Below are 144,179 nucleotides of genomic sequence, written 5' to 3' on the forward strand. Positions count from 1 at the left end.
ACATAGGGAGGATTTCCTGCTGGTTCTAAGAATGAAAGGAGACAGTCTGTACTGGGCACACTGAAGACAGCAACAGGAAAGGAAGGACGGCATTGATTAGTGAGCTGGAGATGAGTTTATAAATGAAGGGAGCATAGTGACTATTTTTGTGCGTGCACATTTTGAGTTTTATACTTCACGTTCTGAATGTTTTAGGAAGTAGGCTATGACATCAGAGAATCTCCAGTAGGTGTTAGAACTAGAGGAAGACTATTAATAGTTTCAGAAGTGAGAGGAAAACAGCACTCGTACCAGATTAGTTTGTGAGGTGTGATGGAAGAAAGGGAAAATAAGATAGTCATTGTCATCTGATGCATTGGGATTTGCTGGGGAGGAAACTTTTGTAAAGCGGATGAATTCAGGAAGAAGGAGTTTGTAATATACTATGTTATATTTTTCATGTTTTCATTTACTGTGACTAAGTTTGGTAACTTGGTTCACTTATTTATTTATTTTTTTAAAGTTTTTTTTTTTCATTTTACATACCGATGCCAGTTCCCCCTCCCTCCCCTTCTCCTGCTCCCTCCCCCCCAACCTCACCCAATCCCACTCCTCATCTAGTCCTCAGAGAGTATAAGTCCTCCCTTGGGCATTTATTTATGTTTTAATAAGAAAATGGAGAGCCAGTGTGAGGGCTCAGCAAGTAAAGGCGCCTGTCCCTGAGCTGAAAGACTTGAGTCCCGGGGACCTACATGGTAGAGGGAGAGAAACATCTCCCGTAAATTACCATCTGACCTCTACACATACACCCTGGCACACTTGCACACACACACACACACACACACACACACACACACACATGCTTGCATGCATGCACACACCCACACACGTACCCACCCACCCACACATAGATGAACAAACAAAAGGAAATGTACAGTTGAAAAATCTGTGGACAAAAAAGCACACAGGTGAGAAAATGAGTTTGAGGAAGACAGCGACTAACCAGCAGGGGGAGTGTTTTTACTGGCGGAACATGCCTCACAACTATAAGCAACTGAACCATGAAATCCTTACTACACAGAATGGGAAAAAAAAAATCAAAGTTACAAGATTGTTGTCGCCTTGGCAACTAGAATCAATTACATCATTTCAGGAGACTCTGACTTTTCCTTTCATGAAATTAAACAAGAGGCTGAAATTGGTGAACTGAAGAAAGTGTGATAATAAATATTGTTTTATTCATATTTACCACTGGGAAGCACAGATATTTTCTTGTTCTCTGCCAGGTTGCTGGAAGGGATGTTTGATTTTCAAGAACTGAAGTGTGTGTGGTAGAGCAGATGTTCAATGTTATTGACAAAAATAATATTCTTGTAGTTTTTTTCCCTAATGGGATGAATTTAAGTTTTGTGTAACTCTCTCTCTCTCTCTCTCTCTCTCTCTCTCTCTCTATATATATATATATATATATATATATATATATATATATATATATATATATATAATTTTACTGGCCCCAGAGATATGCAAGGGGACCTCAGGTAACTGACAGAAGCTCCTGTAATCTCTTAGTGGCTTCAAGACCTGGTGTGTTCGATAATCTCATGGCTACTCTGTTTCTAGCTTAAAGATCTCTATGAGATAATATAGTTTTGACAAAAATTTTTATAAATTTTAGCGACAAAGGGAAGAAAACATTACCTTAGGAGTAAATAAAATTGAGATTTCAAATAGGTGAAACTCAGTAAATCTTATTTTAATATACAATTATTACTTTTGCCTTATTTTAGAAAGAAAACTTCAAACTTGGTTTATAACATTACTACAAGATTTGTTTGCCTCAAATTGAGTGGTCAAAAGAACAAAGTATAACTAAACTAATAGCAATAATATCATAAATTATAATATAATAATAACAATTTAGTTAATAATTTTTGAGATATTATCTTGTCATTCTCTAGCTGGATTTAGACTCATCATATAACTGAGGATGACTTTGAACTTCTGACCCATCTGGCCCAATTTTCTGAGTGCTGTAATTATAGATGTGTAACATCAACCAGGTTTTTGGGGTGCTGGGGACTGAACTAAGGGCTTCATGAAATGTGATAAATCCACAGGAGTCTGGTTAAGGAGTATTAGGGAAATTTATTAGGGTAGATTGAGGAAATACACTCACGAATACAGAACGGAGTAGACAGCTGAAGTCGTCCTCTGATCTGACCAGGAGTGAATCCATTTAGCAGTTCAATCACACCAGGAAGCAGGCAGCAGGGAGAAGGGGCTGGAAACTCTGGCAAGAAGCATCACCTCCTTCAGGCCCTGTAGCTCAAGGTCATGGGTGGAGCAAATACCACTATATTCATTTATGCTAGGCAAATATTCTATTCAGAGCATACATCACTCAAAAGAGAAAATAAGACAGTATAAACGTTTTCTAGGGTATAAATAGGTGCTGTGTTTCTCAAATCTTTGTTACTATAACAAATAACAGATGATCTATTTATAATGAAGAAAAGTTTAGTGTAGTTCACAGTGTCGGTGGTGATTTTAACCCATGATCCATTGTTTCTGTTACTTTGGGCCTGTAGTAGTACATCATTGTAGGACCACTTGGCAGATCAAAGCGTACCTTATGCGGGGGGGGGGGGGGGAGGGGGGAGTGAGGAAGAGGGAGGAAGGGAGGGAGAGAGGGAGAGAGAAAGGGAGGAGACTATGCTGTCCTATTGTGTCTTTTAAGGGAATATTCCCAGTAACCTAAAAACCTTCCACCATGCCCTACTTCCTAATCATTTCACCACTTTCCATTAGCACCTCCCTGGGAATGGAACTTTTACAATATGCATCTTTGGGGAACACTCAAAGACCCAGTGTATGCAGATGCAAGACAAATACATGAAAGCATTAATGGGCAGGAGGTAGAGAGGGGTATGAGGGGTAAACACAAAGAAAGCAAAGGAAGACAGGGCTGGAATGAAAGGAGAGTGTGACAGCAATGTATAAAATCGTATTGGATTTGTGCAGAATGTTAACTCTCATTGATGCAATGAGAAAGAAAACAGGTTATGTGATTTTGTTTTGTTGAGTAATTAAAAATTTTACTGGCAATCTATGTACCACATAGTCAGATATGCCACATGGTGAGATAGTCATATATTTAAAATGTTAATGGTTTTGGTTAATCATGATTCTATGCAGCCAGCACCATGATCAAGCTTAGATCATTCCATCATTTCAGAAGAGCCTGAGATTTTATACGAATGATGTCATTTGGTAGCTGGCTTTCTTCACTGAACATATTTCCAAAGTCTGTATATTGTAGCATTTTATCTTTTCTTTATTCTGTGTGTGTGTGTGTGTGTGTGTGTGTGTGTGTGTGTGTTGTAGTATGTGTGTATAGCGTATGCACAAGTATAGGTGAACTGCTTGAGGAGGCCTAAGGTTACAGTACATGTCTTTCTTTGATTGCTCTCCCTTTACTTTTTTTCTCTTTATTTATTCTTCTTTCATACAATACATCCTGAGCACAGCCTCCCTTCCCTCCTCTCCTCCCAGGTCCCTTTACCCTCTCCCCTGGATCCACAGCTCCTCTGTTTCCCTTTGGAAAAGGGCAGGCCTCCCAGTTGTATCACCTGAACACAGCTTAACAAGATGCAATAAGATTAGGCATAAATCCTCATACCAAGGCTGGATGAGGCAATCCAGTAGGAGAAAATGGGTCCCATGAGCGGGCAAAAGAGTCAGAGACACCCCACTCCCACTGTTAGGAGACCCACAAAACCTCCATTCTAAACACTCACAACATATATGTAGAGGACCTAATGCAGGCTCTGTGATTGCCACTTGAGTCTCTGTGAGCCCCTATGAGCCCTGCTTAGTTGATTCTGTGGAGACAGGATCCCTCTGTGACACTGAAGCTCCTGAGTTGGGCTAGTGTAGCTGGCCAGAGAGCTCCAGGAATCTATCTGCCTGTCTCTCCGTTCCCAGTGCTTGGTTCACAGGAACATGGCATCACTCTAGCTTTCTCATAGGTTGTGGGGATCTTCAAACTCAGATCCTCCTGCTGTGCATCAGGAGCTTTATTGAAGGAGCTGTCTCTCGAGTTCTTTCATCTCTTCATTACATCTGAATAATATTTTGTGACATGGATATACCATGTTTTATTTATCTATTTATCCATTGATAGACATTTGAGTTGTTTCCAGGTTTTGGTGATTGCATGCAAATGTTTAAGGCAATGTTTTTCATATAAGTTTCTGTGCAGCATGTATTTTAATTTCTCTTGGCCATGTACCTAAGAGTGGATTTGAAGGTTATAACATAATCGTAAAACTACCAAACTACTTTGTCACACTCAAAATGAGCAAACCATAACAGAATCATTCTAATTTCTCCACATACTCCTCCACACTGCTCTGACTTTTTTGTTTTCACCACGAGTAGTGCCTCACTGTGATTATGGTTTGCATTTTTCTGGTGGCTAGTGGTATCATTAGCCACCTTGTGACCTTAGTGATCATGAAAGAAAAAGCGTTTAGTGTAATGCATGCATAGTTTTGCAATGTACATGGACCTAAGAGATCTTTATCTTAAGAGTCTTAATGAAGAGGTTCGTAACATTCCCTGCAGCCAATGTGATAATGTAACCTACAGGGTATAGAACAATTAATAAATGGTTCCATATCAGAGTCTGGAGATAAGAATCTGCAGAGAGATTAGCCTTTAGAGATGCATGTTGTGATCAGCAGTACCTCACATTTCCTTCAATGATGCTGACAGAGGAGGTACAGCTGTTCAACAACTGAATCTACTCTGAAGCACATTCTCTGGGCACCCGAGGTTCATCTTAATCAGTCCTTATAGTCTTATCAAGTAAATCAATTCTATGTACTCTCTGTGTTCTGCTCTGAAGTCAAAGGAAATCAGGATGCTCCAAGGAGCTCATTCTAAATAACAGAATGCCGTTTTTTTTCTCTCCAAGAATTGTGTGCTGTCAGACATCCATCACTGCAAAGACCAGGGATGCCACCTCCTGCTGGATCTCCTTCCCCTAAGAAGCTCTGACTCAATATGCTTTTATGTTCTTTGGACTCTTGATCGTCCTAGATCTCTGCAGTTGTGTTAGAAATAATAATAGACAAGAGCCATGGGAAACATTCCTCCCCTTCACTGCTGGGACACAAACAGCGAAGCAGCAGTGTAGGCTGAAGTGATGATATTATGAAGAAAAAAAGAGGACTCTCTTCTTCCCTCAAATTAAACCCCGTGGTTCTGAATTAGCCCCTGGAGGTGTTTGAATAGGGGTAGTACATCTGCTCACAAATTAGATGCTTTATAGCTAATAAGACAGTGTTTGGTGCTGCATTATTCCCTTGTCAGAACTTTATAAATCACTTCATAATTTTGAAAGTGCTGTGGGAAGTTATAATAGAACTTTGCCATTCTCGTTAGCAGCCTTTTGTTACCTGCAGTCTCCTCTAGCTTTGGGGACTTAATCTTTTTGATGACTTATTTAATGTGCTCTAGACTCTCTGAGCTTGGCAATGGAAACTTGCATTAAAATAAAAAAAACTACTAACTGCCCTATTTCTGAAATTTATGTGTCTCAAACGTTGCATGGCAAATTTTCGCCAGCAGACACAAAAGTTAAGCAAGTATAGAAATATTTTAGAAGATAGAGAGAAGTAGACAGAAATCTTCTTCAATTTGTTTTTTCAGGGACTTAAAGTTCTTATCATACAGGTCCTTCACTTGCTTGGTTAGAGTTACCCCAAGGTATTTTATATCATTTGTGGCTATTGTGAAGGGTGATGTATCTCTGATTTCCTTCTCAGCCTGTTTGTCAATTGTATATAGGAGGGCTACTGATTTTTTTGAGTTGATCTTGTATCCTGCTATGTTGCTGAAGGTGTTTGTAAGCCGTATCCAGGTGGAGCTCCAGGAATCCAATCGGCAAGAAAGAGGAGGGATTGTATGAGCGAGAATTGTTGAGACCAAAATTGGAAAAAGGACAGGGACAAATAGCCAAACTAGTGGAAACACATGAACTATGAACCAATAGCTGAGGAGCCCCCAACTGGATCAGGCCCTCTGGATAAGTGAGACAGTTGATTAGCTTGAACTGTTTTGGAGGCCTCCAGGCAGTGGGACCAGGACCTGTCCTCAGTGCATGAGCTGGCTGTTTGGAACCTGGGGCCTATGCAGGGACACTTTGCTCAGCCTGGGAGGAGGGGACTGGACCTGCCTGGACTGAATCTATCAGGTTGAGCTGAATCCCCAAGGGAGTCCTTGCCCTGGAGGAGATGGGAATGGGGGAGTGGGCTGGAGGGAGGGCGGGAGGAGGGAGGACAGGGGAATCCATGGTTGATAAGTAAAATTAAATCAAATTATAAAATTAAAAAAAATAAAGGTGACACTAATAATGAGGGAGAAGGAACCAACTCAAAACCTCCTAGAAAGTTCCCAGTGCCCCTGATTATTGTTCAGTCTTATTGGTTTCATTCTGGGCAGCAGAACAAGACAAAATATGGAAAGAGAGGTTCTGAAGTGCCAACATGGCCATCTGCACTGGCTCTGCCAGGTCACACTGTTATCATTTATGCCTTTGGCTGGGACCATCCTCTGATAGCAGGACATTTTACATGGTGTGATGCTATTGTGATTGCAGAACACTTGTGTTTAATGCTCTGCAGTTGCCATGTTGCTGTTCTTAATGCCTTTCTTCCCTTGGATCTGGCTTTATAAGTGAAGTCTGATGGGGCAATGAGGTATGTTCTGTGCGCTCAGGGATTTGGCTCATGTGAGGTCCACTTTATGTGACCTATGTGATGCCTGAGGACGGATTCACAGACATCTGTTTCCCTGCCCCTCTTAGCCACTGCTTGTTACCTTCACCCTCCAGCAAGGGTCTGGGCAAGAGAGCAGGTAGGGCTAGGGTTGGATTAGTGCAGCAAAGGATACCAAGTTAAAAACAAAAGAAAGAAAAACCACCACAGCCTACCAAGAGACAAGGCTGGGAAAGAAAGGAGAAAGCCATTTGTCAATGTTGTGAAAAGGGGCCCTGTATTTTTGTTTGGCATTGGACCTTACAAATTATTTAGCTGGCCCTGTCTGATACACACTGATTCCTCCTGTCTCACTCTTGTGACTAAATGTTTTTCTTTGGATACATGTGAATAGAAGAAAAACAACACCATATTTTTCTTGTCCACCTCTGCCTTGTGTGTCTGAGTGCTTCTACTAAGATTTCTAAGGCAAAAGAGCCCAATGGCACTTTCTTACAAAGCCCACTGTCCTAAGTACCCTAGGATGAATTGTCTCTAAAAAACCCCATTATACATTTTTTTCACTTCAAGTAGTCCAGGAGACCATTATATAAAAGATTTTTGAAATGATTGTAATTTCCCTGTAATTATTCTTTCTATTGACTGTATTGATTAGCAGCAGCATCTTAAAATCAAAAGCTGTAGAGGCAGAGCAGACAGGCTAGCCATCATGTTTTTTGTAGTTTTATTGATTGACGTCTTTTGAAGTGGATTCACCTAGCTCTACAATACCATAGAAAACTTTTCTCCTGTTTTGTCACATAAATACTTTCACTCTCTGAATACTTTTAGGGGAATTACATAGCCCTATATGTTGGTAGTCTATAGAGTATTTTTTTTAATGTAACCAATAGAACTGGCCCATTCTTATAATTTATAGAGAGATAATACTTCACATGTGCAATGACAGTAAGTGATGGCTTAAACATCTCTGGATGACTGCAATGAGCACCATTCTTAAGTAGATAGAGAGCTTAATCCAGAGCTTTTTCAATTATTTCCTGGACCAGGAAATTTTCCTCCTCTTCAGCTTCTAGGAGAATATGCTGATAATTCTCTAGTATCCTGTATATTTTTTTTTTGTAATTGCAATCATCTTGTCCTTATTTTTATTACATTTTTAGGGTCTAGATAAAAGAATTTCACATACTATTTTCTACATATTTTTGTTGTCCCATGAAGTGACACCTTCAGGAATGGTTTCCATGGCCTGCGGGGCATACATGAGCTATAAATATGGTGCTGAGAGGAAGTTAGCCCAAATTGTTTACGCTGAGATTAGATACAAAAATCAGGAGATGATGCCAGTGCATAAACAGCTTGTAAACAAAGAAATGAGTATAGGGTGACCTTTAAAATGATTGGTTGGTTCCTTCCATCCCCTGCTAGGGTTCTGAGATTTTCTGTTATAAAAGAGGCTTACTGCCTAATAATAAATGAGTTCTTGCTTGACTTGACTCCCTGCTGCGTCTGATTGTCTCCGGGTAAGAGGAAGGCTGGGAAACGGGCAAGCAGCACACTTACCTTTCCTTGGTTCCTGGCCACCTCTTCAGAGGTGACCTAAGTTCCCAATGGGGCAAGACCCCACAATGGCCTTCTCCACTAACAGAGTTCTGGCAGTGATCAGCCCACTGAAAGCTTCAGCAGAACTGGAGCAGGCTGAGTGTTCAGTGTGGTTTAGCACTGAGTTTTCCAGTCTTGATAATCTTTTGCTTGTTAATATTTGAGACTACTTTACATCAGAGCAATTCATGGAGAACCCTTTGGTAACTGCTTGTCTAGCTAGTTGGAACTAACTGGTTTAGAGAAGGGAGATGGATCTCTGTCTCAAACTGTTTGATCTGGAGGATTGTGAAGATGAATAGAGATCCACTGATGTTAGAAGTTGTCAGAGAAGCCTGCAATCTGACTTGTCTCTTTCAGAATGAGGTGGCTGTAGTTGGGTATTGGGGAGAAAGCCATTAATACGATCGAGTGTTACAATTTGAATCTGAAGTGTCCCCCACAGACTCACATTTTGAGCAGTTAGCCCCAGATCCGGGTACTTATATGAAGGTTGGGAAGTCTTTAGAAGGTGGGGCCTAGCTGGCAGAAGTAGTTCACCAGGGTCAGGCCTTAGAAGGTTAGCCAGCCTCTGGTTGTGGGCTATTGTCTTTATTCTCTGGGTAGCCACTGCATGAACAGCTGCCACCTCATATTCCCAATGCACGGGACAGGCATTTTGCCAGCCTCCCCCAGTATGATGGTCTACCAGCCTCTGGCACTGTGAGCCATGATGAGCCTTTACTCCTTAAATTGTGTCATTAGCTATTTCTGTGCCAGTGATGCAAAAGTAGCCCATATGATGAGATCATTCAGAGGGATCCTGTAAGGGTGTAAATCTTTGAATGGGGTGGGGGGAGCAGAAACTATTTGTCATGTTTTGCTACAATGCCACCACCTCTTAGTATGGAATGTGGGCGCCTGTGGCAGTTGGAGAGGTTGAATTGAAGAGAATTTTGAATGAATGTATAACATGAATCTAATAAGCTTGTGGTCCCTAATCATATGGAGTTCAAATCCCTGAAGCCTGAAATGGTATATTATGTGTAGGAGAGTGCTACTGTGGATCTGATTACATTAAGTATCTTGATGTGGAGAGATTACCCTGGTCTATTTGGGTGAAACTAATTCTGTGTCCTTAGAAGGCAGAGGGAACTTACAGAGAAGAAGCCAAGGTAAAGTGGCCAAGATTAGAGAACATGATGTAGCAACAAGCTGAGGAATACTGAAGTCAACATAGCTGGAAGAGGCAAGGAAGAGATTCTTTCCTAGAGCCTTTAGAAGAAGTGTGAACCTACTGATGCCTTGAGTTTGAAACATTAGTGCTGATTTTGGGCTTCTGGCCTGTGAACCAGGACAATAAATTCCCATTAAGTTACCAAATGTATTTGCTATAGAAAGCTGAAACAGCAAATAAAGAAAATAATGGTTATACATTTCAAATTTTGCTTCATTCATCTGAGCTTGGGTTCACTTCTTGTATCTGTGAACCTGAAAGGCACAGAGATCTTCAGCAGGCCTTCAGATTCATTGAGAGCATTCATATCTATTTTTTGCCATAATAGCTGAAGTTTTTCCCAGGGGAGCTACAGTCATAGGAAGAAGCATATGTGAGAAAGTGGACCTGGGAACTCATAAGATGGACAAGTGGAATGGTGTTCCAGGTGGAAAGAAGAGAGCACAGTGATTATGAAGTTGACATAATAGCCTGATGGCCAAATATCTCAGTAATTTTTTTCAGATTTGAGGCGATTATGAGCACATAGAGTACAAACTGAGGTGGAAGGTACTTGTTAAGGTGATATACATATTTTGTGCTTTGTGGTATTGGTTTGAACACAAGCAGAGTCAACTGGGATCAGGTAGACATAGAGTACACATACGTACATCTCCATAGCTTTGTATGACCATCTGTTTACCTACCGTCATTGTCATCTATTGTTTATAGCTACCAAGGTTTTGTTTCAGTGTGTGTGTGTGTGTGTGTGTGTGTGTGTGTGTGTGTGTGTGTATCAAACTCAAAACCCCACACAATTAAGCATGCACTCCACAACTAAGCTATACCCTTGGCCTTATTAATGTGTTTTTTCACATACTTTTTGTTAGACTAAACCTTGAACAAACTGCCAAATCCTGACAAAGGCCCTATGTTGAAACTCCAGCCCCTTCTCTCTCACTAGTTGTCAAACTCAGTCACCCACTATCATGCACATCCTGATAGCCAGGACAAGGATATCTAAAGATAAATGGCCTTGTCTGGACGAACAATACCCAGAAGGAGAAACTGCAGGCTTTCATGTAGCTCCAGAAGTCGCATTTAACTTCCCATTCTACAAACCTCCTATACAAACCCAAGTGTCCCCTTCTCTTGGCAGACACACCTTTCCCACTGGGTCTTCCCCTAGCTCTTTGCAATAAACACTCCCATCTGTTGAGGTCACATCCTGGTCTCCTTCTGCCTTCTGTCTCATTAAGCTGTCTCAGGAACCCAGCATTAGTTGTTATGATACTATCATTATGAACTTTTATATTACTTAGGGAGAAATAATCAGAAGTCCAGGGGTTGTGGAGATTACAGTTGGTAAAGTGCCCACTATGCAAGCATAAGGTCCTGAGTTCAGATAGCAGCCAAGCTGGATTTGGTAGCCTGTCTACAACCATAGCTCCCTTGAGCTTGTTAGCCATCCCGTCTATGCCACCTTGGGGAACTCCAGGTTAAGCAAGAGATTTTGAAGAAGACGCTCAAAGTTAACCTTTGGGCTTCACACACATGTACACTCCCCAGTGTGCATAGGTATACACACATAAATCCACAAACACATGCATATCATACTCAAGTACACACACACACACACACACACACACACACACACACACACATACACACACCACTCCAATAAGGGCCTTCACTGTGACAGAATAACAAGAATAACATTCTGCTATCGTTTGGTAGGATTTTCAAATTATGCAACCAAATATACATATATTCAAATTTATGATGATCAAATATGAAAACACTGAAATGCTATTTGGTTTAGGGGAAATGTTCCTACAATCATAGCCATATAATGATGTTTAAATTCTATTTATTTCTAAGTTCCACTCACACCACAAAGCTGCTGTCTTGGATGTTACAACCTTTAATAAGAGCAAATCCTTCGTTTTGAAAGTGGAGCGCTTTCGTGATGTTCAGTGGAGGGGACTCATGTATGGAACCTACTCATTATGGGAGATGAATATTTGCTGATATGAAAGACTGCCCTGGCTGAAGTAGCAAACCAAGCAACCAGTCCAGGAACAATGACAACAAGGACGGTCTGATCTCCACCTGCCCAGGACAACCCTCATGAGCTAGCCAAGACAATTTTTCTGCATCACGAGTCTAGCAGCTGGGCAGACATCCTGGATTGTGCTGCATAGACAAAGCTGGGACCCATGGCCAGTGTCAGTTTAATGGGAAAAAGAACCTTCTATTGCATTGGCTCCCTGGGCAGTGTGGTAGCTCCTGTTGTTACCTCATCCCTTATCATCCTGTCTTACCTTAGTCTTGTCTTTTAGGCTGTGATGGAGACATTCTGCATATTTGGGTTTCAGCCCACCTGTATTCTCTAAACCAATTCTTTGCTGACCTTAGCTTGTGTTAATCTCATTCCCTTTGCATTGCTATTTTGATGAAACTTGCCACTGTTATGATTTTTTTCTTTTTATTGTGGCATTGAGCTCCAAATTCTGCTAATTGGCAACTCAGCACAGAGAAGACAAAAAGGATCGTAATTTTTCTGTCTTTCTCATCAAATATTAAGTTCAATTATCTTTCCTCCATCACGAGCAATTACATAGGTTTGCATAAACTCCCACTGCCCGCAGCATTCCTGCTGCCTAAGTGCCTTTCTGGCAAGTATGAATGTCACTGTCAGAGACAACTTACAGTGCAATCACAAAAGACGGTGCTCCTCAACGTGATCTCTTTTGGAACCTAAGATCTCTCAAAGGAAGACTGAGAGGAACATGGAAAGCTGCATGAAGGAGAAAACATAATAAGAAGAGCCAGGAAGCAAAGTGATTGTTGCCATTTTCTGTTCTGCAGAGTAGAGTGAGGTGGTGGTGGTAGTGATGGTAGTGATGATGATGGTGGTGATGGTGGTGGTAGTAGTGGTGGTGATGATGATGATGATGGTGGTGGTGATGGTTCTGGTGGCGATGGTGGTAGTGATGGTGGTGGTGGGATATGTGTCTTTGTGTTTGAGTCTGCGGTGAAAGAGATAGGAAATAAGGAAGGGATGGAGGTCCCCGTTTTCAAAAAAGATTTGGGTCAGCTCAGTTAAAATATTCTTTCAACAAAGGAGGATGTCATATTGATTAATGATGCAACTTGATTTCGTGCAAGACAATGTTTATCCACCAAAAAAGAAGACACATTCTTTCCTGGATGAAACCAGCACTGTGATCTTTCCTTAGTGCTATTTTGGTGAATTCTCTGCCTTGTAGTTCATGAGACAGGCAACAGTTTCATTAATAAGTTAGGTCAAGAGCACTCTGTCACTTAGAAAACGATTCTGTAATCCTAACAAATTAAAGAAAATCTGTCCTAATGAGTTTTGTTTTCACTTTTAGCAAAAAGTAAACAGTGATTGCCCCTCAAGATTTTGCATATTTAACTTTGAGAGATCACATGTTTATATACACAGCCATTTTTCTCATGGCGGTGACTGGTTGACTGATAGGAGCAACGTGAGGGGGGTCTGGTGTATTTTGGCTCACATGTCTAGTCCATCATGGGAGGGAAGGAGTAACAGAGTTCATGAAAGTAGCTTCTCTCATTGTGGAGGCAGGCAGGCAGTAGAGATCTTGGGTTGGAAACACATATGGCCTACAAGTCTACCTCCCAGGGATACCCTTCCTTCAGCCAGGCTCCACCTTCTACAACTTTCCAAAATAGCTTCACTGTGTGGTGACTGTCTTGGTTACTTTTCTATTGTTCTGAGGAACAACCTGACTAAGGCAACTTATAAAAGAAAGCATTTGATTGGGGGCTGGCTTACAGTTTCAGAGGGTGAGTCCATCATTGTTACCACAGGGAGCATGGCGGCAGGCATGGTGCTGGAGCAATAGCTGAGAGCTTACATCTAATCTGCAAGTTGGAGGCAGAGAGACAAGAGAGACTGGGCCTGGCGTGGGCTTTTGAATCTTCAAAACACATCCCCAGGGACACACCTCCTTCAACAAAGTGACACCTTCTAACCCCGTAGTTCTCAACCTTCCCAATGCTGCGACCCTTTAATTAATACAGTTCCTTATGTTGTGATGACCACCAACCATAAAATTACTTTTGTTTCTACTTCATAACTGTAATTTTGCTACTGTTGTGAGTCTTTTTGGGGTTACGACTCACAGGTTGAGAACTACTGTCCTAATCTTTCCCCAAACAGTTTTACCAGCTGAGAATCATTCAAATATATGAACCTAGGGTGGCCATTCTTACTCAAACCACCGCAGTGACCAACAGTTCAGATACACGAGCCTGCTGGGGCTATTTCACATCCAAATGTAGGACATAGAGTATGCTTGCCGTGTGTAGGGAGACAATGAAGAGATGCCTTTTAGCTGTACTGAACTTTCAAAAGCTTATTCCTCAGTAGAGTTAGTGCTTGTTTACCGAAAATGCTCCTGAAAGCTTCCATTTCTAACAGGTTTAGTAGGGTGAGTAGAATAATAGGCAAGGCAGAAACAATAGCCTTCCCTGCTCCACACCTTCCCTAGCGTTCTTCTGGGAACAATCAGAAATTGTGTTTAAAAGCAGAGTTTTCTTCCTTTGAAAAAAGATTGGGTTTGAAATCCATAAGAGTGAAAATGCATTTCTTCTTTTTTTTTGCAAGGCAAATGACTTACTGTTTCCTGTTCTAATGTTGCCCGAAAAACACAGCTACAGTTCAAAGCAAATAACAGCTGCACACTTTCAAATGGCTCTCGTGGGCAGGTGGCATTTACTCTCTAAGCTGAATTCAAATACAGTTTCACTTTTAGATCTATAGTTTTATAATGTCTCTGAACTCATATTTTTGTGGATATTATGCAGAGAAGAAAAATGTCAACATAGCTAATTAAATCCATTTTGAGGGAAAATATTAAGTGTTTCACTCAAGAGAGATTTTATTTGAATTAAATTGACTTGACAGGAAGACAAATCAATCATTTGTCTTCCTGTGCATTAAGAATAGAGTGTGCTTTCTATTTTAAAATGATTCCTTTTATTTTTGAGATTATAATATAATTGCATCACATCCCCCTTCCTTTTTCCTCCTTCTAGACCTTCCCATAACCTCTCCTTGCTCTCTTTTGAAACTCCTGGCCTCTTTTTTCATTAATGTTGTTGCTTGCACACACACACACACACACACACACACACACACACACACACACTTTTTCTTAAATATAAGCTGCTGAGTCTGTGTAATGTTACTTGTATGCATGTCTTCAGGGCTGACCATTTGGTATTCAGTAAACAATTGGTGTGCTCTTACCCAGAAAAAGCTGTTTCTCCTGCTCTCAGCATTCCTTAGTTGCCTGTAGTTCTCTGTACAGGGTTGAGGCCTCCTGGTCTTTCCCCTGTCCACTTTAGCATGTTTACTGTTATCCTTGTGCAGCTCATGTTTAGGTAGTCACATTGGTGTGACTTCATGTGTATAGCTTCTGACATTCTTAGGAAACACGGTTCCATAGCAGACTCCCTGATCTGAGGCTGTTACCATGGGGCCCACTCCCAACGAATACATCTGCAAAACAACCGCCACACCTAAGGCTCAGGGCATATTAAAGATTGTAAAAGTGTGCGTCCACTCTAGAAACCACCTTAATACAGGCTCATCACAAGTCAAAGAATTTTACATGTTATAAGGTATATGAACTATGCTTAAAACACTAGTGTGGCTCTTTAATGTATGTTTGCATGTGTGTATGAATGTATGTATGTTATGTATGTATGTGTGCATATTATACGTATTTAACTTTTCAGGTATTTTTTTTTTCTACAGAGCACAAACTGGCATTGAACAAATGATCCTCCTGCCTCAGCCATCTAAGTGCTGAGATTGCTGGTGTGAACCACCACACCTAGCTTTGTATTTTTATTCTGTTTAACCACATAGAATTGTTTGGTTGTTTTAGTTTTTATCGTACTTTCAAGGAAAATTTTGAGTTTCATTAAGAAGTGAGCTATGTCTGGGTGTGGTGGTATAGTACACACCTTTAATCCTAGCAGATGAAGGCAGAGGCAGATGGAGTTCTATGAGTTTGAAGTCAGCCTGCTCTATACAATGAGTTCCAGGTTGGCCAAGGCTACATAGTGAGACCCTGTCTCAAAAAAAAAAAAAAAAAAAAAAGAAAAAAAAAGGAAAAGAAAAGAAAGAAGTGAGCATTGGGAATTAAACAAAAAAAATTGTAGATATTAGCTAGAGATGTCGGCTGGAAAAAGAGACTGAAACTTCCTATTGCCATTGTGAAGGAAAATCACATTAGTAAGCTAAGACTGACATACAAAAATCTGTACGCTTTTCTGTATATTATAGATTTAGAGATACATTTACTCCGATGAATCCATCACCACACTCAATGAACTTATCTATTGAAAGGACCAAGCAGATGCCATAACAGGCTGCTCAGGCTTCTCTCAGAGATCAGGCCTTAATTTCAGTTTCCTGAGACTTAAGCAAGCAGTTTCTGGGAGGGCCATGAACAAAAGACATAGTCCTTGCAGTAGCTCGCTTTCTGCATGTACTCTGACTGTTCAAAGTTCAGCCAGTTTTTTACTGTCTGGGACCCCACACCAACTTGGAGCTACATGCATGGGTCAATGTGAATGTGCGAGGCCAGTCAGCCTTCATGGCGACTCAAGGACAGAGCCAGGGCCACCGAGTCAGCCCCCACAGTCAGTATGTGCTAGGCCAGCCAGCCCCCATGGCAGCTCAAGGATAGAGCCTGGGACTTGTCTAGGCCTGTCCCAAAATGGTAACTGTAACCCCCAACCAGTAAATTCAAAGGTTACACACCCTCACCCAATCATATGACGCCAAGGCTTGTACCACCCTGCTTGTGGTTTTCCTCTTTAAAAAACCCTCACCCTGAGAGCTCAGGGCCATCATCCTCTACCTGCTGTGTCAAGTGTTGGACATGGGCCAAGCCTGGGCTTGCTTGTTATCATTAAACCCCTGTGTGTTTTGCATCAGATAGCAGCTCTGTGGTGGTCTTGCTTGGTGGTCTCGAGACACGGCCACAACACTATCACCTTCAAGTTTCCTTCCATCTTTCTCTATCTCTCTCCCTCTTCCCTCCCCTCCAGTCTGCTCCCCCTCCCCTTCCCTCCTCTTTTCCTCTCTCCTTTCCCCTCCTTTCCCCTCCTTTCTCTTGCCTCCCCTCTCCTCACTCCCTCTTTCTTCTGGAATACTTATGATCAACATTTTTGAGCAAAATTGTAAGAATAAGCTGCATTTTTGTTAACTTTAGACATGGTGTTGGAGGCTCGTAGGAGTTGCACAATGAGACTTATAACTCTTGTTATAGAAAAAAATAAAATAAAAATACAAATAAATGGAATCTGCCTCTAGATAGAGATTCTTTAAGAGTGACTCCAGGGACAGACCAGGGATTTGCCTAAGGAAGTACTCCTAGGAAGATGACGTATTTCCCTTCCTTGAATTTTTGCCCCTCGTGCAGTTTCTATAAGCTACCATGAAAGGTATGAGGATTCCTTCCTCCTCTCTCTGCCTTTTTGTCTTTGAGAGTTTGCTTTTCAAATCCCTAATTAAGGGTTTGGAATTCCTTAGTCTTTTTCTAAAGTTCCCTTCCCTGCCACGTGGATCCCTACCATGTGGTCAACTTCATGTTGATCTTCTAAATGCTCCCACCAGCCTCTGGGACACCACAGCTTGCCTGCCCTTTATCTCCATCAACACTGGTTTTTTACTTTTATCTCTTTTTGCTAATAGCCACCATAACAGTGTGAGGTGCCACCTCACTGTAGATTTGATTGGAATTCCTATTTGTTTGTTGTTGACTTCGTGGACCTGCTGGACATTTGCATATCTACAGTTTCGAAACGTCTGCTCGAATCCCTTGCCCATTTTAAAATATAGATTACTCGTTTCTTGCTGTTGGTTTGCCTGTCCATTCTGAGTGGTAACCCCTTTGCAGATGTACAGTTGGCAAGTATGTCTTTCTTTCTTTCTTTCTTTCTTTCTTTCTTTCTTTCTTTCTTTCTTTCTTTCTTTCTTTCTTTCTTTCTTTCTTTCTTTCTTTTTTTTCCTGACTGCTCTTCGCACTCTGTTGCCTGCTTTCTTTGTGGCACATCCCTTCTCAGTTTGGTGTGTTTGAGCTTGCTTTTTAGCTGGTGGTGGGTGTGCTTTTGATATAGCATTGACGAAATCACAGTCAAGTTCAATGTCAAGATGTTTCGTCTCTGTTTTCTTCTAGTAGTTTCGTAGTTGCTGGCTTTACGTTTTAATTTTTCATTCTCTCTTGAGTGGATTCTGTGTTTGGGGTAGAGAAAGCACCATTTCTCCCCCCCTACCCCCACTTATGTTTTACACGTGGACATCCTATTTCCTCAGGGCCACCCAATCAAGAGACTGGCTCTCCCACTCTTGTCGTGATAGTTTGGTTTTCAAAATTCATGGTGCATTCTAAATACACAAGCATGCTATCTGCGAACAGAAGCAATTTTGCGTCTCCCTTTCTGGTTTAGATTTCACTTGTCTCTTGTTTAATTTCTTTCTATAGCTCTGACTAGACCTTGTAGGACTGTATTGAATAGAAGCTGTAAAGGTCCTTGTCTCATTACAGGCCTGTCATTCACAAGGGCCAGGTTTGATCCCTAGCACCGGAAAAAAAAAGTTAAAAAAAGAGGATGACATTGCTGAAGAGATTAAGGCCGATGCTTATCAAGGCCTAGATATTTAACATCTTTCTGGGTTCTCTGTGATGTGTTTCTTTCTCTCGCTAATAGGGCCGGGTCTTTTCTAGAATGTGGATCTTACAATGCCCCCATAAAACAAGTTTGGGCATTTATGGCCAACTCTTACATAGAAAATTGGAGTGATCCTTTTAGATTTGGAGTGGACAAGTGTTGGCTTTGGGGGAAAAGAATTATTTCTTTAAGGTGAGCTGGGTGGACACTGGAGAAAACTCCAACTCTGAAGGCACCCTGTGTAAAGGGAATTCTTGGTTTGGCTTTGCCTCAGAGAACAATAAACTGCAAGAAACAAGCTACAAGGAAAGATCACAGAGGAATCTCCATTCCAAGTCTTTTTAAAGTTTTAGTCAGTATACAGAGAAATAGATTTCCTTTTTTACACTAATTAATTTAGTGTGTTTGTGTGTGTGAAGACACACACACACACATTGTGTGTGTTTGGTAGGGGGCAGCTTTCAGGAGTTGTCTTTCATCTACCATGTGGGTCTAAAAGATAAAACCTTTTCCAACTGAACCATTTTTTTTTGAGACAGGGTTCTCTGTGTAGCCATGGCTGTCCTGGAACTCACCCTGTAGATCAGGCTAGCTTCGAACTCACAGAGATCTACCTGCCTTTCTCTCCTGTGCTGAGATTAAGGGTGTGTGCCACTATCGTCTTGCACAGCTGAGCCATCTTGCTGGGCACTAGAAATAGATTTCATTGTGATTTTCTTTTTCTTTTTTTTGGTTTTTCGAGACAGGGTTTCTCTGTGTAGCTTTGTGCCTTTCCTGGAACTCGCTTTGTAGACCAGGCTGGCCTTGAACTCATAGAAGAACCTTTGGGAAACTGCTGAAAGAATGAGGTAAGAAGAAGTTCTGATTACTTCTTCCTTAACAACCCTGATTCTACATAACCCAAAAAAGAGAAGACATTCAATACTTGCTGATTTGCATATCAAGTCTATTTCCATAGTTGTGTATTAGCTATTTTTCTGTTGCTGTGATAAATACCATGACCAAACCAGAAGGAAGGTTTTATTTTAGCTCTAGGTTATAGAGAGATAGTGTCCTTATCACAGAGAAACACGGCATGGTGGGAGGCACGGCTGTAGGAACAGGAAGTTGGCTGGTTATATTTCACCCACACACGGGAAGGAGAGAGAGAGAGAGAGAAAGAGAGAGGGAGGGAGGGAGAGAGAGAGAGAGAGAGAGAGAGAGAGAGAGAGAGAGAGAGAGAGAGCGAGCGCATAAAATGGGGGCATAAAGTGGGGGCATGCATATCAGCCTTCAAAACCTGCCCCCATGATGTGCTTCCTCCAGCAAGGCCGCACCTCCTAAAGGTTTCATGATCTCCCCAAACAGTGCCACCAGCTGCAGGCCAAGTCCTCAAATATGTGAGCCTATGGGGTACACTGCTCATTCAAACCACCTTATTCTGCCTGTGTCCCTGTAACTACAGTCCCCTCATCTGAATATTGCTGAAATAGGCTTACAAATATTACTGGAAGCATATAGTTTAAAATTATTAATAGTTTAAAATTATTGGACATAATCAGTGTATGTTCCTTTTAAAAATGTTTTTTAATCTTTGTGTGTGTTGTTGTTGTTGTGAGCATATCACTGCCCACGTGTGGAGGTCAGAAGACAACTTCACAAGTTGGTTCTTGCCTTCTACCTTACTTACAACAGGGTTTATTGTTCTCCAGTGAGTATTCCAGGCTCATTTGCCCACACAATTCTAGGGAATTCTTTTGTCTCCGTGTCCTATCTCACCCTAGGAGTGCCAGGAGTAAGGAGATCACAGACCCACGTCTATCTTGTCTGGCTTTACATGGTTCCAAACGCAAGTTCTCACACTTGTGTAGCCAGCACTTAACTGTTTGGGCCATCTCCCCAGTCCAGATATGTCCCTCTAACTACAGCTCTCATGATCTGTCATTTCTAAGATGTGGCTTTTAAGATTTCCCACGCATCAGCATCACCTGGAGACGTTGCTTACTTGAGGAGATCACTGTGCCTGCACTGCTGTTCCTAGTGTCTAACCAAGTAATGGCCCCACTGCTGGGCTCGAACTCTTGAAGAAGCACTGTGCTAAGCAGTGAGAGCCTTTCCTTCTCATGCTTATGAGTGTCCCCTGCTTTTCATTTCTCACCTCACATGGATCACATGATAGGCAAGGACACCATTTTGTTGCTAGAAACTAACTTTGAATGTGCAGATGAACTCATACCAACCACAGAAGGCCTTTCTCCCATGATGGGGAACTTCTCCTTTGGTTTCAAATTCCTATCAGTTTTGTCTATATGTTTCTCAGTTGCCATCAATGATCTACAGCAACATCCGTACAACTATGGATGCCATAATCATTTATCATTTTGAAGAAAAAACCAAATAATGGTTTTCATCTTTAATTGCATGCTCTTGAGAAAATATTTAAGGAAATTCTACTTTTAATTTCCTTTTTTTATGAATTACTTTTGACAGGGTCTCAGTATGTAGCCCACCCTGGCATTGAACTCACAATTTCACTGTTAGGTGATGGAATTATTGGTGTACACTACATTTGGCTTAGTGGGATGTGTAGTGTCAGTGTGCCTCTTTATTTTCTTAGGCCATGGCCTAAGATGATATTTTTATGAAAGAAAAAGAAAAGAAAAAAGAAAAATATCGAGTAAGACCTCAGTTAATTTATTCAGTGGTTGCTGCTTCTGTCATTGTGGGTGTCTACTGCCTAGAGGCCAGATATCAAAATGGAGTGAAAATGATGGAGAGAAGGGTGTGTGTTTAGTGTCAGATGATAAATGTACTCTTTGCCCACAGCTATAGGCTACAGAAATCTCTTTTTCATGTAAATGTGAGCAACAGATCCAACTTTAAATATTGCATTAATCTACTCCTTACTTGTGTAATCTCCACAAACCTTATAAATTGTGGTTTGTATGGTCATCAGAAGTCTAGAATTTCTCATATAATAATATTTCTGTGTGCAAAGTCTTTGAATAGTCACAGCATTAAATTTATTTTAGGAGAAACAAAAGTATTATGAAGAAACATAAGTATTATGTCATTTCAAAACTTTAGTTATCTAGAAGATTTGGGTGTGATAACTCTTTATGTTTAGGATTTCCTGCAGGCATATTGTTTGTACAAGGTTGCCTATGGGGTATCCCAAACATGTTTACGAGTTTACCCCATCTCTGTTCTGACCCTTAGACTGTGACTTTTTGCGTTCATTATTTTTATTTTAAATTATATGTGTATGTGTCTGTTTGTGGGTTTGTGCACATGAGGACAATGCCTAAAGAGATCAGAAAAGGCCTCATATCCCCTGGAACTGAAATTATAGGGAGTTGTGAGCTGTATGCATGAGTGCTGGGAACCAAACTCAGGTCCTTGGAAGAACAGTAGTCCTCCTCTCTGATAAGCCACCTCACCAGCCCTCAATAAATTATTCTATCAGTTGTATAAATGCATTAAGTGGCTTGATTTTTTTTTTAAAAACCATTTTAATAATCTTAGTTTGGCCTATATGGGATGTACTATAATGGAAATTGCCATCTCTACTTCAGCACTCATGGGGTGGACAGTTCCCTGCACAGCCTGGGCTTGTGTTTTTAGGTATCTGCTTTCTCAAGACTTGGAAAAGCGATTCAGCAAGGTTGCAAGAAGATGCAACCTTGAAGTTCAAAGGTATGTTAGAGGATGTGGAGAAGCCTCAGCTAACATGGAGTGGGACTTGGGCAGGTGGTTTACAATCACTTTCTGAGGATAATCCAGGGCTTTTCCTCCCAGGCTCCTTAGAGGGTTCTTAATAGGACTCTTATGACCCACAGCTCCTGAAAGGACATTTAGGGAGCTTAGCCACCCCACCTGCTTTATGCATTTTGTACAATTTCATAGTATCATCTTTACAATAAGCCACAGTTCCCGTGATCTTGCCTCAGGCTTTATTTCTAAGAGTAACTGAAACCAACACAGCCAGTGTGGTTAGGGTTCCTCAGGAAAAGGCATGCTTAGAGACAAGTACATAATGCCAGAAGATTTAAGGGTCCAGACCATCTCACAGAAGAGGATCAGTGGAATTTACAATGCTATTAATCACTTCTCCAATCAGAAAATAATCTTCAAGGATTCACATTATCCTTTTAGCTGGACATTCGAATTATAACAAGTACTTTATTTCAGTATTAAAATTTTTCTCTTTTGGATCCACAAATGCCTTAGAAGTGTATGACAGCTCCCCAATTAGTGCGTTTCTTAAGTGCAGCACGATTTTGACTAAACCTTTCTAAAATAATTATCCTGTCACCACACATGCTAATATATTATTGCACAAACTCTTTTATCCACAATTACCAAGCTCAAGAATGTCAAGGGCTGATTAAAGGCAGATGTAATGAAGGTGTGAACAATGATACATTTGTGAAGCTTCTTTAAATATTAACAGGCACCTGATGATGATAACTTAATTTATCAAGGCACATGTGATGTTGTGTAATTAATCCCAAGACTTTGATTTCATACATTAACAAGAAATAAATGTAAGCCACGCTGAGACCCTTATGAGGCATAACATATGGTAAGCTGGCTCCACATTATTCTGTTTGAATAGCAGCATTTTAATGTCAACCAACACAAATCATAGTGTAGTTTTACTGTGGTATGATTCATGTGTGATTTATTCAGGCATAAATTTTAAGTAGCACAAAAATTGCATAAGATAAAGTCAATTGTAAAAGTCAGAGGACATACAGACATTGCCCATGGAAATAATTACAGATGGGGGCTAATTATTTGTTTTTTAGAGGGTTCAGCTAGTTACCTCAAGAAACTTTAAGGTAAGGGATATTTGATGGAATAATCACCTTTAATTACACTAAAATATTATGGATTTCAGCACTTTGAATTGGTTAAGATGCTTCATAAATACAGATGACCTGAGTGTATAGTGCATGCCTGTAATCCCAGCACTTGGGAATAGAGGCAGGAGGATCAGGAACTCAAAGTCATTCTAAGCTACAAGTGAGTTCCTGGCTAGTCTAGGTTACATGGTGGCAGATGGGGGGGCGGTTTACAGATAATAGAAAAATCACTTAAGTTTTCTCAAATGATAAAAAGTGTCTATTGGCTAATATACTAAGATATTCCAGAGAATGTTCAGTTTCAGGAATTCTGTGAGGAGTGAAACCTTTATACATATTTATCTTCTCAGTTGTTATTCTGGGGCATACCCTTATGTTCTACTTGGTTTACTTTGTGGCTGAAAGAGAGAGAGAGAGAGAGAGAGAGAGAGAGAGAGAGAGAGAGAGAGAGAGAGAGAGAGGAGAGAGAGAGAGAGAGAGAGAGGGAGAGAGAGAGAGCTTTCAGCAACATCTGCATGTTCTTCCTGCGCTTCCCAGGGAAACATATGGATGCTTTTCACACACAACCTTCTGAACGTGGTAGTTGCATTACCCTTTCCTGGGGTGCTAGGAACAAATGTCCCTTCACTCCAGATGGACCGCCAAGGAAAGACTAAGGATTCCACCAAAGCCCAGCCTGGTGAACCGATGAGTTTAGGCTTACTTTCAGATTATAGGTGAGGGGAATAGGATCATGGGTGGCCCCTAAATAGCTGTATCAACTCAAAAATCCAACCCCATCATTGATGACAACCTCATAGAATCTTGCTTTCAATTAATGTTCAACCTCCTGCACACTCTATCATCTCCATAGATTACTTGCAGGCTGGGGTGTGAGAGACATGAGTAGTAATACCTGGAGGGAAAAAGTCATACTGCAACAACAGCTGAGGTAGAACATCTCACTAGTATCTGATCCTTTGATTTGTGTGGACTAGTTAAACCTTCCACCACTCATTTTTCATCTTCATTTATATTTATGCATGATATTTTTTTATGTTCTTAAAAAGGTTTAAACATTTTTTGCTATATAGGTTAATGGTTTTAGATTTATTCTCTCTGGTGTGAAAAGTATCTATCCTGTTTATAATGAAACTAGTGTTGTAATTTAGATTTTGACTGATTCCAGAGGTCCACATGTCTTTTAGATATGGTTCTAAGAGTTACTCTGATCCTGCTGAGAGGCGGTGACTACTCTAAGAGGTTTAGTGTGTGTAGGGTTATATCATTAGGAACATGCCTCAAAAGGGAATGTCAGATCTCAGCCTCTTCCTCTTTGTTTTGCATCCTATGCTCTGAGGTGGATGGGTTTTCTCCACCAATACTCCTGCTGCTTCACCACAGGCCCAAACCATGAACCAGAACTGGTAAAACTATGAGTGAAAGTGAAAGGTTTCTTTACGTAGTGAACTTAGGTTAACTGATTTGTTTAAGTGATAGGAAGCTAGTACACAATAGTGTTTATTACTGAAAAGTGAATAAATATGAATCTATATTTCAATATAAAGTATACTTGTCAATTTATCAACTGTGTTGGATGTCTTCCTTAGTTGCTTGCCACCTTATGTTTGGCAGCAAGGTCTCTCACAGAACATAGAGCTCATTGATTTTGTTAGGCTAGCTAGCCAATCAGCTCCGGGGATCCACCTGTCTCGGACTCCTAGTGCTGATGTTACAAATGAGTGTAAATGTACCTGTCATTTTACACATCTGCTAGAGATCCAAACTCAAGTCACTCATCCCTGTGTTGCAGGCACTTCCCCGGCCCTTGACTGTTTTCTGACTAAGATGAGCTGATAAGATGTTTTTCTTTTCTTTTGTCAACTGTATCAATCACTTTTCTGTTGCTGTGATAAAACAGCAAGATTAAGGCAGCTTACAGAAGGAGGGATATATTTGGGCTCATGGTTCCTGAAGGACAAGAGTCAATTATGGCAGATTGGAGTTCTTGTGGCTGGAGCAGGAAACTGACAACTCACATTTTGAACTGTAAGCACTAGGCAGACTATGTGACCTTGAAATAGCCCAAGTGTCTAAACTTTTAAAACCTACAGCCTGTGAGAGTTCCTCGAACAACCTCATAACTCCTAAACCTCCCAAAACTGTGCCATCAACTGGGTACCAAATATTTAATGCTGGGGACTTTGGAGAACATTTATTATTCAAACCAAAACATCAACTCACTCGTTTCTGCTATTAACAAGTTGGCAATTTCTATTACAAAAGGCACAAAATCATGTGTTTATTGACTTCAAACACCAGGAAGGAACTGGCCTCATTACCTGGTCCCCTTTGCATTCCTGTTATTACCACTCTCTTGTCCAAGCCCCTTGAAGCAGATTGCCCCACTCCAAAGTCAGTCAATGGAGACTGTTACATTTTTCCTTTGGTCAATTTACTATGTTCTTTGCCCATTTCTCTTATCAGAGTATTTGTCTCTTTCATGTGGTTTCATAAGTAATTAGGGTCTTTAAAACTATTATAGTTGCTTATGGTGTGGGTATAACTCTGTTTAATCTTTTGGTTGATTTCAACAGTTGTTTATGATGTTGAAATAAATATTAAATTCCAATGACCTTGATTCTTTTTGGTTTCTGTCTTGCAAGGTTTCCCACTCAACATTAGCTAAAATTGGTGCTGTCTACTTTTGAATACTTTTTCTTAAACCCGCTACTTAAGGACTTTTGTTTAGTTTTAAGCAATTTCAACCTAATTTCTTTCAAATAGGTAACAGTTTCATAACATTTTAAAATTGTCCTTCCTTTTTCTTTGGATAAGAACCTATACATCAAATTCTCAGTGAGCATGGCATTAAAAGCACAGACTCTCCCTTTTCTAATACTAAAATAACATAGCTATATATTTTCGATTAACACCAAACTTAATAACTAAAGCTTTTTTTGTTATAAGTTTTGAAATTTCTTTTTTTATACTTGAAAATGTATAGGCTATCCTTGGATAGAAAATTTCTTATATGAAGTTTATACTCAACATGATATTCTTCTATCACAAAATAAATTTGTGTGAGCTAAAATGTAGAGGCCTTTAAACAACAACAACACACATAAATAAATATACGTGGGAAACTAGATTAAGGCTGGAGTACTATAATGATTTGAAGGATCACCCAGGTTCAGACTGATATAATTTTAAATAATAGTTAAAACAAATATATATAAAACTATGGTTTTATTATTCAAGGAAATCTTATGAATATATGTTACTATAAAAGTAAAATAACCATCCTTAATATAAATACAGGGAGACTGTTATTTTCCTACAAAATTAATTTTGATCCTGAATATTATGTACATGAGAAACAAGAAGATGATGATTTTAAACTTGGTTTTCTTTTGAATCTATTTAAAATTGTATTTTTACTTTTTATTTCTGTTAACACGTGTGGTATGTGCATGTGAGTGCCGTGCCCATCAGAGGAGAACACTTGGTTCCCCTGGAGCTGGAGTTACAGTTACAGCTGAGTTGCCTGCTCTGCATGCTGGGAATGGAACTCAGCTTCTTTGCAAGAGATGCAAATACTCTTAACTGATGAGTTATCCCTCCAATCCTTCATCTTCAATGGTAGTTTATTCAAATGTCAATGTTTGTTTTTATGAGACTGGTAATTTGAACAAAAGCTCAAAATCAATTGTATCATTGGTTATATTTTTGTATATACACAATGATATTGCTTTCATCTGTGTTAATAAAAGTGAAAGGCACAAGTTACTTCTATTATAACTCAAATGCTAATTTTATTGACTATGTCACATGCTATATATTACATATATTCTAAAGTAGATTAGCCATGGCTTTCCCCTTTTAGCCAATGATAGTTTAAAGTAACTTGTAACCATTTATCATTCTCTAAGATTATCTTCTGAAGATATTTGATCTCATAATTGCAGGTAGATTTTCATTAACTTGCATATGTATGCCAGTTTCAGAATAAATTTTAATATCAAGTGGCTTCTTAAAAACTTTTAAAAATCAAGTCTAATATTTTACTTTCCTGCCATCAAACCTCCTGTCTAATAACGCTCTACTCAACACTTTCAACGCATGCAATTGCCACTTCCTTTTTATAGTGTCTTCATGTCTTGTCTGTTGTTGGGCACATTTTTTTTTTAATGCGATGGGTCCCCCTTTTATTCTTTGGGAAAGAGAAATTCATCACGTGAAGTCCAATGAAATCATTGTTTATAGGAGCAGTTTACTTCTTGGAATGATTTATTTATTTATTTATTTATTTATTTATTTATTATTTATAACTACAGAATGAGAATTATAAAGAGCTATGACTCAATCAATCACAGTTCTTCTAACTTTCTGGGTGTTTCTTCTCCGATGTGTCACTGTTAATGTAGTGCTTGTAGTAGAATAGATGCCCACAGTTGTTTCTTTCATGAAAAAGAAGTAATCTCATTTTTTGTTCATTGTATATTTCGCCAATAAACTTTATTGACTATGGTATCTCTATAATATTTATTTTCTTTTAAATAAAGTTGCACAGTTATTCAGAGTAGATTTCTGACATTTCAGGTGTATCACAAATCACATTGAAAACCTTGTTTCTAGCACACACTAACAAATAAAAAGCCCAGGGCCAGGAATGTGTTTCCTCTTGGGAGTTGTTGGCTAGTGGAGTTCCATAGACCCACAAACATTACAGGCAGTGTTCTTGGTTACCCTCTGGAATGGGACAGTATGATCCAGTTGCTAAAGACACCACATGCTTGAGTCACAGAACAGGGAGAATTTGAGGCAATTCTGGTTTGGAAGCTTCATTCCTTTTGGCTAGCTTTTATAGTGCTGCAAGGTGCCACACAAACCACCTTAGGAGAAAAATAATTATCATTTTTACACAGCTGTGAATTTTGTGAGCTACAATACTGATAATCCTGGGAAGACATGTCCACTGGTATAGTAGAGGCATGAATGCTATGGGAGTAACCAATGGCTTTCTAGTTAGATTTAAGGCCATAATATAGAACCAATAGGCACCGTTATTGGCACCAAAAATCTGGCTACATGTGTAATAGGTCCTAGAACAGAACCTACTACTATTATCATGCCAAATGGACAAAATATTAATCTGGATCCTAATGAATTATCATTATCTTGATAAATTAGTTTCTTTTTACAGCAGAAGGTGATCTACACAGAAACCCACAACTGGTCAAGGTGCAGATAAGAAGAGAATGTGGGATGCTTATCTGTTGTTGGGCACTAAATGGGACATCTGTATCACATCCCCCATCTCAAGGCTCAGGGATCATTATGGAAGAGGGAGCAGAAAGATAATAAGGGCCAGAGGCAACAGCTGACTACAAGGAAACACTGTTTTTCAGAAACAACATGGCAGTTAGACAAATGAACTCACACTAGTTGTGACAGCATGACCTGTGCAACTTCAAGTCAGACCAAATCTGAGCATGGAGCAGGAAGGTAGGCAGAAAGTCTCACCCCTGGATGAGGAGCTGTTGGCAATTGATAACCACTGTAAGACGCAAGAGTCAGTTTTTCTCAAAGGGTATGACCCCTGGTAGATGATCAAGCTCCCATGGATGGCTACATATCCAGGACTATGAGTAGCACAAATTGGACTTGATGGGTTGGGGGAAAAAGGACACAAAGTTGGACAAGTAAGGAAGTGGGGTAGATCTGGTAGGAGTTGGGGGAGTAAGGGTGAATATGATCAAAATAGTATGCAGTGCTCCAAGAATTAATTAAAAATTTAGAAACCCCGTGACTAAGTAGCATAAGTAAAATTCCTTACTGTATTAGCTTTTACTCTTTCCAAATTACATGGCTGTTATTGGTACCTATGTTCCCTGTGCCTCATCTTCTTTGCTAGTGGTTTGTATTTAAAAATAGAGTAATAGGGAAAATTATTTCTAAAACACTTGATAAATTTGAAGTGCATTTAGTTCCTACTCCCAGCACTGTATCCTGAAGCTCTACGAGCAAAAAACAGAGACTTTGAAAGCACAGATAGTGCGTTTTTCCTTTTCAGTCGTTAAGGAACACCCATAGAGAAAGGATAGTTATTTTTTCTGATGATGAAACTTCAGGGTGTGATGCTACTATATACAGAAATTTTGTTTAATTATAAACAGAACAAACTGTAATTTGACATAGTGAGGTTGGCTAGAAAGGAAGGTTTAAGTACTTCTCAAGCTGTGCCCATTTGGCTAATGAGGAGCTGCTGTCTTTGCTGGCTTTTTGGTTTCTTGCCTAGGAAATGACAAAGAAAAAGTGTCTGTGCCTAAATTCTAATCCTGGTGATAGTGTAATTGTAGTCTGATCTTCCATAGCAGAAAAGTTAAGCTGTCACCTCCCCAGTTTCTCTTGTAGGTGGAAGACTATTAGGAATTATTTTGAAAATTATATACTGCCTAAATATTTTTTTTCATCAATCACTATTGGATTTCTCTCGTGTTGGCCAAATAATGTATAGACAAAGGAGGAATCTGTGACTCTCAAAACTACAGTGCAGGGTAGCATGGTTACTCCCTCTCTCGGGAGATGGCTACCCTCCTAGCTGTTCTGTGTGAATATGCTACGGTTGCTTGAGATGCTACATTATTACACAGAGAATTCACTTTTGCCTCCGGTGTGCAAGCAGCATAGGGGAAGAATGTTGCCACATCCCAGCTGAGATTGATTTACAGCTCTTGTTTTAGTTCTTGTCCTTATTCTTACATTTATTTGTTCTCTCTCTCTCTCTCTCTCTCTCTCTCTCTCTCTCTCTCTCTCTCTCTCTCCCTCCCTCCCTCCCTCCCTCTCCCTCTCTCTCTTTCTCTCCTCTTTGTGTGTGTGTGCATGAATGCATGCGCTGTGAAACAAGAGGACAGTTAGGATAACTTGCAGGAGTCAGTTCGCCATGTGGATTCTGAGGATAGAACTCAGGTTTTTAGGTTTGGGAGCAAGCATCTTTACCCACTGAACCATTTCACCGGCCCTTCTGCCCATACTCATGAACAAACTGATGGCTCCAGGGAAAATACAATGGAAGCTTTGGGCCGTACCTCTTGGTTCTTTCCCTTCCTCAGAGATATTTGCTCCTAAAGTCCTTGCTGCTTTGGCAGCCCCCGGCCTTCAGGTCCCTGCATTTGTTAATTTACATTTTTCTTCCTGGGCTTTCTACTTGTCTTCAGCATTAGGACAGTTAAAGACAACAGTCCTCTGTGGCTATATGTAGAATTTTCATGTGAAGGTTTTGTTCTGGAGACAAATTCCAGCATTACGTTGTAATTACATAGATTTGATTGCTGCCTATTTGATAATAACAGTTCAAATCTCATGAAAGTGGAAAGAATATGGTGCTTTCGAAATATTGGTCTTAAGATGAAAACTGTCCACATGACAGCTGATTGGCATTTCCACACCCTGAGATTGCTATGGTTGCTAGAAGGGACATATTAAGATTTGGTGATAATATTTTGCATTTCCTTTGGCCCATATTATCTTTATAGCTTAGCATATATTAAACAATTTATCTGATGAAGCAAAATACAGTAATTACAGCCCATTGTGTATAATGTGAAGGCCACTTGGAAACTTTGAGAATTTTCTCATGTCACAGAATTTCATGTTGTCAATTTCATGACTTTTTTAAATTTTTCCCTAGTAAGGCAGCCACAGGGCATTAGAAATTGAAGTGGTCATCAACCCTGGCTCCATATCAGAATCATGTGGGGGTGTTTAGCTATATATATATCACGTTGCAGGTCTTGTCCATGGAGACTGTGACTATGTTAATGAGGGTAGGACACAGCTGTCTTCCCACTTCAGTATCTGACCACCTGAGACCACTTATGCAATTGTCTTCTTTGGAGTATTTTCTCCTACATCTTTGGACTCATTTTTCTCTTTTTTGAAATATGTAAATTGATCACACCCCAGAGCACTTACATACACTCAAATTCCTTATCAAATCATTGTAATTCAGCCCAGACAGTGGTGGCACACGCCTTTAATCCCAGCACTCGGGAGACAGAGGCAGGCGGATCTCTGTGAGTTCAAGGCCAGCCTGGGCCACAGAGTGAGTTCCAGGAAAGGCTCCAAAGCTACACAGAGAAACTGTCTCAAAAAATAAAAAAAATTGTAATTCTTTATCAAGTCATGTGCTTTGCCTCATGATCTTAACTGTCAGCCCTTTTATTGGGGACCTAGCTCATACTAATTTTATATAACCATGGACACATCCTAGTTCCTGGTAAAGAGAAACATATTCAGTGAAAGTCATAATATGGAGTCAGAATTCTATCATTGTCAGAGTGTTGACATCCTGACAAGTCATAAAAATTAATACAGTGGATATTCAAGCCTAATTCATTTAGATTTTAAGCTATTTAAACATTATTTTTAAGCATTTCGATTTTAAGAATTGAAATTTAAGGTACTGCACAGGCTATAGAAATTGTTTTGTTGTTGTTGTGTGGCACAAGGGAGGGATGGAGGGAGGGAGGGAGGGAGAGAGAGAGATAGAAGAGAGAGAGAGAGAGAGAGAGAGAGAGAGAGAGAGAGAGAGAGAGAGAGAGAGAGAGAGAACTGGAATTGTCTGGGCTTAGGCTTAAACCCTGCCTCCATCATACATTTCTGATGTGACTTATGACTTTGAGAAAAATCACTCAACCCGTTTTACATGTTTCTTAATTTAAAAATGGTGAAATAATAGTGTCAACAATACAACCTTGGATGGAGATAAAATAACTTGTTGCATGCCCATCCTTCAGTTAAATAGCTGGTCCAGAGCAAGCAGGCAAAACAGGTTATCCATCATGGCTTTTACTGCAGTGGTACCTCTCCATCCTGCTTTGCATTAGAGTTGCCTGTGGAGAGTGAAAAAAATGGACATGTTCACATTCCACCCCCAGCCTATCAACAAAAATTTCTAGACTAGGAATCTGGGCATGTGTAGAAGAAAGCCACAGGGGGCCTGAGGTATTCTATGCTCTGAGAAGCAATTCTGTGTTATATTCTCAAATAAAAAAAAAAATCAAAGTAAGTGAGAATAGTGATCATTTTTGGAAATAATATGACTAGAGATGTCTGGCTCCAGCTACCAGGCCCTAAAATCATTAGTGCCAAAGTAAGTAATGTCCAAAATATCGTTGGCTTTTAAATGGAGATGTGTCAAGGCAGCTGCTGAACTCATTTCTGCCTCCAGCTGGGGTATGTCCTGGAGAGAATGTCTGCGTCTGTCTTTCCAGGTTGAGCTTATTGAAAGGCAATAGGAATTTTCAGTCTGATTTGTCTCAAGAGTGAATTCAAAGACCCAGAGTATGCAATTGCTGTCTGTGATTATGAACACTCACAATAAAAACTCCAAACTATTGTTTTCCTTATTGGAAATCCACCTGTTCCTGAATCAGGGGACTTTGCATTTTAGAAGTCTAGACAGATGATTATGTCCTGAACCTTGTGACAAGTGAATCTTCCCACCTGCCACTGACTGCTACACATTTACTAGTTTTTTTTCTATATCAGACTATTATTGGATCTCTGAACCAAAGGGCCTAGTCCTGAGTCCAAATTTTTACTTGCATTAAGAGAAAATATCACACATAAATATATATGAATATATGTACACACACACACATACACACACACACACACACACACACATATATATATATATATATATATATATATATATATATATATGAATTATTTACTATTTTGATATTACTACTGTTTGGAGTGAGAGAAATCTTGACTCTTCCTAGCTCATAGAAGTTTTAAAACTCATGGAAATGATGAAAAGAATCCAAGAATATACCTGTGCATATGGAGCTGAGGGCCCAGTCATTGAGATAGTCTTTTTTTTTTTTTTTTTTTTTTGAAGATCAATCTTTCTTCTGGTGTCAGGAGCTTGGGCTCATGTTCAAATTAAAAAAAAAAAATCTTTAGAACATTGTGTGTGTGTGTGTGTGTGTGTGTGTGTGTGTGTGTGTGTGTGTGCGTGCATGAATTCAGATGCCCACAGAAGGTAAATGCATTGAATCCTTCTGGAACTCTTGTTGCAGAGGATTGTGAACTGCCCAACATTGATTCTGGAAACTGAACTTGGATTCTCTGCAAAAGCAGCAAGTCCTCTAACCACTCAGCAGTCTCTCCAGCTGGAACACATTCCCTTCAAGCCTGGGGTTTCCTGCAGGGACTGTAATTATTAGGGCGCTACTGAAGGACTGACAGCTGACCATATACATATTCTCTGAGAGTCTTTGGTGGTTCTTCATTACTGTCATAGGATAATGGAGGTTATACTTCTCTAGCATTAGAGATTATGCAGTGCAATTCTCAATTATTTTACTCCTGATGTAGGCAGTTAGCCAGATGAGCATTTCCAGTATATGAGATTCTTCAATGATAAAAATAATACCTGATGTAGTTGTGACCCTTAACTCAGCCGAATCGGTTCCTCCCCCTACTAATTGACCAAGTTGACTGGATTTGGAATCAACTAAAATACTGAGCCACTGGGCACTTGGAGTCTCTTAATCAGATTATTTGAAACAGGAAGACTCACTCTAAACATGAGCAACCCTTTCTGGTAGCAGCCCAGAAAAAAGTTCATGAACGAAGGAAACCTCTGCCTTTTGCCTGTTTGCCTTCACTCTTGTTGGCAAGACCATCTGTCCCATTGCTACTGCATTCCTTTGTTGATATGGAAACTAGAATCTTCAGGCTTTCAACATAGCTGAAGACTGACAGTTCTCCAGGAGTCATGGAAGCCTTCCATAACAGATTGGGTCTGCTGAGACATCTAGCCTCATGGACTCTTTGATTCTCAGGTGTGAGACAGCCATTGTTTGATTACCAGGACTATATAGTATAAGCCAATCTGATACATCCTGTTTTAGTGTCCTGGAAACATGGTATCATAAAGAGAGCTCCAGTGAGCTTGCCCCACCCCCTACATCCTTTCTGTTTATAGCTCATGCTTCTTATTTCTTGGGCCAGCTTCACTTTTTCCTCAGGTTTGGCCTCTCTATGTATTCAAAGATCATTGCATCCATGGTCTGAGTGAGTAGGCTCAACACTGTGGGAGTTGACAGCAGACCTTATCGTTGGTCACATGGTGCTGATGTTTTAGGCATGCAGAATGAAGACATTATGAGGTGTGTAGGCTTTTGGAGAGAATTTCAGAGATTTTTCAGCAAAGCTTATGAGGCTATTCTCCATCAAAGCTTCATCAAGTAAAGAGTTGATGTGTTATGTAAAAAGTAGAAATGTCTCACAGATAAATACATTTTTGCTTGTATTGACTTTTGTATTTTGATGCCTTTACCTTATATTACTGTGGATTGAGTACAAGGTACAGGGTTATACAGAGTAAGAGAAATAGTGATAGCTGGCATAAATTTTCATTATGACTAGTAGAAAACTAAACACAAAATCATATTTATGATAAAACAATTAACTGTCAAATTTTATAAGGAATTTGGACTTAGAATGTCTTATTCTGGTAGTTGAATATTTTCATCATCATAAACCTTGGTTCATTTTATTCTTATGTATGTGTGTATGTATGTATGTATGTATGTATGTATTTGATACCTACACACAGAATCTCACTATGTAGCTCAGACTGCCCTAGATCTCACAATCCTGCCTCAGCTTCCTAGGTGCTCAGGTTAAAGAAATGAGGTTCCATACATGGCTTCCTTTTATTCTTATACTGTGTTTGCTATTCTTAAAGTTTCAATATGACTCTTATCCCTTTAATTTAGGTGGATTTTTCTGTCTCACCCGTCAGCTCCTAAATCACGACACGGACACGTAAGTAATTATGAAAGCTTGGCTGATAGCTTAAGCTTGTTCCTAACTAGTTCTTATAACTTAAACCAACCCATTTCTATTAATTTACTCTCTGCCTCATGGCTTTATTACCTTTACTCTCTACTGTCCATGCTGCTTTCCTGCTTCCTCCATCTCTGGCTGGCAGCTCTCCGCATCTCTAACCTTTCTCTTCCCAGCATCCTCTCTGTCCCCAAATTCCTGCCTAGCTATTGGCCATTCAGCTTTTTACTAAACCAATACACGTGACTGGCGCTCACGTGGGGCAAATTCCAAAGGCCTGGGTGGCTCCCACCCTCAGCCTCCTCCCTGGCTAGCGGGTACCTAAACCCGCCTGCAAAGTTCCATATAACCAGGGAATGCCTACACGGTTCCATTCCCGAAAAAGGGAGCAGCTAGTCTGGTCTCAGTTCCCTAGCTTAGCCCTGAGACCAGGAAAGAGGCACTCCCCAGCTTCCTGAGTGCTGGCACCAGCTCCCACCATCTTGACTCTAGCGAGCTGCAGTCAGCCAAGGTCACCAGCAGGCCCTGCTTTGGAGCTGTACCAACGCCACCTGCTGGCTGAAAAGTGCTACTACACCCCCCAAAACCACAAAAGGTAAGCATATTGTTTCAAGTAAAAGTACTTGATAATTTTACACCTTAAAATTGACTAATAAATTTTGAGTAATTCTTGTAATATGGCCGACAACATTACCTCACAAGAATTTGAAAACCTTTTTGCCTGTATGATGAATGACATCTTCCTGGAAATATACGACCTTCCTAAGGCATATCTGGCCTGTACCATTTTGGCATTCATCATAATAATTCACACAGTGTTCAAACACTGGTTTAATAACAAGAACAAAGATGAGTCATTATTGGGACTGATACAGGCTTTAAAAAATAGCAATGAAAGCTTACAGAAAAAGAGTCTCTCTCTGGAGCTCTGCTTGGCCTACCTCCACTGTCCAGGGTCCCGGAACAGAGAGAGAGCGCTGGCCCATCCAGATCTCGGGTCTCCAGGAGCCTCCCTTGGCCCCGCCTTGTAGGAGTGACAGTTGCCGAAGTCTCAATGGGGGTTGGGACTTCCAGATCAAAGCTGGAATGGCTACCCACTACAAGTGACCAATTTTCACAGTGAACAAAATGATTGTTCCACAACACTTTCATAACTGTTTCCATGTTCCTGTCAGAAGGGAAAAGGATAAACAGCCAAATCAAAATACACCCTAAACATATACCACTGACAATTTACAAAAGCCTCCCTAGAGACTTCTCCTGACATTTTCCTTGCAGCGAGTGAGTTGCATGGATAAACCTAGATTTGGGGGGCTCAAGGAGGGTCTTCCAATGCTCCATTATCTATTTTGGAAGAAGTGATGGCAAAAGAATACTGTTAATACTTTTTTTTTTCTTATTTGAGATAGGATCTCAATATGTAAACCAGGCTGGGCTTAAATTTAGAGAGATATACCTGCCAGGGATTAAAAAAAAATATACCATCACACACAATAGTGCTGTGAATAATTTTTTCTGTAACTGTTTCACAGCATCCTAATCTTTTCCTTTAAGCTTTCATATGGACCACAAACATTTATTTATGGCATCAGTTATATTTTTTGTAGTTTAAACTAAGATACCCGAAGCGGAAAAATACTGTGATGTTTTATCTTGATTGGATTTGATAAAACCAAATTTCATCCTGTCATGTTGTAAGTAGCATTTACTTAGGTGTTTTTAACACCAAGAAACAACAAGGATGAAGGAAACAAATAAGGGAAGATGCTGCAGACAGGTCTGGCAAAGAACCCTGACAATGGTGTCACCAGATCTTCTTCTTCTTCCCAGCCAGTTCAAGGTGGTTCCCAGACTTTGAGGATGGTGTCAAAGTCCAGTGCTCAGGCTGAGGAGACATGGGTCTCACACTTGTGGGAAGGTGTGTGTGCATAAGGACTACTTAGGGAGATGGAATATTTTCAATCCCACGTCAGGTCAGTTGTGTATAAAGAAACTCCACGTGATTCTCCTTAGCTAGTGCACTCACTTGTGTGTCACTGCAACATGTTCCTGATTTGATTAAAGAGGAGGGAGGATTCGCTTGGGCTCACGCTTTGAGATGTTTCAGTCCTGGGTTCTCAGGCCTCATCGCTGTGGGCCTGAGGCTTGGCTGAGCATCATAGTAGGAAGTATTTGGTGGAGCAAAGTGCCCTCCTCATGGAAGACAGGGTAATGAGAGAGGAAGAACGGTGAGGAAGTGACTTGTGACATACGGACACACTCTGGTGACTGCTTCTGCAGTCCGGCCCAACTTCCTACCATCTCTCCATAATACCAACAGTTTATGAATTTGTCAATGGATTAACTTACTGATGAAGTCAGAACCTTCATGGTTCAATTACCTCTTCCAAAGCCCCTCCATCAGTTGACAGCATTGCATTCAACACAGAAGTGTCTGGAAAACAGAAAAAAGTGTCAAAAAAGAAAATGATTGTTCTATTAGAGGAGATCTGAAGAAGTCACACAACTTGCATTAGACAGTATGATGGATGATGGAGCAGAGAGTTGTAGATAGGTCCAGCTCCACAGTAAATAACTTTCTACTGGTTGGGAGAAAAGACTAAGGGAAATCACATGGGCCAAAGCTCAACAAATGATCCCCACTATGTTCCTAAAATAACCACAGAGAGGATATTTCTTCAGAATTGGTCAGCATTAACCACTTGTGCTGATGCGCTAAGCATCCAGGCAATTGCTAGCAGTGGAAATAGACTTCGGTCTTGAAACTGTTTTGTTTTGTGGTAGGATGAGGCCCTTTTGACACATCTTTTCAGAATTAGTTTGAACCCATGAAATGAAAGGCTATGGAAAGCACACGGATTTATAAACAATGAAAGCCTTGGTGTCCTATAGTGTCCCATACCATTGTATAGAGTTTTGAGCATCTTTGGTAATGTTAATTAAAAAGTGACTCTTGGATGTTTTGCTTGAAATAGTCCAGCCTCACTTTATGCTGTGGAACTCTTTGATAAAACACAGGCTAATTGTTGGGAGGAAACACACCACACTGTTTGCATTCAGGCTCTTCATCTAAGTTCTTAGAATCAATAACCGCAATTTATGGTAGAAGATGAAAGTACATCCTAAACATTATATTAGATTTATTTGGTGTTGGATTTTAAAGTTTTTGCACTGGTATCTTTGGTGTAGGTGGCAAAGCATCATATTTTAGAGGATTAGTGCTTTGTTTTGTTTGTTTGTGGACATTTTTCTCTTGTCTAGTATTATAGTTGAATGACTTGCATTAGATAACTTGGTGTATTGTAATGGGACATGGGTCAGCAGACATGTGCAGTAATAAAGTGAGCTTCTTTCTACTGATGTGGGCTGGAACACGTATGGCGGTAACACTGATTTATCAGTAAACACCACAGGGAGAAGTGAAACTACTCAAGATTACTGTAGTGGTTTCCATTTTCTGTAAACTATGAGAAATTCTTTAAAAACAAAACATTAAAACAAATATTCACATATGTTACTTAGTGTTGGTGCATACATGCAGGTCTGTATGCAGGTACATGTGACCATGCATGCACAGGTAGAGACCAGAGGTTGATGGTTGTGTTTTTTCCTTTATTGGGCTCCATTTTATTTATTTATTTATTTGTTTATTTATTTATTTTGAAAAAGGATCTCTGAGAGTGACTTGACTGGCTGGCTAGCAGGCCCCAGGAATTCTCCTGTTTCTGTTTCCCAGGACTGGAGGCACATCTCCACACCTGACTTTTTACATGTGTGCGAGGGATCTGAATCCAGGTCTGTGTGCTTGTACAGCAAACACTTGGCTCATTCAGTCACCTCTCCAGCCCCTGTTAGTTGTATTTTAAACAAAAAGATTTATTCTATTAGTAAATTGTGTGTGTTTGTGCACTTGTGAGTACAGGTGTCCCTAGAGGGTAGGAGAGGTTGTTGGATTCCCTAGAGCTGGAGTATGGGTGGTTATGAGCCACACAACCTGAGTGCTAGGAAATGAATCCTCTGTAAGGGCAGTATGTACTCTTCACCACTGAGCCATCTTTCAGCCCCCGCTAGTATTTTTAATGGTGGTTGACATGATACAAATGCCAAAGAATTAGTAGCACTTTCAAGTAATTCATAGTTGTATTAGTAACACCGGTGACTTTTTACAATGAGAACCAGATACATTTATTAAATACACTAATTATTCCACTCATATTCAATGCTCTTACTATGTAGAGGAGCATACTTATTGTCCTTGAGTTTGGTGGAAATAGTCTGAAAGGTCCCCTTATGGAGAATTGTGTATGTGTTGGGGGGAAGCTACGCAAAGTAGCCAGGAGTAGCAGATGTCTCAGAGGACCTACTACCTGTCTATTGGCTTCCAGAAATCTACAAAATTCCATAAAGAGACTTCTAGCCTTATGTCCTATGATTTTCTTAAGACATGTTTAGAGGAGGCAGGGGAAATGGCAATGGTTAAAGTGCTTATTGTACAAGCTTGCAGAGTAGAGTTTGGACCCCTGATTTTGTGACTCCCAGGGCAAGATGGAAGTCAGATACAGGAGAATTCCCTGGAGTCTTTGTTGTGGCAATGAAACCATCACCCCAACAAGGTGGAAGAGTAGGGGCAACACTTGAGGTTGTTCTTTGGTCTTCCTGCCTTGACATGAATACACTCCTCCCCTGCTACATGCACACACACACAGATTGTTTTTTAATGTTCACATTGAGCTTGGGAACCTAAGTGAGGGATCACAGTAGATTCTAATTTCACTGAAGCTACACATGCCATTTGAATTTCTGAACTGAACAGCCATATTTCGAATGCTAGAAATCACAATGAGTTACCCTGAAGTGTGCAGCCTAGGGCTAATTCCAGAACAGAGTCACAGTTGGATTATTTCAACAGAAACCACTGAAACTCTAAAACCAAACTTAGCTTCTGAGAGACTGCTGTAGTGTGTGGCTTAGGGTTAGGCTTTCACCGTAAACTATGGAGGAAATTTGAACCGAGAGGCTCCTCAGCTTTGTGTCTCGGAGCATTTTATATGTCCCTCTTGCCAGCATCTTCATGTGTGAGGGACCAGACACTAGAAGGCTTTTTAGATAAATAGTGATCTAATGTACCTATCACAAGTTTGGCACATTTTTGTCACACAAATTGTTAAATGGTCTTTTAATAAAAAACATGGTACCAGATGTTGGGCTAAATGCTGAAAGATCAGAGAGACAAAGGACAAGCCACCTCTTACCTCTAGGATTCCTCAGCCTGAAAAGCCTCAGCTGATCGGCCTCTAGCCGAAAGGGGTTTCTCAGCTGAAAAGCTTTAGTTTCTGTCTCTTCACACCTTACATACCTTTCTCTGCCCACCATATTACTTACCTCCTACTGCTGGGATTGAGGTGTGTGACTTCCCACATACTGGGATTAAAGGTGTGTGCCATCACTGTCTAGTTCTGTTTTCTCTCCTAGACTGAGTCAATCTCATGTAGTTCAGGGTGGCCTTGAACTCACAGAGATCCAAACGGATCCTTGCCTCCTGAGTGCTAGCATTCAAGGTGTGTGCCACCACTGTTTGGCCTCTATGTTTAATCTAGTGGCTTGTTCTGTTCTCTGATCTTCATGCAAAGTTTATTAGGGTATACAATACATTACCACACATTTTGGTGATTATTAAATATTCTAGTATTAATCTGTTGTTTTTGTTATTGAAATTTCATCTTTTTGAGGTATATCAATAATTACTGAAATAGAAAATATGATTCCAGAGTTGGTTAGGTAAATCCTATTAGAGACAGAAAGGTTTATGTTTCTATTTATGGACATGTTTTGTTTATGTTTCTAATAGAACTTTTTGGGCACGTCTTTTTTGATACAAAGAAACAGAGTAGATTAGCTGTGCATTAAAAAAAATCAATTTAAAGGCAACAATCAGCACCAAAAGCCATTATGTGAGACGATGTAATATTTCCAAAGTGTTGAAGAGATGTGCTTCAGTACTGATTATTGATTGACAGATTGAAGTAGCAATCACAGATTAGCCTTAAACTTATAGCAGTCCTCCTGCTTCAGTCTCCTGAGACTACAAGTGTGAGCCACTGTATCCAGTATCTCTGTTATTTTATGAAATGATCTCTTTGTCACTGTCACATTCTGTTGTACAAAATTGTAAGAGGAAGCAGGCCAGGCTGGCCTCAAACTCATTATGTAGCTGAGGGTGCCCTTGACTTAATGATTCTCCAGCCTCCACAGCTCAGGTGTTGGGATTCCAGCTGTGTGTTATTATACCCAGTTTACAAGTACTGGGGATCAAACCTGGGTCTCTGTGCATGCTATCCAAAGCATTCTACCAACTGATCTACATCCTCAGTTTTTGTTTTGTTTCTGTTATTCTCAAACTGTTATCAGTAAAGGGCTAAGAAAAATAAAGCATATATAAAAGCTAGCTATCTTTATCCATTGATTTTTTAAAATAATGCATTTAGAAATAGGAAAAACCAATGGATCTGTGGTGCCTAACTAATGGTGCCTAAAATGAAAAATGTAAATATTTGCTTTACAGTGAGAAATCCAAAGAGAAATAACAGAAACTAAATCCATTGCTTAAATAAGTGGAATGGATGCAGACTAATGACATCCACTTTATCATTGTGAATTATTACGTACATTGTAAATTAATAAAAAATCTAATTGTCATGCATTGTATTATTTGGTCTTGAAATAAAAACAAATATTGGGAATCTAGTTATTAACTAAAGTAGTTATTAACTAAAAACCAGGTACTAACTATGTATTAACTAGAAACTAGCTGCTAACTAAACTGGAAACTAGCTCTACTTTTTTATTTTGGAGACACCACAGTGTGTGTGTGTGTGTGTGTGTGTGTGTGTGTGTGTGTGTGTATGTGCACCATAGTGGGTGTGTGGAGGTCAGAGGGCAGCTTGTGGCAGTTGGTTCTGGTTTTCCATTGAGGAATCAGGCCGTCAGGTTTAGTGGTAAGCATCTTTAGTAGAAGAGCTCTCCTGCTGACTCCCATCAGCGTTTAATTGTTCCTCCCGTGGATGGCGGCATACCCAAGAATGTATGGGCAGCACATATTGGACTTGCTGGGTTTTGAAAAAATATGGACACAGATTTTTATGGGTATGGAAGGAGGTAGACATGGAAGGAGTTCTAGAAGTGTGTGTGTGTGTGGGTGAATATGATCACATACAATGCATGAAATTTCCAAAGAACTAATAAAAATAATTTTTCCCTGAGAAGTAACATAAATAATTCAGGAAACAGATCACAACATTGTTAAAACCTGTTGCTGTGTAATAAATGCTACAGGAACAACTACCTAAGCCCCCTGAAAACCCATGCAGGTGTTTAATGTACATAATTATATTTAAGGACATCAGTGGCTAAGCCTGGAAGCTAAGTCTCTGCTGCTCTGTACCCCCGGGAGTCACCCAAATTTGTTAGAGTGAAATCTAGACTTGCTCCTTCTGACTCCTTAAGCCACTTGAGGAAGCTTTGGACAATTGTATTTCTGAAAATGAGCTTTGAGACTGACTCGAGGAAGGAATAGTTTAATTAAAATAAATATAAAGCTCATTTGTACTTATGGAGTTTGTAAGAACGGCTCTTTCCTAGTTACATTCATTTCCATCTGAATAGCTAGTTACTCATATGAATAAGAATACTGACAAACATTTTCCCACTGCACTTGTATGGGAGACATATGTGTTAACATCAAGGACTTACAACGTTTAAGGAAGTTCATGTATAGTCCCAGACTAACTTGGAAATGCTTCAAATATATTTTTCCGCATTTGAAGTTATGTCTAATTAAACTACCCAATGTATATTGAGAGTAATGAACAACATTTTGATATGGCTCTACCTGGTGAGATCAATTCTGAATTGAATGCCATTAAGCTATGCCCTGCTCTCGTGTAGCAATCTCCAAGTTTATTCCCTCCATTACAGAAGGTGGTGTTGGGCCCACAAGACTAAGGGAGGACACAGATGTCACATGTCAGGGAAAGATGACACAAGACTCACAAAGGCCCCTCCCCAAGGTTATAGAAGCAGTGAAAGACTGGCGACAGATGACATCTTGCTAAATCAGAATACCGCAAAGGAAAGTTTGTCAGCCTGGGAGGAGGGGACTGGACCTGCCTGGACTGAATCTACCAGGTTGAACTCAATCCTCAGGGGAGTCTTTGTCCTGGAGGAGATGGGAATGGGGGGTGGGCTGGGGGAAAAGTGGGGGAGGAGGTGCGGGAGGGGGGAGAACAAGGGAATCCATGGCTGATATGTAAAATTGAATTAAATTATAAAATAAAAGAAAAGATTAAAAAAGAATCCTGTATTGGAGGCACGGTGGGAGTTTCCACAACAGGTGGACTTGACATCAGAGATCTAACCCTGCCATTTGTATTACAGTGACTTTAAGGACTTCAACCATTATCATTTTATTATTTATTTATTTATTGAGGAAAGCAATGACATGTGCAAAAACATTATGGAGGACCACAAGGACAAGTTATTATCTCCACTATTGGAGAGAAAAGGCATTTGGCATTATCCACATAAATAAAGACATTGTCAAAAGCCTATGGTGAGAGAGTTCACTGATATGGATATTATGTTAAATGGGCATGTGATTAAATTTCTTTTTAAACAATTGTGTTTAAACCCAAAGACTTGAGAAGCTCTTAGAACTATTCAGAGAAGCATCTTCATCAGTGAGCCACAGTCAAAGCAGAGACTCATAAGTCATCAAAGTCTGAGAACAAAGATTGATGAGTACTCAGCCTAAGTGGGACATCTGTGCCACTCACTCTGAGTCTCAGGAGATGAGGGGGCAGGAAGAATGTATGTGTTGAGAGGAGAGAAATGCTAGAAACTACCGTCTTCTGCACATGACACAACAGTGCCAATCATGACACTCAGCAACTGTCACTGCACACACACACACACACACACACACACACACACACACACACTATACAAAAGGAGGATGAGGTCTATTTTTAGGAAGAGTGCCAGCAAGAGTTGTGGGGGGCAAGAGAAGGTAACAGGAATGAATATTATACAATATAGTGTTCTGTAAAAACAGAACATGAGGCACAATAAAGAAAGTAACTTTTGGATCAGCATAACTTATTGAATTGTTTCATTTCCACTATCATGTACTTCAAAGCTTCTGGCTTTGAATCTTAGATTGGGTGGAGCTTTTTGTTTAGATACAGATAGAAGTTACTCATCTGATGCGCAGGGTCTGAAACCTTTTTCTATAAAGAGTAATTAAAATAATCTGCTCACTTTTGAGGAATATGTAACCTCTGTTGTAGCTACTTGGCTCTGCTGCAGTGAGAGGAAAACTATTCCTGGCACCACGTAAATGAGTGTGACTGCATTATAATAAGTCTTTATTATAAGATGAAGATGTGTTGCTATGACTGGTGTAATAAAAAGTTGAACAACCAATAGCTAAGCCAGAGAGTATAGGTTAAACTTCTGGGCAGAGAGAGAACTCTGGCAAGAAGAAAGGTGGAGTTCCCAGCCAGACACAGAGGAAGCAGGATGGGCACATGGAGATGAGGTAACGAGCCGTGTTGAAGAATGTGGATGAAAAAATATGGGTTAATTTAAGTTATAAAAACTAGTTAGGAACAAGCCTAAGCTAAAGCTGAGGTTTCATAATTAAAAATATCTCTGTGTCATTATCTGTGAGCTGGCGGTCCCGATGAGAAAGTATTACTACAATTTGGCCCTTGGGTTATAGTTTTGAGACCTTTGTTCTGTTTTGATTTGCTCATAGAAATTATGAAGAGTTCTTGGTAAGGTTTAAGGTAAAATAAATAATAAATAAGTCCTATTACTTGCATTGTCCTATCATTTTAAAAGCTGTATAACAGCTCATCACAGTATGATGGAAACAAAACAACCCCATAGTTGTTGCTTTATTATACCAACTCTATCCTGTAAGCACTGAGACTTACTTAATTTCTCTATCCCTTAAGAAAAGCACAGAGTTCATCCCTAAATATATATGCAATAGGTATTTTATTTGAACCTAGGTGTTTAAACACTTTCAGGATACTTTAAGGACAACTCAAACTCTGGAAAACATCTTTTCATACAGTCGTCATTCTATCCACAAATGTTTTGCCTTCCTTTGGAACCGTTTTTATTGTTGCAACAGAAAGAAAATATCTCCCCTTGAAACCTTTTGTTCCGAGGTTTTGTGTAGTCAAAAGCACAGATCACAAAGGTTTATGTCAAAGGACGAGTGAAAGCAGTCTCGAGAGCTAAAATCCAATTTGGAAGTGTTGTAAAGATTCTGTGGTCTGTGGCCCTGCAGAAACAACCTGCAAGATGGAGCCAGATTGTGTCCTCAAAGCATTTTGTGAGAGCAGTAAATATGGCCAGGGTGTAGCAGGTCCCCTTAAGTTTCAATCACAGCTGATGGGCAGAGTGTTGACTGGAAAGCCTTTCAAAGAGCTAATGTCTCATTTCCTGGAAAATTTCCACAGCTATTGTCAGATAAAGAGGTCATGATTTTAGAGAGAACAGTCAAGTACAGCTAGTGAATTCCCTCCTTGAGACCTTCTAAGTCTTTATAGAACTTTAATTGCTGGGAGGATGAACAAGGATTACTTATGAAATGAACATCTATCTACTATCTATCTATCTATCTATCTATCTATCTATCTATCTATCTATCTATCTATCTATCATCTATCTATCTAACTTATATAGTGTATTATTATATTATGATATACTATTATTATATTATAATATACTATCATATATATTTATATATCTATATCTATATCTATATATCTACCACTTTCATTTGATGGGTCCTATTTGTCCTCTCTCCTAACTGAAGCCTCCACTCAGAAGCCTCCATCTAGTGTCGTAGCAAGCCACAAGTTCTATCATCACTTGTCCTGAACAAATGTTATTTTGGAAGTTAAACATAGCTTATAATTTCCTGAAGAAAAGTTGTGTAAACTATAAGAAGCCACAACTGTAGACATTAGACTTAGGCTGTGAAGAGCAGGGATGTGATGGTGTTGGAAAGCACATGAAATGAGGCCTGTGATTGTTATTGAGGACAAAGGAGAATTTCTAGGTTGCAGTGATTGGTGGGGCAGTTCAAGCAGAACCCAGTAGACACTTTGAGTTCAAGAAATGGAGGCAAGGTTAGCCATGGTCATGTACTCCTGTATTCCTAGCACTCAGGAGGCTGAGGCAGGATGGTTGCAAGTTGATGGTTTGCCTGGGTTTATAGCAAGATATTCTCTCAAAAGAAAGAAAGAAACAACAACAGAACAAGACAAACAAACATAAGGAGTCCAAATCATATCCAGTCCCTAGGTTAGAATTGTGGAACAAGATTGTTGCTCAAGAAAAGAGCCTTTGATATCTCCCCATCCCCACAAAGAGTTTGTAGAGTAGTGATTGTTGTGTGTATGTTGAGCTAATAGTGGATCTGGGGTCTAGGAAAGCAATATCAGAATTATTACTCATAGATTGTAATTAAGCAATGCCAGAAGAGGACTGTTCTCATTAGGCTGGGAAATTTCATACTCAATGGACACTGGGTCCTGTAGCTAGAGTTTTCCTGCCTGGCCCACAGTCAGGACAAATCTTTGTCCCCCGCCAGTCCCACAGCCGCTCAGACCCAACCAAGTAAACACAGAGACTTATATTGCTTACAAACTGTATGGCCATGGCAGGCTTCTTGCTAACTGTTCTTATATCTTAAATTAATCCATTTCTATAAATCTATACCTTGCCATGTGGCTCGTGGCTTACCGGCATCTTCACATGCTGCTTGTCATCATGGCGGCTGGCAGTGTCTCTGACTCAGCCTTCCACTTCCCAGCTTTATTCTCCTCCTTGTCCCACCTATACTTCCTCCTGCCTGACTACTGGCCAATCAGTGTTTTATTTACCAACCAATCAGAGCAACACATTTGCCATACAGAACATCCCACAGCATGGTCCCATCTCAGAAATGTGGACTATGAAACACTTTGGAGTATTCAAATATTCAAAAGCTTGAATAGAAATCTGAAGATATAATATTCCTAGATATCAAAATTGGAATATGTAAGATTAGAGAACTACACAGAATTGGATTTATGCCACACTAGTGTAACAGAAGAAAATGGAGTTGAAGGTGTAAGGCTAGACCACGTCAACTGAAACACAGAAAAGCAAAATAAAGTATAGCCACAAGACAATTTCAAGTGCCTAATATATGTGCAGTTTTAGTCCCCAAGACAAGTGGACAGAAAAATGCATGAAAAGATTATGGTTGAAGGTTTGCCAAATATGATGAAACTGTAGATCTATAAAGCTAAGAAATCAAGTAAATCACACATGACATTTATACTCCAACAAAACAAGATCAAATAGGATGGTAAATAGGAGACCCCATTTACATATTCCCTTCAAAAATCCACTTCCAAAATCCAATTTAAATACTAACTCACAAATAGAATAAAAATAAAGGACTCTATAAAGCTAATACTAGTCAAATTATTCTCTATTACTAGTAAATAAAATTCATAGAAAAATCATGGATGAATAAATAAGCATTTTATTAAAATGACATATAAACTAAATTTTGTTTACCAAATATGGTATATCAAAATCATGGAATAAAATCTGATAGAACTGAAGAAATAAATAAATTCATGAATGAAATTAGAGATTCTAATGCCTTTCTCTGAGGAACTCCGAGAATAATTATTGCAGACAGTCAGTGGGCTATGGAAGACTCCCTAAGCATTCTCAGCCAACTCTATGTAATTGACACTGTAGCTCACTCTAGACAAGAGCTGAGTACATACATGTTTTTAAGTCAAAGGGATGATTTGGCAGCACATGACATATTCTAGGTGATAATGGGAGCTTAAGTGATCTATAAGTCGTCAAGCTGTACGAAGCATAGTCATTAGCTGTATAGAATTTAACTGAAATCTAACAAATCTCTAGAAAATTTTCAAATATTTGAAAACAGCACAATTCTATACAAACCCTGAGTCAAAGAACCAGGTAAAAAGAAAATTAGAAAATATTGTGAAGTAAATAACTATGGAAGCAAAACATAATGTGACTTTACTAGAAGAAATTTCTAAAACCAATGAGGTCACTTTTCTTAAGAAACCAAAGAAAAAGAGCAAATGAATCTTCATGTAAGCAGCAGAAGAAATAAATTCAAAGCAGGTATCAGTGATTCTTTGAAAAAGCATATAAAATTGATAAAATTATGGCCAGACTCAACAGAAGAAGGAAAAAACAAAACAAAGAGACAAGAGAGAAATGAACAACACAGTGAATAAATGAAAAAGAATCATTATTTATTCCACTGATACTGCAAGGACAATGCCATTTCTAGGACAACGCCATTTCTACCGTCTTTAAGTTTTTCTCCTTTTCCTCTTTAGTCCTATTAAAACTTATGAAAATTATTATTTGCATTTTTATTTTTACACTTTATAGCTGAGTGAAGGCATCAAGATCACTTCCCTTTAAGATGGTAGTTTTGTTGCAGTTCCTGTAAGAAGCTGAGGCTTATACGGATTATAGTCTCTTTGGATTTATCTCCGTGTTACAATTGATATGCTGAGTTAAAGTGGGAAATTTTATGACAAGACTTCAGGTACTTGAGCAGAGCCTTTTTTATCATGTGGTCTCACAATCAGGATGGAGCACTCTGTGGGGTCTCACTGCTTGCTCTGTCATGTGGTCTCACCATCAGGACAGACCACTCTGTGGGGTCTCACTGCTTGCTCTGTCATGCGGTCTCACTATCAGGACGGAGCACTCTGTGGGGTCTCACTGCTTGCTCTGTGATTAGCCTTCAGCAGGAGCACTGAGGAGCCAGGTCATACATTTCCAGATCTGTTTCTATCCCTTCTCTGCCATAGTTATCTTCAAATAAAAAATTTAAGCATGCAAAGTCTGTATTTTGAAGGGTTTTATCCATACAGGGGAAACTCGCTAGGGCTTATTTTATCACCCAGGTCTGGCAATTTAGAAGGATGATTTTATTTACAAGGATATGCCTGTAGTGTAGAGTAACAGCAAAATGATTCTTCTTTAGAAGCATCTTTGCGAATGTTGAAAATGAGCTATCCTTCTGCTGGTCACACGCTTAAAGTCTTATAGTAACTTTAGGAAGAGTGTTTCTCTTTTGGCTGTTGCTTTAGGAATACACGCTATGCTGCATGGTTTAGATGACATGCTGACAGTACAGTCAACATGTCGACTCTAGAGTATGTGAAACGATGCACATAACTGAATGATCTAAGTGCAATCAAATGAGAGCTGGATGGACTCCAGAAGTTTTAAAAGAATGTTTTGAAGTGTTAATTTTCATTATATTTCTAGAATATTATTATTACATTTTTTTGTAGTGCTGGGAACTGAACACAATGCCTCATCTAAGCCTGCTGTGAACTTTTTCTGAGGAGATGGGGAGCAAATGCCTACTCACCCCCAAAATACACCAATGACAGACTAAAGGGCCAATTCCACAAAAACACAAATGGGTGAATCAAGTTTCCTGGATTTACTCACAGAACATAGGTGGGTGACCCCAAAGAATCTGCACCACTGAAAAATCTCACTCCACCATGTGATGACGACCTCCTGATAGCGGCACAGGCTAATTCTCTCACTTCAGTGAACCTTTCTCCCTCCTTATATATGCTCTCCTTCCTGAGACTATTAGACCATGTAAAACTTAGGGAGAATTATAGAAACTGGGAGGAGCTGTGGGCAGGCATGGCTGGAATCTCAGCTGAGGATCTACTGATCCTCCTCACTCACTGTTTCTGTGAGGGAAGGATCAATGGGATGAACCATGAAGGCGGGACCATTGCTGGGAAATGTGCATAACATCTTTAGATTTTAATACAAGTGTACTGTAAGTACTTTATCAGAAACAGTTCACTTAGGAGCTCTTAGCATGTTTTCACCAAGTCCCAAAGCATCTCCATCTATACTGCAAGAGCATTTCTGCTACATAATTTATTTGCCAGTATAATTGACCGAAACTAATCTTCATCCTTCTATGCCTAGAGACACATTTATTAGGCATGTATGTTCTTGTATTCTTACCTTTCTTTCACAATGCAGTATTGTTTATAGTGTTTTTGAAGAATGAAATACAATGAGATTTATGCTGGTCATGTGTATTTACTTTTAAAGGTATTTCTACTCAAATAGACTTACATTTACATTTTTTGCTATTGCTCCAAGACTTCTTGCATTTTCTTCAATTTAAATGTATAGCACATGTTTTCTCTCTAATGTTTGTGGTTATTGATTTATTTTCTATACAAAGCTTCAGTAAACATTGTTAATATTCTCAGTGAATATACTTGAGTATGTTTTGATTGTTGCTATAATTTCCCATTTTCTAGAAAAATAAACTGAGTTATAGGCAACTTAGGAATCAAATGCAAAATCATTGTTGTATTAAACCAGCACAGGTATCATTGGACATTTTTCATACATGATAACACAAACCAGTGCTGCAGTGGTAGAAATGAATGCATATAGTCGAGAGATACTTAGCTAGTCAAAGTGTTAGGATTTGGTGTGTCATTTTATCACTTTAAACGTAATTAATGACTTTTTAGTATATTTTTTTTCTTCCCTCAAAACTTGGTCCTCAGTCCCCATGTCCTGAAGAACATGATGCCAGTGATTCCATGTCTCTGCTGCCAAGTGTTATAACAAGTTGCCAGTTAGGTCAGAAGTGTAAACATGCGAGATACTGTTTGCCCAGCATTTACAGTGTGCTATGCCTGTAAACATGTTATGCCATATGTTTCTAACTGCTTTGCAAGAAGGCTGTTACTACTATTATTTTTATTTAAAGATTTTATTTTATGTGTACATGTGTGTAAGTATATGTTTGTGCATCTTGTGTGTGCAGGTGCCTATGGAAGTGAGAAAGGGGCATTGGATCTCCTAGAACTGGAGCTGTAGGTTGTTTGAGCCACCTGATGTGTGTGCTGGGGATGGAATCTGGGTCTTATTCAAGAGCAGCACATGCTCTTAGCTGATGAGCTATCTCTCCAGCCCTTTGCTTTATATCCCTTTATAAGTGGATAAAATAAATAAGATAATTCTATTTGTTTGGTTTGTATGGTGATATTTTATTTGTATTAAAATGTTATTTGTATGTTAATAAATAAAGTTGCCCGGGGGTCAGAGCTATTAGCAAGCCATAGGAAAGCAGGGCAGTGGTGGTGTACACTTGTAATCCCAGCACTTGGTAGGCAGAGCTGGGTAAGTCTCTGTGTGTTCAGGGATACAGCCATTATTGGATACACATGCCTTTAATCTCAATACCAAGCATGGAAAACCTGGAGGCCTATACAGACAGGCCGTGATGAGGCGGTCATGTGGTTGGGTTTACAACCAATGAGAAGGCAGAACAGGAACACTATATAAAGACTTTAACACAGGGGTGGTTCTGGTTCAGAGAGGTAGGACCACTGCAGGAGGAAGGGTAAGGTTTTAGCTCTTAGCTCTGACCTCTTGGCTTTCTTCTTTGCATTGGTTCTGTGTTTCTTATTTAATAAGAAGGTTGGTTACATCTACAGGTTTGTTTGTTTAAATTTTACTGTGGAAATATTCAATGATACAGAAAATAAAATGGAGAAAAGAAATAGTTTGGAATCAAACTAGAGAGTGACCCTTTGGCAGTCTTGTTCCATCCATGCTCCCCATCCCCTGTCCTGCTCTAACACACACTGTTATTTCTCATAGTCTTGAGGAATTTAAATGTCTTGTCCAAGACCACACAGCTAACAGGCTTTTAAACTGTCACCTGATAACATGTGGATATTGATAGCAGAAGTGTCAGAGGCCATGGGAGTATACAGCAGGTGACAATTAGTGTTCAGCAAGTTGACCTACCAGAAGAATGACTCCCCACTTGGCAAGGCCATGGGGTCACTGACTGTAAACGACTGGTTGCTTCTATCGGTAGTTTTTCTCATATGCCACTACATTTCTTCCCTAAAAACAGCTATGGGTATTCTTTCCTCTGCTTGTGTGTTTATCTCATGAATATATTCCATCTATTGGGCACCTGTGTAGCTGGGGACGGTCAGGAAGATGATTTCTACTTAAGCTGTATAATTTTGATGAATAGAATATATTAGGATATGCTTTGTAACTGGATCTATTGTTCTACGAAGACTGTAAGACACTTAGAAGCCCGCTTTGTTCCTTTAGCTCAGACTAACATAAGAAAACAACAATTTCCCCCCAGTCTAAGACAAACTACACACAATTGGCTCATTTTTACCTCAGAGCAAGTTCAAACTGGACTGAGTGTCTCTGTAATTGGATCGTAAGTTAAAACTTTACAGATATGCACAAGGACAGAGTTGCAGATGTCTAACCAAGGTTATTAGCACAAAGCAACCTAAGATACTATGCCAATTTGTTCCTTGCTAAAGTCTAGCTGATAAAGACCTGACTCTCTGTGTAGATCTCTGGGCAGCTTGTCTCATTGGGCACTGTGTCCCTGCCTCTGGTCGCAGTCTTACACCAGGAACCTTGAAACCTGGCGTTGCCATGGTAAATGGCTCTACCCCTTATCATTTACTCAAGGAATATGCTGTGACCTTCAGAGGTAGCTTTGCAACTCTTCTTATTATTGAAAAAAGCCTCCTGTAAAATACATATATAGCTGTGTAGAACAGAGAACTAGAAGAAATTAGAGATTAGAAGGAGTTAGAAACTAGTAGAAATTATAACTTAGGTAGAATTGAATCTGTAGAAGTAGAATCAGAGCTATAACAGAAGAATATAGCACAGAAGAATAAAAGTGCATGACCTGAACAGTTCGTGTGTGAATTTATTCTATTTCTAGAAATAACCCTCAGATGAGAAAGATCCTAAGTTTCACTATGCTGTGGCCCTTTTCTCTGAACCCTGTTTTGTAGCCTTTGGAGCTACATTAAGAAAGAACATCTGATCCATTTTAATACCAACACCAATATCAACAATGATTTGCTACCTTTTTTTTTTTGTGTGTGTTTTAAATAAGAAATGACTCAGTCATTACAAAAGTCCTGCATGATTAATAAGTTCAACCCCATTTTCCAGATGTGGAAACTGAGTCACAGAGAGGGTTGAAGAACTTGCCTGAGAGTGGTAAAGCTAGAATTCTGATCCAAATAGATGGGCCCCAGAAGCAGGGAGAACAACCTCAAAGTAATTTGCAGTGGCAAAACCAATATCTCCAAAGTAAAGCCTTTTGGTCTCATTGGTCAGCCAGCAGCCCTCTCTGCTGACATTTTTGCTGTCCTTTTCCAGTTTTAATACTTCTCAAGGAGAGTGAACATTTGAGTGACAGCACACTTATCAGCAGTGTGGCCCGACTGGGAGTCTTTATGATGCTTTGCATGATCAAGTTAAAAAGAGAATTCAGACGTTAATGGTTGCATTCAGCCTTCTTATGTTTAAGAGTCCGCTACCAGAATTATGTGTCTGATTGAACACATTCAGTATGAGTCCACAGGGTCAGCCTCTAAAAAGTCTACAGGGAACTAAGATTTGTTTTAAATGCCAGCTGGACTTTGTTTCAGCCACACTGAGTTAGTTTCAGCATGTTGGACTTTTATCTGGAGCATGTTCACCATGTCACCACGTTATTTTAAATGTTATCATACTCATTAATATACCACATTGTTCTTTTATCAGTAGCAGTGAAGAGGAGGCATTTGTATCAGGAAGGAGACCTTTTCTTTAGAGTCACCTTTTTTTTTTTTTTTTTTTTTTTTAACTCCCTAAGGATATTCAGGGAGCATGTGACATACACTCAGATTAACTGCTATGTGATTAGCAGAGATTTTCTTCCCTGCTTTTGGGCCTGAAATGGCATCTCTGTTACCTACAATTCAAGTGCATCAGAATGCAAATGTGTAGCCACAGTATTGGTAGAATACAGAAAGGAGAAAAATGACAGGAAATAGCATGAGTCAGGAAGCAAATACATTTTCCCTGTTTGTTAAGAGTCATGATACTGTGAGTTAAGACATTGAACATGCTTCAGTAAAAACCCAGAAAAGAATTTGTGGTGCATAATTTTGAAGTTGCTGCATTTTTATTTTGTCCTGAATATCTTTTCTTAGAAACCCAAGCAGGAACTTCTGTTCCTGCCTAAGAGCAGAGGTCCGTAGCTCTGGCTGGCATTCTGAGTGTATTAGGGGGTGCAGGTTGTTTGGACTGATGAAGTATGGTGGAGTGGTATAGTGTTCTCAATGGCTTCTGAGTTTATTTTGTAAACTGCTTTCGAAGGTTGTGTTTTCTGGATGCTTGGCAAGCTGTTGGATAGCTCCTGTTCAGTCGTGAACCTTTTACTTAGTCATCAAAATAATCTCCCACTCCCACTCACCTTGTAAACTCTCACTGAGCTTTTGATGGACAGAAACCATGACGCCCACTGAGCTCACTTTTCTTTTAAAAGAAGGAAGGAAAGAAGACTCTGTCACAATGATTCATTAGATACAACCACACGTATCTCAGTTTGTCTAAAGTTCATCAAGTCCCAGTTTCCCTCAAATGCCAACTTCTAACAACAGTGTAATCCAGGAGGCAAAGGAACAATTTATCCCATCAGTTTCCAAACATGTAAATGCCTTGCTAGATTTGTGATGTAGGACATTGTGTAGGGTTCATTAGTGTGCCTGACAAGTTTAAACGTTAACTTTTGACAAATGGAAATTTTTACATTATCATCAATTGATCATATAATGAATAGCCAGCTATTTGAATTTTACGTTGTTTTGCACAATTGAGAGGTTTGAAGTTATTTTTCAACGCCGCTCACAACACTTTTAGAAATATTCAGAGTCAATTTGAAGAGCTAAGTGCAACTTTTACCCCCCTGCTTTGCATGCTTCTTTAAAAAAGCACATTGAAGTGTGATTGACACATAGAAGCTGTACATGTTTAATATATACAACTTGATGAGTTTGAAGTGCATGGCTCTCAATTATTTTAAAGAGAAATTAGGCATCCTTATGTATCTAATGAAAATGAGAAGACAGCACAGTGAAGGATTCACATTTGTTTTTCTATATCATGGTTATTAAGGAGCACAGGAAAAGGTAAGTTGATCTTGAGAAAAATAAATTACATTATTGATGAGGTTTAATTTATATCCTAGGAAATTTAATAAATAAGTGCTATCAATTATGTAAAATGTTTTGTTTCTGTTGAGTACTTAGAGAGAAAACTACTCTCGAATTTGTATTTGTTTGAGATGTTGAAATTGTTTTTATTTTTCTGACATTAATATAGAGTCAGTTTTTGTAGAGGATTAACTTTTTCAAATTGGAACTCTGAGATTATAACTGAGCAGGTCGCTACAAATATTAGCTGTTTTCTGAGAGAGAAAAGAATTATATTACAGTATGGTAGAGTTCTTCAATAAAGCAGAAGTGTTCATAGATAGGCGGACAGAAATAAAATATGGAAGTTGATGTATGTAATTATAGGAGGAGAATTCTGGGAGGTGGAAGGCTGAGGCAGGAGATGCTGCCAACTGCCACGAGAAGAAGCATGATGTATGATACCGGTAAGCCACGAGCTACGTGGCAACTTATAGATTAATAAAAATGGGTTAATTTAAGATATAAGAACAGATAGCAAGAAGCCTGCCATGGCCATACAGTTTATAAGTAATGTAAGTCTCTGTGTGTTTACTTGGGGGACTCCTCGAGTGGGAGAGATTTGTCCTGACTGCCGGTAGGCCGGGACACAGGAAAACTTCAGCTACAAATGGTGCCCAACCACAAGCTGTTTGCAAGTTGATATGTGTGATTCACTCCAAGAATAAAGATCTGGAGATAGGAGATAGGAAGCCAGTACTCAAATCTCTAGTCTCAGGCTGGAGGTTTATATACAGTGATGGGCATGAGGTAGCCAGAGGGTTGAGAGAAGGTGGTCTAAGAACAAGAGCACAGATATTCATGAAGAGAAGCAAGAGGGACTCCTAGACACGATTCCTTCTCCTTCTAGGCTTAAGTCTTCCTTACATAGGAAGGACGGACCCTGCCTTGCAGGGCATGCATCCTGCCTTTCTAGGACATCAGATATCCCAGGTCCTGCCAGTCCTCCTGGCCCTTTCAGATGGGATGCTCTGTGAGTCTCAGTTTTGGTATCTTTGCTTCTTCCCTAACCTTACTTAGAGATCTCTCAAACAGGGCTGTTTGCAGCTGCAGGTGATTCAAACATTAGGTCTGGCATGGCTACTTGGGAAAGAGTTGTAGCCAGAGCTATGAATGCCCATGTAAAGAACACGTCAACTTCCCAAAAAATTAGGTAATTAAAATTAGATGTTTAAGCCACTCTGATGAGGGATCTCCTGACCAGAGTCCTGTAGAATATGAAGGAGCAATTTACAGAATACCTAAAAGAGTATGTTCTAGGCAGAGGAACAGACCTTGAGATGGAAGTGGGTTCAGCGTGCTTGAGGGCCATGAAGGCTGTTAATGCACTACAGAGGAACAGCAGTTGAAAGGGCAAGGGCCACAGAGGATCAGGAAGGCTTATTATACAGGATCATAGGGCTTTTGAAAGGCTTAGGTTTTTATGTGGGAAAAGATAAGAGGACATGAGATTTTTGTTCAGGCATGACATGTTTTATATTTAATAGGATTGTTTTTTATTGCACCATGGAAATAGGGTATAAGGTAAAATAAATCAAGACATATACCTGTTTAAAAAACAAACTACTGCAATAATGCACTTGACAGACATTGGTGGATATGGGGAAGGTGGCAAGGCGAGGAAAAGTACTCCTTCTTGATGCTACTAACTTTAATAATGGGTTAGATGTGGGCAGTGAGGAAAACACACTTCGGACCTATCACCTCTGCTCTACAGAAGAAGAGGAACACGTTTTGGTTAATCACTATTTGTGACACTAAGGTAGGATGGCGAGACAGGGACATGGCAGTTGGGTCCTCTGCAGAGTTCAGGCTTTCTGAAGCCTTTGTATGTTCTGTCCTCTGGACATATCCCTCAGGGTTCAGAGGCGTTGTTCACTGCTCGTCCTCAGTCCTTGCTATGGGACTCTGGGTAAGATGTTCCTTTCCTCTTCCTAGACTCTGATGGTGGCCAGCATCCTTGCTGTGTGTGTGGCTCTACACTTGTTTGTTTCACACAGTCATGTTCTCATGTGTCTCTATCCTTTCCTTTTCTAAAAGGGACATTGATCACTCACATTGGATTAGGGACTCACCCTAGTCCAGAACGACCTCATCTTAGCTGATGACATTTGAAGCCACTGTATTCCAAGTGTGGTCACAGTCTGAAGTGCTGGGACTTGTGTTTAAACTTATCATGTGATGGTGGTAGGACCTTTTTCCTCCCAGAAGTTTTTTGTTTTAGTTATTTTATTTTTGAAGTTTTATAAGTATCCATCTTTCTCCCCCAAAAGATTCTTTTCAGAATGAAAGTAATAATAAAAAAAGTAATACTATCTTAAAAATTATTTTTTTTTACTCTAATTGTGTATTGCAGTGTCAGTGAAGGCCAGAAGAGGGCATCAGATCCCCTGGAACTGGAGTTAGCAGGCTGTTGTGAGGTGTCTGACTTCAGTTCTAGAAACTGATCAAAGGTCCTCTGCAAGACCTGTACACAGAGTTAACAGGGGGTCATCTCCTTCTCCCTAGTCTCAATATTCACCCTCCCCCAAATCTCCAGAACATTTTCTTAGAGCTGTTTCAAACTTAATATGCAAGATCTTTGGAAGAAGTCCAGTCAGCGACTGTTCCTTAGAAACTGACAATGGTACAGTTGGTGTGAGCCTCAGAGAAACCACAGCAGAGAGCATCTCCAGGAAACAGATGTCTATCACTGTTTTTTTAGAAATTTGGTATGGAAAATAAATTGTCATCACTTCGTTCCTGGAAACTGTCTTATTAGCTGATGAAATTGTTGGGCTATAGCCATCAGTAAATGGGAACTCTAAATTTATATATTAACCTCATTCTCATCTGCCAGAACAGGACGCAAAAAAGGGACAGAGAGGGGCATTCTTTTTTGTTTTCCTAATCAGAAGGTAGGAAGCTCCTTAGTTCTTTGGCTTCATGTAGGGGTGAGTAAGGCTCAGGTGTTTTGGTTGAGTATATACATGAGATTTACAGACTGTATATATTTCTCCTTTGTGGCCTTGACTTTGTCAGGTTTTTCTAATTTTTTTCCATTGGGCATTTTCTCCTCCTCCTCCTCTCCTCCTCCTCCTCCTTTTCCTTCAGTTTATGTTGGGTATGGATGAAATATGAGCTTTGAAGAAAATGTACATTGCATAGGATTCCTCCCATGTCAGTTTTCTATAGAGATGGAAAAAAAATCAAATGGTCACTTCTAGGATGCCAAGTGGTTATTTCTTACTTGAATTGTAAAGGTGGCTCAGTATGTTCTCAGGTTTATATCCAGTCAGAGCCTGTTCATGTTGCTCAACTTTAAAACTTCAGTTTGGTTGGCTGTTGTTTTATGTGTTTATGGGAGTTTATGTTGCCCAGCTCTCCTTGCTTAATGGTATAATTGATGGTACTACCCAGATGTTGGATAGAGTGTGGTTGCCAGTAATTAATAAATACTGTTCCTTAAGGCTATGGAAGGAACTTTGATCATAAAATAAATATTTACACTGGGGACATGCATTTGCCTTCCACTGTGATGTGAGTTTCCTTTGCCTTGATTAACACTGGAATTACTGTTTGAAGAATGCCAATTAGGTACAGACCTTCTCAAGAAGACAAATGCCTTTCAAACACAGGCTGTGTATAGGGGGGCACAGGCCACTGGCAAACCATCCAAGTCAGCAGCTGGAGGACTGCATTTGAATCTTAATGCCACTCCTCATTAAAGCCCTTATTGTGGAAAAATCTTTTAACTTCCTGATGGCCATCTTATGCACAAGGATAACTCAGTAGCATCTCAAAATTGAGCTCTGCATATGATTACATCTGTTACTTATTACTATTATTTATGTTTAACACTTGTGTATGGTTTAAGTTTATGTTAAAGTATTTTACAAAATTCTGTGTTTGTGTTTCTGCTGGCGTAAACAAAACATATGCATACATATATCGGTATAAATTTGTTATGGACCTACAAACTGGATGGAACTTGACAGTACAGTGCTTACCTGTCCTCACAGCAGCTGGGACTGCTAAGGTGGCAACTAGTAGGTCAGTTTTCAAGATGCTCATTTGCAAGGGGGTGTCTGCCATGGTTGGAAACTCAGCTGTGGAGCTGGGATTTGGCTGCTCTTTCTTCCCTTGGACATCTTCATGTACTGCGCATAGTTGCTTGCAGCTTAGCATCATAGCTATAGACCAAGTGCCCAAGTGTCCTAAGAGAATGGCAGGAAAAGTTGACAGTTTCTTGAAGACTATGTTTAGAGACACTCAGAAAGAGTGCTATTTTGTTATAAGTTTTTAAGCACTTGCAGAGCCTAAATTTAAAGTAAGGAAACATAAACACCATCTTTCAGTGATAGATGTGTCAAAAGTTTAGGTGAAATTTAGAAACCATTAAATTCCATAGTTCATTCCCAAACAGCGGACAACATATCATGGATCATTTAAGCAGTATTTTCAATATTTGATTAAGTATTTTCCTTAAAGAAGTATTTCCTTAAATATGTATTTAAATTAAGTATTTCTCCCCTGATTGCCTATATCTTTCATCACCATTCTAGCCACTATTCATGTATTTATATCATAATTAGAGTAATTAGATTTATTAATTTGTGTATGTGTGTCAGGGGCCTACGTATGCCATGCTGGTTGGGTTCCAAGGGTCCAACTCTGGTCATTATGCTTGACAGCAAGCTCCTTTACCCTCTGAGCCACCTTGCCAGTTTTGCATAATATTGTTTTGTAAAACAGATGGACAAAGACCTAAACCACAGGAAAAAAATCCCATTTGCTGTCACTTGCCACTAAAAGTGCTGGTGAAAATATATGCCAAACAACTTGAATTAAGGAAAAAAACAAAACAAAACACCCCACATAACTGAGGAATTCTCAATGGGACACCAGCGTAGTATCAAAAAGAATGCCTAGCATACAGCTAGAGCTACGTGTCTGGTGATGTGTAAGCATAACTACATGATGCATGGGGACTCACCACTCTTTTCAGAGTCGCTTGTGGAGGAGTAGGGAGCAGGGTGGTGAAATCAGTGACAGAGAGGAGGGAGGCAGCACGATGTGTTAGCAGCATCAGTTAGAGGGTGAGAAGGAAGTCTCCTCCAGCAGCCCGCATAGCATCTTCTGCTACCATGAAAACTAGTCAACAAGGAAAAAGCTTTTCAGTCTCTTCCAACTTGCTTCCTCTTTGTCCTACCACCAGAGTGTGTGGTGTCTTCAGTGAAGAGTTCTTTCCATCAAGTTCTGGTGGGCAACAAAGAGTAATGAGGCCCATCAAAACACAAAGTCGGCCCCGGACTTCACTTCTGGAGCACAGGTGAGTCCCCTAGCTTGCCCCAGACCCCATCCCTGGGCACCAGCCACTCCGGGGAAGACCTGCCCAACTTGGCCCCAGGTTCTGGCCACCGGGCAGGTTCCCTTCTAGCCCCACCAGGAAGGGTCCCCTTCCCCAAGACTCCTGGCAGACCCTGCAGTCTCCACGCCCAGCCCCCACGCCCATCCGCCCAAGACCCAAGCCTCTTCCTGAGACTTAGAGGCTGGCCCCCAGCTCCCATCCTGCCCCGGACTTCCCTTCTGGAGCACACACACACACACACACAGAGAGAGAGAGAGAGAGAGAGAGAGAGAGAGAGAGAGAGAAGAGATCCCATCCTGCCCCGGACTTCCCTTCTGGACAAGAGCTCCCATCCTGCCCCGGACTTCCAATTTGGACAAGAGAGCTCCCATCTGGACAAGAGAGAGAGACTTCCTGAATCTGTCAGCTCTGTCTGAACCAAGTGTGCCGATAAGGCCAAGAACGAACCACAAGGAGATGGGCAGACGTCAAGGCAGAAACACACACAACAAAATGAATAGCAATACAGCATCACCAGGCCCTAGCCCTCCTCCAACACCTAGACCTGAACATCAGAAATTGGAAGAAGCAGAAGAAAATAGCCTTATGAATGACATCATGAAGAAGCTAGAGGCTTGTGTAGAGGAAAAGACAAAAAAATGTGAAGAACGCTGTGAACAACTAGAGGAAAGGGCAAACAAATTAGAAGAAATCAATAAAGTCCTGGAAGAAAACAATAAAGTACTGAAAGAAAATCAAGAAAAATCAATGAAACAAATGAAGGAAACAGTCCAAGACCTGAAAAGGGAAATAGAAAAAATGAAGAAGACACAAACAGAGAGAATGCTGGAAATAGAAAATCTGAGAAAACGATTGGGAACTTCAGATGCAAGTATAATCAACAGAATGCAAGAGATGGAAGAGAGGATCTCTAGCGTTGAAGATACAGTAGAAGAAATAGATTCATCAGTCAAAAAAAACACTAAAGCCAACAAAGTCATGAACCAAAATGTCCAAGAAATTTGGGACACCATGAAAAGACCAAACCTACGAATAATAGGGGTAGAAGAAGGAGAAGAATACCAACTCAAAGGCACAGAAAATATATTCAACAAGATCATAGAAGAAAACTTTCCCAACTTAAAGAAGGAAATGCCTATGAAGATACAAGAAGCCTATAGAACACCAAACAGACTAGACCCCCAAAAAAAGTCCCCTCGCCACATAATAATTAAACAACTAAATGCACAGAATAAAAAAGAATATTAAGAGCAGCAAAGGAAAAAGGCCAAGTGAAATATAAAGGCAAACCTATCAAAATAACACCTGATTTCTCAATGGAGACTTTGAAAGCCAGAAGGACCTGGACAGATGTAATGCAGACACTAAGAGACCATTGATGTCAGCCTAGACTAATATAACCAGCAAAACTTTCAATTATCATAGATGGAGTGAACAAGACATTCCATGACAAAGCCAGATTTAAACAATATTTATCCACAAACCAAGCCCTACAGAAAGCACTAGAAGGAAAATTCCAACCTAAGGAAGTCAGATACACCCTCGAAAACACAGGCAATAGATAAAGTCACAGCAGTAAACCCCAACGAAGAGAAGTACACACACATCACCACCAAAAAATAACAGGAATGAACAATCACTGGTCATTAATATCCCTCAATATCAATGGACTTAATTCACCTATAAAAAGACATAGGCTTACAGAATGGATACGAAAGCAGGACCCATCTTTCTGCTGCATACAAGAAACACATCTCAAATTCAAAGATAGACACTACCTAAAAATAAAAGGCTGGGAAAAGGCTTTCCAATCAAACGGTCTTAAGAAATGAGCGGGTGTAGCCATCCTGATATCCAGCAAAATAGACTTCAAACTAAAATCAATCAAAAGAGATCAAGAAGGGCATTACATACTCATCACAGGAAAGATCCACCAAGATGAAGTCTCAATTCTGAACATTTATGCCCCAAACACAAGGGCACCCACATATGTAAAAGAAACATTACTAAAGCTTAAATCACATATAAAACCCCACACATTAATAGTGGGAGACCTCAACACCCCACTTTCACCACTGGACAGATCTCCCAAATTGAAACTTAACAGAGAAATAAAGGACTTAATTGATGTCATGACTCAAATGGACTTAATCGATATCTACAGAACATTCCATCCTAACAAAAAAGAATATACCTTCTTCTCAGCACCCCATGGAACCTTCTCTAAAATCGACCACATACTTGGCCACAAAACAAATCTAAACAGATACAAAACAATTGGAATAACCTACTGTGTTCTATCAGACCACCATGGTCTAAAGTTGGATTTCAACAACAACAAAAACTACAGAAAACCTACAATCTCATGGAAACTGAATAATACCCACCTGAATCACCAATGCGTTAAGGAAGAAATAAAGAAAGAAATTAAAGACTTCCTAGAGATCAACGAAAATGAAGACACCACATATCCAAACCTATGGGACACTATGAAAGCAGTACTAAGAGGGAAATTCATAGCACTAAATGCCCACATAAATAAGTTGGAGAAATCTCACACTAGTGACTTAACAGCACACCTGAAAGCTCTAGAACAAGAAGAAGCAAAGTCTCCTAGGAAAAATAGATGCCAGGAAATTATCAAAGTGAGAGCTGAAATCAATAAAATAGAAACAAAGAGAACAATACAAAAAATTAATGAAACAAAGAGTTGGCTCTTTGAGAAAATCAAAAAGATAGACAAGCCCTTATTCAAACTAACCAAAAGACAGAGAGAGAGCATCCAAATCAACAAAATCAGAAATGAAAAGGGGGACATAACAACAGACATTGAGGAAATCCAGAGAATCATCAGGTCATACTTCAAAAACCTCTATTCCACAAAACTGGAAAACCTAAAAGAAATGGATAATTTTCTGGATAGGTACCACATACCTAAATTAAATCAAGACCAGATAAACTATTTAAATAGTCCAATAACCCCTAACGAAATAGAAACAGTCATTAAAAGTCTCCCAACCAAAAAAAAAAAAAAAAAAAAAAAACAACCCAGGACCAGATGGTTTCAGTGCAGAATTCTACCAGATCTTCAAAGAAGAGTTAATACCAATACTCTCTAAATTGTTCCACACAATAGAAACAGAAGGAACATTACCAAACTCCTTCTATGAGGCTACAATTACCCTGATTCCTAAACCAAACAAGGATACAACAAAGAAAGAGAACTACAGACCAATCTCCCTCATGAACATTGATGCAAAAATACTCAATAAAATACTGGCAAACAGACTCCAAGAACACATCAAAATAATTATCCACCATGATCAAGTAGGATTCATTCCAGGGATGCAAGGATGGTTCAACATACGAAAGTCTGTCAATGTAATACACCATATAAACATACTCAAAGAAAAAAACCACATGATCATCTCACTAGGTGCTGAAAAGGCATTTGACAAAATCCAACACCCCTTCATGATAAAGGTCTTGGAGTGATCAGGAATACAGGGAACATACCTAAATATAATAAAGGCAATTTACAGCAAGCCAACAGCCAACATCAAATTAAATGGAGAGAAACTCAAAGCAATTCCACTAAAATCAGGAACGAGGCAAGGCTGTCCGCTCTCCCCATACTTATTCAATATAGTACTTGAAGTTCTAGCCAGAGCAATAAGACAACATAAGGAGATTAAGGGGATACAAATTGGAAAGGAAGAAGTCAAGCTTTCCCTATTTGCAGATGACATGATAATATATTTGAGCAATCCCAAAGATTCCACCAAGGAACTAATACAGCTTATAAACATCTTCAGCAACATAGCAGGATACAAGATCAACTCAAAAAAATCAGTAGCCCTCCTATATACAATGGACAAAGAAGTGGAGAAAGAAATCAGAGATACATCACACTTTACTATAGCCACAAATGACATAAAATACCTTGGGGTAACACTAACCAAGCAAGTGAAGGACCTATATGACAAGAACTTTAAGTCCCTGAAAAAAGAAATTGAAGAAGATGTCAGAAAATGGAAAGATCTCCCATGCTCATGGATAGGCAGGACTAACATAGTAAAAATGGCAATCTTACCAAAAGCAATCTACAGATTCAAAGCAATCCCCATCAAAATACCAACACAATTCTTCACAGACCTGGAAAGAATAATACTCAACTTCATATGGAAAAACAAAAAACCCAGGATAGCCAAAAGAATCCTGTACAATAACACAACCTCTGGAGGCATCACGATCCCTGACTTCAAGCTGTACTATAGAGCTACAGTAATAAAAACAGCTTGGTACTGGCATGAAAACCGACATGTGGACCAATGGAATCGAATTTAAGACCCTGACATTAATCCGCACACCTATGAACATATAATTTTTGACAAAGAAGCCAAAAGTGCACAATGGAAAAAAGAAAGCATCTTCAACAAATGGTGCTGGCAAAACTGGATATCGACATGTAGAAGGCTGCAAATAGATCCATATCTATCACCGTGCACAAAACTTAAGTCCAAGTGGATCAAGGATCTCAACATAAATCCAGCTACTCTGAACCTGCTAGAAGAGAAAGTAGGAAGTAGACTTGAACGCATTGGCATAGGAGACCACTTCCTAAATAGAACACCAGTAGCTCAGACACTGAGAGAAACAATCAATCAATGGGACCTCTTGAAACTGAGAAGCTTTTGTAGAGCAAAGGATACGGTCAACAAGGCTAAGTGACAGCCTACAGAATGGGAAAAGATCTTCACCAACCCCACATCTGACAGAGGACTGATATCCAGAATATATAAGGAACTCAAGAAATTAGACAGCAAAATGCCCAACAGTCCAATTAAGAAATGGGCTATAGAACTAAACAGAGAATTCTCAACAGAGGAAACTCAAACGGCTGAAAGACATTTAAGGAATTGCTCAACATCCCTAATCATCAGGGAAATGCAAATCAAAACAACTCTGAGATACCACCTTACGCCTGTCAGAATGGCTAAGATAAAAAACACTAAAGACACCTTATGCTGGAGAGGATGTGGAGCTAGGGGAACTCTCCTCCACTGCTGGTGGGAATGCAAGCTTGTACAACCACTTTGGAAATCAATATGGCGCTTTCTTAGAAAATTGGGAATCCATCTCCCCCAAGATCCAGCTATACCACTCTTGGGCATATACCCAAGGAATGCTCAACCACACCACAAGAGCACTTGTTCAGCTATGTTTATATCAGCATTGTTTGTAATAGCCAGAACATGGAAACAACCTAGATGCCCTTCAACTGAAGAATGGATAAACAAAATGTGGTACATATACACAATGGAATACTACTCAGCAGAGAAAAACAATGACATCATGAGGTTTGCAGACAAATGGATGGATCTAGAAAAAAATCATCCTGAGTGAGGTAACCCAGACTCAGAAAGACAAACATGGTATGTACTCACTCATAGCAGGATACTAGATGTGGAACAAGGATGACTGGACTGCTACTCACATCACCAGGGAGGCTACCTGGAAAACAGGACCCCAAGAAAGACACGGGGATCGCCCAATGACAGAGAAATGGAATGAGATCTACATGAACAGCCTGGACATGAGTGGGGGTAGTGAAGGGCGAGGGTCGAGGGAAAGAGAGCTTGGGGGAGCAGGAGATCCCAGCTGGATCAACAACAGAGAGGGAGAACAAGGAATAGGAGACCATGGTAAATGAAGACCACATGAGAATAGGAAGAAGCAAAGTGCTAGAGAAGCCCACAGAAATCCACAAAGATACCCCCACAACAGACTGCTGGCAATGGTCGAGAGACAGCCCGAACTGACCTACTCTGGTGATGGGATGGCCAAACACCCTAATTGTCATGTTAGAAACCTCATCCAACTACTGAGGGATCTGGATGCAGAGATCCATGACTAGGCCCCGGGTGGATCTCTGAGAGTCCAATTAGCGAGAATGAGGAGGGTTTATATGAGCGAGAATTGTTGAGATCAAGGTTGGATAAAGCACAGGGACAAATAGCCAAACGAAAGGAAACACATGAAATATGAACCAATGGCTGAGGGGTCACCAACTGGATCAGGCCCTCTGAGTGGGTGAGACAGTTGATTGGCCTGATCGGTTTGGGAGGCACCCAGGCAGTGGGACCGGGTCCTGTGCTCATTGCATGAGTTGGCTGTTTGAAACCTGGGGCCTATGCAGGGTCGCTTGGCTTGGCCTGGGAGGAGGGGACTGGACCTACCTGGACTGAGTCTACCAGGTTGATGTCAGTCTGCGGGGAAGGCTTTGCCCTGGAGGAGATGGGAATGGGGGGCGGGCTGGGGGGGGGAAGGTGAGGGGAGTGGGAGGGGGGAGAACAAGGGAATCAGTGGCTGATATGTAGAACTGAATTGTATTGCAAAATAAAAATTAAAAAAACAAACAAACCCACAAAGTCCTGCAACAGGTCCACAGCAAGCTTCTCTGCTTCTTAGATCATGGGATTCAGCACGTCCAATGGGGCCTCGGATTGTTAGCGGAGATAGGGATTCTGCTTGTATCTTTAAGTGAATCATAAGACTTCTAATGTTTAGAAGGGGTGTCCTATTTTCCTCTGTGCATAACTCATCTTTTGTGAGGCAGTTCTCTATCTGCTATTGGACAGTAAGTGCTGAATTCTTAGCCACAGGCAAGCCAATTACAGTGTATCCTGAGATATTCATCATGAACTAGGCATTTTATCATCTACCATTGGATGTGTGTGGAGCACTCTGTCACAACAGAGAGTGGTTGTGTGTTTATGAAGTAGACCCTGAAGGCCGAAGCAAATTACACGAAAAAGGTACCCAAATGCCTTTGGTCTCCACTGCAGCTGGGCCCCCTTTTCTCTCTAAGGCTGCACCTGTGGCTGTGAGGCGCTTCCTCTGATCAGCTGACAGAGAGTTTACAGATGGCTGCGCTCGATATATAGGCACTAACCACAAGTACACAGCTGCAAGTGCTTCTTCCTGGAACTCACCTGAAGGACAACAGTGAAGGAAAATTCTTCCTGGGCAGAAAGTCAAGCCGCACATCTGGTTGTTGCATTTTCTTGGAAGGAGAAAGGACCAGACATGTAATTATATGCTGATTAATGGGCCATGGCCAATGGCTTAGCCAGATGGTCAGGGATTTAGGAGGAACGTAAATGAAATGATGACAGGCAAGAAGTAGGTAAGTTGGACTTCTCTAATTGGTAAATGAAGATTTTTGTGCTGCATATGAATACTCACTATAGACTAAATCTAATAGAAGGGGATTTTAATAATTAAATGAAGAGTATGGTTCATTCTGTGGTCACTAGTGATCCTTCTCTTTTAGGCTTTCTTGTTATTGCCCATTGGGCTTGTGAACAGAGTGGCCAGCACGGCAGGATAGAATTAGCTATGACTTCAGCAACACACCCATATTTACCTACCAAGACCAAACTGAGTTATAGCCACTATTAAGTGTCCAATATGCTGACAGCAAAGACCAATGCTCAGTTCCTGATAAGGCATCATCCCCTGAAATGATCAACCAGCTACCTGAAGACAGTTTATTACAATGGACTGCTTCTATCATTGGAACAGACCTTCTGTAAGGGGACTGGTCTCCCATGCATACAATTGTATTTGCCAAATCCAGTACCTGTGGATTTAAAAAATGCCTTCTTTAGTATCATGGCAGTCTACATAGCCCTGTTTCTGATCAAGAAGACCACATTCCTGACAATGAAATATGGTAATGGGTCTGTGATCATAGTCTTCACTGGTCCTGCCAGATTTTTTCCACCCTGAACCAGTTGTCTACGTAGAATTGTGAATAAGGCCTTTTGAAGACTCACTGTATCAATGAGGTGGCTATACCTTGCAGGGCTGAAGTTGTTCAGAAAGTCAGTTAGCATTTGATATATGGTGCTATTTTTCCCAGAGTCAAGATTGACAGGTTCAAGAAACCAGAAGTGGAAATGAGAGTCATATCATTAATGATCTCCTAATGACCAACTAACAGAAATTTTGCTTTATATTACCATGACTTTATTTTCTGTTGATCTTGGAGTCTTGGGTCCAGAGGGAAAAATGCTTTTACCAGGACATCAACCAATAAGATTTCATTGATTTAGGACTGCTACTATGACATTTTGGGTTCCTCACCCACCTGAGTCAATTGCCCAAGAAGGAACTTTTGGCTGGGGTTACTAATTCTAACTTCCCAAAGGAAATTGTATACTAGGAAGTAAGGAAGAATATGTCTGAAATATAAACAGATTATTTATGCATCTCTCAGTGTTACTCTATTATGCACATAGGACAAAGGAAATAGAATGGGTGACAGAAACCGTATCAGCTAGGATCATGTGGTATGCACAACCAAGAGAACTGCGATGTTTTTGGCAGTGCATAACTCAGGGCCTCAAGCATACTAGGTAAGTGATGTTATGCTGAATTGTATCTCAAGACCATGAAGACTGTGTGATTCTATTATTCTTGCTCATTTGTTGCCAATATATATGCATGTATGCAGTATCTGTTTTATTCTATTACCTCCCTATCATTAAGCCTGGGGTATATTGCCTTTATATCATAGCATTTAAGTACTCTTAAATCTACTACTTAATATTTAAGTTGTAATATATTAAAATATTGACACCACTCATGAACTTTGCATCTTTTTCAGAGAAGAGGGTGTCAGTGTGATTTTGGTTGTGTATAGGTTAATTGCATTGTATTAAGAGGAGATGTAGGCTTATTAAAATTTAGAGATTAATGTACTCAAGAAGGATGTACATTGGTATAAAATATGAAGGGGTATGTGTAGTGATTACTGTGACTTGAGTATGAAATGAGCCCCCATAAGCTCATTATTTGAGTTCTTGGCCCTTAGCTGTTAATGTTTTGGGAAGTTTGTGGAACCTTTCAGATGTAAGGCCTAGCTCATAAATGTAACACACAAGGAGAATCCTTGAGGGTTATAGCTGTTCTCAGCTGTGTTTCTGCTTGGCCTTGTGCTCTGCTTCCTGGTTGCACAAGATGTGAACAAGCCATGTTGCAAACTTGTCACCACAGACAGCCACTTTAGCCACCACACTGTTACACCACTGTTTCTGTTATCAGCTATTCTGCTGAGAGTTGATTGCATATGTCCAGTTGGCTGGGCCATAAGTTGCTTAGATGCATGCACAACCAATCTGGATCTTTAGAAGCTTTTGCCTGAGATTAACACTAACTTTAACATTAGACATGTGAATAAAGTTGAGTGTTCTCCATAAAGCAGATACACCCCATACAATCAACTGATGGGCTCAGTAGAGTAGAAGATCGACCTCCCTTAAGTAAGAGTGAATATTGCCAGCTGATGGTCTTAAAAGTGACTCTAGGGTGAGACAGTTGATTGGCTTGATCTGTTTGGGAGGCATCCAGGCAGTGGGACCGGGTCCTGTGCTCATTGCATGAATTGGCTGTTTGAAACCTGGGGCCTATGCAGGATCGCTTGGCTCGGCCTGGGAGGAGGGGACTGGACCTACCTGGACTGAGTCTACCAGGTTGATCTCAGTCCGTGGGGGAGGCTTTGCCCTGGAGGAGGTGGGAATGGGGGGTGGGCTGGGGGGAAAGTGAGGGGGGCGGGAGTGGGGAGAACAGGGGAATCCGTGGCTGATATGTAGAACTGAATTGTCTTGCAAAATAAAAATAAAAATAAAAATAAAAAGTGACTGTACATCAGCTTTCCCTGTGACTCTGGCCCTCAGTCTCCAGGAGTCCAGCCAGAAAGCTTTCAGACTTGAAGTAAAGCCTGGCTGTCCCCTTGTCTCCTGCATGATGGCTGCTGAGATGGACATGCCATACTCTATAATCATCTGAACCAATTCCTTCAGTCTCTATACAAACTTCAATTGGTTCTTTTCTTTTGAAAACTCTAGTATGCCTTCTAACCCCTCCTCTAAGGCAGCAGCAGTGGATGAGGAGGAAGAAGTGGGAGAGGAGGAGTTTACTATTGACTAATAGTTTGATGCATATCACAACAATTCTCTATACTGTAAAGACAAAATGAACCCCCTCTCTTTTTATAGCCTCACAAATGCAGCCATTACCTATATGTACTTAGGATGATAATTCTTTCATCATCATGTGACATATTCTTCCTATATTAAATTGATAATTGAAGCCATCTGCATTCATTGGTCAGCATTATGTAAAGGAGAAACAAACTTCTCATATCTTCGTGACAGGGGTAGTTATGAATTGAGGTGCACACCTAAGTTGACATCCCACCCTTCCTCTGAGACCAGAAACCAGGGTGTTGCCTTTTTCATATTTCCATTTCAGATAGATGGCTCTCAGCTCCCTAAGAAACTCATTAAGTTGCAGAGTTGACAGCAGTTTATTTAGGGTTTAAGAAGATTTACATACATTTCAGAGAGACATGGAAAGAATTTACAATAAGTTTATTAAATAAAATGATCTAAAACAAAAAGGCAGGTGTCTCCTTTGCTGTTGGAAGGCAGGAAAATAAACCTTTTCTCTTCTGACTTGAATTTACATTTAGAATACTCATCATTGTGTTTGTAGATTCATTTTTGATCGTAGGAAGAAGCAATTCCTTTGTTTTCACAACTCAGTTCATTCTGTAGCTAGCCCACTTTATATTATGTGTCTCTCCTCTTCTCTGGACATGGGGCTCACTTGCAAGTTTTTTTCATGTTTGGCTGTTGAAAGTATCCTTCTGCTATAAATATAAAAGGAGGAACTAGAAGTTATTCACACATAAGTGGAATAACATGATATAAGAGACATTTTATAACAATTATTTTTCTTACTTTTAATTCATTTCCCTTACTCTAAAATTTATTTTTGCTATATACTTTGCCAATACTTGCTAAAGTTTGAGTTTCAAATGACCATCAATCTGATGTACATAGAAAATCTTAAGTATTTTATGTTTCTGATTACAATTGAGAAAGAATATGCTTTCATTTATTTATTATACATTCATGTTTTTCTTTTTGCTCATTTAGTTATTTGCCTCTTTTTACTTATTTTTTTTAAAAGATTTATTTATTTATTATGTATACAGTGTTCTGTCTGCACGTATCCCTTCAGGCCAGAAGATGGCACCAGATCTCATCACAGATGGTTGTGAGCCACCATGTGGTTGCTGGGAATTGAACTCAGGACCTTTGGAAGAGCAAGCAGTGCTCTTAACCTCTGAGCCATCTCTCCAGCCCCTACTTATTTTTTTTTTTTGCATTGTAAGAATTGTTTATTTTTCTGTTTTATCTCAATTACAAAGTATGTTCTAGGTTTGGTATTTGGTTTTACATTTTCTTTAAATTAAAACTGTGATGTAACAATATCACATATCGCAATATGGTGTGTGTGTGTGTGTGTGTGTGTGTGTGTGTGTGTGTGTGTGTGCATGTGTGTATGCCTATGCTTGTGCCACAGCATGTTTGTGGTTGCCATAAGACATTTTGCAGGAGTTGACTCTCTCCTCCTCTCACATGGAGCCTGGGGATTGAATGAAGGACATCAGTCATGGGATCAAGCATCTTCACTGTTGAGCTATGTTGCTGTCCCATTTTTGCATTTTATTTTCTTTAAACATGCTTTGGATGAATAAACCTTAAATTTCAAGGAGTCAAGTTTATTTACATTTTTCTGTCATGATTCATGTTTGAGAAAGGCTTCTTAATAACAAGGTGTACGGCTGGTTTTGTGTGTCAACTTGACACAAGCCAGAGTCATCAGAGAGGAAGGAGCCTCCATGAGGAAATGCCTTCATGAGATCGATCTCATGATTGCTAATTATCTTAGTGATCAGTGCGGAGGACCCAGCCCATGGTGGGTGGTCCAATGTTTGGGCTGATGGTCCTGTGTTCTATAGCAAAGCAGATTGAGCAAGCCAGATGAAGCAAGCCAGTAAGCAGCACCCCTCCACGGCCTCTGCATCAGCTCCTGCCTCCAGAATCCTGCTCTGTTTGAGTTCTTGTCCTGACCTCCTTCAGTGATGAATAGAAATATGGAAGTGTAAGCCAAATAAACCTCTTTCTCCCCAACTTGAGTTTTGGTCACGTTTCGTCACAGCAATAGAAACCCTAACTAAGATTCAAGGTATTGAAGACAACATATACTATATATATATATATATATATATATATATATATATATATATATATATATACATATTTATATTTGTCTTTAATCTCATAGACATGATTGCCATGTGATGGCATTTTACTTGTTTTTTTAACATTATAAGTATTTATTTTTTATTTTCTTTTTTATTAATTAAATTTTTTCATTTATTTTACATCCCTCCTCTCCTTCCATTCCCTCCTCTTTGTTCCTACCCCCACTCCCATCCACTCCTTCTCTGTCTCCGTTTAGTAAGGGGCAGGCCTCCCATGGGCATAAACAAAGCATGGCACACCAAGTTGAGGCAGGACCAAGCTCCTCCCCCTGCATCAAGGCTGGGCAAGGCAACCCAGCATGGGGAACAGGTTCCCAAAAGCCAGTTCAAGCACCAGGGACAGACCCTGATTCCACTGCTGGGAGCCCCACAAACAGATCAAGCTACACAAACACACAGAAGCAGACGACCTAGATCAGTCCCTAGCTGTCAGTCCAGAGTCCCTGAGTTCCTAGGAGCCCAAGTCAGCTGTCCCTGCAGGTTCCTGTGTAATGACCTTGAACTGCTCCCCGCACCCCTAAAATCCCTCTTCCCTTTCTTCAACAGGACTCCTGGAGCTTGATCCAGTGCTTGGCTGTGGATATCTGCATCTGCTTCCTTTAGTTACTGGATAAAGGCTCTCTGACGACAATTAGGGTAGTCACCAATCTGATTACAGAAGATGGCCAGTTCCAGCACTGTCTCTGCTATTGCTAGGAGTCTTAGCTGGGGTCATCCTTATGGATTCCTGGGGGTTTACCTGGCACCAGGTTTTTCCCTAACCATGAAATGCCCTCCCCCCATCAAGACATCCTTTTCATTACACTTACCTTCTGTCCCACTCCAACCTGACTCCTGCACTCAGCCTGCCCAACCTGCTCCCTCAAGTTCTCTCCATCCCTGACCCCCAGTTTACCCAGGAGATCTCTTCTATTTCCCCTTCCCAGGGCATCCCTCTTTGGGGCCTCCTTGTTACCTAGCCTCACTGGGGCTGTGGGTTGTAGCCTGGTTATCCTTTATAGCTAATATCCACTTATGAGTGAGTAGACACCATGTTTGTCTTTCTGGGTCTGGTTTACCCCATGCAATGATTTTTTTTCTAGTTCCATCCATTTGTCTGCAAATTTTATGATGTTATTGTTTTTTTACACCTGAGTAATACTGCATTGTGTAAATGTACCACATTTTCTTTATGCAGAGGAACATGTAGTTTGTTTACAGATTCTGGCTATTATGAATAAAGGTGCCATGGACATAGTTGAGCAAGTGTCCTTCTGGTATGATTGAGCATCCTTTGGGTATATACTCAAGATGGCATGGCTGGGTCTTGAGGAAGATTAATTCCCAATTTTCTGAGAAACTGCCATATCAATTTCCAAAGTTACTGTACAAGTTTGTACTCCCATAAGCAGTGGAGGAGTGTTCCTCTTACTCCACATTCTCTCCAACATAAGCTGTCATCAGTATTTTTGATCTTAGCCATTCTGACAGGTGTAAGATGGTATTTCAGAGTCATTTTGATTTGCATTTTCCTGATGGCTAAAGATGTTGAACAATTCTTTAAGTGTATCTTGGCCATTTGAGATTCTTCTGTTGAGAATTCTCTGTTTAGATCAGTACCCCATTTTTTAAAATTGAATTAGTTGACATTTTGATGTCTAGTTTTTTTAGTTCCTTATGTATTTTGGAGATCAGCCCTCTGTCAGATTCACTTCTTTGTTTTTAAAGTATGCTTAAACAGTTAGTCTAAATAATTGTTTGGTTAATCCATTCTCTTACATTGCTAATGATTTTCATTGCCTTTCCCGTCCTGTGCCATGTTTACATTTGTGCAAGTCTATTTCAACCTCTTTATTCTAGAGTGTGGCTGTTATGAGTCACTGATGTGACAGTTGACACATCATATTTCTACTTTGATTCCACTGTTTAATCCTGCTCTTGATTCTCTCTGATCTTTCTCTTTGTTTTATTCTTTTGACCTTTCATGATTTCCTAAAGGATCTGACTTGTGTCTTTACTTTTCAAATATTTTACTGTTGTTTACAGAGTTTGCAGCTTTTCTGTTTTTTAAAAGCCTGCTTGAGTATTTCCATGTTTTATCATCTAAATGAAATTCTTAGATATTCTTTTGTATGATGTTTCAAACATTTATTCATCTATTTATTGTTTAGTGTGTGTGTGTGTGTGTGTGTGTGTGTGTGTGCATGAGCCATGGGTTGCATCTGGTGGTCAGAGGACAACTTGTATGAAGCAGTTCTCTCCTTCACTGTGGGTCCTGGGGATTGAACTTTGGCTGTTAGGTTTGGCAGCAGGTGCCTTCACTGGCTGAGCCATCTTTCCAGCATGAGGTAGTCTTTAGCTATTGTCCACGCCCTCATCTTTGGTATTTTCATCCGGAGCAATGGTTGGGCATGTAAATCTTCTCATTCTATTCTCTGGAGTTAAAAATTATCTCAATTATTCATTCTGTACTTGTCTAACTTCTCTGCATGCCTTTTATTCAGTTTCTCTCTGGTTTTGTTTCTTGTACTATTTATCTCATCCTCTGAGTTTTGAGCTTCAGTTTCTGCGCTTCTTTTCAAGACTTTTGGCTTTCTAGACATTGATTCTTTGTTAAGTCTTCTCAGTCATTTTCAATTTTCCCTTGATCCTTGCCTGCCTGTGACTTGATCTTTATTCTTTAAACATTGGATTCCTTGGCTAACTTATATACTATGCATTTTAGTGTTAGAATCCTTTGAGATCTAAATACATTGTTTATAATTCTCTACAGATTCCCATACAAGATGGCTTGTTTTCTCATGCATTTGATCATTATTTGGGCTGATATGTGACTGTGAGGAAATTATGTGCCAGCTTAAAGACATATTCTTCTCAAGAGGTTGTATTGTTATGGGAAGTCCACTGGTGTGGACTTCAGCCTCACATTATATATTATGTTATATTAGTATGATGGTCAGCCCCAGATGCATATGGCAATAGTACTATGCTAAGGCTTTCAAATAAGAGATTGTTTTCCTTTGCTGTATCTCTGCCATCCTGGAACAGAGGGCTGGCTCCGGCAGGTGTTTCATTAGCTTTCTCAGCTTCCTGTATACAGGACTGGGTTGCATGCTGTGCTCATACTCTAGGGGTCCTATATCCAGCAATTTCTCCTTTGGCAACCCCCACAGCCTTATCCTAAGTATCCAGTATCACAAGACTTTAGTCTCCAAAGGTTGCACTCCTGTGATCGGCATTTGCCCAGCATATATTGCCAACTTCATCTCTTTTCAGCCAAATTGTAGTTTTTTTTTTTTTTTAAATTATCTTTGTCATCATCATTAATTTTGCCTTTGGGGTTCTTCCCAGATATTTTTACATTACATTACATTACATATTTTGCATTACAAATATGGGGTTTGGGGAGATGTTTTAGTTAGTGTCTGCTTTTAAAAACACTATACATTGGTAGAGGAAGTTTGGAGTACTAAATCCCAAATGGCTAGATGCAAAAGTTTAAAATAATTTCAGAAAAACAAATGCCCAATATTTGAACTACTTTTCACTTCTAATGGAAAATGAAATACATGATGTGAGAAGTTCTGTTGAAACAATTCCAAGTTTGGATGGGCAGAGGTGTGGAATGTGATAAATATTACTAACAGGTTATAGTTTAATGACAACTTCTGCAGGATAGAGGAGACTGATTTATCAACTTGATTCTCTAAGTGTGAAGATTCTATTATGTTTTAAATTTTTATTTGTAAAAATTGTGTGTATGTGTATGTGTCTGTGTGTAGGTATGTGCATGTGAAACCAGAAGTAGGCAATTGATTCTATGGAGTTTGATTTCCAGGATGCTGTGAGTTCCTGGATGCTGGGACTGGGTGCAGGTCCTCAGCAAGAGCAACCCACACTCCTACTTCTGAAGCACTTTTCCAGCCACTCTATGTTTTAAAAGCTGTATATCATGGCCAATCTACATACAAGGGTTTCAGAGAAAAATATCTTCCATAGATTTCCTAGTCCAACTTTCTCATCAAAGTTTCTGTTCTAAGACTCTTCAATGCAACTGTATCTACAGTGAGATTCTTAGATATAACTTCAGTATTTGCTGATGAGTTCATAGTTATAATGTACTAATTTCATTTTAGTAATGAACCAAGTAAGCCCACTCTGGTAGTGGAAATGAAATATTTTCTATAAGTCTTATTAAGTATTTAATACTCAAGGGAAGTTGAAAAGATTTTTCTAGTGAAATTTCTTCATAACACTGGAAAATTTAGATGGTTTCCTATTCTTTTGTCCAATTTTTCCTACTGGAAACTGCTAGAATATTTTTTTGATGAAAATAAATGTCAGTATCTGGTCCTTTTTCTACTAAAGAAGCTTGAGTTAATTGCTGTTTTCACTATTTGGTAGACATTCTTTCCTGTCTGGATGTTCAGCTTGAGATCAATTGTTCCCAATCTGGATCTAGAGCTCTTTGCCATCATTAAGCCTGATTATGGAAACCTTCCTTTATCACTGTATTTTGTATATAGCAGGATGAAGATGAAGTAGCAATGGTTCTAACATTTCTAGTGCCATTCAGTCAGGTGGAATGAGGGAAATGGAAAGGAGGAAGCAAAATATGAAAAAAATCATATGATAATACAAGGACCATAACAGAAGCTTAGGCATATAATCAATTTTCTTTCTAATTTTCAAAAACACTTTATATATCTTATATGACATTATTATTGTATAACTCCAGTACACTTCTGGGATAGCAAAAATTTTGAAAGGCAAGCCATGAATATTGTGTTTGTAATGTCTCTTTCTGATCCTCTAGCTCATTTAGCAGAGTGCCATGCCTGGAAAATCCAGGAAGGCATGGGAAAGACAACATAAACAGTAACAAGAGATGGTATAATCCACTTAAATTTTATTAATCAGTTGCTTGTCTTTGGTCTGGAGTTCTGTATTTGACCTACAATGACCTGTGAGATCAGTGTGTATCATTTCTGATTTCCATGATACTCTCTCAGAGTAAATGGCTTAAGCAGGGAGAGCTTTTGGCTGAGGGTGTTGGGGATTTCAGTCCATTATGGTGAAGGTGCAGAGGAAAATGTGAGCCTTCCATTGTGGCGCTTTAAGAAGGCAGCTGCTGATGTGGGGCTGGAGAGATGGCTCAGAGGTTAAGAGCACCGACTGCTCTTCAAGAGGTCCTGAGTTCAATTCCCAGCACCCACATGGTGGCTTACAACCATCTGTAATGAGATCTGGCAACCTCTTCTGTGTACATAATAAATAAATAAATCTTTAAAAAAAAAAAAAAAAAAAGAAGGCAGCTGCTGCTTTACACAATGACAGGCAGAAACAAGCATAGAAGCCAGAACTAGAAGTGGGTTCAGCCTTCAAAGGCATGCTTCTAGTGGACCATATCTGCCAGCTAGACCCCTGAGCCCCATACTCCAAAAGTTCCTTAACTTCCCCAAACTCCATTACCAGATGGGAAGTGAGTGTCTAAACATGATCCCAGGGAGGACTGACCACAAAGATGTCCAGTCAGTCATTCAAGTTTACATAGGTAGTCACAGAACCCAGAGGTGGGTATAGGAGGAACCCAGGAAATATAGATTGAAGTCATAATGAACTAATTTCAGGTAGCTTTCCAAAGAAAGAACTTAAATACAATAGTCTTGGGAACTCTACTTCTAATACTAACACGCTTCTTTTTGTTTTTCAGACTGCATCACTGATGGTGACTACAAAATTCTGTCTGTGTTAGAAGACTTTCTTTATGTCTGGTAAGAAGCCCTTTAATGTCCTTACCTTAAGACATAAAAGATTGACATATTTTACCTCTAGCAATTTGTGGTTTTGTTGTCTTGTTTTTTTTTTCAAGCTAGGCAGTCCTCAAAGGACAGAAACTTCATTGGTATGCTAGCTATTTCTTATGTTTTACAGGGAAATTTCCCCAACGCTCAGAATATGAATACATTTTACCTGCAATGCATAACAACCACTTTATAGCTTGCATATTAATAGAATGCACTGACTGAAAGCCATTTGGAGACTTGGACTTCACTCTTCCCTTTATCTACACAGTCCCCTTTACCTTCGGGCCTTGAGATAATCTCCACTAGCCAGAGTTAGAAAGGACTTTAGTATAATCACACGGTCCAAGGAAACCTCAGTTTAGAGATGCTCTGACTCACTCTGTGCTACGGGAAAAAGTGAAGGAGATAGAAACGAGAACAGTTCTGCTCAGAGATGAAACTGTCAGACACCAAGTAATCAGACACATGATTAAAGGATGGCATCGATTACTGCAGTGGAAAGAAAGTCGCATAAACCGTTCCCTGCGTTCCAGTCAAATGCAGTCAGCAGAGAACAAAGGTTCACAAATAGCTCCTGCAGTGTTCTGGTGGGGCCTAAGCTGTGACACAGACTGGACGATGGGGGGCCGCAGAGGAGCAGAGGGCGGGCAGGAGCATGCTGACTGCTGTCTTCAGGAATGCCGCTTGTTTATTTATTCATGTGGTACCTCTCTGTCTGGTATGTCTTTCAGGATGATGGAGCAGAATTCAGATTTAGTAGAGACCCTGTGTTCTGGGGATAGGGTAAATCAACAATAGGGAAAATAATCTAGGGAAAATGGCAAAAATGTAGCTTTTTAACCTTTTTTAAAAATTGAAAATAGTTTTTTTCATACAATATATTCTGCTTATGGTTTCCCCTCCCTCATCTCCTCCCAGTTCTTCCCCACCTCCCCTCCCATTCAGATCCACACCCTTGCTGTCTCTCAGAAAATAAAGAGGCATCTAAGGAATAGCAATGAATAAAATAAAATGAAATGAAAATGTGGCTTTACTAATTAAGAAGTAGGCATCTGTCAGGAGAATAACTGAATTAAATGCTTGGTCTATTTCTTCATTGGTCCACAATGGGCAAGGGAGGTAGAATGTCTCAGCTAGTAACCACTGTGCTGAAGTACTTCCAAAGACATTGTCGGAATGGTGAAATGGAAGTCATTGGGTCGAAGCGGTGGCTTTTATTGTAGATCCAAGACTTCTGAGGCTGAAGAGATTATTTTAGCACAGGGAATAAATTCAAGTTCATACATTTTGGCATACTTTTATAGTAGCAAACAGCTTTGAGCACTAGCGGTTATAATAGGACCATGCATAGAAACCAACAATGAGCAATGAGATTCTGGACGATGAAGCAAGTCTTTTAGGAACATTCAGCTCAGTAGATTCTATGCCCCTGCCTCAAGCAAGGAAGATCTAAGATACTTTATGTGTCCTACAGGAGACACTGTATGGGAAGGCACAGGTCACTTTTCAAAGGACATTTTTACTTCTATCATATTCACCGTTCATTTTTAAACAATGAGGTTTGACTGTGGATTGAAATCGGAATCTTATTTTTTAGGAGACGTTAGGATTATGTTTGTGGCATAAAATCTCCCAGTAAGCATGTTTTAAAGTCATATTCATGTTTTTATATGTCACCTCTTTGCTAAAACTTCAAATTACTCCTTCAGGATATTCTAAGTATTTTTGTTCCTAACAGCTCACGAGTTACCTTTGAGAATGGAGGAAACCCTAGAGTTGGGGGGGGCATCTTTGGTATTTCTTTAGGGTGCAAATGTGAGAAGTTTATCATTCATGGACTATAGAAACACAGTCATGCCTGACAGACTGACTGACAGACTGGCATGACAGTTACCATTTGAGTGACTAATGGCTAATATTAGAGTTTTTATACCTTGTAAAGTGTAAGTTTTCAGGCAGTTGTGAAATACTTTGCCCTTTGCAAATGTGGAAACCGAGGCTGTGAACATTAGCCCACAGTCTTCCAACTCCCATGTTTGACTTCTTAGGATCTGTTTTTAATCTGTTGAGACAAATAAGTCAAAGCAATCAATAACTTGCCTGGATAGACCCACGGCTCTCCTGACTAAGGATTTCCTTCTGCTTGCAGAAGGAACTATTCCTTAACCTTAAAACACCCCTTGCAATTTTGCTTTCAGTTTTAACTATTCTACTCCAACTGTTTACCTCAGTTTCCTTGTCATTTTCTACCACTGTCTTCTACCTTCGAGGGCATTAACATCAAGAATACTAACAGTGTCCTTGGACTCTAGTGCAGTATATCTAAGATAGATTAACTCACCGTATACAATTATCCCTCAGAACCCACAGTGGATTGTTTTCAGAACCTCCTCCTCCTTCTGTAAAAACAAGAATCTGAACATGGTCAAGTAACTTATAAAAATGATGTAGCTTTCACACTGCCCAGGGAGGGGATCACACAACGTTGTTCTTGGTTCTCCTTGGGACTCAGCGTGAAAACTCACATGAAGTTCAGAGCTTTTGATGTCTTGCAAATGACAGGAGAGGATATCCCTATATTCCTTGCAGCACCAAGATGATACCAACCCTCGATTTCTAGATGACATGGAACACTGACAAAAGGAGAAGTGACATAAATCTGAAGACGATCTGGGAGAAGCAGCTGCTGACAGTGACAGTTGTCATCGCCATTAGAAGTCCCGCTGAGATCAGCATCTGGGACACCGGCCTGTGTGACTAGAGCCACTCCCCTTGCTGTCCACATGATTCTTGGGGTCTTAACTGACCAACATGCAGCCTTATGAGAACTCTATCTTCTGCTGGTGCCTGACTCTAGGGGTGACCACTAATGCCTCACTGAGGCATCTTATTTCATCCTGCCTACCATTGTTCTGAGTGACACAGATTCTCCTATGTACTATGTGAACATTGTCACCCCATGCAACAAGAAGAGAACTCACGCATTACGTCTGATGTGGTGAATGCTGGGCTGGAAGCCCTCTACACATGTGTGATACCATCTCCTTAAGCATCGATGCCTGATTTTTGCTTCTATAAACATCCTGAAACAACAGCGAAGGAAGAGAAAGCCACTGCTGTGAAGTCTGCAACCAAGGAGGATTTTGGAGCAAATAGACTGTGCCAGCTCCTGAGTTCACTGCTGCTCAATCTGGGGGACAGACTGATCCAAAGATCCCGCTCTGTGCCTATTCAGTAGTTCCTAACTGAAGAATGGAGTACCCTGTTTGCTCATTGAGGACTGCTCTGTAGCTCTTATTGTTCAGGCCAATGAATGGGCAAGAATAACACTCAGTTGTCACAGGCCATTGAACAGACACTGATGCAAAATGGAAAGAATGCTGATGAAACAGAGTTTAAAGGAAAAGCTGCAACATGGCATACATCCCACTCAGATTGTTATGTACTTGCAATGATCCTTAGATTCCTTAAAACCTCTAATAGTATGTCAATACTCTGGAAACAATTACACCATATTGTGAGAAAAGCCTGTGCACATTTAGTACAGATACATTTGCTTTTTCCTTTAAAGAGTTTCTTGATTCACTTGGTTGGATTCATAGCTGTCGAACCTATGGATAGTTTTGAAGAAATAATTTTGTTATCATCATAAAGCTACACATACAGAAGACCTTAGGGATCAAGCTTTCTCCTAATGATCTTGGCAAACTTTTTGTCTCTAGATATTTCTCCCCATCTCCCTCTTTCCACTTGGTACTCTCCACAGCTGTGGAACTGTGGATTCTAATCTGGAGGTCTGCCCCAAGGTTAGCACAACTTGTTTCTTAGAAGCTTCTGAGAAACTGAGCAACAAACAATTCCCAGAACAGAATTTAACGGGGCTTGCTTTTCTTCATAAAAGATTTTCTGAAGATATTGTAAGGACATACACAGCTTGGAGCTTAGTGTATCTGCTTGGCATTGAAGTGACTTGTGTTAGGGACACATTAGATAATTAGGGATTATGTGACTTTATCTCTCAATAGCCACATAAAATAATAGTGAAGTAGTTTTCTTTTCAAAAACTAGTTGTGAAATTTAACTATCTCGTGACAGTATTGTAAGATAAATCCTTGAAGAGATGATTAGAATGTGAAACTTTTGCCTTGATAATCAGATTAATCACAGGGGTGAGTTAGTTATAAAAGAGGGAGGTTGAGCTACTTTTCTTTCTCTCATCATGTCATTTGCCACATGATGTTTTTCATTGTATGATACTGTAGGCAGAGCATCTCTGTGTCTTGGCAGCCACTCCCAAACAACCACGAAGGGTCTTAATATTAATTATAAATACTCAGCCAGTAGCTTAGGCTTATTACTAGCTAACTCTTACATTTTAACTTAATTCATATTTCTTATCTATGCTCTGTCACGTGGCTTGATACTTTTTCTCAGTACAACAGGTTCATCTTCTCTCCATGTCTCCTCCAGATTCTGAGAGACTCCTTCTCTTCCTCGCACTTTCTTTTTTCTGCAAGTCCCATCTAACCTCTACCTGTTGAGCTATTGGCCAGTCAGCTTCTTTATTATCTTAGTCACAGTGACACCTATTCACACAGTGTAAAGGAATGTGCCATATGATACAGCAAGATAGCTTTCAACTGAAAGGTCACCAGATGTACCCCTTTATCCTTGGACTTCTCCAGCTTTAGAACTGAGGCACGTAAATATTGTTTATAATTTTTCTAATGTGTGCTGTTTTATTGTAGCAGCCAAACATAGACTAAGAAACTGATTAATATGGTGCTTTGAGCAGTGTGTATACACTAGGCCACCCATTTCTCAGAGGAAAAGCATGGAGTGTAGCTATAGTCCCATTTGAAAATTACTGAAACCACAGTTTAGTGTAGGTCACTTTTAAGGTGACAGACATTAAATGTTAGAGTTCAGTTTGGAATTCAAGTGTACTTACTTCTAAAGCTTGGTATTCTAACTTCTACAGAGCATATTCATACAATCCATTCCTTAAAAATACAACAACCACAACCACAATAAGCTGTTCACACCAAAGGCATAATCCAGTCACTAAATTGTTATGCAACCAAGTGTCATCATGTGTAGTAAAATTTCTTATTCGATCACAAATATAATTATGGTTCAAATAGTTTTCTTCATAAGTTCTCCTGAGTTTTACAAGTTTTTAAAAACAAGACAAATGTGAATATTGCTTATTTTTACAAATAACAGGGGCAAGGAACTCTGAACTGGACTTAAAATCCTATTAATTTATGCTTCTCTTTTGCTATCAGAGGCAAAAAAAAAAAATCAGGGTTCAAACATATCTCTTTTGTAGTCATGAAAGCATGAGATAATGTTGCTTATTTAAATTTAAAGAAAATATTCAAGATTGCTTGACAGTGAATTTGTCTAAATGACTCCCCTATTCTGGATAATTCTTACTGAAAGATCATTTTCTTGATACTCTCTATAAATGTCACCATTAAGCAGTTACTGGCTATTTGTTTCACTATTTATTTATAATGCTACCAAGACTGAGGGAAATATCAACAAAGGCTTCACTGGTAGAGAAGATGACACCTGTGCACGTCTGCTGCCTATCAAGTCTTCAGGATCTGAAGGGGCGCATTTAAGTACCCCTTTGTTGTCTGCTAAGGAGAAAGCTAATTACACATTAGAGCGTAAGTCTTTCAGCAAGTCTGTCCTAGTCACATCATTTGGTCCACTTTTCCTGCATGTTAGGTCACTGTTATTAAAGTTCACAAAATCACCACAATCCTAATAATTTGTGGCCGTCATTCCAGGGATGGGTTTGCATCAAAGACTTTTGAATACCAGTGAACATTTTAAACAGGAAAGGAGCAAAAATGCTGTCATGAGTTCAGAATGCAGAGAGTTTACCTAGCCTGGGAGTCCATTTCTTCAAAGCTCTTTTCATTATAGCTTTTTAAATTAATGGATGTACCCTTTTACTCATATTATAGATACTTCATAATACATCACACTGCTAATATTTCCAGACCTCTCAGATCCATGTATGGTGAAAACACATTTTTTACTGTGTTTACAGAGTCAGAAACAATGAAATACTTTAGTTTTCCGCAGAAAGCTCTAGTCTGAATATATGAGTGACATTTTTCAGTGAAGATATGTTCCACACTCTCTAGTTTACTTAATTCCAGTGAGGAGGAAGGGAAACATTTATGTTTATAGTTTTCACACCCCCCATTTATTAATGTACTACAGATAGGAAATGCTTTCTATAAACACAAAAGAAGCTAGAGATGAGGTCAGATTAGAAAGCTGGTGGTGTCTAGATCAGTGTAGCACTTGTCATATTGTGCTATACACAGTAATTGGCAGAAGAAAACTAATCTCTTCTAAGGCTTTTCCTAAGTCCATGAAATAAGTTTAATTAAATGGCTGGTTTAAAAATTTAAAAAATTATTTTTTTTGAGATTATAATACAATGACATCATTCTCCCCTCCCTTTCTTGCCTCCAAACCCTCCCATTTACTCCCCCCTTCACTCTCCTTCATATTCATGGCCTTGCTTGCTTACTGTTGTTTCGTATTTGTGTATGTGCATATACATACATATATTCGTAAATGCACAAGTGATACCTGCTCAGTCTGTACAATGTTGTAACTGTCATGTTTTCAGGGCTGACCGTTTGGTATTGGATAACCAATTGGTGTGCTCCGTCCTTTGTAGGGAAAACTATTTCTTCTGCTTTCAGCATCCTTCGTTGCCTAGGTAGTTTTTTTTTTTTTTTTTTTTTTTTTTTTTTTTTTTTGTGTGTGTGTGTGTGTGTGTGTGTGTGTGTGTGTGTGTGTGTGTGTGGAGGGTTGGGGTCTTGTGGGCATTCCTCTTCCCACTTTAATAAGGCAAAATTTCATGTCAGGGAAGAGGCTAAACATAGCCCACATCTCCAGGCTCACATTTTAGATGTCTTAGAAGTCTGATAAATTACTTCAAAGAGAACTTTTCCTTGTTCCCCCTGAGAGAAGCATTATCCTCCATGTAGTCATGTCAGGTAATTTCATTTACTCTCATTCATTTTTTCATGTATTTATGTATGAATGTATGTGTATCTCTCTGTGTATATGTATATATAAAAGTTTATAACATAGTAGGTTTCTGCACAGTTTTTACAAACATCCTTCATCTTAGCTCTCCTTCCCCCAGCCTCGCCTATTCCCCACTCTTCCACTTCCTCCCCTTCATGATTTCCTTTGTGGCTTTGTATCAACTGTGTTCTACTCTGCCTTCTCCCTTTCAGGAGCATCTTGAGCGTGTGCCTGAAGCAAGCTAATTTTTTTGCAGTATTGACAACCAAGTGCATTTTGTCTTGTAGACAACCACTCGACCTCCACCCCCTTGTCTGTGCCTAGCATCAGACTGCGGAGACACCTTGGGAGTACATCACTACTGCTCCAGTTCCCTCCAGCCACAAGTCTTCGCTTAGGAATACTGAAAGTTCTTCTGGTTTACATTCCTCACTTCCAAGAGTGTGCCACAGCAAGCCTGGACAAGCTTAGACAAACCAGATCTCGGCCTGCCACAGCAAGCCTGGACAAGCTTAGACAAACCAGATCTCGGCCTGCAGCTGAAATTAGCTCATGTCCTAGGGGGATGGCAGTGTGATGCAGATCTGGGTATTAGTAGCTTCCCTCAGGATGTCACCCCTTTTACATATGTCTCCTTAATTTTTTCTTAGTTTTTTGAATTTCATTTTGCTTATTTATTATTCACTGATTTCTAGTACCTAGACAACATGATTTAATTAATTAATTAATTAATTAATTTGTTGTAGTAACTGAGCATTATTTGTAGTGATCCTCTACAAATTAGTATCCCAGACCTAGATCTCAAGTTTGTGTGGGTTGGATATCTTTAGTGCTGTCCTGTCTTTTTTCCTATTAACTTTTTAATGACATAGCCATTCTCCTTTCATTTAGAGGTTACCTAAGGTGTTACCACACACATTTGTATTCTTGTTGCTTAGGAAACACAAGATATTTCTGCTATCCATTTTTGCACAAAAAATTGCCACCAAATTTAATGCCATAAGCCAATAATTTTGGGGTCCTTATGTTTCTGTGATGACTGTGGCCATTCTATTGTGGCCTCTCATACGTGGCTCCAGGTAGATGATGAGTGGAGCTCATGCCACCCAAAGACTCAGCTGGGCTGAACTTTTGTTTTTATTTGACAAGTACATTTTCTTAATATTTCAATTCATTTTCCAATTTTCTTTTTTTCTAGGTTTGCTTAAATCACTTTGATATTCTCACTCTAAGGGATAGTAATTAAGGGGATTTCTCTCTTGGAGTTTATAACTTTATCAGGATATAATTGACAAATAAAAATTACACATACTTGTAGTTTATAACATTATCCATTCATACATTATGAAGGATAATCACCACATTTATCACTTAGCATAGGGCTCATTATTTATTAGCAATACTGAGCAAATAGTCCATTATTGTTAACTACTGTCACCATGCTGTACAAAAGATCTTGAGTTAATTTGTTATAGTTGAAGCTTTGTCCTCCTTGACCAATATTTCCCCATTCTCAGACATCTCCATTTGGGTTGAATCTTCTTGGTGTCTCTCTCATGTGTTCCCCTCTTCTGAAGTTGATCTGACCTCACTAGGACCGATCTTTGCCAGGAGAATATGGAAAACATCATACTGCACAGCTGTAGAAGTGGAGCTGCAGGGAGACTTCCGGTATTTACCTGGACTTCTTATTGTGTTTATTCCACAGCCGCATCCTTTTGGGGTGCAATTGATGTGACATGTCAGGTGGGAAGTCATGGAGAAGCTACCAGCTTTATAGTCTTTTTTACTTGGCCTTTATGTCTGAGTTTTTGTTTTCCAGTCCCATGAACCTTCACCATGCTCTGCTCAATGAGGCTGCTTCTTATAGTTTGCCTCCCCTGGGCCACCAAGTGTCTCCAGGGAAAAGGGGAAAAGTAACCTCATTTATGAGGTCCCCCTCTTTGGATATCTTTCCTTTTCAAGTCTCAGCAATGCAATCTGTTATTGGCTTATTGTTCGTTTTTAGGTATAGTCTGTTTTTTGTTGTTAATGACACAGTACCATAGATCATGTGATCTGTAAAAAAACTAAGTTTACTTTTGGCCCACAGTGCTGGACCAAGGCTAAACGGGCTACATCTGAGTGTGGTGTTCTTGCTGGCAGAGCCCTGCTGTGGCGCCAGAAACCATGTGGGGAGAGATGGGGCCCTACCTCTGTCTCTCCTGGTTTGTCTTCCTCTTACTCGTCACAATTCTCTAATCACATTCCAAGGACATGTAGTCTAAATTTCCACCCTCATAATGCCTCACCATGATGATTAAACTGAAAAACGGCTTTTGGAGAAGATGGAGCACATCAGACCATACAAGCTGCTGATGCAGATCTTTGGGATATGTGTGTGTGGTCTTGTTTCTCTTATTCAGATAGATTTGGATTGTCAGTATATAAGGTAACATTTCCACCTGTCTGGTTGTTTGACTTACAATGCTGAACTAACATCTAAATAAAGTATTTTTCTCAACCTAGTTTAATATCATCAGCCATTTCATGGGCTGTATGGGCCTTGCATGCTGTGCAGAGATAGGACTTGGTGGGGGGTGGGAGTACAGTAACAGGAAAATAACTGTGAATTTTTTACTTCTAATTTTGTTCTGAAATTAGCTCATCTTGAATATATATTCTTGAATATATACAGAATATATGTATTTATTTTCTCATATATATTCTGATGTAGAGCTTATATTGGCAAAGTGGTATATTTTTAATATCAAGAGAATCATATGGAAATATTTCTGATAAGTCCCAGAAAACCAATCTATCCTCTATAGATGTTCCCAATAATGTAAACACCAAATCATTGTAGTTGTGTCTTCTGCTTCCTTGTACTGAAATATTTGTTTTGGAATGATTCACTTAAGTGTGTGTCCAAGCTGCTTATAAGTATGTACTAGCTCACAGTGCAGATGCAATTTCAAGGACAGTGACCATTTCCATTTATCTTCTATCCTCTACCTACATATGATCATTACATAGTCAGAACTCAATATATAGATATTGATCTGTTCTGAAATGAAGCACAAGTTGAAGATTTAAGATAGTACATTTTCTTTTTTCTTTTTTTTTTGGTTTTTCGAGACAGGGTTTCTCTGTGTAGCTTTGCGCCTTTCCTGGGACTCACTTGGTAGCCCAGGCTGGCCTTGAACTCACAGAGATCCGCCTGGCTCTGCCTCCCGAGTGCTGGGATTAAAGGCGTGCGCCACCACCGCCTGGCAAGATAGTATATTTTCTAAGGTTATATGTATTTAACAGTTTATGTCTCATGGATTTCAGTTATTAAAAAACTGTGTAAAAGGAGAATCATTCTAGTTTGCTTGTTGTCTTTAGGATAAAATGCTATGATCAAAAGCAACTAAGAGAGGAAAAGGTATATTTGGCTTACACTTCCATGTCACTGTCCATCATTGAGGGAGGTTGAGGTAGGCACCTAGAGGCAGGAACTTGAGCAGGGGTCATGGCAGAATATTGCTTACTCTCTTATCCTCATGTTCACGCTTAGCTGCCTTTCTTAATCCATGACTACATGCCCAGGGGTCACACTAACCACAGTGGATTGGGCCCTCCAACATCCATCATTAATCAATAAAATGTCTCACAGACTTGCTAAAGGCCAATATGGTGAAGGTATTTTCTTAATCTAAGTATTTTCTTCCAAAGATGACTCTATTTTGTGTCAAGTTGAGGAAAAAACAGACAATTAATCAGTACAAGTTTAAATATTGAGCTTATATATTTTGTTCAACTATAACTACCAATTAGATAGTATTATCTCATATAAATCAAGGTTTGTTTTAATATGAAATTATTACAATGGTCATCAGGTAAAAGGAAAAAAAATCAGTCACTATGTATCACTGAAAATATCAGATTTTTTGCTATATCTTCCTCTTTTCCATTTTTTCTTTTTCTAATCAGTATCATATGAAGATGATGCCACTTGATTTCTATCAAGGCTTATGTTTTAGAAATAGCAAGGAAGGCTATATTTAGAGGCAAATATTAATTTATAGCTTGCTGTTTTTCAGGTATTATTTGTGAACCCTGTGATATTTTAGTGAGCCCATACAGACCATGTTTCTATTTTCACAGCAGCTAGAAGGTCAACCTTATTCTTGGTGGGGTATGTAATTGGAAATGATCACTATGAAGCTGTATAGATTCAAGATAAGTCATCACAACTAATGACAATTTGATCAAGTCTCCGGGTAGAGGGATTTGAAGAGTGTCATGGCTTATGTAAGTGGGGAATACCCTGTTTATTAGAATCCTTGGATTTGTGATCTCTTGTGTGAGAAGTACAGTCTGAATGGAGCGGAAGTTTTAGCATAGATTGAATGGTGTAAAGACTAAAAGATAGAGATTAGATTGTTAAAGATAAGCAACTGTTCGTAGCCCTCCACCCCCACACAAAATAAAACAATGTTATACAATTAAATTAACGTGCTAAAGTAGAACCATGTATGTGTGGACACAGAATTTTCTACAAAGACCAAGCCTCCTATTGCTCTCTAGCCATTCCATACCTAAATACCTACCCATGACAAACTCACATCTGTCTACACAAGGCCTTTCACTGCCATAGCACTTTGGTTTGCAATAGTCTCTAAATTGAAGCAACCTATCACAGATGAATAAATCATGGTATATCTGCATAATAGAATATCACAGGTAATAAAAAGAATTACTGGTATACTCAACAACACAGATGAATCACAAATTTAAATTGACTGGAAATTTCTAGAGGAAAGGAATACATGCTTGTATTCCCTTTTACATAAAATTATAGAAACACAAAATAATACATGGTACCATATTAGTGCATACTTGGTATTAGTTAGGGTTTTTTTCAAAGAAAGAGAATCAATAGGACAGACAAATACTGACTGGTAAATAGATTCATTGAAAGGACTAGCTTATGCAATTTGAAGGCTGAGGAATGTCACAATCTGTAGTTGTAAAATTGAAGACCCAGGGAAACTGATAACTTAAGTCTTCCCTCTAAGGAAATCACTAATGCTCCAGTTCAGCAATTATGGAGAGAGCTAGAAGGCCAAAGAGAAGTGAGAATGATGGAATTCTTTCTCTGTCTTTTGCTCTACTCAGGTACTAAAGAATTTGTTGATGCCTACCACCCTCTAATACTGGGGAGTACAATCTGTTTGACTCAGTCTCTCAGGTAGATTCTAATGTTATGTGCAAAGATATACTTCAAATGAAATATTCTTTAGATAAAACTATTAATAAGTTTGTGCTTAATGTGACACCATATCTTGTGTTTGACTGAACATATGCTAATTCCTAAAAGTGGAAAAAAAGGCCTTCAATAATGTTTACTCTTGCCTTTGACCTGTCATAACTGAAACATAGTGATATAGAGTCAATGTCTTAGATTACTTGGTGAAACAATGAGTGGAAAGAACACAAGGTAACTGTCCAATGTATTTGAATGCAATTCCTAACAAAACAAGGAAGACATGATCATGGCCACTACAGTCCTTTTTTCTAACTACTGGTTAGATGTTGCTGAAATTTACAATTATCTTCTTTCATTCTCAATGCTATGTTTGTATGCTTTCAGCCAATGCCTAAGCTTGAGATAATTATCCAGGTGGCAGACCCAAATTTTGGCTTTTGAAGAGCCTATACTGACTTGAATGAGTTGTTGCCCTTTTTTAAACTGGCTTTAATCACGTGATATGTGTACCAGTTAGCTTTGTCACATAAATGAAACACCTCAGAATTAGCTTATCAAGAGAAAAAACTTACTTTTGCATCATGACTTTGGAGGTCCAATCTATGATTGATTTGGACCGATTGCTTCAAGGCTCTGGTAAGGTTTTCTGGATGGTGTTAGTAGGGAGCTTGTGGTGGAGCAAAGTGCCCACCCCATGGTCAGGAAGCAAGAGAGAGGTGGGGGACCAGGATCCCACAATTCCTTTCAAGAATACTTCCCTGCAATGATCTAGAGACTCTCCCAAGTCCTCACCTCTTAATATTGCCTTTCCCTCTCAATAGTTGATCTAGTTTTCAATAGGTGATTCTTGAGGTCCAAAATCCAAAATAAAGAAACATGGTGATACTCAGAGGCACCCTAAGAACCGCTGGCATTTGAGACATGATTTTCCTTATGTCCCTTGAAAGGAATTCTGATTTTCATTGGAAATTAAGGGTTAGTCACCTTAGCAAGTTCAATTATTCTTTGACTTGCCTGTTGATTCAGAGGCATGAAGACCCACACTGAAAGTGGTCTAGTGGCAACTTTCACTTTTAGTTCAATGGAATCATTGTAGTATGTCTTAGTTTAAACATATCAAAGTCTGCAACAAAGACCAGCAGACCAGCAGAACACACGGTGTGGGAACAAGAAACAAATGTTTGTTAATGAGTCACTGGGGGAGATAGAGAGAGGTGTTGCTCCCCTCTCACTCTGTGTGTTGGACCTGTGAATCATGGCTCTAGGAGGAACAGGATCACATATTAGACATTGAGTCAGAGCACCTACAAGATTCTCCTTTTGGAGAATCCTGGCCTAGCTCTGAGGATTCATGACTTAGTTGGTGCTGTAACTCAATATTCAAAAGCTGCCCCAGCCCCCACAATTAAATATCACATCTGGTGTATTAGTTTGCTATTGCTGTTGCTATGTAACACATTACTCAAATCAGCTGCTTACATAACACACATTTATTATGTTGTAGTTTCCGTGGGTTAATAATTAGGGTAGATTTGACATGGGTTCTTTGAATGACTTTAAGGTGTTGGCAAGAGCAGGGTCCTCATCTGAAGAATAACTTTGGTCTCCTGTAGTCCCCAGGAGGATGCAGTTTCATGAGAATTGCTGCACTCGTGGCATGGTTTTATTTCGTTAGCTCATGACTTGCTCAAGATGGCTACTTAAATAGTCATAGTTAACTTTCTCAAAATAAGCAAAAGAAAGACTCTTCTGACAAAACTGACATTGCAGTATATGTAGTCATGTATATACTGCTGCCTTTGCTGTATTCTTTTGGTGATCACCAATCGGAAGTTGATTTCACACTCCTCAGGGGATAATGATGCAAAGGCATGGTCAATAAGATCCTCTTTGGAGTCCTTCTGCCACATTTGGAGATGTAATAGGACTAAAATGGACAAAACTGGGATTGTTTTAAAGGAGCTCAAGGATGCTGTTGAGGATGATAGATGCATTCACTATCTTGACCATAGTGATGATTTTGAGAGCAGCTTCATGACTGTAAACATGTTCTAACTTGTTAAGCAGCTCAGTTAGTAGAACACTTCCCTAACATGCATGAGATCCTGGGTCCAATCCCCAATATTACAAATACTAGGTGTAATGGACACACCTATAATCTCAACATTTAGTAGGCAGACACAGGTGGATCAACAATTCAAGATCATTCTTGGCTACATAATGAGTTTAAGGACATCCTAGGATTTCAAAGACTGTCTCAGTTAACAAAACAAATGTAAAACACATTAAATAACAGCCATCCTTCAGTATCCATTGGAGTTAAATTCAAGACTACTGATGTTTCCCCAAATTTAAGGATGCCCAGGAGCCTCACATAAAATCATGTAATATATGAACACAACATATAAATTCCTCTTGTATTGTGTATGTATTATAAATCATCACCATGTTCCTTATAAAATTCAATTAAATGTAACTGACATGCAAATAGGTGTTTTACCACATTGTTCAGGGAATGGTGATAAGGAGGAAAGTCCTCACAAGTTCAGATGTAATTTTTCTCTCCAAATATTTTAAATACATGGTTGGTTAAATACTTACATATGATACCCATAGATATGTAGGGACAATTATATGGAGTCAAATTGTAAAATTTATTGTATATCAATGATTTTTAAAATAATTTTTAAAATCAAATTCTTTATAAAAAGAATCATACTTCATTATGTGGTTAGAATAAAATCGATGCCAAGCAAGGACCAGGAAGAAAACATATTGGCATTTCCTCAGCAGTGGCCAAGGAGCCCACCAACATACTTTTCATGCTTTCCATATGAAAGTGTGGTAATAATGTTGCAATTGCTAGCTTTATGTAAACAAATACAAGGTGCACATAGCATTAATGCAACTGACATCAATTCAATTGTTATACAATTATGAGATGCTATAATTTATGTCTTCTCAGGAATAACAAAGAACAATGCAACTTGTGTATTTTTCAACTGGCAAGTTAATTCCCTGCATAAAGCATGAACAGAATAAGAAAATCATCTGCCACATTTGTAAAAACGGAGGTAGAGCTGCTAGACAGGTACATTATTTTAATGGCAGAATGCAAGTTCTTTTTACAGTTTTTCATGATAGTGGAATTATGAAAATTTGTTTTATAACATGGGCAAACATGGTGTAATGACAGAAATATGGATATTAAACTGAATTGTTGCTATATTCCCTACTAAGTCTGAATGTATATGGAATATCTATGAGCTAAAGTCAATGAGAGAGACAACATAATCATATATTACCTTCTGATAAAGATAACTTTTGGTAGATTAACATAGTCCATACATAAGGAAATGGAATCCATAAAAAATTTTCTCCTCTTTCTTCTCCCCTGCCCCCTCCTTCTTCCTTCTTCTCCCTCTCCCTTCTCTTGGGATTGAATCTAGGGCTTTGCACATACTCTGTACACCCTATACCACTGAGTTACGTCTGCAGCCCTCAAGGAATTTGCATCAATAATGAGAAAATGATGAACCAATTGTTGAGTAGTAGCTATGTGGTAAGAAAGAATGGTAGGGCTGGGGAGATGGCTCAGTGGTTAAGAGCATTAGCTGCTCTTCCAGAGGATCTAGGTTCAATTCTTAGTTTTCTTTCTACTTAGGTTTCAGCTACTTTCAGTATCATGTCAATACACTTTTTATTTCTTTATTTCTAACTCTTAAATTTACAATCAATTTATTGGGTTCCAATGCTTTATTTTTCTCCTCTTTGTTCCTCCTTTCTAGTTTTATGACCTGTACATCAACACACACACACACACACACACACACACACACACACACACACACACACACACATACACACACACCATACTCTCCACACCCCATCACTTACGCACACATATACCACACAAATAGACTCCCAACAATATCCCTGCACATGTGTATGTGTTACCTATATTAATAATATTTTCAAGATCCACCCTTTTCCTGAAAATGTCATAATTACATCTTTTTCTTCATTGCTGAATGATATTGTACTGTGTCTGTACCATAATTATTTCATTATCATGTACTGCTACATTTGTAGCTCCCTGGATGTGCTCTACTTCATCATTCATTCCCGTATGTGTGTCCCTTGCTTCTTCCATTCTTTACCTACTTCCCTTTTGCCCACCCTTGCTTGTTCTTCAAATCTCCCCAGGGGGCAAATTCTTTGGTATGGGTAGCATGTGTCTCATGACAGGCATGAGACATGTAAGTGACATAGTCTCTTTTCTATGTGGCCTACTGGTTAAGAATAATTTTTATATGTTCAAATAGTTGAAAAAAAATCAAAAGTAAAGTAACATTGCGACACCGAGAATTGTGTGAAAGTTGAGTATCAGTGACCTTGAATATGATTTGATTGAATGCAGCCACACCCATTGTTTATGCCTCATAGTTGTGACAGAGATCATAGTTTTATAAAGACTGAGATATTTATGTTCTGACCTTTTATAGACACATCATGCTGATCCCTCTGTAGGGCAATGCTTTCTAATAAACAGTTCTGTGTTGACAGAAATGTTAAGAATTATACTTTTAATATGAGAGCAACTGGCATCTTATAGTGATTTAAATTTAAATTTACATTAAAGTAAAATGAAAAATGTTTTTTATTCACATTACTCATATATAGCTGATGGCTGTGCTATGTGTGGGGGTGCTTTTAGAAATTAAGGGTTTTTTATGCTGGTAACTTTCATAGTAGCATAGCACCCTGAACGTAATTATCTGTGCATGATTGAATGTAATATATTATTTAATGACTTCCCATTCCTCCATTTTTTTTCTGGTTTACAGTGACTGTTTTGGAGACAGTGATTTTTATTTTATTTGAATTTGGGTTTTAGAACTTTTGTGGCACTTGCCAGAGGGCAAGATCTTAATGAGGTCTGCTTTAGCACGTAGTCAATCATCCTTATGCTTGAAGTCCACATACACATGTTTACCAGTGATGAGTTAAAAACACTAAGAAAGTTTTCATTTGTTGAACACATACAGACTTTTCTTAAATAGTATAGTACAACAACCATTTACATATCATTTAAATTGTATTAGATATATGTAATCTACAAATGATTTTAAGTTGGAGGATAGGTGTAGGTTATCTCAAACACCATGTAATTTTATTTTTTATTAATAAAATAAAATATAATAAAACAAAAACTACCACATCAGAATTGGACAAAACAAACAGAAGAAAAAGAGGCCGAGGTGAAGGTACCAGAAATAGAGAGCCACTCATTTGCACACTCAGGATCCCATAAAAACATTAACCTGGAAGCCATAATATATATGTAAAGAACCTATAGCATAAAAACAAGAACATATACATAAATAAAATAAAATTAAAATAAAAACGCAACAAAAATAGTAAGATACATTTTTTTAAAAGGAGGAGTCCTGCCTCAACATTAAGAGACAAGGAACCCCTAAAGGTGTCATTGAGTTTGTCTCTGTTGGCCACCTACTGCTGATCATACCGCCTACCCTTAAGAGTGGTTTGTTTTTCCAATGAGACTCCCTTGGAGGAAAGTACATTTTTGTCTGCAAGTGCTTATCAACTGGAGATAGTTTATGGGTTGGGAATGAATGGGACATGTATAAACTTCTCCTCTCAGCTCTAAGACCCCAATCTGGTGCAGAACCATGCAGGCCCTGTGCCTGCTGCCTCTGTCTTTGTGAGCTCACATGAGCTTGCTCATGTTGATCAGAAGGTTTTGATTTCTCGGTGTCATCCACCCTCTCTGGCTCTTAGACTCTTTCCATCTCCTCTTCTGCAGTGTTCTACAAGCATTAAGGGGAGGGATTTTATGGAGACATCCCCTTTAAGGTTGAATGTTCCAAGTTCTCTCACTTTAACCATAATGTCTACTGTGGGTCTCTGTACTTGTTCCCATCTGCTGTAGAAGGAAGCTTCTCTGAGCAAGGCACTGATTTATGAGTATAGAAAAATGTCACAAGGAATGATTTTATTGCTATATTACTTGTGGAGTGGGCCTTATCAAATCAGTTATTGGTTGGTTACTCTCACAAGCTTTGTGCCACCATTGCACTAGCGTATCTTCCAGATAGGTCACTATCGTAGATCAAAGGTTTTGAGGCTGGGTTGGTGTTTACATTTCTCCTTTGGTAGCATGCAGAGTACCTTCCTGTACCAAATGCTAGAAAGCAGGAGTGAAGAATCAATGCAGGCATCAGCTTGACTTCTCCAAGTTCAGTGAGTTGTGTAGGTTTCTTCAGCAATGGGGCCTTGCCATCGGCTTGTGGAGAACAACCTATAGTCTTGGCAACAGCTTGGCTTTTTAGAGATTCCCATAGGACCCCATTGGCCAACAACTCAATCAGATGTAACCCAGTGCTGCTGGTACTGGAAGCTTCATTTGGTGACAAGAGATGTCCAGTTGGGACTCTGTTTCCCCCATCATTTAGCACTCTCATTTAGATCCTGTTCATATATGTATATACTTTAGGAAACTTCTATTGCATTAGATTTCCATACTACCCCTCAAATGGCCCAAAATTGCCTGAAAATTTTATGATTTTATTTATTTTATTTATTTATTTATTTATTTTTTTGGTTTTTCGAGACAGGGTTTCTCTGTGTAGCTTTGCGCCTTTACTGGAACTCACTTGGTAGTCCAGGCTGGCCTCGAACTCACAGAGATCCGCCTGGCTCTGCCTCCCGAGTGCTGGGATTAAAGGCGTGCGCCACCACCGCCCGGCGGATACATTTTCTTGATTGTTAATTGATGTAGTGGTCCCAGCCCACTGTGAGTGGTACCATCCCTAGGCAGATGATCCTGGACTGTATAAGAAAATTAGCCGAATGTAAGCTTGGAGGCAGGCCAGTAAACATCCTTCTTCCTTGGTCTCTGCTTCAGTTTCTGCCTCCAGGTTCTTGCCTTGAGCTCCTGCCATGGCTTCCTTGGAGGCATATTGTGACTTAGAAGTTTAATATGAAATAAACCCATCCTTCCATGAGTTGCTTTTGGCCATCGAGTTTATCATACCAACAGTAAACAAAACTAGGACACAGACCTAATGAATATATTAGTATAAGGCATCATATACATCATAATAGTGGATGCTAGATCTGCATTGCTTTGAAGTCCTGTAGATAAAGACTAACCTGCTATATATTCTCTCTCTTGTATTTACATCTTATGAACTTAAAAATACTTAATAGATACCTTTTAAAAATAGTTTTAAAAAGCCCAGGAGAGTCACAGTTATGGTTTTCAGTAGCAAAACATCCTAATCTCTAGGATTTTATTGCCATGTACATGACAAAATGGAATTATAATTATGGTTACAAAGGATGTCAAACAGCCATCTTTCATATGTTACTATTTTGGGTTGTTTGGACTAACTAAGCTGATCTCATTTAGGCTTCCAAGTGATAGAAAAACTGCTGTGGGATGTTCTGTATGGCAAATGTGTTAATGAATAAAACACTGATTGGGCAGTAGCCAGACAGGAAGTATAGGCAGGACTAACAGAGAGGAGAATTGAGGGAACAGGAAGGGAAGGGAGAGACTGCCTGCAGCCGCCGCCAGGACAAGGAAGATGTAAGGTACCAGTAAGCCATGAGCCACGTGGCAAAGTATAGATTAATAGAAATGGGCTGAATATAAGAGTAAGAGCTAGACAATGATAGGTCTGAGCTAATGGCCAAGCAGTTTAAATAATATAAGCATCTGCATGTTTATTTTATAAGTGGGCTAAGGAACTGCTGGGGCTTGGTGGGACCCAGAGAGAAATCTCCAGCTACAAATGTCAGATGTCAGAAGGATGCAAGCAAGATGTGACCTACAGATGCTTTCATTGAAGATGAGGTAAAGTATTCTCAGCCAAACAATGAGATGGCATCTAACATCTGAATGGTCAATATAGAAATTCTTCCTTTGAGCATCAGAAAGAAAATTAGTCTAACCCAACACCTTGACATTAGCCTGAAATAGAAGTGACATACATTTGACCTATGAAAGTATAAAGTACTGAATTTATGCTGTCTCAAGGAACCAAAAAAATAATGTGAGCAAGACTTCATGCTATGCATGGTTATTTTCAGTGTCATATCTGGTTCCTACAATTGTGCAGGGGAATTTTTCATTTCATTAAATTGTCATTATTACTAGATACTTCCTAAAGGTTAACATCACTAGTTTTACATGAAGATTTGAATTATTCCAGGGGATTTTTAGAATAGAACAGATTTTAAGCAAAGTGAATGCTTCTTTGATGCAAAATGTCAGCAATCCAAGATAAATGAGAAAGATAGGTATTTAGAGTGAAGAAAATAATCCCAGGCTTTCTTGAAATCTTGCTCCATGGGTGGTCATGTGTTTCACACCTTATTGGTTAACTTCCAAGGTGTTTAAGCAACACAACTTCATTTACTTATATGGTAGGGAAGGAATCGTACTTAGTTATAATTATTCTGTGTTGTTAGTGTAGAACAACACTAAAAGGTGTCTTAGCTGAATTAACAACACTGATTTCCTAACTCAAAAGTGATGACTATCAATCAATGGCTGCTGGGAGAATGAGTTTTCTTCAGGGATGAGCTCCTGATAGGTTTTCCAATCCCAAGTGCTCATCCCTAAACACACACACATACAAAGACTACTAAATGGAGTCAGTAGGTGTGTGTGTGTGTGTGTGTGTGTGTGTGTGTGTGTGTGTGTGTGTGTGTAAACCAATAATTATTACAGGCTCAAAGGTCATGAATTTGAGAGGAAGTGGTGGGGCAAGAGGGAGTGGTGGAAATGATGTAAAATACAGTACTGACATATGAAATTCTAAATAAAAATATACTTTAATTTAAAAATGTGATGACTTCTTAATCAGAATGTGTTCAACAAAGATGCTTTAGAATTAAGTTCCCCCAAACGATGCATTTCCAGGTGAAAGTCAGGGACCAATTCTGGGATCAGGGAAAGAGTATTATCCATGACATGGTAGCATGAATTTCCAGGTGAAGGTCAGGGACCAATTCTGGGATCAGGGAAAGAGTATGTATACCTGAAATGTAGCAGTGCGGGCCCTCCTCAGGGCTTCAACAAGATTCTGCTGTGGTTGTTTTCTCTGTGCCATTAGTAGTAACACATTTAATAGCATCAAGAATGTAGTAAGACAGGCATCTACTTTAAGGCTCACTGTGTATGCATTTATCTTATTTCCACTTTCTTAAGGGCCTAGAATTACAAAGTGTTTCTGCAAGTCAGATGAATTTTCACTGAAGTATTTATCATCCACAGCATGCTGTCATTTTAGCAAATGAGTGGAACAGAGAGAAAATATATTTTGTGGCAGTAATTTCCTATAGCTATGTTCTAATTTGAAGATGTTCTTTATATTATATGAGTAACACTGAGGAAAAAATTTAATTGCTGAGATTATGTACATCTAGAGTGAAAATCTACCATAGCATCTATATTTAATCTACTCTCTCCCTTGACACAAATGTTATAAATGTGCTACGTGTAGCATGAATTTCTGAAGGTCTTTTAATAAAAAAACCCAGAACCAGATATTGGGGTAAATGCTAAAAGAGCAGAGACAATGGAACAAGCCACTGCCACGTCTTACCTCTCCAATTCCACAAATCCTCTGTTTGAATGTCTCTGAGTTCTCAGCAAAAAGGGGTCCTCTCAGCTGAAAGGCTTCAGCCCAAAGAGCATAGTCAAAAGGCCTCTAGCTAAAAGGGCTTCCTCAGTTGAAAAGCCTTTAGTTTCTGTCTCCTCAGGCCTTATATACCTTTCTCTGACCAGCCATATTACTTCCTTCTTAGTTCTAGGGTTAAAGGTGTGCGATTCCCAAGTAGTGGGATTAAAGGTGTGTGCCACCACTGCCTGGCTCTGTTTCTCTCCTAGACCGAGTTAATCTCATGTAGCCTGGTGTGTCCTTGAACTCACAGAGATCCAGACAGATCTCTGCCTCCCGAGTGCTAGGATTAAAGGTGTGTGCCACCACTGCCTGGTTTCTGTGTTTGATTTAGTGGCTTGTTCTGTCCTCTGATCTTCAGGCAAGCTTTATTTGATACACAATATATCACCACAGCTATACACCTTCTAGAAAAGTTCTCTTATTTTCTACACAGGTTGGACACAGTTTTAATGTAGTATGATCATTCTGTAATCATTTCCCTTTTATGACAATGAAATATTAAATATGCTACATGTTACCACACCTTGATTTTCTATTACCAGCTTAATTCTGCGCAATAATTTGTATTTTGTATTCCACCCATGAGGTGATCAGCTTTTCTAGGGCACCCTCTCTTGCTGTGACTTGCTGCCTTACCCCACCCATGACCTAAAGTCAAAGGTCTCATCACCTCAGTAACCAACTGTCAAAACAAGCTTTTCCTTTTATTAACCTGGTTCATCTCAGACATTTGTTGTAGAATTAGACAGTAGCCTAACACACAGTGTGTAACAAAATACCTCTAAATTTGATGACTTTAAATGATAATGACTTACTTTTTATTTTAAAGATATTTTATTATTATTTTATGAATACTGAGGTTTTGTCTGCATGTATGTGTTGCACTGACTACATTTGTGCCTGGTATATATGGAGGCCAGAAGAGGACATCAGATTCCCTACAACAGGAGTTACAGACAGATGTAAGACACCATGTGGGTGTTTAGAATCAAACCTGGGTTTTCTGGAAGAGTAGCCAGCACTCTTAACTGCTGAGACATCTCTCCAGCCCTCATTCCTTATTTCTTATGAGTGGGTAGTCACTTGGAGATTCTTTGGATAGTTTGCTTATTTGTTTATTTGTTTTTTTTAAATGTATCTATTGACATGTTGGTAACAAGATGGCAGACCTATGATCCCACAGCTAGAAAACTTGGCTATGTCTCTTTCACATCTCCTATGCACAGTGTTATAAAGTCATGTTGTGATGATTCAGGAAGGGCTCCAGGGGTTCATATAGATATATACAAGAAGTTCATCAAGCTTCTATGACCATAAAATTTACTACAGTACTATTATATCACTAGGTCAAGCCCAGACCAGCAGAAACATATAGGAATAAAGTGTGTTAATAATGGAAATGTGAAAAAGGGGTCTATAGTGGATACCTGTTTCACCTATGACCTTGAGGTACCAGACCCTAGGGCATGGCCTCGGGGCTAGCTTAAGACCTGAGGGGCACATATGCCTCATTCTCTTTTCTCCCTTGTGGGCTTGGAAGGTGCGGATTGACTTAGGCAGCTTGAGCAGTGTGGGACAGAACATTAGCCTTCTAGGATTTGGCCACGACTTTGCTTTATCTGTTTGGTGGGTTGTTCTCCTCAAAATAATTTCTAATAAATAGTTCCTTTATCAGTATCTGTGGATTATCTGCAATAGGGCTCATCAATACAATTTATCGTAGTGGAATGTTATTGATTCTATGTAGCATAATCCAGTAGTGTCATACCCAACCCTGGTTAGACATTTAGGGTACCACTAGCTTCTCCTGAGGCAGACACTACTTCAAAAAGCATGCTGTAGCATGAAACTTACGTTCATGTTTAATTTTGGAATAGTAATGCATTTTTAAAAAATCTGGTATTTTTTTTCATTGAAAGAAAAATAAAGTGAAATATAGTCTTTCTTTTTTTCCCCTAAAATGTGGCAAGAAAGCTGTCCTCTCAAACTTACTCACTGCTCTCTGTCTTTGGAACTAATACTTTATGCCCCACAGTTAAGGGTTTGTCTTGTTGTTGTGAAGGGCAAAGGGCAAAGGGCATGCTTCTGTTAATTCTTGTCTAATCCTTTTAGTGATTTGAAGTAGGTCCAGTAAGAAGGGGTTAAGGAGCTACTGATCCATAATTTCAGGTGAATGTTTTTGTGTTGTTTTTGTTTTCTCTATTCACCTAGAATCTTAGGGGGATGGAGAGACATAGCCCCGAAGCATCTTGTAGAGGATGAAGATTCAAATCCTAACACCCACATGGCAGCTCACAATCCTCTATAACCCAAGTCTCAGGGGATCTGATACCTTCTTCTGGCCTCTGTGGGCACTACATGCATGTGATGCACAGACATACATGTAGACAAATCCCCATACACATAGAATAAAAGGTTAAGGTTTTTTTAGTTATCATAGGTAGTTATTTCCTTTGAATCAACTAAATATGACATTGAGACATTCAGAATCAATAAAAATCCTACATATCTTGTTCATGCCCTAAACAGAGGGTTTGGATCACTTCCCACCATACAGTAGGTGTTTAATACATTTTTGCTCAATTAATATTGAAAATTTGTTGTAACATATGCAGTTAGTTCTGAGCATAAGGGAGATTATGTGACCAAAAAAAGTGAACTGATACCTAAGATTTAGAAAATTCTTACATTTTGGCTTTTTGGGATAGTATTCCACAAACAAGGATTCTGTTTTCCTTGATCATCTAGTCAGTGCTTAAAATGCTAGAATAATAATTCTCTGTCATTCCATAGTTCCATTCATGCTCAGCTATGAATCTGTCACATGCCTGAAACATTGTAAATGAATTTGTAAAGAGCTCAAGGCCTTGTGTGGGGGGTCACACAATTCAAGAAAATTTTCCTAGCTATAAATGAGAATCACTGATGCCTAAAAGCTAAGAATTTAAAGGGAACAGACTTATTACATGAAGAATATACTTTCCCCCCTACTTTCAAATTGAATTTACTAATAAGCCGAGGATCAATTTCTTTGACTTATTCCTAAATAGACACTTGTGCCCTGCCTTCTCCTTCTTTTATTGTCAAATTTGGTTCAAGGAATAGAGAAAAATAGAGTCCCATTTTTCCTTAGAGGAGAGATGATTATACAATCACCAAATTTAATTAGGACTGTAGAAAACATCTCTTTAAATCTGTCGTCTGTAAAAGCAGCATGCTTTCATTGTAACTGGAAAGAAAAAAATCTAAAACAAGATAACATATTAACACTCATTTTTTTTTTACATCCTGGAAAAATTGTTAAAATAAAGCTGATTTTTCTATTAGCTATAAACATTACCACCAGCAACATATAAATCATTCTACTAGATTTGTGCTTTCCAATGGACAAATTGGTTAAATTCATAGAAACTCCTTTCTTCCCGAGATTTAGAAGCTGCTGCTGAGAAATAATGACTTAGTTGCATTTAGGCAGTGTTTAGAAGAACTCCTTTTCCTAAGAAATGCTGCATTGTAATGTATTTCTCCAGGTAGCACAGGTCCAAGAGGTAGCATTTGAGAATCACTGGTCCATATTGGCCTATTCAACACCATCTGTTCATAAGGAGCCCAGGGCCCGCTGTTAGTACTTTGTCAAAATCCCACACATGTCTGAAAAGTAAGGTTTTCCTCCTCTGATGCACAACTGTTGTTCCTCACCACGCTCCCAGCACTTCTTCCTTGACATTGGCTGCCTAAAGGTTTTCCAGGGCTGTCAGAGTAACCACTGGTGCAGGGGTACTGACAACCTATGCCCTATGCAGGTAGCCTGATGATTATTCCTCCCAGTGGATGCTCTTTTTATTTTTTTATAGTATTTTTATTTTATAATTAACTTAATTTCACGTATCAGCCACGGATTCCTCTGTCCTCCCTCCTCCCACACCCACCCCCAATCCACACCCCACTCCCACCTCCTCCAAGGCAAGGTCTCCCCTGGGGAGTCAATCCAGCCTGGCAGACTCAGCCAAGGCAGGTCCAGTCCCTGGATGCTCCTCCCTACACCAAGGCTGAGCAAAGTGTCCCAGCATAGGCCCCAGGTTCAAAAAAGTCAGTCCATGCACCAAGGACAGGTCTTGGCTCCACTGTCTGGTGGCCTCCCAAACAGTTCAAGCTAATCAAGTGCCTCACTTATCCAGAGGGCCTGGTCCAGTTCCATGGGGGTTCCTCCGCCATTGGTTCACAGTTCATGCACTTCCACTAGTTTGGCTACTTATCCCTGTGCTTCCTCCAACCATGGTCTCAACATCTCTCGCTCATACAATCCCTGCTCTCTCTGGGGAGAGGGAGGTCCCAACTGGATCAGGAGCAGAGTGAGAGAACAGAGAGGGAGATACCATGATGAATGAAGACCCCGGGGGAATAGGAAGAAGGAGAGTGCTAGAGAGGTCCCCAGAAATCCACAAAGATACCTCCACTGCAGACTACTGACAATGGTCGAGAGAGTGCCTGAGCTGACCTGCTCTGGTGATTGGATGGCTGAACACCCTGATAGAACTCTCATCCAGTGTCTGATGGAAGTGGATGCAGAGATCCACTGCTGAGCTCCAGGTGGAGCTCCGGGAGTCCAGTGGATGCTCTTACAAGCCACCTGATAACATTACAATACTCAGCTCCATGCAGAATCTGAATACAGCCTTTTTTTTTTGTTCTGACATTTTGCCACTCAGAAACAAAGCCACTCTACTTGTATACTATTGTGCCTGCCCCTAGGGTACCCATTGGCTAGAACTGTGGCTTTGACTGAAACCTCTCTCATTAGCAGTTAGAAATAAGTCTGTAGGGCTTCGAAGGTTACAGCAAGCAGCTGCTAAGTCCTTTTCACCTTAATTCCTTATCTGCGACCACCACACACAATATGTACATGGACACGCACCTTCTTCAGGCTTTATTCATGAAGGATTCCTTCAAATTGTCTCAGGAAAACCAAATTCTGATGTGTCCTTCCCATAGGTCAGGCATTAATGCTCAGATGCATGGCATGTAACCTTCCACAACATGGCTTAGGCATCTTGTTTTCACACTTTAGTACACAAAAGGACCATCCAGGGAATCTTGTCAGAATGCAGATTCTTCACTCTTCAGTCCTCACGGGTTCTTAATTGCTGCTGATACTGCTGCTTCATGAATCATGAGATGCGGACTAAGATCTACAATGCAATGGAAACTTTTGCTCGATCAGCAGTCGGTCAATGCAGGGTTACACTTGGTGTTTATAGTGATATGTGGAAAATAATGGTAGTCTTTATTATTCTTGATTTTTCATGCTTAATTAAATAGACAAGAAAGCAGTCTTTACCCAGAACCATAAAATAATACCTGCTTAGTATTTTGCTGCATTATTACTATGATCAAATAAATATAAATGGTGAGTACAGACCTTTCTGAAGAAATGTAGGCTGGCCTAGATTCATCTTAACATTCAGGGTGTAGGTAGGCTATGATAATGATGGTGATGGCTACAGCGAAGCTTTATCATAAATTAAATCTACTCATGTGATTAAGATTTTTATCACTCTTCTCCATTTTGGTCTTACTTTGAAATAATGAATAATTTCTGCATAGCCACAATGTGAATGGCTTATGGAAATGTCAGAATAACGTATATAATTTATGACTCTAATTATAAGACAACAAAATAACAGTTGTGTGCTGTGAAATTTATAATCTGTTAAAACTTAATGCACGTTCTAGACTTTAACCCTGGTAGCAGTCCTGTGAAAGTAGATGACTTTGCATTTTATAAATGAGGAGACAGAGGATCAGAACAGTTACTAACTTGTGCAAAATTGCACAGTTAGTAATTGGTGAAGGGGAAATTCGAGAGTAGGTCACTGAGCTTAATTAAAATGAACCCATTTCCCAGTTAACCACAATGACTTAATGAGCTGATTGTTGTCTGATAAGTGGTTCAAATTGCCCTTGTTCTAATGGTTAGATTCTACACATAAATAGACACATGCCTACATCCTGCAAATTTATATTATCATATTATGCATTCTCCATTCTTTAGTTTATTTTAATTGGACATTTCCTGTCCCTATTGCCTGCTCCCTATCCTGGCAGCCACTTCCAAATTACCACACAGATGCTTCATATTATTTATAAATGCTCAGCCAATAGCTCAGGCTTGTTACTAGCTAACTCTTACACTTAAATTACCCTATATTTCTATTTATGCTTTGCCACATGGCTCATGGCTTGTTACCTCATTTTCTACATGTCCTGCTTGGTTGGTGGCTGGCTGGCATCTCCTCTGACTCAATTTTTCTCCTTCCCATCATCCTCAGTTTGGTCACTCTGCCTATACTTCCTGCATGACTACTGGCCAGCAGCATTTTATTAAACCAATCCAAGTGACAAATCTTTACAGTGTACAAGAAGATTATTCCACAGCAGTTTATGCCTAGCTTCTTCCCTCTCCTATCAAATTGCCTTGATCCTCTGGTTTTGTTTTCTTTTGGTAACAGTTGTCTTTTTCCTTCATGCTAAATCATACAAAGTATATGCATACTGCTTGTAGGAATGGTTAAACATTTTATATACATTTCTGCACTTTGTTTTCTTTTTCCACTTAACAGTTTCAAACATCGAAACTCAAAGGTTTAATTCTTACTCATTCTTTTTATTAGCCATGAACTGTACCATGGTCATGTACAACCTTAAGTTGTCCAGAATTTCTATGATAGTGGCCCCCTATTTGTTTGCAATTGAAGTCATTCTGAGCAATGCTTTAATTAACTTGCTTTGAGATAAAGTTTCACTGCGGGGTCTAGACTAAGCTTAGGAATCTCTATGTAGCCTATGCTGCTCTTGAACTTGTGACTTTGCTGCTTCTGCCTCCCATTGGCCACTGCTATTATGTGAGGCACCATGCTGAGAACTGATTGTTTTTGTATGTTTGTCTTTTCATGGCTGTTGCTTTGAAAGGATGCAGAAATAAATTATTTTGAATAATTACGATGGAGTCCTTTTACAATGGATTGTAATAAGCCTATCTCCCATAGGAGGTGTATATGAGTGCTCTTTGCCTCACATTCCATGTGTAAAGTATGATAAAATGATGTTTAATTTTCACATCTGGGAATAATATTATATCTCTCAGTGTATTTAGTATGGCCTTCTATCTCTGCTATTATATTTGGCTTTTTCTAATATATGAACATATATATTTTATATAAATAAATATTTTTGGTAGAGTTTTCTGAAGATTGCCTTTCCATATTCTTACTGTAGTTTATATCAGCCTTAGCTATTTAAGTTTCCTAGCATATTATCATATCCTTTTATAATATATTTGTAGTTTTGTTTACATGAAATATTTTCAGACTCATTCTATTGGTTGGATTATGATATCTCTGTCATTCATATAAAATATTCAAATAACTTTTATAGTACCAGTTTTCTACCTTCATTAAAATGTTTCTCACATTTTATGTGATATACAAATTTTACATTTTTTGTTCTCAAATTTATTTTTGTACCTGGTGAAATAATGGATTGGCTTTAGTTTTCTTCCAGATGAAAAGCTGGTGGTTGGATACCACTTTTAGTTTTTTTATTTATTTAAATTTAGTTATTTAAATTTATTCATTTATGTTTATGAGACAGAATCTCCTGTAGCCTGTGCTGGCATTGAACTTGCTATGTGGCATCAGAAGTAATCAAACTCAAAGAATCAGAAGTATAAAGATGATTACCATGAGCCAGACAGATAAATAACTAGTAATTAATGTCCAACGGAGATAAAATTTAATTACCAAATGATAAAAATGTTGTAGAGATTGTTGTAGAGTACTTGAAAATCCTCAACAGTACACTTCAAAAAGGTTTAAATGGCAAGTTAAATGTTACATGCTGTTAACAGAACAAAGCAAAGCAGAAAGTACTAGAAAAATAAGGAACTTAAAAAATAAGGGTTTCATAAATGAGATGACAGTGATTGTCATTTGCTAGCTTTGCCAGAATTGAGTAGTATTAACTTGTTTGTTATTGGTTTTATGTCTCTGTATGCCATTTTCTTAATTTTGGGGTTATTGTAATTTTCACAAATTTCCTTCTGTTTCAGCCATTACTGGTTCAAAGCCTATTTTCTTCCTCTTTCTGACCCCTTTTTGATGGGCTGATTCTAGCTGTTTTGCATGACTTAGTGTTGTTTGATTTGTTCCCACAATTCATTTTCACCCTTTTTTTCTCTCTGTTCCTTACATTAGAACTTACTCACGTAGCTCGTGTTTTTCATCATTTTCACCACTCTGGGATTTCAGACCCCTTCTTCTGAATATATATGTATGTACACATATTTGGTTTTTCTTCCTTCCTTCCTTTCTTTCTTTCTTTTTTTTTTTTTTTACTCTTTACTTCTTTGGGATTCCACCACCAAGCTCTCATATAAATACACTGAGACTTATTCTTACTTATGAATGCCTGGCCTTAGCTTGGCTTATCTATAACCAGCTCTTCTTAAATTATCATGTCTAGCTTTTGCCTCTGGGCACTTATCTTTCCCTATTTCTGCATATGTTTTCTTTCCTTCTTATTCTGTGTCTGGCTGTGTGGCTGGCCCTGGTGTCCTCTTTCCTCCTCCTTCCTCACTCCTCCCTGTTCTCTTTTTTCTACTTCTATTTATTCTCTCTGCCTGGCAGCTTTGTCTATCCCTCTCCTGTCTTGCTATTGGCCATTCATTTCTTTATTAGACCAGTCACATATTTTAGACAGGCAAAGTAACACAGCTTCACAGACTTAAGCAAATGTGACATAAAAGAATGCAATGTATTTTTGCATCAGTAAACCAATGTTCCACAGCATAAATGAATGTAACACGCTTGCAACTAATATTCCACAACAAGCATACACACACACACACACACACACACACACACACACACACACACATGTATACACACACACACACACACACACACATATATAATATATATATATACATATATATATATATACACACACACACACACACACACACACACACACACACATTCTGAGTGTGTGTGTATCCTATTGAGTCCATATAGTGTTCTTTGCATGTTCATGTATTAATGGCTGAGCACTTGGGATTAGAGTAGGTCTATCTGGGGACTCGTGCCTGGAATTGACCAATTCTCCCTCTCCAGCTGCCCTTGACCTAGTTCTTCATCTTGAGGTTGGACCCTATGGATTTCTCTCTATTCCCACAGGCATGCTAGCTGGGCTGGCCATTATTTGGGTCTTATTTAGGCAACCGTATTGTTGAAGTTTCATTGGTGCAGCTTCCCTGTCTTGTCTTGAAGATGCTATCACACAGCAGGCATCCGGGTCCTCTGACTCTAGCAATCTTTCTGCACCCTCTTCTGTGATGTTCCTTGAGTCCTGGGTATAGGGCTTGTGGTCTTTTGGGGGGCAGGAGGAAAAATCAGATCTACTAATGGTCTGTGTTTTCAAATGTAACACATGTAGAAAACAATTTCCATACATATGTACACCATCATCACTTGTAGTCAAAAATACCATGGCTTAAGCTTAGCGCATATTTTAAGCTTCCTGTGGCTAGTCACATTCAAAATACAAAGGTAACAGAAGGAAAAAGTAGTGTTCATTTGTTAGGATGGCTGTAACCAAACTAGTAGAAAAACAACAGAAATTTTTGTTTTTGTAAGTCCATGTTCAAGCGATCAGCAGTTGTCTTCTTCTGAGCCCATCTTCATAACTTCTGCATGGCCGTGTTTAGCATGTCTTCTTCACTGAGTCTTCTCTCTGTACTTGACAGTACCCAAATATCTTGTTCTTATGGGAACACACACCACACTGGATATGGATCCACTTTAATGACATCTTTTAACTCATTCACTGTTTCAACAACCTATCTGTAAATGCAGTCAAATTCTGAGTCATGACTACTAGGGAGAAACTACCCAATCTACACAGAAAGGAACATGACAAATGATATCCAAATGTGAGATTGCCTATGCCCACTGATGACTTGTTAGGGAATGATGTAGAACTTACTGATCCATTGAGAAATGAAAAGTTAGCACCTAAGGTAAAATATTCAAGGATATTACCATGGTTACATAAAAAAATATTAAAAACATCCTTAGAGGGGTCAGAGCAGTGGTGGAACACTGATCTAACATGGGAAAAGCCCTGAGTTCAATGGCCAGTACCACAAAAATGAATCAGTAACTATATCATTTAAATTTGGTAACGGTTTGCTGTCCATTTCATAGACAGAAAGATAAGTTTAAGAAAGCACATATGATTTATTTAGGGCTTGTATTGTATATGCATCAGTTGGTATTGGGAAATCCACAGCCCCTCATTCTCTGCATTTTGGCCAGTTGTAAATCTCTGTAGTAGCCTCTATCTGCAGTAGAAAGAATTCTCTTTGATGAGGGGTGAGAGTTACACTTATTTATGGGTATAATATTGGTGAGCAAAGTTGACTAGTTGGGTGTTTGCTGCCCATGTTTATAATATTGTGCTAAACATAATTATGTAAAATTCATATTATTCTTTTGTGTTCAAATGTTTGTAGATGGGGTATTATAAAATTCTACATTTTAGAGACTTATGGTGCTTTGTGGAATTATTTTTTTAAAAAGTATTTGAAAATCATTTTCACTTACTGGAAATTTTTAAGCTTTCAGGAAAGCATGGAAAATAATATGAAATCTTAGTATCTACTATCTAATTTATTTCACAATTTAAAAATCATTTTGAAGATAAGAACAAAGCAAAATGAGTAGTAACTCTTAGTATGTAATTACATGACATGTTTTTTTTTTTTTTTTTTTTTTTTTTACAAGTTTTCAGGAATTGATACTTTAATCCTACATCTGGTTGTAAAAGTCTCATTTTTTTTTAGTTAGTTTTTTTAAACAATTTCCCAAGGGCACCATACATTGTCATTTCATTCTCATTAACTCAGTCTTGTTTGTGGAAAACTCAAGTTTTCAGGAAGAACTATATGTAAAACCCTAAAACAGCACTTCTTAACCTGTGGGTCATGACCCCTTAGGGGGTTGAATGACTCTTTCACAGGGGTCACCTAAGATCATCCGAAAACACAGGTATTTACATTATGAGTCATAACAGCACCAAAATTGCAGCTATAAAGTAGCAATGAAAATAATTTTATGGATGAGGGGTCACCACAACATGAGGAACTGTATTATAGGGTCTCAGCATTAGGAAGGTTGAAGACTGCTGCTCTAGAACCATTACTTAAATGAAAGTCAAACCAAGTGCATCTTTGTGCACATAATATTTACACAGAAAATAAGCATGTTTTCCAGCATGTGGCTGAGGCATTTTCAGATGCCACATAATTGTGTCATTGGAATAAAGCTATAAATCTTTATTCAGATGAGTGAAGGATTATATGGTTCTTTATGCAGAAAATACCCCCAGTTTCTCTTGCTCTGTTCTCTCATTCGGTTTGAGATGAAGGATGTCAGGGTGTATAATGAGGAAGTCGGTTCTCATTTTCACCAAGACTGCCCAAATTTAATACATGTGCTTCAGGCTTCAGTGTCCTTCTAAGTAATAAGCTGCTGGGTGTCTTACTTTATATTTGTCAAATGTGTGCAAGGGCATTATGAGGCTTATATTTGTTTTGTTCAACCACCTGTAATAATATTAATTGAAGGGGCAATTATTTATTACAATCATTAAAAAGTTTTAATGTTCGCCTGTTCTTGTGTGGTTTTAAAAGAATTTTCATATTTATTGGGGTTATTAGAGTCAGCACCCCAAGACACTTCTGAGAATATTTCTAACATATTCATAACTTTTAAAATTCGTAATCAGGAGTTAAATGCCAGAAAGAACTATGTCTAGGCTAGGGTTATGAAGGCTTTCTCTCTCCAACAGAATCACTTCAAAGTAAATTATTTACTATCTACACTTTAAACATTTTTGTAGGTTATTCTACATCTGTTTGGATTTCGGTCAAAGAAGAAGGATAACTTAAGGGTATTGTAGAATTATATTTTATGTCCTTCCCAAATAGCGCATACACAGTCATGCCCACATAAATACACACACACACACACACACACACACACACACACACACACACACACACATACACCCCTGCATAAGCACACAGCTACACAGGCATACACAACAGCACATAGGTGTTCATGAGCTGTCTTATTGGCTAGTCTGCATTTTACATCTGAGAAGAATAGAGTAATACTGATAAATTAAAAAACAAAAATATGAAAAAAGTAGCTTTATCTCATTGGCCATTTCTGGGAATAAAAATAGCAGAGGCATTTTGAATAGTTTTGAATAGAAGTAGAATTGCAATTCCTTTATTTCGTAATATGTTAACAAAGATGTTTAAAATTTTATTTCTTAGAAAGAGCAACATAATTTGATTCGCATATTTAATTAAACTAGGCCACCATTTACCTGGATATGCACGCAGGAAGTAAAATGCCTTCAAGAAGGAATTATCATGAGAGAGTATCAGTCACAAGAGATTTCTTAATTGTCCACTTCCAGGTGAGGCATTCAGACATGCAATTGAAATGAAGGATTCAATTGTAAAGGTGAGGGACTATGGCAATTATAAAATAATGTGTGCTTTGGGACCACGGTCTGATATCATTAGAAGACTTGACATTTATGTGCAGGATAAGCCTTGTGCTAAGAGCAGCAAGTAGAGAGTTATGAAGGAGGCAGGTGGAGGAAAACAGGTGGAAATGAGATTTAGGAGTGAGTGAACGGCATAAGGAAAAGGCCTGGCGACACCCAAGCCCTCAGTATTTGCTTTTGATCTGATTTATAGGAAAAGTTCATTCAAGAGATAAAGGTTAAAAACAGAGGCAGGGTTGACCCACCAGCTGTTGGGGAGACAGGCTATTCACTGAGAAATCACTGAACAAAATTATCAGAACCTCAGAACATCTCAATGATAAAGACATGGGCTGAAAGCTGAAACTGAAACCAGACCATGACATTTACAAGGATGGACTTATGCATGTATTTATTGTCCTCTTTTATTCTCCAATCAATCTGTTTGCTACTGCAGTCTCTGGAAGACATAAAAAGATTGCTTAAAATTGGCAAAGATGAAGACTTTTTCCCCTTCATTTAAGAAGATTTATTAATTTATTTTTTATGTATGAGTGTTTTACCTGTGTGTGTGTGTGTGTGTGTGTGTGTGTGTGTGTGTGTGTGTGTGTGTATCATGTGTGTACCAGTAACCATCAGGTCAGAAGAGGGCATTGGATCCCCTGAAACTGGAGTTACAGATGGTTGTGAGCCACCATGTGGGTTCTGGGAACTGAACTCAGGTCCTCTGCAAGAACAAGTCCTCTTAACTTCTGAGCCATCTCTCCAGCTCTGAGAAGACATTTCTTAGGAATGGAAAAGTCCAGTCCCCCACTTCTGGTAGAGTACAGTGGAAATGAACTCTTTTCTTATGCACTATTTTCAAACTTTCTCATTATGTGGCCCCGTGAGCCTTCTGCCTGGACCTAGGAGTCCTTATGTGTAAGAGAGAGGAAGTACTGGGCAGCAGAAGCCAGTTCTCTGATTTCCTGTGATCAATCCTTATATTAAAATGAGTAGAACTTAGTAGTTTTTGTTCTTTTTGTTTTATATAGTTTTGATCCTTTTGAAATGCTTATTCTTTCATTTTCTTCTTTTCAAATATTCCTGACAAAAGAATTACAGAAAGCGAAAATCTAGTGATCTCCAAAGTGAGAATTAAATGGCCAAGGGTAAATTCCTTTTTAAATAAGTAGGGAGCCGAACTCTTGATGTCTCTATATCAACACTTACAGCTGCTAAACAGTCAGATGTGCCTTATGCAAGACCCTTGAAGGCTGTGGACATTGGTATCTTCATTTGGGATGACGATAACTTTGCTGAATAAAAATTAAAAGACGCCATAGTTTTGGAGTGAATTTCAAACCAGGCTAAAACTAAAGTGTGGTCACTCATAAAACAGTTCCCCAAGAAGCAGAAACTAAATGTCTTATTTGACCTTCTAAGAAATTAGGTTAGAGTAGCAGCTCCCAGTTTCCCACCTGGCATTATAGGGAAGTTCCTCCTGTCTCCATCCGGTCATACAGAGAAAACTGAGCAGCCTGGTGCTGACCAGGTTCCTCCTGTCTCTGTCCGTTCACACACAGAAAAAACTGAGCAGCCTGGTGCTGACCAGTCTGTTGCTTTTCTGTTGTTCTGCCTTCCTGCTCCGGGCACATGAGGAAAATAACATTTTTGCTTCAACATTCTTTTTGGTTCTATTCAGGTTATTGGAATATTTATTTATTCTGTTTTATGAATGTATAGCCTGATTCTAGAATAAAAAAATAAAGCCAATCAGATTGTTAACTCAGTCATAATTTTGTTCTTTGACATTTGTGTTACTTTATATGCCAATTACCAGACTAGAACATAATAGATTCCGCTAAAGCCATGCTGAGTTTTTATCTGTATTTGCACACAGTGGACTCTGCAAGTGGCAAGTACTCATAAAATGGATATATGGGATAGATTTTCCTGTATCGTTGGCTACTGTTATAGGACCATAAATAGATACTATTACCTTTCTATACTAATAGCTCTTTTGCTCACTGATGTATTTTCATAGTTTTTCCTATTCAATTTATTTTCACCTCAAATTATCAACACTTCATTATTTTACTGCTGTCAAGATATTTGAAAAAAATGATAAAAAAGATCTTATTGTAAGACTTTTCATTTGATGCATAGGTAAATCTAATGGGCAAAACTAATTACAGGTAAAATGATATCACCATGTTTTTCAAATTAACTCTTCAGCTATAACCAGGGATGGTAAAGTTTAGAAATCAACAGAGATTGTTGGAAGGGATAATGTATCAGTAAAATGGGAAATTTTAATAGAAACCACTTTCCAAAATCTCCTCTAGTGATTGTTGTAATTGGAGATGCTGGATTGAAAATGTGATAAAAACATTCAACAACAGGCAGTGTGCCAGCCTTCAGAATGAATTTATCCAGGCACTTTATGACATTAGCTCTTTCGAATGGTCTATCTCTTCGTTATTTGTTCATGAGCTCATTATTTTCTTTATACAGTAATGCTGACAAAAATTTGATCTGACCATCTCATACTGCAAATTCCCTTAAACACTCAGCTACTGGCAATATTGCTGCATGCATATTGAGCAAGTTGACAATAAAACTGTATTTGAGTAATGCAGCAGCTTCCAATTTTCAGTAAGGAAGAATTGTAGTCATTGGAGCATGAAGATGATGTGCCCACCAGTGCAGAATGTTAGTGTCTTGCATGTTAAAAGTTTAAATCTTCAGTTAAAATAGTTACAAATGCTTCCAAGTGAACAGCATACACTCTGATGTAGTTCCTCAAATTCAGTCCCAGTAGCTCTCCTGTAGGTATTTGTATTCCAAAAGGCTTAAGTGATGGCATGGTGTGGGTGGTAATAGCATGCTTTCCCATTTTGTGCTTTTGTGGGGTTTGTGTGTGTGGGGTGGTTGGGGGGGTGTATTATTTTTTCCTTGCTTGTTTTATGAAGAGAAAGAGAGAGAGAGAGAGAGAGAGAGAGAGAGAGAGAGAGAGAGAGAGAGAGAGAGAGAGATTGAGAGAGAGAGAGAGTTGGGTGAGTGAGAAGTATCTGGGAGGAACTAGAGCAGGGGAGAACATGATCAGAATGTACTATATGAAAAAATGTTTTTTTTTTTAAAGCTGCTATTTTTTTGGAAAGGAAAAACTCAATAGAAAGGAAGATTAAACTCAGGTTTCTCAGTTTGTTCAAAACATCTCTTTTTATCAGTTATTTAAGGATGTGGTGGTGAAGCTAGAATTTCAGAAGGCCAGGCATCCCCTGTTGCTATAGGAGAACAAACTGTATATGATTCTGCACATTGAGGTTGGCATCTCTCACATATGGCATTCCTCATATATGTGCTTGTCATGGATCTTCTTGGGCCACTCTCTGCAGATCTCTTCAGTTTCTGTTTAAGAAGGTTCACAATGAAGACTACTTTTGTTAGCTGACCAGATGATCAGCAGAATTGAACACATGCATACAAATAATCTTCTACACAGAGGCATTAAACCAGATAATTTCTTAATGGGTATTGGGCATCACTGTAAGGTTACTCCTTACTGATTTTGGTTTGATCAAAAAATACAGAAGCCACAGCACAAGGCTACACATCCCATTCAGACAAGATAAAAACCTCGATGGCACTGCTCAATATGCTAGCATCAATACACATTTTGGTCTTGAGCAGAGTCACTAAGATGACATGGAATCTTTAGGGTATGTCTTGATGTATTTTAATAGGACCAGTCTGCCAGTCAAGGGCTAAAGGCTGCAACAAAGGAACACAAATATGAAAAGATTACTGAAAGGTCCACTGGTGTTGAAGTTTTGTATATGCTGTTTCCTGCAGAATTTGGCATGTACTTAAATTACTGTTGTGGGCTGTGCCTTGAGGAAGCTCCAGATTGCATGTATCTAAGACAGTATTCAGCATCCTCCTCAGGACCCTGAACTACCAATATTTGATTGGACAGTGTTAAAGCAGAAAGCGGCACAGCAGACAGCCTCCCCCAGGGGGGCGGGGTCAGCAGGCCCAACCCCCCCCCCCCCCACAGGCAAGCAAACTGACAAGCTAAGAGTAACATGAACATTGTCTGGGTGTAAATTGAGGGGGAGAAGCAGCAGTGTAGATGATTAGAGCAGCGTTTGTTTCTCCCCCAATCTAGAACTTTTAGTTCATATGTACAGTGCTGGTGGTTGTGGACAACCATTTACTAGGTATAAAGAACTTAATTTCCATATAAACTGGCTCCAGGCAGCATTGCTGATGCTGGTCCTGAGCTGTAGTTGCAGTAATAATGAATACTAAGTGAGGTAGTGAAATATGGTGTCTGGTGTTCTATATTTATTTTCCTCAAGTGGAAAAGTTAACTAAATGTTTGACACAGGAATTGGTGGAGAAATTGTGACTATGCCAGTTTTTTTGGGTGGTTGTTATTAAAAGCTTTTTTTTTTGAACCATACTGCTTTGAAATATCATTTTAGAAGACTAGCATGAACAGTCTTCAGCCACAGTTGTGATGGTTGTTCATGTGCTCAACTGTGCATTCTTAGGCTTTTTCCACGCCTGGGGTTCCTAAATTGTCCACTTAAAACATCCTTTAAATGGCTGGCTTCTTGTTTGCAAGCCAAAGATTCCAGTGTTTGAGCATTTGAAAGACCGTGCCTGCTTATCTGTGCTAGAAATAACAGCATCTCAAGTGAAGACCATAAGAAAAAAAATGTGGAGACTACTAGATTCTACTGAGGATTTGCCATTAACTCTATAATGTTCTTGGTATTAAAAAACAAAAGCATATTTGTCATAGGAATTTAGTTACCATATTACAACTGAACATGTGTTTGTGTTGCCTAGATAAATGTAATCACTGTAAACATTAAAAAAAGAAAAAAATCAATTAAAAAAAGGAAAAGAAGAGGTGGTATGGTAAATGCCTGTAATCCAATCACTCCAAGTGTTGAGTATCACTGTGAGTTCAAAGCTAACATGGTGAGAAATTGAAGGCCAGCCTGGTCTACCATTGAGAACATGTCTCAAATCTCCAAAATAAATAAATGTTAACGCTAATAGTTTCTCATGTGTCTCCTTGTCTGTTTGTGTCTTGATAGTTCATTTCTCTATTACTGGATCATATGCCACTGTATGATATTTGCCTATTCACTTACTGAAGGAAACTGTTGTTTACAGTGATTGAAAATGATGAATGAAACTGCTATAAATATTCATGTGTGAGTTTAGTGTGGATTAAGTTTTCAGCACATTGGGCTAAATACACACACATGTGCTTGATGGATAATTTCCATGAGGTTGAACTTAATTTTTCCCTTGTGCTTTGGTTATCTTAGCTAAAGAGCCATCAGCAACGTACGACTATCATTTGAGTTTTTCCCTGTGCCTTAGTTTCTGGAAAAATTTATAGTGTTTTATATTTAGGCTTATGATCTCTGTTGAGTTAATATTTTTGAAACTGGTAGACATTGTTTTGTACAGTTTTATGTAGAAACCGTTGATATATTTTTGTGCATGCCCCAGTGTCATTTGCTGGAAACACTACCCTTTGGCTCTGGAGTTGCTTTGGTTCCTTTGCGGAAGCTCAGTTGGCCATATTTGTCAAGGCTAGTGCGGGCTGTTTATTCCCTGTTGATCTATTTGCCTTTTCCTGTCTGCTCCCTGCGGTCTTGACAGCTGTAGCCTTACACTACACTGATGCCAGGCCGTACCAGTTCCCCACCTATATTCTCTCCTTCAGCAATGTGTTTCTACTTAAGCTCTTTGTACAATTTTGCTGCTTTAAAGTCTGGCTTGATAACACCTATATCTTTGCCTTGTCTGCAGTGTGTTTCTGAGGCTTGCATCATTACCAGTCTGTGTTTTCACCGTTCAGTATGTCTTGACTTGTTTGGTTGATAGAGAGCGTATAATAAATGGAAGTTAAACAGGCCTCTAGTTCCAACGTCTCTGCTGATTGGACTGGAAGTTCCATGTCTGCTGTTGGCTGAGATGCAAATATTCCCTCCGCTAAGGCAGAACCCAGGGCTTTGTGAATGCAGGTGAGGACTCTCTTGCTGAGCTGACTTCAGCCCTTGTCTCTCTGCCTGCCTGGGAATAGGGTTTGAACAGAGAATCATGTGTTCGGTGCTTTCAGCTGCAGTCCCTGTTGCACAGGAGGCTGGTCGATGTGGTTACCTTTGAGGTAAGCGGAACATCTTGATGTCTTTGGAATAGGTCTGGGGCTTTTGGAGAGCCCACACATCTGGGCAGCAAAGTTCTCAAGTGCTTCTCAGCCTTCCATACTTCTTCACCCAAGACATGGCTGTTGTTGAGGATCCCCACCCCCTTGCTATGAATGACAGACTGGACGGGGACTGGGGATTGGTTAGATTCTGGGGCAAAGCCCCATTGGATAGAATCTGGTAAAAAACAGTTCTTGCTGAAGACAGAACCTGAGGAGGGTAGGGGGGACAGACTTTAGGGATCGATTAGAAGCTTACTTTTTTCCTTCCTGTTCCTGTGAAGTGTGAGGATTTTCCTCCAGTCTTCCCCTTGAGACTTGACCATCTCCCAGGGGAACACTTACAAAAGTGCCAGTCTCCCACAGGACCAGTTCCAAGTGTATATGTGTGTCTTTCTCTCCGACTTGCCCTTGCATCCTCAGAATTGCCTTTTCAGTTTCCCTGCCAGCCCCCGGCCTCAGATAGCTCTGGTCCTAGAATCCTCTGCTTCTTTGTGCTTGCCTGTCCCTCCCATTTTTAAATGATAGCTTCAACTGAGGGTTTTGAGTTTATTGGATCTAAAGTATATATATATATATATTACTTATAAACTGTATGGCTGTGGCTCAGGCTTCTTGCTAGCTAGATCTTACAACTTAAATTAACCCATTTCTATAAATCTATACTTTGCCACATGGCTCATGGCTTACCAGTATCTTTACATCATGCTTCCTCTGTGTCTGGCTGTCAACTCCTGACTCAGCCTTCCCGTTCCCAGCATTCTCCTCTCTCTTTGTCTCACCTATACTTCCTGCCTGGCTACTGGCCAATCAGCATTTTATTCATTAACCAATCAGAGTAACACATTCACAGCACACAGAGCTATATCCACAGCACTTCCCCTTTCCTTTTTTTTTCAAAAAGGAAGGTTTTAACTCTTTCATAGTAAAATTATATATAACAAAACAATTATCAAGCAAGAATTAGAGTTGTAATACCTAGTCTATTTGTATTTGGCAAAATTAAAGAAGATATATTATCTATCCTATATTTGTGAGTAAAGTTTCATATCTAACTTATCTTTTATCATAACTAAGCAAAATTATAACCATCTAGTCTTCAACTACATCAAAGACCTCAGAAGGATATACTATTACCTGAGAAACGGGAGAAGGATGCAAGCAACTTTCGGGAGTCCTGTGAGAGTAGACAGAGACAGCTGGCAGCCTAGACAGTCATCCAAAAATTAGTTTATTGATACAAGTTTAAACTTAATTTTGTTATACTGTATATATATTTCTACTCTTGTTTGAGGTATTATGTTTATGTAACTCATTTAGATTGTAATGGATAAATAAAATATACAGATTAATAATTAGTCTTCTATGATAGTCAAACTTATAGTCATGTTAAGTTTTCTAGGTTTACATAGATATAATTCAATTAGGTAGGTAATCTTCAAACACTTCAAAGACCTACAGAATATGGCATTTAAAATGTTTTAAAAATTTAGACTTTCTGGACCCTGAGACATGTCTGTTCCTAGAAGCACTGATTTACTTCAGAGAGGAGGATGGGCATCAAAGACACACTATATGGAGTTTATCTTCTTCTTGGCAAATTAGCCATTTGGGCGAGAAACTGTTCCTGCCTGGACTGCTTGAAAAAAAATGTATCGACTGGACATGCAGGACCCATAAGAAGGTGACCACTGAACTTTGCAAGGCGAAATGGTCCTTTAGGCTCCTGCTTCGCAGAGGAAACTGCCAGACATTCTACAGGACACAGAGAGAAGTGAATATTCAGATATTTTAGATGACTTTGTAAGTATTGTTCCCAGCATGCATTTGATAATTTTGTCAGTGTTTTTCAAGATCCCCTAGGTTGTTGGCTGAATGAACAGTCATTCAAAATAAAAGTCACTATTCATAAAAATAATGTACGTGGTCTATTCATTACATTTACATCTGATCTACATAGAAGAAAAGATAGCTTTCAGAATCCACAGAAGAATATATGGTTTTAATAAATTGAAGCATGGGGAGAGATGAGGAACATCATGAATCTGTTTAATATAGTTGCTACCTCCATACACATTTTGAAACCTCTAAATTGTAGAATTTCCTTCTATCATAACCTTTGGCCTAATAACACTCCCTTCCCTTTGTGGTTGCTCGCAATACAAACATTCTGTTCCTTGTTCTACTCATTCCACACCCACCACACCTCATAACTGATGACCCTCACAACACTGAAGGCTCGGCACTGAGGTCAGGTAAATAAATCCCCCCTTTGCATATATTGCTTTTAAAACAATAGGCAAGCCACAGCCCCTTGGGAAAAGCTAAGAAAAATACCTATGGACCTTTAATAAGAGTGCATCCCCACAGTATTCTCTGTCCTCGCCTCTTGGCAAAGCTGTCACTGTCAGACTTCCAATTGGCAGGCTCTTCTCTGAAATGTCTAAGAATTGCATTGTTCTGTTTCATGCTGTTTGGTTTCATCGTTTCCTCATCCCATCCAACTCACCATACTGAAAGCCCTCAAGACTGGATTAGGATGAATCCCTAACAACACAAAACCCTAACAGCTGTGCTGATTCACCAAGTTCTGTGTAGCTGCCTGTCACACTTACTCTGCTTTTCACCTACTGTTTCAGTTACAGAGTATCTGCTGCCATGCCAGGACCTGCATGCACAGCCGAGCACGGCATGATGTTTCCCTTCTCAGCATGTCCCTTGTCTCCAGGTCTTCCTGATGGTGATCCAGTGCTCTACTGCGGAAGGGGAAATTGAAATAGATATTTTCACTGAATTCTTCAGAGCCTCCTCTCTTCACTCGTCTACTTTCCAGTGTACGAGAAACGCCTATAGGTTTAAAAAAAAACAAAATCAGTCAATGTAATATTAACTTCTTAAAACATGTTTTCCCCTATCCTAACCACTGCAGCAAACACTGGCACAGTCTCCCTTCTAGACTAATACAATTACCATCCTTCCTTAGGCTTGTGGTTCAAGTGATGAGTTTTGTCAAATAAAACCAGACAGACTTAAATCACAAATGCCACTCTTATGGGTTGATTTAGGAAGCAAGTTTTAGTCTTCAGTTTGTTCCAGGTGTCAGCAGCTGCCACGCCACTGCTTACCTCACCCTTTAATGTTTTTATTATTAGTGTGTGTGTGTGTGTGTGTGTGTGTGTGTGTGTGTGTGTGTGTGTGTTTTTACACATTTGCATGCAATGTCACAGGTGACAGGAGGTCGGAGAACAACTTTTGAGAGTAGGTTTCCTTCTACTATGTGAGTCCTGAGGAAATCAAACCCCGGTCTTCAGGTGTGGCAGGGATCACTTTTAACCTCTCACTAGTTTGACATTTTTCAAGTCACTTTCCATCCTTGTATCTTCTGAGATTCACGCAGTCTTTTCTTACTTTACTACCCACTCCTCAGTTGTCTTTTCTTTTTCTTTGTTTTACTGTGGACATTGCTCTATATGATGTGAATGTGTTACACTGATTGGTTAATAAATAAAATGCTGCTTGGCCAGTAGCCAGGCAGGAAATATAGGCGGGACAAGCAGAGAAGAGAATTCTGAGAACAGGAAGGCTGGGTCAGGAGTCGCCAGCCAGACACAGAGGAAGCAAGATGTAAAAGTACCAGTAGGACACAAGCCATGTGGTAATTTATAGATTAATAGAAATGGGTTAATTTAAGATATAAGAACTAGATAGCAAGAAGCCTGCCACAGCCATACAGTTTATAAGTAACTTAAGGCTCTGTGTGTTTACTTGGATCTGAGCGGCTGCAGGAACCGGGTGGACACAGGAAAAGTCCAGCTACATTGTTTCACTATTTATTTAGTATGTATTTGTGTGGATGTGCCATAGTGTAGATGAAGAGGTCAGAGGACAACTTGCTAGAGTGGCTTCTTATATTCTACTGTATGGGTCCAGGGATCAAAGTCAGCTTATCAGGCTTAATGGCAAGTATCTTACCGTACTGAGCCACCTCCCCAGCCCTCCCCAGTTTCCCATATTGCTCACTTATAACCTTTTTCCTGAGTATTAAGTAGAGAATCCTATGCTGCTGGGTCCCAAGCCATCTGCCATTTTCCTTATCTTACTATAGAATAGGAATTTCTAGGCTATCTTCTGTATCTTGACATCTCCTTCAAGTTCCAGATGAACACATCCTATTATCTGCATTGCATCTCATTGGTTGATATATGCCATTCATCACGTCATTGTAGGAGTGTGGTCTAAGAAATACAGTATTATGTGCTTTTGTTACTGTGTGAACAGCATGGAGTCCAATTACCTGAACAACATTAGCAGTGATACCACCAGGCAGCATAAATCTTAAGAGGCCAGAATTATATAATGCAATTCCCCATCAACTGAAAAGTTATTATGTGGTACATACCTGCATTCAAATGTGAACTCATCATATTGATCCACCTCATCTCCTCTTGCTTCTTATTATCTTCATATGTATTCAGCAGTGAATAGTAGTTTCTCTGAACTTTTTTGTTCAGGAAACATGAGCACCCGATAACTCCTTCCCCTTTCAAGTGTACAAATGTCCCCAGTGCCTTCTAGGTGTGATGCACAGGTTGCTGTAATCCACTCTGTAATCATTTTAGAATTTCATATCTGAGACATTGGAGGGAAAGGCTGCTTCATTGGTTATTTATGACCAGAGAAATGATTTGTTTATTCCAAATGATCTGTAGTTTGAAGTCACATATGTACTTACAAGCATGTCCCCTGGGAAAAGGAGCCACCCATGAACATTACTTCATTAAGGAACCAGTGAGATGGAGTCCAGAAACTTTCTAAAACTTGGCTTCTTAACCTGTCTCCTTTGTCTTGAGTCCCACACTGGGATGGGAGAAGGAGTTAGACATAGAACGTGTGTGTGTGTGAGAGAGAAAGTTAGACATAGAACGTGTGTGTGTGTGTGTGTGTGTGTGTGTGTGTGTGTGTGTGTGTGAGAAAATAGCTAAGAAAGAAAGAAGCCAACCACACACTTGTACAGTTGGATTTACTGAACGTAAACAGAGAAGGTCCTACCTTGTATCCTGTTACGTAATCACATGCCAGAATACTGAAATACCTAGAGATTTCCCACATAAAACATTTTAAAATTTTTTCTCTGTAAACTCCATTTCTTTTATTCTAGTTTAAACCAGTAATATTTTCTCTTGGATCCTGCAGTAATATTTTTTACTGTTATTTTTATCAAGTGTTTGAAAGAATTGTCAAGTTCCTCATCTGTGGTCTTTACTCATTTATGTTTTCTGGATGGTTACACTGAACAGAGAATTTCTTCCATAGAATTTCCCCACAATGAAGCTATCATGTAAGGACAGGGCACAAATGTAATGAAAGTCCTGCAAAAGTCATAGTGCTTGCCGAATTCTTGTCCTGTGTATGCAAAAGGCAGAATTGCAGACTTAGCTGATGTTATAACTTGAGGTAATGTTACGTAAACAATCATTTGAGACATGAAATCATCTTTAGCATGTAGGAGTAAATGTTTCCTTTGTTGTGAATGTATTTCTTTTCCTTTTTTTTTTTTTTTTACAATAGTCTCTTCCTGTGTCTTCTCATATCAATTAGTGTTTTCTAGTCCCCATGTTGCCATGGTTTCACTTATCATTTGGAAAGTGTCCTGAATACTGTGATTTCCTTGAAGAAACTCTGAAGTGTTTTCCCATTGATGTTAGGGTATAGAGATCCGTACCATGCCACACAAATGCTGCATGTACTTGCCTTGTACCTACTTGACCAGCCACGTGGAGCAGCCTTTCTCTGCACTTGGTAGGTTTCAGATCACATGTGTTAGTTTTCTAATTGGGAGCCTTTGCACAGATTTCTCTTTTGCCCTTTGGTGGACTCTGATAAATCATCCAGTGCATTCATGAAACCTAACGTCATCTACCCCTACATACCCTCCCCCACAAATTTACAGTAATTCTGCTTTTTTAAAAAAATATATTCCTTCATTCCTTGAGCTTATACTTCATGGAATTAGAGACTCACTGATGTTCATTACATCTCTTGCCATTCCAATGAGGATAGAGGCAGGGTCTTCCCTTGTGTTCTGGGACAGACTCTAGGAGAGAATACAGTACACAGTTGCTTCAGGAAAGGACCTTATGAATAAATCATCAAAGAACTGATGAGAGATGTTTGTATGTATAGACTCAAAATTTCCTAATGGGAAAGAAAAAATATTGGCAATAGGCTTTAAAAAAATACAACTGAAATAGAGTTCTCACCACATATTAACATGCTAAGAGAAGAATTCAGTAGCATTTAATGCTTTTGCACTAGTTTTAATTTACCATCTCTGTCTAGTTCTGCTTTGTTCATTACCCCACCCCCCCAACCAAAGACCTGAATCCTATTATGTACTTATTTTCTCTTTGGCTCTATAGTAGTCATAGATATGATTTGTGTCTTGACATATTTTTGTCTGATTGTTTGTTTGCTGTTCTTCTGGGTATCTCACATGATACTCCTATCATAGGTAATACGTAACATTGTGTAAGGTGTGACCTTTGGAGTTGACCACTCTGACTTGGAATAGCATCTTCAAGCTTCATCTAAGTTGTCACATTTATCTGTACTAAATTTCTTTTAAAGGCTAAATAATATTCCATTGCTATGTAGGCCTATCTCATCTATATTTATTCTACAGCATCTTTATCACCTATGTATGTATTTTTTCAATCTGTGCCACAATTATTTTTTTCCATAAGACTTAACGTTAGGACAGATATATTTTCTTAGTTTATTTTGAGTAGCAGTATATCTGTTTACAGTTTATAGAGAATTGAGAGCTATCCAGCCCAAGAAGCCAAAGTTCCTGTCTGATGCAAAAAAATAAGTAAAATTATCAAACATTATATTCTGTGGTTCTTAAAGAAATATGAGAATTCATATTCAATTCATTTAAGCTTCAAATATCCAACTTAAATTGGTTTGATGAATGCTACAGTACTGTAATAACTCTAGGGAAAATATTGGCACACAAATCTAGTTTATTTTCTGTGTTTGTAAATAAATTTAGAAAACAGCTCTATCCATTTATTCCCATGTTGCCTGTGATATTTTCATATTGCAACAGAATTGAGCAGCTTTGACAGAGACTGATAGCCGATATAGCAGAAAGTCATTCCTATCTGACCGTACAGAGAACGAGCTGGCTACCTTCTTCTGGATTACTCAAATGCACACGGAATTCCCTTTCAGACAGGAATTCATTGGCTTGGATCTCTTCAAGAGAAAAGCTCAACACAAATGATAGATTTCATCTTCTGCTGTGGGAGCTATGGATGAATAATAGTAAAAATAAGAATGTAGAATTTTGGTCTGGTGAGAACATCCAAACCATGAGAGCTGCATAATACTTTGGGGATGATTCCAAAGCATGGCGAGCCAGGAGAATTGAGATTGGCCACCATAAATTTTTGGATTAAAAAAAATATGTGCCCCAAATACGTCTTTGTAAAGTTAAGAATAATGACTTTTCATTTTTGGAGAGAGAAACTAGATGTTTCTCTGAATAAAAAAAAACATATTGGGGTTTGGTTATTGAGCAATATCTTTGAGTTATCACTTCAGTTACCATTGAGTCTCATCTCACCTTCTGCTACAGTTTTGGAGGGAATAGTTATGAAATAAAACTCTTAGACTTTCTGAACCATTTTGTCCAATTAGTTTTCAACACACTGTCTAAATGTCACCTATGCAGACATCAGAGGCAAACTGTCCTCATCTGCTCTTTGACTTGGATAAAATTGCTTTTCTTCCCAATATTATTTTCAAGGTCCTGTTGTTTCAGAAGAAAATGGATTTCAGCTGAAGGTAGATGACATGATATCTCGGAAGAAACTTGCTTTGGGTCTGCAAGTCTAAGATAGTATAGAAATTGAATTTCTTATCCTGAATTGAGTCTATAAATTAATAATAGTTTTCAGAGTCTTTTTTTTAATTTTGCAATACAATTCAGTTCTACATATCAGCCACAGATTCCCTTGTTCTCCCCCTTCCCGCCCCCCTCACCTTCACCCCATCCCACCCCCCATTCCCATCTCCTCCAAGGCAAAGCCTCCCCCGAGGACTGAGATCAACCTCGTAGACTCAGTCCAGGCAGGTCCAGTCCCCTCCTCCCAGGCCGAGCCAAGCGACCCTGCATAAGCCCCAGGTATCAAATAGCCAACTCATGCAATGAGCACAGGACCCGGTCCCACTGCCTGGATGCCTCCCAAACAGATCAAGCCAATCAACTGTCTCACCCATTCAGAGGGCCTGATCCAGTTGGGGGCCCCTCAGCCATTCGTGCATAGTTCATGTGTTTCCATTCGTTTGGCTATTTGTCCCTGTGCTTTATCCAACCTTGGTCTCAACAATTCTCGCTCATATAAACCCTCCTCTTTCTCGCTAATTGGACTCCTGGAGCTCCACCCGGGACCTACCCATGGATCTCTGCATCCAGATCCCTCAGTCATTGGATGGGGTTTCTAGCCCCATCTAGGTGTTTGGCCATCCCATCACCAGAGTAGGTCATTTCAGGCTGTCTCTCGACCATTGCCAGCAGTCTGTTGTGGGGGTATCTTTGTGGATTTCTGCTATACCACTCTTGGGCATATACCCAAGGAATGCTCAATCATATCACAAGAGCACTTGCTCAGCTATGTTCATATCAGCATTGTTTGTAATAGCCAGAACCTGGAAACAACCTAGATGCCCTTCAACTGAAGAATGGATAAATAAAATGTGGTACATATATGCAATGGAATACTACTCAGCAGAGAAAAACAATGACATCATGAGGTTTGCAGACAAATGGATGGATCTAGAAAAAATCATCCTGAGTGAGTTAACCCAGACTCAGAAAGACAAACATGATATGTACTCACTCATAGGAGGATATTAGATGTGGAACAAGTATGACTGGACTGCTACTCACATCACCAGGGAGGCTACCTGGAAAACAGGACCCCAAGAAAGACATGGGGATCACCCAGTGACAGAAATGGATGAGACCTACGTGAACAGCCTGGACATGAGTGGGGGTAATGAAGGACGAGGGTCGAGGGAAAGAGAGCTTGGGGTGCAGGAGATCCCAGCTGGATCAAGAACAGAGAGGGAGAACAAGGAATAGGAGACCATGGTAAATGAAGACCACATGAGAATAGGAAGAAGCAAAGTGCTAGAGAGGCCCACAGAAATCCACATAGTTTTCAGAGTCTTTTACCTTCACAAATATATACTCTAAAAGCCAAAAAGACAATAACAGTATTTCCATCAGGCCATAGTGATGATGCAGTTTCCATTGTTTTCCTTTAGTGTGTATGTGTGTGGTGTATGCACATGTATATATGTAAGTACACACGCCTGTGTTCACATGGAAGCCAGAGGAAGATGTCAGGTGTCCTGCTCTGTCATTTCTCTGCCTTATTCCTTTGAGACAGGGGATCACACTGAACATGGGGCTAGGCTGGCAGTTGGTAAGACCAAGCAACCTTCCTGTCTCAGTCCCTGACAGTACTGAGATTATAAACTCATGCTGTCATGCCTCAAAGTTTTTGAATGTGGCTGCTTGGGACTGAACTCAGGTCCCTATGTTTTTGCAGCAAGTTCTCTCTCTCTCTCTCTCTCTCTCTCTCTCTCTCTCTCTCTCTCTCTCTCTCTCTCTCTGGAAAGTAGATTCTTTTCTCAAGCAGTATATCCTGATTATAGTTTTCCCTCCCTCTATTCCTCTCAATTCCTCCCCACCTCTCCTTGCATCCAGATCCACACCCTTTCTGCCTCTCATTAGAAAAGAACAGGCTTCTTTCTAGGAGATAACAACCAAACAGGAAAAAATAAAATATAATAAGATAAAGCAAAAACTTTCACATTGAAGTTGGACATGACAAACCAACAGGAGGACAAGTCCTAAGAGCAGGCAAAAGTGTCAGAGATCTCTTGTTTTCACAGTCAGGAGTCCCATAAAAATACTGAGCTGATAGCTATAATATATATGCAAAGAACCCAGTGCTTGCTTCTTCAGTCTCTGAGCACGTAGTCACCTTGCTTAGTTGATTCAGAGGGCCTTGTTCTCCTGTTTTTTTCCACCTCCTCTGACTCTTCCAATCTTTTCACCTGCTCTTCTGCAGGGTTCTCTGAGCTCTTAGGGGAGGGATTTGATGGAGACCTTCCACTTAGACTCTTTCTCTGCATAATGTCTGGCTGTGGGTCTCTGCATCTGTTCACATCTCAGCAAGTACTCTTACCCACTAAGCCAAATACCTGGCTGGACCCAAGATGTTGTTTCCAAACAGGGTGATTCAGTCGCATTGTTTGTTTTTCTGGGTTCCAGGATTAGAAAAAAATAACACTATCCAGTTTTTTGTTTATTCATTTTTTTTTTTTTTTCTGTGTAAGTGACTACAGCAATTGCAGGCAAACTTTTACTTTGCCTGAGATGCTTACAAGGTCTGAATTTTTCATGATTCTCTCATCTGGTTGCTCCTTTTTAAAATGCTTCTTGGTCCCTGTAGCGGTTTGAATGAGAACTGCCCCCACAAAGGTTCATATATTTGAATGCTCGGTCCCCTGGTGGTGGTGTCCATTTAGGGAGGTCCAGGAATGGAAGTGTGTCACTGGGCATGGGCTTTAGAGCTCACAGCCTCTCCTCACTCCCCGTTTGGTTCCTCTGCTTTCTGTGTGTGTTGTTGGAGATGTGTTTGCTCAGCTTCTGGCTCAGACTGCTGCTGCCATGCCTCCCTCTCTAGCATGGACTCTCCTCCTGAAATCATAGCCCAACAAAAACCTTTCTTCCATAAGTTGCATTGGTCACAGAATTATATCACAGCAACAAAAAAGTAACCAAACAGTCTCTTTATTAAAAACTGGAAAATAAGGAAAATTAAATAATATTTATTGCTATTACAAAGACTACTTAAGAAAAATAGATTGGAAGGTTGCTACGCCTATGCCATCAGAGTTTTTAGAAAGACATTTTCAGGTTTTTAGAGGCTGATATGTTATCATGAAGGTGAATTTACAAAAGATATACTTTAGTTTTCCCAATAAACAATTCAAAATGACATTTGCCACTTTTTAAAATTCATGAGACAGTTGTTCTTAAACTCAAAAAATTAAAATGTATTATCTCTGAAGATTAGTGTTAACAGACTTAGAAATGATCCATTGATAATGGATTTATACTATATGGCATGCACAGGGAATTTCTGTTTCCTTGGACTCAGGCTGAGTTCCTGTGGCTGCTGAATTCCCTGTCTTAAATCACTTCTTTCCTGTTATGTAGGGTTGGTTTTCTCAGTGAAGAAATAATTGTCCCTCTTTCTAGAGTCAGTTTAACCTCCTTAGCCAATACCTAATGTTTTTCACGGTGGGGATATAAGGTTTTTCTGATTAATTTTTATATTTCATCTCGGTAATTCATGGTTTTATGATCAACAGTATTGGGATTCATAGGAATATATGTTTTAAGTGTTATTTCACACAATAATATTTCACTTGCAATCAATAGAAACTAATCTGGAAAACCTAAAAAATTGGGACATTCATGGGAAGGATAATGGGTATGAAAGAGTTCACAGACTAATGAAAAGTTTCGACAACAGGGCTTGGCGAGGGATGGAGGCTGTAATGGCTAGGTGGGTGGATCGACTGTTCATCAGGTGAAGTAGCACCAGGCCCCTGCTTTGCCTCAGCTGGAATGAATATGCTTTGTCTGGTCCAGTCTTCAGAACACTGCTAAGTTCACAGTCTGGGATGGAATCTCGATTACTCCTCGGATTCAGTCTCACCCGTAGGTTACAAGAGAGAGTGATTCAGTGTTTTAAAATCCCCTTTTGTGTATATGTACCACATTTTGTTTATCCATTCTTCAGTTGAAGGGCATCTAGGTTGTTTCCATGTTCTGGCTATTACAAACAATGCTGATATACTACTCAGCAGAGAAAAACAATGACATCATGAGGTTTGCAGACAAATGGATGGACCTAGAAAAAATCATCCAGAGTGAGGTATCCCAGACTCAGAAAGACAAACATGGTATGTACTCACTCATAACAGGATACTAGATGTGGAACAAGGATGACTGGACTGCTACTCACATCACCAGGCAGGCTACCTGGAAAACAGGACCCCAAGAAAGACACAGGGATCGCCCAATGACAGAGAAATGGAATGAGATCTACATGAACAGCCTGGACATGAGTGGGGGTAGTGAAGGGCGAGGGTCGAGGGAAAGAGAGCTTGGGTGAGTGGGAGATCCCAGCTGGATCAACAACAGAGAGGGAGAACAAGGAATAGGAGACCATGGTAAATGAAGACCACATGAGAATAGGAAGAAACAAAGTGCTAGAGAGGCCCACAGAAATCCACAAAGATACCCCCACAACAGACTGCTGGCAATGGTCGAGAGACAGTCCGAATTGACCTACTCTGGTGATGGGATGGCCAAACACCCTAATTGTCGTGCTAGAAACCTCATCCAACTACTGAGGGATCTGGATGCAGAGATCCATGACTAGGCCCCAGGTGGATCTCTGGGAGTCCAATTAGCGAGAATGAGGAGGGTTTATATGAGAGAGAATTGTTGAGACCAAGGTCGGATAAAGCACAGAGACAAATAGCCAAACGAACGGAAACACATGAAATATGAACCAATGGCTGAGGGGTCACCAACTGGATCAGGCCCTCTGAGTGGGTGAGACAGTTGATTGGCCTGATCTGTTTGGGAGGCATCCAGGCAGTGGCACTGGGTCCTGTGCTCATTGCATGAGTCGGCTGTTTGAAACCTGGGGCCTATGCAGGGTCGCTTGGCTCGGCCTGGGAGGAGGGGACTGGACCTACCTGGACTGAGTCCACCAGGCTGATCTCAGTCTGTGGGGAAGGCTTTGCCCTGGAGGAGATTGGAATGGGGGGCGGGCTGTGGGGAAGGTGAGGGGGGCGGGAGGGGGGAGAACAAGGGAATCTGTGCCTGTATGTAGAACTTAATTGTATTGCAAAATAAAAATTTAAAAAAAAATCCCCTTTTGACTATAGCCAAACAGTAGAAACTAATTCTGTAATGAAAAGCAAGTTGCTTTTATTAAGAATATGGAGTGATTGTAACTGGGGAAAACTTAGTATATATCCACTTTAGAATCTGTAATTGTAAAAGCAGTGCAATTTTTTTCAACTTACTTCCACCTTTAAACTTTGGTGTTTTTGTTAGATTTTTGTAATTTGGTTAATTTTATTGATTTTAAGATTATATGATTTGATACTTCTCACATTTACATCTTTGGAAATATGAGAAATATTGTATGATTACAGTTACTATAAGAATGTATATGAAGGCTTGTGTTAATTATTTTTAACTTCTACTTAAAATGAAATATTTCAGGGACTATTCTAATACAAAATAATATTTTTAAAATGTCTAGATTTTTCATTTTATCTTTATCTAAGAGGAAGATGCAGCTAAATTAACAATTTCACAGTTGAAACTGTGAAAATTTCAAACCAAACTGCAATTATTATTTTGAAACGTCCCCGAGATCTCATCCTTGCTTTCAGATGTCGCTCCACTAACTTCCTGGAAGAATCTTTAATATCACTATTGCTGTTCAGGGCTTGGACAGCTCCTGCTCTCCACACACTTGCTTCTAACATGGCTGGTCTATGTCCTTAGCACTGTTAACTGCTTGCTGAGATAGCTTCAATTTCAGTTTCCACAAAAACCTGTGCAGGCATCTGCAATCCTCTCTCTTTGTGAGGACAGAGGGGATGTTCTTAGATTTCTGATAAGTGATGCTAGAACCCTCTCTAGTTTTTTTAGGAACACAGTTTAGATAGAGCCTCCCATTTCTTTTTTTTTTCTACCAACTTTGCCACTGGCTTTTCTTCTTCTTTTTATTACTTTTTAAATTTTATTTTTTTATTAAGGAATTTTTTTATTCATTTTACATACCAACCACAGATCCCCCTCTCTTCCCTCCTCTCACCCCTCCAGTCTCCTCCCCTGCAACCCACTCCCCATTCCCTCTTCCAACAAGGTTTGACCTCCCATGGGGAGTCAGCAGAGCCTGGTACATTCAGTAGGGGCAGGTCCAAGCCCCTCCTCTTTCATCAAGGCTGTGCAAGGTGTCCTACTATAGGTAATGGTCTCCAAAAAGCCAGTTCATGTACCAGGGATGGAACCTGATCAAACTGCCAGGGGCCCCTTAAGCAGATCAATCTATACAACTGTCTTGCTATGAAGAGGGCTTAGTCATAAGTCACATGGAGGCTCCACAGCTGTTGGTCTATGTTCATGAGTTCCCACTAGTTTGGTTGTCTCTGTAGGTTTCCTCATCATGATTTTGATGCCCCTCGCTCATAGAATCCCTCTTTCATCTCTTCAGCTAGACTCTTGGAGCTCAGCCTGGTGCTTGGCTGTGGATCTCTGCATCTGCTTCATCAGTTACTAGATGAAGGCTCTATGATGAAAGTTAAGGTATTCATTGATCTGATTACTGGTGTAAGCCAGTTCAGACTCCCTCTCCACTACTGCTAGTAGTCTAATATGGGGTCATTCTTGTTGATTCCTGGGAACTTTCCTAGCACCCAGTTTCTTACTATCTCCAAGATGTCTCACTCTATCATGGTATCTCTTTCATTGCTTTCCCACTCTGTCCCTGTTCCAGCTCAACCATCCCCTTCCCTTATGTTCTCATCCTCCATCTTCTATCATCCATTGCCCCTACTCATCCCGAGTTTACTCATGGAGATCTCATCTATTTTCCTTCCCCAGAGTGATCCATGCATCCCTCTTAGGGTGCTCCTTGTTAGCTAGCTTCTCTTGAGCTGTAGGTTGTAGTCTGTTTATCCTTTGCTTTACATATAGTATTCACTTATGTGTGAGTACATACCATGTTTGTTATACTGAGTCTGGGTTACTTCACTCAGGATGATATTTTCTAGTTCCATACATTTGTTTGCAAATTTCATGATGTCATTGTTTTTCTCTGCTGAGTAGTACTCCATTGTGTATATGTACCACATTTTCTTTATCTACTCTTCAGTTGAGGGGCATCTAGGTTGTTTCCAGGTTTGTTTGTTGTCTTATTGCTATAGCTAGGGCTTTGAGTACTACATTGAATAAATATGGGGAGAGTGGACAGCCTTGTCTTGTTCCTGATTTTAGTGGAATTGCTTTGAATTTCTCTCCATTTAATTTGATGTGGGCTGTTAGCTTGCTGTAAATTGCCTTTATTATGTTTAGGTATGTTCCCCATATTCCTGATCTTTTCAAGATCTTTATTATGAGGGACTGTTGGATTTTGTCAAAGGTTTTTTCAGCATCTAACGAGATGATCATGTGTTTTTTCCCTTTCAGTTTGTTTATATGGTGTATTACATTGACATATTTTCATATGTTTAACCATCCTTGCATCTCTGGAATAAAGCCTACTTGGTCATGGTGGATAAATTTTTTTGATGTGTTCTTAGAATCAGTTTGCCAGTATTTTATTGAGTATTTTTACATCAGTGTTCATGAGGGAGATTGCTCTATAATTCTCTTTCTTTGTTGCATCTTTGTGTGGTTTGGGTATCAAGGTAACTGTAGCCTCATAAAAAGAGTTCGGTAATGTTCCTTCTGTTTCTATTGTGTGGAACAATTTGAAAAGTATTGGTATTAGCCCTTCTTTGAAAGTCCGGTAGAATTCTGCACTGAAACCATCTGGTCCTGGGCTTTTTTTGGTTGGAAGACTTTTAATGACTGATTCAATTTCCTTAGGGGTTATAGGTCTATTTAACTTATTTATCTGGTCTTGATTTAATTTTGGTATGTGGTAGCTATCCAGAAAATTGTCCATTTCTTTTAGATTTTCCAATTTTGTGGAGTACAGGTTTTTGAGGTATGACCTGGCAATTCTCTGGATTTCCTCATTGTCTATTGTTATGTCTCCCTTTTCATTTCTGATTTTGTTAATTTGAATGTTCTCTCTCTGCCTTTTGTTAGTTTGGATAAGGGCTTGTCTATCTTGTTGATTTTCTTAAAGAACCAACTCTTTATTTCATTGATTATTTGTATTGTTCTCTTTGCTTCTATTTTATTGATTTCAGCCTTCAGTTTGATTATTTTCTGGTGTCTATTACTCCTGGGTGAGTTTGCTTCCTTTTGTTCTAGAGCTTTTAGGTGTGCTGTTAAGTTGCTAGTGTGAGATTTTTCCAACTTCTTTATGTGGGCATATAGTGCTATGAATTTTCCTCTTAGCACTGCTTTCATTGTGTCCCATAGGTTTGGGTGATTTGTAATTTCATTTTCATTGAATTCTAGGAAGTCTTTAATTTCTTTCTTTATTTCTTTCTTGAACCATTGGTGATTCAGATGAGCATTATTCAGTTTCCATGAGATTGTAAGCTTTCTGTATTTTTTGTTGTTGTCTGATAAAATATAGGAGGTTATTCAAATTTTTTTGTAGCTGTTGATATTTGCTTTGTGACCAAGTATGTGGTTGATTTTAGAGAAGGTTCCATGGGGTGCTGAGAAGAAGGTATATTCTTTTCTGTTAGGGTGGAATGTTCTGTAGATATCGATTAAGTCCATTTGATTTATAAGATCTGTTAGATCCCTTATTTCTCTGTTAAGTTTCTGTCTGGCAAATCTGTCCATTGGTGAGAGTGGAGTGTTGAAGTCTCCTACTACTAGTGTGTGGGGTTTGAGGTGTGATTTAAGTTATAGTAATGTTTCTTTTACATATGTGGGTGCCCTTATATTTGGGGAATAAATGTTCAGAATTGAGACTTCATCTTGGAGGATTTTTCCTGTGATGAATATGTAATGTCCTTCCTGATCTCTTTTGATTGATTTTAGTTTGAAGTCTATTTTGTTAGATATTAGGATAGCTATACTAGCTTGCTTCTTAAGTCCATTTGATTGGAAAGTATTTCCTAGCCTTTTACTCTGGGGTAGTGTCTGTCTTGGAAGTTGATGTGTGTTTCTTGTATGAAGCAGAAAGATGGATTCTTTGTCTTTTTACAGGTGAACTGAGTCCATTGATATTAAGGGATATTAATGACCAGTGATAGTTGATTCCTGTTATCTTTTGGTGGCAGTGTGTGTGGATTTTACTTCTTTGGGATTCGCAGCTCTGGGGTTATCTATTGCCTGTGTTTTCATGTGTGCATCTAACTTCCTTAGATTGGAGTTTTCCTTCAAGTGCTTTCTGTAGGGCTGGATTTGTGGAGAGGTATTGTTTAAATCTGGTTTTGTCTTGGAATGTCTCATTCACTCCATCTCTGGTTATTGAAATTTTTTCTAGGTATAGTAGTCTGGGTTGGCATCCATGGCCTCTTAATGTCTGCATTATGTCTGTCCAGTTCCTTCTGGCTTTCAGAGTCTCCATTGAGAAGTAGGGTGTTATTCTGATGGGTCTGCCTTTGTAAGTCAATTGGTCTTTTTCCTTTGCTGCTCTTAATATTCTTTCTTTATTCTCTATGTTTAGTGGTTTAATTATTATATGGTGAGGGGACTTTTTTGGGGGAGTCTAGTCTATTTGGTGTTCTATAAGCTTCTTGTATCTTCATAGGTATTTCTTTCTTTAAGTTGGGAGTGTTTTCTTCTATGATTTTGTTGAATATATTTTCTGTGCCTTTGAGTTGGTATTCTCCTTCTTCTACTAATTCTTAGGTTTGGCCTTTTCATGGTATCCTAGATTTCCTGGATGTTTTGTGTCATGACTTTTTTGGTTTTAGTGTTTTCTTTGACTGACAAATCTATTTCCTCTATTTTATCCTCCATGCCCAAGATTCTCTCCTCCATCTCTTGTATTCTATTGGTTGTGCTTGCATCAGTAGTTCCTGTTTGTTTAGTCAGATTTTCTATTTCCAGCATTCCCTCTGTTTGTGTCTTCTTCGTTGATTCCATTTCAATTTTCAGGTCTTGAACTGTTACCTTCACCTGTTTAATTGCCTTTTCTTGGTGTTCTTGCCTTTTTTAAAGGGATTTATTGATTTCTTCAATTTTTTTGTTTGTCTTTTCCTCAATTTCCTTAAGGGAATTTTTCATTTCCACTTTAAAGGCTTCTGTCATCTTTATAAAGTTATTTTTAAGGTTGCTTTCTTCTGCTTCTTCTATGTTGTGATGTTCAGGTCTTGCTGTTGTAGGTTCTGGTGGCACCATCTTGCTCTTTATGCTGTTGTATGTATTTTTGCACTGGTGTCTACCCATCTCTTCTTTCAAAAGGTGCAAGAGGTGCCTGTGTCTGAGCAAGCTGCTCTTGGTCCAATCTGTGCTTATGGTGTCTGTGTCTCAGAGGGCCACTCTTGGTCCAATTGTATCTCTTGGTCTAATTGGAGCTGGCAGATTCTGTGTTTCAGAGAGATGCTCTTGGTCCAATCTGAGCTGGTGGATTCTCTGTCTTAGGGAGCTGCTCTTGGTCCAATCAAGGTTGGTGGATTCTGTGTCTCAGGAAGCCACTGAGGTTGCAGAGCGATTGGTGGGTTTGGGGTTGGGAGTGGGTCTTGTAGATTGCAGGGTCCAATGGGAGTGTTGTTGGATAAGCCTGCTCGCAGGAGTTTTTCCTGCTGGCCAGCAACTGGGGCAGCGATGAGTGGGGGTTCCTGGGCACGGGTTGTGTCCCAGGGCCTAGATCCTAGAGGCAGGACTCTCTCTTGGCCCAATCAGAGCTGGCAGATTCTGTGTCTCAGGAAGCTGCTGAGATCTCAGGGGGATGAGTGGATTTGGGGTAGGTTGTGGATCTTGTAGATTGAAGGGTCCGATGGGGGGTGTTGGTGGAGAAGCCTGCCCAGAGGAGTCTTCCCTGCTGGCCTGCAACTTGGGCAGCAATGGGTGGGGGTTCCTTTATCTTTCATTGATTTCAGTTGCTGCTGCCAGCTGGGCTTGTTGAGCTGTGGCTTGTGTGAAATCATGATCCTTGACTTCTCATACTCATTCATCACTATCTGGTTCTGTTCCACACATGTGTGGAGAACCCAGAACCAAGATCCTGACAGCAAGAGTTTAATACTCTCCTTAGAAATTATTATGTTCTTTGTGTCTTACAGATATTCTGAAGATTTTTCTGCTGGTACTCTCAGCAAATGTGACCAGAGACATTATTGTATAGGAAGACAGTTACTGCAGTTGCCCAGAAGAATGGTGGAAAGTCATTTGTCTATTGAATGCTGCTTAGCCAGAGAATAAAGTAAAGTACAGTGTCATGAGGTCGTCCTATGCAAGAAAAAATTATTTAAAAAACCATGACAAACATAACATTTAAACTTCTTTTGTTATTCTGAAATGAGTAAACTTTAACAAATAAACTGCATGTGTATAAACTACAGCTTCAAGATTGTAAGAAATGTAGAAAAACTCTAGCAAATGGGAGCAAACTAAAGGCAGGCATAAGGAGAAGACTGTCTTTCTGTTTTTGGAACCCTATAAACAAACCACCATGTCTTTTTCATTGTTTATGATCCTAAATCTATATGGCATCCTTTCAGTCTTTTCTCATGTCTGCATTTCAGATGAAACCCAATTAGTCTTAGAAATCACTCCATTGCTCCAATAGTTCCCTAAACATACAGTCACAAGCCTCATACATCTCCTCTTTGTGAATCGCTTGTCTTATCTTTTCATATTTCTTTCTGTCACCTTGAAATAGGTCCAAAATTCCTTTGTCCTTGACCTTCGAGCCACTGCCAGTGTTGCAAATCTCTCCTGCCATTGCCCTATTGACCCAGCCACTCCTGGGAAGTCTATTTATATGTCAAGTTATTTCGTATCTGAGCCCTAAGGTGGCCATCATCAATCAGTTTGTCAAGTATTTATCAAGTTCACAATAAAACATCAAATTGTAGAGCCCCAGCCCCACTCCACACTTTCCTAGTATGTGCAGAACCTCAGTAGATTTCTTCTGAGAACTGCCAGCTAGTTAATTTTATCCAGCCTCTTATAATGCTTCCCGAGTTAAGCTAAGATTGGCTCTTGCTACTCATGTATGTTGACTCTTATTTTTCTCAGAGGTGTAACAACTCTCTAAGGACTCATGGCTATAAGAGTTTATTGTCTTAAAAAAATCTATTGATCCAGATACCCTCCAGGGCAGGGATGGGAACAAGGATTAAGAGAGTGTAACTGAAATTGAAAAGGAAGAAGCAATCTGCTCTGTGCTGCTCTTGGCTCTGTAGAAATGAAAAAATGATGCACACTCTCAGGATGAATTATTTGGCACCAAATACATATATCACAAATACTATAGGCTAGACTTTACCTTGTAGACATTCAGGAAAATTTGATTATGAAGTCTATTTTGCTTTTAATGTAATCTGTAATCTAGTGAGATGTTTAATGTTTAAAGGTGTCGAATGGGGGAAATTGAAATATCATTAGCATCAGAAAGTTGTGAGACGTCTCAGTCATGGTGTTGTGGGTCACAGAGCAGCCACAGAGACTTCTGGATACTTACAATGATTCCCTCAGAGTAATTTATGACTTTTTTTTTTAAAATGTAAGAATGTTGTAGTGTCAGGTGCAAAATACCCTTAAATTGCTGTTGATTTGAGTGATATTGCTTTCTTGCCTGGGAGCTCTTCTTTATAAAGTATAAACAGCTTAAATTGGTGCTATTTGACTTGATTTTCTGATTTTGTATCTGTCCACTGTTTGCCAAATGGAAGAATTCATTTCTATCTTCTGCATTGAGTGAAGAATTCTGGGTCCTGCAGGAGTGTATGCACTTCTCGGGTACCTTTGCTTTTGAGGCAAAGATGCTGAATTAGTAACTATATGAAGTTCAGTTCAGTCTGCAAACAACCAGGTCTGTGGTTTTTCCTGGTTTGGTATCTCTTTGGATTTGGTCACCGTTTGCAATGGTTGTTTGTTTGACATCAACCTTAGATGTCAGTGCTTTCAGGAAATGTTTTGCCTCCCTCCATACCCCATCCTCTCATTTTTTCCTTCCATATGAGCCTTTGTGGAGTACCTAATTTGTCCCAGGCCACACCCAGTGTATAGTGATGAGCAAAAACATCTCCACTTTTCATTATTTCTTTCAAATGAAACACATAAATTGATAAATAGCAACAGTTTTTAGCTCTTTAAAATAAAACAACCCCAAACATGGACAGGATGAGGAAGGTAGAAGAGCATGTGAGGGTTCTACTGCTGGGTTCCCTCAAGGCACCAGAGGCCCCCTGACTGGCTCCTACTCTGGTAAGTCCTTGGACCACAGAACTTTACCTTACAACCTAGTGCAATGGTGCCAACAATTCACTCCAGGGGGATTCTTTCTATTTCAAACCTTTTGTTGTTTTTTCTCCATGGTATTGCTGTTTATAAATTGATCAGTTGGGTTTTAGAATTGATGTGTTTTCTATAAAGCATACTTTGCCATACTTGTTATTAACATTTCTTAAACATTACCCCTTATTTTTATATCTTTTCCTTTTCCACTGTTCCTTTTACTTCCTAAATAAATGTCCATAACTTTAATGATCTCTGTAATCTGAGAGTATAACAATATCTCAGCTTGCTTTCTCCTAGCAACTTTACCCACATTAGCTTTTTTCTTTTCAAAGACAATCTATTTATCCCTGTCCTTACCCATCCTACTTCTCTCTCATTCTTAACTTTATTAAATGAATTCTGAGTATACAACATACTATCCTTGGTTATTTATCCTTATTTAAGTTGAAGAGGTCACTACTGTAAATAGGTTAGTACAACATTGGTATAGTGGTAATATACAGCCAGGGGTGGTTAATGGTTAATATTTACTCAAAGAATAATATAGTAAGCACCAGGTACTCTGAGTTACTGGACTTAGGAACTGTTTGCTGAACTATAAGCCTCAACTCAACCACATCCATATCCCACTTGAACACTGCAAATACTTCAACTGAAAAAAACTACAGCCATTAGAAATTCAAGCAATGAAATAACCCCCAATTCCTAAATCCAATTCAGCAAAGCAAATATGAAAATCCAAAGCACCATAACTCCTCCAAAAACTACTAAGCCTAAAGTAATGACATCCATTGAGAGTGAGATAGACAAAATCCCAGACAGAACTACAAAAAGTGATTATAAGTATGTTCAAAGAAATCAGGGAAAACAAAAAGCTCCCAATGGAAAACACAGACAGCTAAATGGACTAAAGAAGGTGATGTAAGATGTAAAAGATGGATTCAAGTAATAGATTGAAATACTGAAGAAAAATAAATTTGAATTGCTGGAAACGGAAAAATATAATACATAAAATAAAAAGCTTTGTAGAAAATTTTAACAATAACTTGGACCAAGGAGAACACAGAATAGCTGATCTTTTTAAGATGTAGGAGTTGGAAAAATCCAACAAGGACAAAGAGAATAATAAGAAGCTATGAGTAAGAATTCTCATATATTCACAAACATTATGAAAATACCAATCCATGGGTTATGGGATTAGAAAGGGAAGAATCTTTCTAAAGGCATAGAGAATATTTTCATAAGAGTCATAATGGGAAATTTCCCAGAGTTAGGAAAAGAGATGTCAATCCAGATTGTGGAGATATTTAGGGTAGCAAACAGACAAAACCATAAAAAAACTCTCATAAGAAAAACAGCAAAAACAAAAACAAAGGAAGTATACTGAAAGTGGCAAGAGAGAAACCCCAGGCCACCCACAAAGGCAGGCTCATCAGAACGATAGTAGATTTTATTCAACATAAACTTTGAAGTATAGAAAGGCCTAAAAAGTGTATTTTAACTCCTGAAAAATAATTTCCAATCCAGACTACTACACCTAGCAAAGGTATCTGTCAGAATATTAATACTTTCAGCTCTCCAAAGACACAGAGTAATAAATTGGATTAGGACTCAGAAACTATATACTTGTTGCCTCCAAGAAATTACCTCACTATAAAAGACAGACAGTGCCTTAGGGTGAAAGAATAGAAAATGGTATTTCAAGAAAATGGACCTTAAAAATCAAGCAAGGGTCATTATTATAATATCTGACAAAACAGACTTTAAATTAAAAACCACTGAGAAAAGCTCATAGTGACAATGTCACCAATCTGCACATCACTGAAACACGGACAGGTACATATTTCCTCTACATATTCTTGTAGAGCTTATCAAAGTGACAGTACTTTTGGATGTAGTTATATAGTCCCTGTGGAAAATATATGGTCCTCTGCATCTTAATCTTGGTCATGACACCAGACAGGATCTGATCTCCAACGGAGACATTGCCAGTGATGGGGCATTTCTTGTCTATGCAGTGTCCTCAATGGCTGCTTGAGACATCTCGATGCTTAGACGGATGTTCTGATAGTACTGAGGGAGCTTCTTCTTGCTGGTTTCTTCAAGCAGAACTCTCTTCTTGTTTTTAAAGATTGTGGGCTGCTTTTAGCATGCATGCTTGGTCTGAATGTCTGCCATTTTCTTATTAGCCTGAGAAAAAGAGACACACCCATTATTAATATCAGGGCAGAAATTAATGAAATGCAAAGAAAACCAAACAAATAATTCAAAATATAAATGAAACAAAGATTTTTTGAAAAGATTACCATGTTTGTAGCCAAACTAACCTAAAAAGAGAAGACCTAAATTGATAAAATTAGAATGAGAAGGGAGTTGTGTTGCTAGTCTTATGGCAACTTGATACACGAAATAGAGTTATCTGAAAGGAGGGAACCTCAACTGAGCAAATGCCTCCATAAGATCCAGCTTTAAGGTATTTTCTTAATTAGGGATTGATGGGGGAAGGTCCTGGATTCTATAAGAAAGCAGGCTGAGCAAGCCATGGGGAGTAAGCCAGTAAGCAGCACCCCTCTATGGCCTGTGTATCAGCTCTTGCCTCCAGTTTCCTGCCCTGCTTGAGTTCCTTCTTGACTTCCTTTGGTAATAAACACCAATGTGGAAGTGTAAACCAAATAAACCCTTTCCTCCCCAACTTGCTTTTTGGTCATGGTGTTTCGTTGCAGCAATAGAAACCCTAACTAAGGCAGGAGTCATTATGACAAATACGATATCTCCTAATCCTTTCAAACAATGCCACTCCCTTGTGATCAAGGACTTAGATCTATGAGTCTATGGGGACTATTCTCATTCAAACTGTTACATTTCACTCCCTGATCCCCACTGGATTGGGGGCATATCATAATGCAAAATGCAGTTAGTTCAACTGTAGCTTGAGTTTTCCAGCCTGGCCCACAGTCAGGACAAATCTCTTTCACCTGCCAGTCCCCCAGCCACTCAGACCCGACCAAGTAAACACAGAGACTTATATTACTTTCAAACTATGGCCGTGGCAGGCTTCTTGCTAACTGTTCTTACAGCTTAAATTAATCCATTTCCATTTATCTATACCTTGCCACAGGGCTCGTGGCTTACCGGTATCTTCACATGCTGTTTGTCATCATGGTGGCGGCTGGCAGTGTCTCTCTGACTCAGCCTTCCACTTCCCAGCTTTATTCTCCTCCTTGTCCCGCCTACACTTCCTGCCTAGCCAATGGCCAATCAGTGTTTTATTTATTGACTAATTAGCAACACATTTGCCATACAGAACATCCCACAGCATTCAACTTCAAAATTCCCCATAATCTATCACAGTCTCAGCACTGTTTAAAAGTAAAAAGTTCAAATTCTTTTCCAAGACACATGGCAATCTCTTAACTGTAAACCCCTATAAAATCCAAATAAAAAATCAGATTCCATATTCTAACATATAATGGTACAGAATATACTTTACCATTCCCCAAAAAGGGAGAAAAGGGTGCATAGTGAGGAAATAATAGACCCAAGCAAGACCAAAAGCCAG

The 144,179-nt window shown here is 39.3% G+C and overlaps 2 long non-coding RNA genes and 1 pseudogene across 2 annotated transcripts; 2 read left to right on the plus strand and 1 right to left on the minus strand.

Moving 5' to 3' along the window:
* Nucleotides 1-31,833: 31,833 nt before the first annotated feature.
* Nucleotides 31,834-33,841, minus strand: LOC131910536 (uncharacterized). Its single transcript, XR_009379149.1, has 2 exons — nt 33,727-33,841; nt 31,834-32,026 (listed from the first exon to the last, which is right to left on the minus strand). It is a non-coding gene; the product is annotated as an uncharacterized LOC131910536 (long non-coding RNA).
* Nucleotides 33,842-34,930: 1,089 nt separating this feature from the next.
* On the plus strand, nt 34,931-94,079 carry LOC131910537 (uncharacterized). Its single transcript, XR_009379150.1, has 4 exons — nt 34,931-34,979; nt 78,446-78,506; nt 90,750-90,822; nt 93,806-94,079. It is a non-coding gene; the product is annotated as an uncharacterized LOC131910537 (long non-coding RNA).
* Nucleotides 94,080-116,401: 22,322 nt separating this feature from the next.
* Nucleotides 116,402-117,251, plus strand: LOC131911065 (casein kinase I-like; annotated as a pseudogene).
* The last annotated feature ends 26,928 nt before the right edge of the window (nt 117,252-144,179 follow it).

This window comes from Peromyscus eremicus, chromosome 5 (genome assembly GCF_949786415.1).
Source record: "Peromyscus eremicus chromosome 5, PerEre_H2_v1, whole genome shotgun sequence".
Taxonomy (NCBI): domain Eukaryota; kingdom Metazoa; phylum Chordata; class Mammalia; order Rodentia; family Cricetidae; genus Peromyscus; species Peromyscus eremicus.